The following is a 144,179-nucleotide window of genomic DNA, read 5'->3' as shown; positions in this document are numbered from 1 at the left end:
TTGGAGGAAAGGAGGAAGAAAGAGATGATGGTGGAAGAGACAATGGTGGAACAGATGGTTGAGGAGCAGGAGGAGAACTCTCCTCAAAACTTTGTGACAGTGGTGGTGGAGGAGGAGGGAGGGGTAGCGGGACTTGAAGGGTCCTTCTTACCTGCGGCCACGGTGTTCCTGGTCGGAATCCAATTTTCCTGGATTCCAGTCGGAGGAAGTGGGACCAAGCGGCATGCAGTGACGCACACCAACCCCCAGGTTAAATCCGCGGCGGCTGATCCGCCAAAGTGGGAACACTGCGAGAAAGGTAGATGCGAGCCTGGACATGCTGGCACTGTCTAGAATGAGCATCGACTTGAGTCGAGAGTTCCTCCAGGCCATTGCTGGGTTGTCCACAAACATCGCCGCTTTAGCAGCCCATCAATCGGAGGACATGGCGGAGCTGATTGTCACGGTGAGGGAGAATACCCAGACCGCCAATGCCAATGCTATGTGTCAATCGATGGTCCGGGGATATGGCATTGCACCCTAAGGTGCCATACCACCAATGGTGACACAACCTGATCGTTGGGAGGAAGTACTTTCTTCCGACTTTGAAGACAGTTCCTCAACATCCCCCGCTTCTCCAGACCCCACACACATCGCACTGCCATTGTCGACCCCCCCCCCCCCCCCCCGTCAGCAGTTGCATGATGTACTGGTCTCAACATGGGCAGGGCCAGAGGTATTGATAATGGAAGGAGGAGGGGGCAGGGCCAAGGGTCGATAGGGATTGGGGAGGAAAGGCGTTGAGAAAGGTGGCCGCAGGAGGGTGGTTTGAGTATTGTTTTTACTGTTGTTGTTGCTGTTGTTGTTGTTGGTTGCTGTTGATAATGTTTTATTTTGTAAAATTTTCATTGAGAACAATTAGTTATTTGATTTATTTTATTATATTAAAAATTGTTGCAGTTAAATTCAAATTACAACTTTTATAAGAGAAATGTATTCAACTAAACCATTTTGTACAATGTCTCACTCCAGCTCTATTCTGCATCATTTAAGTAGTCAGCAAAATTGGCAATGAAACTACAGGCCCCATTTCTTTTATAGCACACAAGTATGTTTACATGCCCACACAGTCAATTATCCACAATAAAATCAAAATCCTTAATAACTACTCCAGAATTCACTGAAAATCACTCAAAAATAAATTGCCGCCTGCTGGCAACTTAACCCAGCCTTTCCCCCCCCCCCCCGGCCCCCCGACAGAAATTCTTTTTTCCAAAATGGAGGCATAATGCTGGGACAAGGCATGGTAAGTACCTAAAAATTGGGCAGTACATATCCTCAGCGATAGCGAGCAGTAACAGGTGGTAAAAATGGCATAATTAGCAAATTTAGCGCTGAGGGGAATTTTCTTGAATTTTTGGGGCGGGAAATTTTGGAGAGCAATCTGCAGCAACGCCGGCAGTAATCACAGGCCGAAATTACCTCTGGTGATATTCGGGTCTACAACGGGCGGTAACGGGCGGTAACGGGCGGTAATTTGCATTTCTTGTTAAAACGGGCGGTAGCTGGGCGGTAACTGGGTGGCCAGATAGAAATTCTAGCCCATAGTCTTATTTTGACATATTTACAAATCAAAATTAATCACTTGTTTTCTGTTTCGAAAAGGATACCTTCGCTCTTGAAGAGAATCTTCCAACCATGGTGTCAAACTCAGACTCATTCTAGGCTGATCCTGAGGAGAATTTTTCTCCAAGGGATACCCTTGATCTACATTTGAACTCTCTATAACTTCAGACTGTTTGTTTGTCTGACTCAGACTCAGACTTAAATTCTGACTTCCTCTTGGATTTGTTTCTAGTCCATCTGATGTAGCATTTGCTACTGGTACTCTACTTGTAACATGACCATCTGATGAGTCAGAAATAATCGAATCATTCCAACTTTCAACTCCTTCCATATCTGTAGGTAAAGTATGATCAATGCGAACAAACTTAACCTGTCCATGATCAAACGTCTTGACCAAATATATGAGAGGGCTACATATATCTTCACTATTCTTCCTGGTAACCACTTTAACCATTTATGGTGATGGTTCTTCACTCTCACCTTCTTATTTAATTTCACACTTCTCTCTCTTACTCTACCTCTATCATGATTTTCTTTCTGTCTTAATTGTTTCTCTTCTATTGACTGTGCCAGGTTTGGCTTTAACAGCGAGAACCTGGTTTGTGGCTGTCGTTTGAGAAACAACACTGCCGGTGTTCTACCAGTGGTTATATGAGGAGTACTATAATAAGTAATCAGAAAATTAGCCAATTTGTGGTCCAACAACAACTGCCGTTTCTTTGGATTTGGATCCAACATTTGCTTGATGAGAGCACATTTTATATGTACAAATGCTGTCCATTTGAATCAGGGTGGTAAGGTGGAACCTCAGAATGTTTCACACTATTTCTGTTCATGAACTGTGCAAATTCTTCTGCACAAAATTGTTGCCCATCATCAGACACAATCTCTTCTGGGAGGCCATATGAAGAAAATAATCTTCGCAAATTGTCTATTGTTTTACTTGTTGTTATTTTCTACATCGGAAACACCTCTACCCACTTGAATGGCTATCAATCACAATGAACAATTGCTGTCCTTCTAGCTCAGCAAAATCTACATGTAAACTTTGCCACACCCTGGGAGGCCATTTTCATGGGTGTAATGCTAATAATAGTGGTTTCTTGCTTACCGATTGACATGTTGTACACTGAATAATGATGTAATCTGTATCTTTATCTAGTCCTGGCCACCATAAGTAACTGCGTGCAAAACTCTTGGTCAAGCACATTCCCAGGTGCTGGTCATGAAGATCTCTGAATAATTTGGACATGAATTTATTTGGAACAACTACTCTTGGATCCTACATGATACAATCTTTATCCACAGATAATTCATTCCTACGAACAAAGTATGGATGAATATGTTTCTCTAATACCTGGTTTGGACAGCCATTTGCTATGTAATCATACACATTTGACATAATTGGGTCACGTTTGGTTGCTCGACCAATCTCTTCAGTTGTGACTGGGAGCTCATCAATGTATGAAAAATAGAACACTACTTCCCTATTGGGTGTAACGTGATGTGGATGGCAACCTAGACATAGCATCAGCATTACTGTGATCAGCTGTACTCAATGTCATTCTTTTTGCTGACAAAATCAAAACCCATCTCTGCATTCGGGCTGTTGCTAAGGTTGAAACTGGAGACTTTGGATGGAGGATTGCTGTCAGGAGCTTATAGTCAGTCTGTAACGATGGTAAACTTATGACCATACAAGTATTTGTGGAACTTCTTGACACCAAAAATTAATGCCAAAGCTTCCCTTTCGATTTGCGCATAATTACGCTCACTGACACTGAGAGTGCGTGAAGCAAAAGCAGTTGTTCTCTCCTCCCCACTATGTAGTACATGGGAGATCACTGCCCCCAATTCCATACGGAGAGGCATCACATGCTAGCTTGGTCTCCTTAGATACATCACAGTGAACTAACATGGTGCTCGATAACAACCGGCTTTTACACTCCTTGAATGGTGCATCGCATTCCTCTGACCACTTCCAATGAACCTGTTTTTTCAATAGTTCATTCAGTGGATGTAACACTGTAGACAAATTTGGTCGGAACTTCCCATAATAGTTCAAAAGACCCAAAAATGATCGAAGTTCAGTGACATTCTTCAGAGTGGGTGCATTTCTAATTGCATCCAGCTTTCCCTTGGTTGGAAATTAATGCAATAGCAAGCAAGGACATTAGCTTGGATGATGTGGAATCGATATAGGTGGAGCTACGGAATACCAAGGGGCAGAAAACGCTAGTGGGAGTTGTGTACAGACCACCAAACAGTAGTAGTGAGGTTGGGGACAGCATCAAACAAGAAATTAGGGATGCATGCAATAAAGGTGCAGCAGTTATCATGGGGCACTTTAATCTACATATTGATTGGTCTAACCAAACTGATAGCAATGCAATGGAGGAGGATTTGCTGGCGTGTATTAGGGATGGTTTTCCAGACCAATATGTCGAGGAACCAACTGGGGAGCTGGCCATCCAAGACTGGGTGATGTGTAATGAGAAAGAACTAATTAGCAATCTTGTTGTGCGAGGCTCCTTGGCGAAGGGTGACCATAATATGGTAGAATTCTTTATTAAGATGGAGAGTGACACAGTTAATTCGGAAACTAGGATCCTGAACTTAGGGAAAGTTAACTTCGACGGTATGAGGTGTGAATTGGCTAGAATAGACTGGCAAAGGATACTTAAAGGGTTGACGATGGATAAGCAATGGCAAACATTTAAAGATCACATGGGTGAACTTCAGAATTGTACATCCCTGTCTGGAGTAAAAATAAAACGGGGAAGGTGGCTCAACCGTGGCTAACAAGAGAAATTAAGGATAGTATTAAAGCCAAGGAAGAGGCATATAAATTGGCTAGAAAAAGCAACAAACCTGAGGACTGGGAGAAATTTAGAATTCAACAGAGGAGGACTAAGGGTTTAATTAAGAGGTGGAAAATAGAGTACGAGAGGAAGCTTGCAGGAAACATAAAAACTGACTGCAAAAGCTTCTATAGATATGTGAAGAGAAAAAGATTAGTGAAGACAAACGTAGGTCCCTTGCAATCAGGTGAATTTATAATGGGGAACAAAGAAATGGCAGACCAATTGAACAAATACTTCGGTTCTGTCTTCACAAAGGAAGACACAAAAAACCTTCCGAATGTACTAGAGGATAATGGGTCTAGTGAGAAGGAGGATCTGAAGGATATCCTTATTAGGCGGGAAATTGTGTTAGGAACATTGATGGGATTGAAGGCCAATAAATCCCCGGGGCCTGATAGTCTTTATCCCAGAGTACTTAAGGAAGTAGCCCTGGAAATAGTGGATGCATTGATGATCATTTTCCAACAGTCTATCGACTCTGGATCAGTTCCTATGGTCTGGAGGGTAGCTAATGTAACACAACTTTTTAAAAAAGGAGGGAGAGAGAAAACGGGTAATTATAGACCGGTTAGCCTGACATCAGTAGTGGGGAAAATATTGGAATCAATCATTAAGGATGAAATAGCAGCGCATTTGGAAAGCAGTGACAGGATCGATTCAAGTCAGCATGGATTTATGAAGGGGAAATCATGCTTGACAAATCATCTGGACAAGGGAGAACCAGTGGATGTGGTGTATTTGGAATTTCAAAAGGCTTTTGACAAGGTCCTACACAAGAGATTGGTGTGCAAAATTAAAACACATGGTATTGGGGGTAATATACTGATGTGGATAGAGAACTGGTTGGCAGACAGGAAGCAGAGAGTCGGGATAAACAGGTCCTTTTCAGAATGGCAGGCATGACTAGTGGAGTGCCGCAGGGCTCAGTGCTGGGACCCCAGCTCTTTACAATATACATCAATGATTTGGATGAAGAAATTGAGTGTAATATCTCCAAGTTTGCAGATGACACTAAGCTGGGTGGTGGTGTGTACTGTCAGGGGGATGCTAAGAGGCTGCAGGGTGACTTGGACAGGTTAGGTGAGTGGGCAAATGCATGGCAGATGCAGTATAATGTGGATAAATGTGAGGTTATCCACTTTGGGGGCAAAAACGCGAAGACAGAATATTATCTGAATGGCAGCAGATTAGGAAAAGGGGAGGTGCAATGAGACCTGGGTGTCATGGTTCATCAGTTATTGAAAGTTGGCATACAGGAACAGCAGGCGGTGAAGAAGGCAAATGATATGTTGGCCTTCATAGCTAGGGGATTTGAGTATAGGAGCAGGGAGGTCTTACTGCAGTTGTACAGGGCCTTGGTGAGGCCTCACCTGGAATAGTGTGTCCAGTTTTAGTCTCCTAATCTGAGGAAGGACAGTTTTGCTATTGAGGGAGTGCAGAGAAGGTTCACCAGACTGATTCCCGGGATGGCTGGACTGACATATGAAGAGAGACTGGATCGACTGGGCCTTTATTCACTGGAGTTTAGAAGGATGAGAGGGGATCTCATAGAAACATATAAAATTCTGACGGGACTGGACAGGTTAGATACAGGAAGAATGTTCCCGCTGTTGGGGAAGTCCAGGGGGCACAGTCATAGGATAAGGGGTAGGCCATTTAGGACTGAGATGAGGAGAAACTTCTTCACTCAGAGAGTTGTTAACCTGTGTAATTCCCTGCCGCAGTGAGTTGTAGATGCTAGTTTATTGGATATATTCAAGAGGGAGTTAGATATGGCCCTTACGGCTAAGGGGATCAAGGGGTATGGAGAGAGAGCAGGAAAGGGGTACTGAGTGAATGATCAGCCATGATCTTATTGAATGGTGGTGCAGGCTCGAAGGGCCGAATGGCCTACCCCTGCACCTATTTTTTATGTTTCTATGTTTCTATGTTTCTGTTTCTAAACCATCTTTGTCTACTCTGTGCCCTAAGTACTCCACTGAGTTTTGAAACAACTCACACTTGTGAGCAGTTACTTGTACTCTGTGCTTCTCTAGCCGTTTGAGCACTTCATTTCATAACATTGTTATGGATTTTCCTGTTTGGTGCTGAAATGTGTATGTCATCTAAATAACATACTCTCCATTTAAGGCCTTGCAAAATCTGATTTGTCACTCCTTGGAATATGGAAGGGGCAGAAGATACCTCAAATGGTAGCCTATTAAATTGATATAGGCCTTGATGAGTATTTATAGTTAAGCATGACTTAGATTCCTCATCTAGCTCCAGTTGTAACTAGGCATTTGTAAGATCTAACTTTGAGAAGATCTGGCTACCTGTCAGCATTGTGAACAAATTTTCGAGTTTGGCAATTTATTGGGCAGGTTACCCTCTCGAACTTGGTTTACAGTTACTTTATAATCACCACACAACCTTACCCTACCATTTGACTTAGGTACAGCAACAATGGGTGTAGCCCAATTATTTGATCTTTCTGAGAAATTAGGGCTAGATTTTACACTTTTGTGCAGATCGCCCAAAAATGGGCGATAAAAATGGGTTTTCAGATAGCCGTCTAGTCGCCCATTCTCAAAGCCCCTAGTCTCCATTTTTGAAATTGGGCATTACCACGAGCGATATGAAATGGGCGTTAGTGTTAAATCTCTCTGACCTTCTGCCGTAAAGTGTCGCCGTCCTTAGCAATGGCATGGCAACGCTTGTTTCCCACAATTCAGGAGGTTAGTCGTCATCATTACATGCATAGAAGAAGAGACAGAGAGAGAGGGAGCAGAGAGGGACTGAAAGCGTGTGTGGCTGTGGTGTGTGCTTGTTTGGCTTTTGTGGGAGGCACGAGGGAGATTCACCAGCAGCAAAAAGCCTACTAAGCACCAAGAACATAGTTGGCACCAAGTTTTTGTCCAACAAATAATATATAACATGGAAGGGATGGAGGAGGCCTTGGAACTGGTAGCCAGAAACACTGGTAGCAGAGGGCTCCCAGTGGTCCCGGAGTGCGGCACTGCACCCCAAGGTGCCGCACCTCCATTGCCAACAACACGAGATCCAGGAGCAACATCTTGCTTCTGGCTCGGAGCACATTCCCACCTCGGAACCATCCTCTCCCGTATCCGTCCAAGCAGCGGTTCGATCGTCATCCACCCCACCCCCCGCAACCAATGAAGCATCGCCTGAGGAGCTCCTCGGCCATATGGCTTGGAGTCAGGAGGGGAAGTGGAAGTGGTAGAGGTGGGGAGGAGAAGCGAAGAGGGGGAAGGGTAGGTTTTTATAGAAATACCGATGATTGCAGATAAATGTTCGGTTTAAATGTTTTTAATTTAACAAAACCTTGTTGTGCATTGGCTCAGATAGCCGCACCGTTACACACTGGTAATTCCTTAACGTCAAAGAGTATAATTGCACTTAAATTCAATCAACTTAAACATTAACTGTCACCACGGTGATGCCCACCATTGATGTATGAACTGCACACCCAGCAGTGTATCAGCCTTGTAAATACCACCAACGTTCTTTCAGGCAAAGCGCTCACCTATGAGTTCCTGACATAAGAGTCTTGCAGCTATCATGCCACCACGGGCACTTTCATGTGGTCTACAGGTGAGCGGGGGCATGGCTTCGGTGTCAGCCTGATTGTCTGGCCCGAGGTCAGCATCCACCTCCTCGTCCTCCTCTTCCTCTTTCTGCTGAGGTGGACTGTCAAACCTTTCTGGCAATTCTTGTCCCCACCTGATAGCCAAGTTGTGCAGCATGGAGCACACCACCACGAATTGAACTACCTGCTCAGGGTGGTATTGGAGCTCGCCTCCTGAGTGGTCCAGGCATCTAAAGCGCTGCTTAAGCACTCCAATGGTTTTCTCCACGATATTGCGAGTGGCTCTGTGGCTCTCGTTGTATCGCCTCTCGGCTTCGGTGTGGGAGTCACGCAGGGGGGGTCATCAGCCAGGTGGTGAGGCCATATCCTTTGTCACCAAGCATTCAGCATTGACCTTGTGGCTGATTGTTAAACAAGTCAGATACAGTGCTCTCACGCAGGATGTGAGCATCATGGATGCTGCCCGGAAATTTAGCATTGACTGCTATGATAATTTGCTGGTGGTCGACGAGTTGCACATTCAGGGAGTGGAATCCCTTGCGGTTCCTGAAAACCTCTACACCCTGAAAAGGTGCCCGCATCTCGATGTGCGTACAGTCTATTGCTCCCTGCACCTTGGGGAAGTTAGCAATTTGGTAGAATCCTAAAGCCCTCTCAGTCTGAGCCTCCTTGGTCATACGGAAGCTGATAAAGTCCATCCTGCATGCATACAGGGCTTCAGTGACCTGTCTAATGCAGCAATGTGTGGCATGCTGAGACAGACCGCAAATGTCTCCAGCTGAGGTCTGAAAAGAACCCGACCCGTAGAACGACAGTGCCGCAGTGACTTTGACCTCGACAGACAGTGCAGTACTGATGGTGCTGGCCGGTTGCAGATCTCCCCTGATAAGCTGGCATACCTCAGTGATAAGCTCTTTGTGGAAGTGCAGTCTCCGAAGGCCAGTGGTGTCGGGCAAGTTGAGGTAAGACTGCTTCTCTCTGCACTTGCGGGGTGGGATGTAACGTCTGGTCCTCCTCATCAGTCTGGCACGTCTTACATTGGGCACGTAATGCTGTGGAGCGTACCTTCTGCCATCTCGAGTCTGCAGCATGTAATTGGTCATCAAGAGAGGGTGAGAAACAACAGGCCCCATTCCAATAGTTATCTGTTTTCCACCGATTGGTCACAAAGAATGAATGTCCCAACGAAGACACCGATTAAATTCCAATCATTCACAGTATCATAAAGATGTTTGTTCAGATGTTCACATCACTTCCAAAGACCTCCAGAGTACATCCAAACTCCCCCAAGGTTGAAGCAGCCTTTTAAATGATGCGACATGTGATTTAGAACATGGCATCCATAACACTGTGAGTAGTTCCGGTTATTTCCACTTTTCCCGGTGTTTTTTTGGGCGAGCGATATTGTGGGCGAGATGTGTGCGAGGTGGTGAAAGTGACACTGGGCGATCCCCTGTGCATAAGTTTTGGCAAATGTGATATTTACGACAAAATAAAGTGAGCGGTCGGTATTATTGAATCTCGGCGTTAATTACATGTGGAAAGTAACACTGGGCGATATTATGGGCATTGATTTCGCCCATTCTGATAATTCTGCCCCCAAAAAATGGGTGGGCGGTATTATTTTTTCCCGCCATTACATACATGGGGAAAGAAATGCTAAGCAATAAGTGTCTGAAAAATGGGCGTCAGTTTCTATTTTGTGGCTAAATGGGTGATATCTGGGCGTTATACGTCATTTCAGCGGTAAAATGGACGTTAAGTGGGCGTTATGCATGCAAAAAAAGTGGAAAGTCAGCCCAATGTTCTCAGTCTCTAGTCTTTTGAGTTCTTGCTCAACTTTCTCCTTTAATGTGTATGGTACGGACATGACTTGCAGTAAACTGGTCTTGCATCCTTCCGCATTCTGACACTCGCCTTGAAGCCTTGGATTGGTTTGCCTGATCACAGAACACCTTCAGATACTGCTTGATGACATCATCCTTCGATGCAAATCTCGTTTCAACAAGAAAAATTTCTACCTAGTAAGACTGGCTTGTCTCCTGCCACAACTAAGAGAGGCAAGCTCTGAAATTAATCCTTGTATTTCACCGGTACGGTGATACATCCTGCCACAGGGATTTGCTCTCCTGCGTAGACTTGCAGCTCTACCTTGAATTTCCCCAATGGAAAATCACTTAACTTGTCGAGTTATAGCAATTCCAATACTACACTCATGGATGCACCAGTGTCAATTTCTATGGGTAGCCTAGTTCCTGCAATGTCTACTTGGATGACGATACTTCGCGAATCGTTGTTAGGTACCCTTGTGCTCCTGATGATGTGTATATCCAGAACCTTCTCATCCTGCTGCTTTTTTTCCACGCTATGTAGTCTCTGGGGATTTCTACCTTTAGCATTCAAAGTTGGTTTATTCTTCAGTCAGCATGCCCAGATGCCCAGTTTTCTTGCAGAAGAAACACTCTGCCTTCACAGATGGACAACTTTGAGCAATGTGATATCCCAGGCACCAATAGCAAAACTTCAATGTATTGTTACCATGGCCAGTTGCTGAGACCTTGGGGCCCAACTGCCTTTTACTTTTAACCTGCAGGCGATTCACTTCAATTGTCTGAGGACTGGAAATGGCTCAAAATTCTCGAGGGTATTGGTCGGCCAGATCCATCGACATAGCTGTCTGACAAGCTAAATCGTAAGTGAAGTTAAGAGTTGCCTTTCTTCTGATTACTTCATTTTTCATCCCACAAACAAAGCAGTCATGCACTGCTTGCTCCTGCAAGTTTCCAAAAGTATAGTGAATGGATAGCTTTTTTAAAGCTACAATGTACTCTCTGATACTCCCATCCACGAATTGATCTCATGTTCCAAAATGATAACTTTCAGCAGTTTCCAGGAGCTCAGGACTATAATGCTGTTCTAACTTGATTAGAACCTCTGTCAGTGGCTTGTCCTTTGGGTTGATGGAAACAAGTACATTTTTCAGGATTTCATACACCTCGGGGCCTGCTTCAGTCAGGAAAATAGCCCATTTTCTTTTTAACACAATCCGGTTATGTTTTTCATCATCGGGGACTTCAATGATACTATTTGTGGTGAAATACATTTCTAGCTGCTCCACATATGCTCCGAAAGACTCTCGGTCGCATTGGAACTCCCCCAAGCACCATATTATTCGCAGAGGCGCAGCCATCTGGACTCTGATAGTTCAGCCAAGTGTGCTTGAAATTTACCTTGGATTTTTAGCTGTTTTGCAAACAAAGAAGCTCTCAAAGTCTCTTTGTCGGTTGGCTGAATCATCCACCAATAAAAATTTTAGCTAGGGAATCCGATTATCCCATCCTCGTTGCCAAATGTGATATCTTCATTTGACATCGCATACACACAGACACACAAGATGGCTCTTAACGAACTTGTCAGGTGACCTAATAACCTGATGCTTTTATTGTATAAACACTAGCAGTTGCATCACCACAGTAGTCCACTAGGCGGTGCTATATATATTACAAATATCCAGCAGGATACTCATGTCGGGTCAGTTTCCCCCTCCCTATGGGTTCTGAGAACCTATAAAACACCATCATTGTATAGGACGCTAGGCTGGCATAAAGGTGGTTAGGACATGGAAGGACATTCACATCTTGGCCTGTCAGACTATTAATCAGCCTGTAAATCCTTCAACTACTTCACACTGTTCTCCAAGGGAGGACCATGAAGATACAACAACAACTACTACCGTGCCTTGCTCTGCTAAGCTCCTACTTCGGGGCAAAGTAATGCTCCTGCCCCCTGTGATGAAATGCCATCTCAAACTTGATTCCTTGCTGGCTCCACCCTCCCATCAAAGCCAAGTACAAAAATATTCAGCCCATCTGTGCAGCTACCTTCCCTACTGCCAGCCTCTCCTTCTCACTGGAGCCCAATCCCTTGTCACTCTAAGGTCCTCCAAGAAGTCGTCCTTTTCCAACTACATGCCCCGTTTTCCCTTAACACCTCACTTGGATCTCTTCCGTTTGGTTTCTACCCTTCTCAGGGTACCAAGACAATGGTAGCCATAGTCCTGAATGGCAACAAGTGTGAGGACCTTAGAGAGGAAAGGCTGCTTAAAAATGGGGTGGTCTTCTTCGATCATATGGTGGTAGCAAAGCAAATCAAAAGTCAGATATCCAGGCCAAAGCTTCTGCTGTAACAGCGTGGATATCTTGTAGGCTTCCTGCGAATTTCCTCTGAGGGCAGTGCTCAGTAATGTGCTCCAGGGTCTGATGTGGAGTTCCAGTCACATGATGGGGATGCTTTATTCTTCAATCTTCTTCTTCTTAGGAAGTCCCTCGGAGTCGAGGATGACTTGCTTTCACACTAAAAATGAATTCTCATGTGACTGATGTGGGACCTACAGTCTCTGTCACAGGTGGGTCAGACAGTGGTTGAAGGAACGGGTGGATGGGGTGCCTGGGTTGCCGTGCGCTCCTTCCACTGTTTACGCTTGGCCTCAGCTTTCTCCCAGCGCAGGGACTCGAGGTGTTCGGTGCCTTCCCGGATGCTTTTCCTCCACTTTGTGCAGTCTTGAGCCAGGGATTCCCAGGTGTCGGTGGGGATGCTGCACTTTTTCAAGGAGGCTTAGAGGGTGTCCTTGAAGCATTTCCTCTGCCCACCTGGGGCTCGCTTGCCATGTCGGAGTTCTGAGTAGATTGCTTGTTTTGGGATTTTCGTATCGGGCATGTGGACGAGGTGGCCCACCCAACGGAGTTGATCGAGCGTGTTCAATGCTTCGATGTTGGGGATTATTAAAGATGTAATAGCAGCGCATATGGAAAGCAGTGACAGGATCGGTCCAAGTCAGCATGGATTTATGAAAGGGAAATCATGCTTGGCAAATCTTCTAGAATTTTTTGAGGATGTAACTAGTAGAGTGGACAAGGGGGAGCCAGTGGATGTGGTGTATTTAGACTTTCAAAAGGCTTATGACAAGATCCCACACAAGAGATTAGTGTGCAAAATTAAAGCACATGTTATTGGGGATAATGTATTGACGTGGATAGAGAACTGGTTGGCAGACAGGAAGCAAAGAGTAGGAATAAATGGGTCCTTTTCAGAATGGCAGGCAGTGAATAATGGGGTACCGCAAGGTTCAGTGCTGGGACCCCAGCTATTTACAATATACATTAATGATTTAGACGAAGGAATTGAATGTAATATCTCCAAGTTTGCAGTTGACACGAAGCTGGGTGGCAGTGTGAGCTGTGAGGAGGATGCTAAGAGGCTGCAGGGTGACTTGGACAGGTTAGGTGCATGGGCAAATACATGGCAGATATAGTATAATGTAGATAAATGTGAGGTTATCCACTTTGGTGGTAAAAACAGGAAGGCAGATTACTAACTGAATGGTGACAGATTGGTAAAAGGGGAGGTGCAATAAGATCTGGGTGTAGAAACATAGAAACATAGAAAATCGGTGCAGGAGTAGGCCATTCGGCCCTTCTAGCCTGCACCACCATTCAATAAGATCATGGCTGATCATTCCCTCAGTACCCTTTTCCTGCTTTCTCTCCATACCCCTTGATCCCTTTAGCCGTAAGGGCCATATCTAACTCCCTTTTGAATATATCCAATGAACTGGCATCAGCATCTCTCTGCGATAGGGAATTCCACAGGTTAACAACTCTCTGAGTGAAGAAGTTTCTCCTCATCTCAGTCCTAAATGGCCTACCCCTTATCCTAAGACTATGTCCCATGGTTCTGGACTTCCCCAACATCAGGATAATTCTTCCCGCATCTAACCTGTCCAGTCCCGTCAGAATCTTATACGTTTCTATGAGATCCCCTCTCATCCTTCTAAAATCCAGTGTGTAAAGGCCCAGTTGATCCAGTCTCTCCTCATATGTCAGTCCAGCCATCCCGGGAATCAATCTGGTAAACCTTCGTTGCACTCCCTCAATAGCAAGAATGTCCTTCCTCAGATTAGGAGACCAAAACTGAACACAGTATTCCAGGTGAGGCCTCACCAAGGCCCTGTACAACTGTAGCAAGACCTCTCTGCTCCTATACTCAAATCCCCTAGCTATGAAGGCCAACATACCATTTGCCTTCTTCACTGCCTGCTGTACCTGCATGCCAACTTTCAATGACTGATGAACCATGACACCCAGGTCTCGTTGCACCTCCCCTTTTCCTAATCTGCCGCCATTCAGATAATATTCTGTCTTTGTGTTTTTGTCCCCAAAGTGGATAACCTCACATTTATCCACATTATACTGCATCTGCCATGCATTTTCCGACTCACCTAACGTGTCCAAGTCACCCTGCAGCCTCTTAGTGTCCTCCTCACAGCTCACACCGCCACCCAGCTTAGTGTCATCTGCAAACGTGGAGATATTACACTCAATTTCTTCATCCAAATCATTGATGTATATTGTAAAGAGCTGGGGTCCCAGCACTGAGCCCTGCGGCACTCCACTAGTCACTGCTTGCCATTCTGAAAAGGACCTGTTTATCCCGACTCTCTGCTTCCTGCCTGCCAACCAGCTCTCTATCCACATCAGTATATTACCATGTGCTTTGATTTTGTACACCAATCTCTTGTGTGGGACCTTGTCAAAAGTCTTTTGAAAAACCACATCCACTGGTTCTCCCTTGTCCACTCTACTAGTTACATCCTCAAAAAATTCTAGAAGATTTGCCAAGCATGATTTCCCTTTCATAAATCCATGCTGACTTGGACCGATCCTGTCACTGTTTTCCAAGTGCGCTGCTATTTCATCCCTAATAATTGATTCAACATTTTCCCCACTACTGATGTCAGGCTAGCTGGTCTATAATTACCCGTTTTTTCTCTCCCTCTCTTTTTAAAAAGTGGTGTTACAGTAGCTACCCTCCAGTCCATAGGAACTGACCCTGGAACTGTCATGGTACATCAGTCAATGAAAGTTGGCATACAGGTACAACAGGCGGTGAAGAAGGCAAATGGCATGTTGGCCTTCCTAGCGAGAGGATGTGAGTTTAGGAGCAGGGAGGTCTTACTAGAGTTGTACACAGCCTTGGTGAGGCCACACCTTGAATATTGCGTACAGTTTTGGTCTCCTAAGCTGAGGGAGTGCAGTGAAGGATTACCAGACTGATGCCCGGGATGACAGGACTGACATATGAAGAAAGAGTGGATCGACTCGGCTTATATTCACTGGAATTTAGAAGAATGAGAGGGGATCTCACAGAAACATATAAAATTCTGATGGGATTGGACAGGTTAGATGCAGGAAGAATGTTCCTGATGTTGGGGAAGTCCAGAACCAAGGGTCACAGTCTAAGGATAAGGGGTAAGCCATTTAGGACCGAGATGAGAAGAAACTTCTTCACCCAGAGAGTGGTGAACCTGTTGAATTCTCTACCACAGAAAGTTGTTGAGGCCAGTTCAAATATATTCAAAAGTGAGTTAGATGTGGATCTTATGGCTAAAGGGATCAAGGGGTATGGAGAGAAAGCAGGAATGGGGTACTGAAGTGCATGATCAGCCATGATCATATTGAATGGTGGTGTAGGCTCGAAGGGCCGAATGGCCTACTCCTGCACCTATTTTCTATGTTTCTATATTTCCAGGTTGGCCTGAGCGAGAACACTGATGTTGGTGCGCCTCTCCTGCCAATGGATTTGCAGGATCTTGCGCAGGCAGCATTGGTGGTACTTCTCCAGTGCTTTGAGGTATCTGCTGTACATAGTCCATGTCTCTGAGGCGTATAGCAGGGCAGATATCACTATTGCTCTATAGACCATGAGTTTGGTGCCAGGTTTGAGGTTCTGGTCTTCAAACACTCTCTTCCTCAGGTGACCGAAGACTGCACTGGCACAATGGAGGCAGTGTTGGACTTCGTCATCGATGTCTGCCCTTGTTGACAGTAGACTCCCAAGGTAAGGAAAATGGTCCACGTTGTCCAAGGTCTAATCCTTGATTTTTATAATCAGGGAGCAGTGCTGCATGGCGGGGGCAGGTTGGTAGAAGACTTTTGTCTTACGGATTTTCAGTGTAAGGCCCATGCTGGCGTATGCTTTAGTGAACGTGTTGACGATGGCTTGGAGTTCGGCCTCCGAGTGTGCACAAACGCAGGCGTCTTCTGCGTACTGTGATTCAATGACAGAGGATGGGACAACCTTGGATCTGGCCTATAGGCAGCTGAGGTTGAACAGTTTCCTGTTTGTTCTGTAGATTAGCTCCACTCCAGACTTTTGGAGGAGGTCTTCAGCCACAGGGAGAAGGCGATTGAGGAGGATTTTTGCGATGACTTTCCCAGTGGTGGACAGCAGGGAAATTCCTCTGTAGTTACCGCAATCGGACTTGTCGCCTTTCTCGAAGATTGTCACAATTACAGCTTCTCTGAGATCCCCTGGCATGCTCTCCTCCTTCCAGATAAGAGAAATGAGATTGTGTATCCGCGCCATGTTTTAGTGTTTCGGCGGGGATTCCATCTGCTCCTGAGGCCTTGTTGTTTTTCAGTTGTCGGATGGCCTTTTCTACCTCATGCTGGGCTAGGGTTGTACTGAGATGGTGACGGGTAACATGCTGCGGGATGGAGTCGGGAACAGTCACGTCAAAGACAGAGTCTCAGTTGAGGAGGTCTTCGAAGTGCTCCTTCCAGCGACCACTGACTCCCTTTCTGTCCTTGATGAGTACATCCCCATTCTTGGCTATAGTGGGGTAGGGCCTTGGGGCTTGGGCCATAGGTGGTCTTGACTGCGCTAAAGAATCCACGCATGTCGTGGTTGTCTGCTATTTGCTGGATCTCTTGCGCTTTCTGCACCCACCATCTTTTCTTTAGGTGGCGAGTTTTTTGTTGGCCCTCGGCCTTCAGACATCTGTAGAGCTACTTTCTTGCTCTCGAGTTGAGTTGCTGTTTGCAATCAAAGAATGCCTTGAGCTTGCGGCTTATTAGCTCCTGGATCTCTTGGTCATTCTTATCGAACCAGTCTTGGTGTTTCCTGGTCAAGTGACCGAGCGTCTCTTCGCAGGTGCTAATTATGGAGACCTTGAGGGCATTCTGCATCTCTGGGTCACTGGGAGTCGGCAGGTTGGCAGTGAGGTGCTGGCTGAATAGGGCTTTTTTTAGCAGGGTTGTGGAGTGCTCCAGCATTGATTTTCCTGCGGCATTGTTTCTGTTGCCGTCGCTGTTTTGGGGCTGCGTTGATGGTGATGACAGAACGGATTAGGCAGTGGTTCGTCCAACAGTCGTCAGCTCCTGTCATGGCGCGGGTGATGCACACGTCCTTGCGTTCCCTCGCTCGGATGATGACATAGTCTAGCAGATGCCAGTGCTTGGAGCAAGGGTGCTGCCATGAAGCCTTATACTTGTCTTTCTGATGGAACAGGGTGTTGGTTATCACAAGGCCATGTTCTAAGCATTTGATCAGGAGGTGGGTATCATTGTAGTTGGGTTTCCCTATTCCCTCTCTGGCAATCACGCCTCCCCAGAGGTCTGCGTCCTTTCCCACTCTGGAGTTAAAGTCACCCAGGAGGACCAGATTGTCGCCCGTTGGTACTCAGGATAGGTATTATTTGAGGCTGGAGTAGACATCCTCTTTGGTCTCGTCTGTAGCTTCCAGTGTTGGGGCGTACGCGCTGAAGACCATAGCGCACTGGTTCCGGGCTAGGGTGATCTGAAGAGTCATGAGGCGTTCGTTTATCCTGAAAGGGGAGTCTCTGAGATGGCCAACTAGTTAATTTTTTATGGCGAAGCCAACTCCATGGAACCCGAACCCCCACCCAACCTAGGAGAGAACACCACCAGCAGCGGGGAAAAAGAGGATCATCCAGCCCCAGGATGCAGCGCGCTGACCCCACGACCTAGGAGGAAACATCTCCGGCAGGGAGCAGTGCGAGCCAGCTAATCTTCAATCCATGGAGAAGGTGACAGCATCTATCATGACCAGTTCTGAGACGGTTGATGGTTGTCCATTGTTTGCGAGGAAGGTTTGATCCTTCAGGTCGTACTGTGGGGTCCTCTATAAGGAATCCATTCCGTATTTCGCAGTTCTTCCAGGCATTTCGCCATCGATCATCAAGGCTGAGGGAAGATTGCTGAAGAGCTTTGGCGATGGTCCAAAATGGCCTTCCAGATTTGAGACTGCATATTCTCGACTTAGGTGTGGTGGTGCAATGTTTGCAAGCATGGGCAGCCAAGGAATTGGTGTCGATAAAAGCAAGAAAGGTAGAATTCAGTTGAACATCAATGGATTTGACATGCGGACTTATCAGCGCAGCAACCTTCCACAGCTCTGATTCACTTCATAGGGCACTAGAATACGTAAATAAGACAGGCACTAAGGGGTTGAGCCTCAGCCCAATCAATTTTACCTGAGTTATTATTGTCACCAATAGTAAAAGTACTAGACGCCACTGAGAGTGTCATGCCAAATTAAAACTCTTCTCGAACTGTTCATGTAGATCAGTGCTGCTTTGCAGTGAGAATGAGTTAATGAGATGTGCCATTTCCTTCTCTAACAGAGTCTGTGTGACCTTCCCCTCCAATCCTCGAAGGGGCTTGGATCTTTGCTTCTGCACTATATATGGATGGAAGTGTTGAACACATGCAGACGGAAGAAAAGCAGTTTTTAATGAGGCACAGAGCCAGGCTCACAGTCAATGTAGCTAGGCCACAAGCCATGTCAAGATCACGCTCAGTAACACACATAATTAGGCCTGCTTCGGCAGGCTTCATTCCAAGTAATGCTGAGCAAGGCAGCATAATCGAATGAATGCTCTTGTTTAATGCACACTGGGGCTGTGCGTTGGTTGCAAGTTGTTACAGAGTTACATATCAGGAAGAGAGAGAGAGGGGAAAAACGAGCCCATTAGGCTGGCAGCCATTTTGGCTAGGCGTGTGTTTTGGTGCTGATGATAATGAACTGAAAAGCTTAACAAATCTTTCCGCACCATCAGATACAGAAGGAAGTGGAGTAAAATGCACATTTATTTTAAAGGGCAATCGTTCTGTGTGCTGCTTACATTTGAGAAGTTTACGATGAACAATGGAGTGGGGTGGTGGGAGGGAAGGGGGAGAGGGCTGCAATTGGACTCAGCTGGGGAATAACTTTTGCTGAGCATTATACCACACACCTGATATTTAATTCTGTTGAAGACAACGGAACGGGCGATTGCTGCATGACCTGCCCTTTGCGTCCCCATCTGTGCCTAATTTCACCCCCCCCCCCCCCGCTGCTGTCTGAGCCAAAACTAGATGAGCACAATGCTCGATGTACCTCTGCAGCTACCGCTGACCCCCCCCACCCATCCCCCGCATGAGTGGAGGTGGAGCTAGAGGGGGGGTGCCAGTGCGCTTTTTACACCCACCTGATTTGACCTTGTCTTGGAGCTGCAGTATTTCTCAATTCAATACATTGGACAAGCGTTGGTTAGGACAAGTGTTGGGGGAAGGTAGTCATGTGCTGCTGAAGGCCTTAAGGGAAAATTCCAGGTGCATTCTTGAGCTGATGACTGGCGTCAGATACAGGACAAACAGCCCTCAGCCCCACAGCACAGCCAAGCTCCACTGATGACTGAAAAAAACCCATATACCTGAAGTAAACCATTGCTTGATGCCACTTTACAGATTGTCCTATCTAAATGTGGGTAGCCCCACATTGTCTGATGCACAGTTTCCATTGGTGGGCTCCTTTCAAGGCAGAATTAGAGTTACAACAGCACTTCTGAATCATTTTGCATACTGTTTTAAATGTCCCTGTCAGTTTCATGTCGGATCTTGCTGCCCCTACCAGAAGTATGCCTGGAGTCCCGACATTACACATCTCCGCCACAATTTCCTCTTCCTATTGCCATGGGAACGAGTGCACATTGGAGAAATGTAGAGGGAAATCAGCTAATATCTAGCAACAGTTGGGCAGAAGTAAACAATACTCAAGTTTTTCTTTCAGAATTGTCTTTGATTTTTCCTTTAATCTTTCAATTATCTGCATTCCCACGTCCCCCCAGCTAGCAGGACCATTGAGATATACAATAGAGCTCCACCTTGTGGACTAATGTGATAATGCATCTACTAACGTATAACAATAAAGTCACATGATGTGTTGGAGCCAACTTGTCGAATGTGTGTGTTAGTGGTGTCGTAAAGAATATATCACATTGGCAAACGAGGATAGGATTTTTGGATTCCCTAGCTGAAATTTTTGTTGGTGGTTGATTCCTGCGAAAAATCAGAGAGATTTTGAGAGGGACTTTGTTTTGCAGCACAGCTAAAAATTCAAGGTAAATGACAAGCACACTTGGCTGAACTGTAGAGTCCAGGTGGCCACGCCTATGGAAATAATAGGGTGGGTGAGTTCCATCGTGACCGAGAGACTTTCGGGGAGTACATGGAGCAGCTAGAAATGTTTTTCACCGCAAATAGTATTGTCGAAGTCCCCGATGTTAAAAACCATAACCAGATGGTGTTGGAAAGAAAACAGCCTATTTTCCTGACTGAAGTAGGCCCCGAGGTATATGAAACCCTGAAAAATGAGCTTGTTCCCAGCCAACCGAAGGACCAGCCACTGACAGAGATTCTAACCAAGTTAGTACAGCACTACAGTCCTGAGCCCCTGGAAATAGCAAAAAAGTTATCAGTTTGGAACACGAGATCAATTACATGACAAGAGTATCAGTGAGTACATTGTAGCTTTAAAAAAGCTATCTATTCATTGTCATTTCAGAAACTTTCAGGGCCGAGCATTGTGTGACAGCTTTGTTTGTGGGTTGAAAAATGAAGCGATCAGAAGAAAGTTATTGACAACCCTTAACTTCACTTTCGATTTAGCTTGTCAGACAGCTATGTCGATGGATATGGTCGACCAATACTCCTGAGAATTTTGCGTCATTTCCAGTCATCAGACAACCGAGATGAATCGCCTGCAGGTTAGAAACAAAAGGCAGTTGGGCCCCAAGGCCTCAGCAACTAGCTAAGGTAATAGTGCATTGAAGTCGTGCTATCGGTATCTGGGACAACACATTGTTCATAGTTGTCCATATATGAAGGCAGAGTGTATCTTCTGCAAGAAAATTGGCCATCTAGCAAAGGCATGATGACTGAAGAATAAACCAATGTTCAATACTATGGGCCCAAGTTTCCACATGATTTGCGCCTGATTTTTAGGAGCAACTGGTGGAGAACGGAATATCTTAGAAATCGTAATTCTCCACATTTTTTTTTCTGCAGTTCTAGTCAGGTAGAACAGTTCCATTTTGAAACAGAATTTTTTCTTCAAAAGGGGGCGTGTCCAGCCATTGACGCCTGATTTCAAAGTTTCCATCGTGAAAACGTACTCCAAACTAACTTAGAATGGAGCAAGTGAAGATTTTTGTAGAACTGAAATAACCTGTTCTACACATTAAAAAATCAGGTGCAGGTTACAAATTAGGCGTCCAGAACGAGGTGGGGGGGGAAGGGAACTCATTAAATTCTACAATAAATCCTTATTTAAACTTCTACAAATATTATACAAATAAATCCAACCTGAATAAACATTTATAAGCAAAGAAAAGATTAAATAAACCATGTTCCTACCTGTGTGAAAGTGCTTCAGGCACAGAGAATTCTGCAGTCAGCCTGAGGCGCCCGTTCTTTCCCGCGGCGGGGGGGGAGGAGGAGGCGCCCGTTCTTCCCGCGGGGGGGGGGGGGGAAGGAGACAGTGAGAAGGCTGCAAGAAGTCTCAGTGCTGATGTGCTGATGGCAATGTGCTTTTATTTAAAAATGTTCAAAAATTAAACAGCTACAAAGAACTACAAAAATGGCCGAGTGCCAATGTTTCCTTCACACTGCGTGTTCGCGAACGCTCCAACGCGCACGCGCAGCGTTGCCGGCAGGAAAAAACGAATTTAAATAGTACCTGCCCCCTCCCACTTACAAAATCGGCGCGAGTGTAGCCTCCGCCCCCCCTGGGCGCCGCGCCAAACAGACAAGGAGCTGCAGAACGCTCCAGAATTGCGAGTTTTTTTTCCGGCACCGTTTTAGGCACGAAAAACAGGCGCCCAGCTCGGAGGGGCGCCCATTTTTTATCGTGTGGAAACTTGGGCCCAACAAGTGGAAATCCCCAGAGACTACATAGCATTGAAGCGAAGCAACAGGATGAGGAGGTTTTGGAAATACACGTCATCAGGAGCACGAGGGTATCTAACAACGATTCATGAAGTATTGTCATCCAAGTAGACGTTGCAGGAACCAGGATACCCATGGAAATCGACACTGGTGCATGCATGAGCTTAGTACCGGAATCGCTATGTCTCTACAAGTTGAGTAATTTTCCATTGGAGAAATCGAAGATAGCGCTGCGAGGCTACTCAGGAGAGCAAATCCCTGTGGCAGGACTGAAGAAATACAAGGATCAGTTTGAGAGTTTGCCTCTCGTAGTAGTGACAGGAGACAACCTGCCTTGATAGGTAGAAATTGGTTGGGTGCACAGAGGCTGGATTGGAATGAGATTTTTGTGTTCAAATGAGATTTGCATCGAAGTACGATGTCATCAAGCAGTATCCGAAGGTGTTCTGTGAAACAGATAGTCCGATCCAAGGTTTCAAAGCGAGTGTTAGGGTACAGAAGGACGCTAGACCAGTTTACTGCAAGCCACGTCCTGTATCATATCCACTCAAGGAGAAATTTGAGCAAGAACTCAAAAGACTAGAAACTGAGAACATTATCACTGAGGTAGATCTAAGTAATTGGGCTCCACCCATAAGTCAGATGGTAATGCTGATGCTTTGTCCAGGTTGCCATCCGCATCACAAGTTACACCCAACAGGAAAGAAGTGTTCTATTTTTCATAAATTGTTGAACTGCCAGTCACAGCTGAAGAGATTGGTAGAGCAACCAAACGTGACCCTGTTATGTCAAAGGTGTATGATTACATAGCAAATGGCGAGCCAAACCAGGTATCAGAGAAAGATATTCTTGAGCCTAAGTTTGGTCAAACCTAAGTTCCGCCCATGTACCGTCAAAAGGACTGCTAAGATCCTGATGGTACGTTGGGAGGGAGTTTGGTGGAAAGATGGGAAAAAAGCCACCCGGCAGAAAAAATGGGCCTTACATGCCGCTTCTGGGTGGCAGCGTGCGGTAGGTCTGCTTCTGCGCAGCAAATGCGATCCTCGGCAAAGTAACGCTGAGGATAGAGTCGGGCCCAGGGAGGGGGGAACGGGAACATATTTTTTTTCAACAAATTTTTAAAAAACGATTACAAATCCTTCAGAGGACCCTATCCAACAAAATCGCTGCAATAGAAAAGAATACAAGTGCAGTAATCTTTTCTTGCAGGTCTTCATACTGGCCATCCATGCGACGGTCTTTTCTGCTGCTGGAGCAGAGGACCGCCCAGACCAATTTCGGGAGGGAGCGTGCGGGAGAACTTTAGTTGGTGTTGCACACCGGCGCACAACGGCGCACACCAGCGGACGCTTCCCAGTGGTCTTCTCTCCCCGCTGGCGTGAGGACCTCACCAAACTTGCTCGGAGGGGAGAGTGCCCAAAATATAGGGAGACTACCGAGTAAACTCAGCGGCAGCTGATGATAAGTCCACCAAATTCGGGCCCATTCATCCGTACTTCGTTCGTAGGAATGAATTATCAGTGGATAAAGATTGTATCATGTGGGGTGCAAGAATAGTTATTCCAAATAAGTTCAGGTCCAAATTATTAGGAGATCTTCATGACCAGCACTTGGGAATGTGCTTGACCAAGAATTTTGCACGCAGTTACTTGTGGTGGCCAGGTTTAGATAAAGATATAGAGTACTTAATTAGTCAGTGTACAACATGTCAATCGGTAAGTAAGAAACCACCATCAGTACCATTACAGCCAAGGAAATCGCCTCCCAGGGTGTGGCAAAGGTTACATATAGATTTTGCTGAGCTAGAAGGACAACAGTTGTTCATTGTGATTGATAGCCATTCGAAATGGGTAGAGGTGCTTTCGATGTGGAACATAACAACAATTGAAACACTAGACAATTGGCAAAGATTGTTTTCTTCATATGGTCTCATAGAAGAAATTGTGTCTGATAATGGGGCACAATTTTATTCAGAAGAATTTGCACAGTTCATGAGCAGAAACAGTGTGAAACATACCAAGGTTCCACTGTATCACCCTGTTTCAAATGGCGCAGCAGAGCGCACAGTACAAATTGTAAGACGGCCCTTATCAAGCAAATGTTGGATCCAAATCTAAATAAATGGCAGTTGCCGTTGGATCACAACCGTACAAATTTTCCAATTTTCTAATTATTTATCATAATACTCCTCATACAACTATTGGTAGAACCAGCAAAGTTGTTTCTCAAACGACAGCCATGAACCAGGTTCTTGTTGTTAAAGGCGGTCAGTAGAAGAGAAACAATTAAGACAGAAAGAGAATCTTGATAGAGATAGAGTAAGAGAGAGAAGTGTGAAATTGAATCAGAAGGTTGGAGTAAAGAATCATCACCATAATTGGTTAAATTGGTTACTAGGAAGAGTAGTGAAGATTTGTGGTTCTCGCACATATTTGGTCAAGATGTTTGATCACAGAAAGGTTAGGTTTATTCACATTGATCATATTTTACCTACAGATGTGGAAGGAATTGAAAGTTAGAATGATTTGATTATTTCTGATGAGTGAGATAGTCTTGTTACAAGTAGAGTACCAGTAGCAAATCCAACATCAGATGTACGAGAAAAAAATTACAAGAGAATGTCAGAATTTAAGTCCGAGTCAGGCAGCCAAACAGTCTGAAGTTGTAGAGTGTTCAAATGTCGATCAAGGGTTGCCCTTGGAGGAAAACTCTCCTCAAGCTCAGCCTAGAATGAGTCTAAGTTCTAAAACAATTTTGGAAGGTTCTGTTCAAGAGCGAAGATATCTTCTTCAAAACAGAAAACCAGTGGTTAAGTTTGATTTGTAAATATGGCAAAATAAGTCCATAGGTCTTTTGTTATGTATAATCATGCAAGTTATGTATAATGATTATTTTGTTATGATTACTTCTTCATTAAGGAGGGAGAAGTGTAATATCGATCTCCACCTAGTGGAAACAACTGCTCCACCTAGTGGACTAATGTGGTAATGCAACTATTGATGTATAACAATAAAGTCACATGATGTTTTGGAGCCATCTTGCAGAATGTGTGTGTTAGTGATGTAAAGAATTTATCACAAGGAACAGATATTACGGAGAACCTTAGAGTGATGGGGTATCGAATTACAGTCATGACACTCCTCCTGATATTTTTTCCTGTTTAGATTGCCGATTATTCCCTTCCCCTGGAGAAATATTTCAATTCTATCACCCCTGCCATTTCCTCCAATTCCCCCTCCTCTGCCCGCCACTCCTCTAACTTTCTCCTGAGGACATTGCTTCCTTGCTAGCTACCTACTTCACTGCTCCAAAGATAACAAGACCAATTGGCTCTTTACCACTGGCCCTAATGACATCAGTTAATTCAACACAGATCAAGGACTAAACATAGGTTCCATTGTGTTCTGCATGTAGAGCAGGCCTTAAGAAGCATTTCATAAATAGCTGCTATGTTTGTTTTTAAAATCTCTATTGTTCATCCGAACTTTGCATCCCCTTGACCTACTCCGTCTCCTTTCCTCCTTACATCAGCCTTGGTGATGTTCTGCATCACAGGCCTCGGCCATTCACCCAGGATTCCCAATTGCAAGAAAGTTCAGTCCAAACCACCCATCAGGTTTCTAAACTCATCTTGGGCAGCAATGCAAAGCGGGCAATCGGCCACTGCGCGAGATCACTTTATACCGCACTGTACCTCGCCTGATTGGGGTAAATTCTCGGCTTTGTGCCATGGTGTGCAGTCCTCGGGCCTCTTGCTTCATGTGTGGCAGTTGGATGAGGACAGAATTGTGTTTGCAGCCCCGCAATGGACTTGAGCACATAAAGTCGGCAGTCGCTTCGGTGCAGCGCTGAGAGAAGGCTGCACTGTCGGAGGAACCGTCTTCAGGATGAGAAATTAAACCAAGGCTGGATAGATGTGGAATTCTCCATCACAGAAGGCTGTGGAAGCCAAGTCACTGGATATATTTAAGAAGGAGATAGATAGCTTTCTGGACACAAAAGGCATCAAGGGATATGGGGAAAAAGCAGGAATATAGTGTTGAGATAGAGGATCAGCCATGATCGTGTTGAATGGCGTTGCAGGCTTGAAGAGCCGAATGACCTACTACTGCTCCTATTTTCTATGTTTCTATGTTTTTATGTAAAGGATCTCAACACCGCCAGAAATAGCTGAACTGTGGGGGGGTTCTGCCTCTGCTCTCACGAGCATCTCACCTCCCAACCATTAAAGTGAATGGGGGAGGTGGGGGGGAGGAGAATTTGAGGCCTAACGAAGGCCAAAGGGGAAAATCATGCCTCTTATTTCATCATTCCCTCATTTCTTGTTTGCGGGGTCTTGCTCTGTGCCTATTGGCTGCTGCACTCGCCTACGCTACAACAGTGATGGTGTTTGAGAAACCATCCAGCAGGTTTTAAAGCGCTGTGGGACAGATGTGCCATATAAAAGCAAGTGCCTCTTCCTTTCTGCTGTGATTCCTTCAATGGTCAAATAGTTCATTGAAACTTACTCTATCGAGGAGCGCACAAAAAAACACAGTGGACTAGGCAGCCCGGTCACTGTGGAACTGAAAATCTTTGAGGAAGAGCTTGAAAAGGAAAGATTTGCAGGGTGGTGAGGAAAGAGCAGGGGTGGGGGACTAATTGGAAAGCTCCTTCAAAGAGCGGCAAAGGTACAAAGGGTTGAATGGCCTCCTGTGCTGTCTCATTCTATGACGGGGAGAAGAGAAGTAAAGTATTCAGGAGCGCTGTAGTATCTGGCACCAAGGTATGCCCTGGAGGCCTGAGATAGGACGGCCTGACTTGAATGTGACTGGCTATAAGAAAACCTTCAGCAGTGCTTAATGAGAAGCTTGCCGAAGATTTAATGAGATGTCAGTGCAGTATAACCCATCCACTCATCCATTTTTTACCAAAGGAAAATTAAAATTGATTTTTTTTTAAATCGGTCATACCATTTTAAATAGGCACAGCTTTTTCCCCACAATGTTGCAGGCATGCAGTTGATTAAAAATCTAACCTATGGTACCTCTCCCTTTGTGAAGTGACCCGCTTTGCAAGGCACTCCAGAGTTGCTAGGGTGATAACCACGGTAATGCACATGTCACTCTTAACGAGTTTGCCGAGCTCCGAGGATTAAAACAGCTATGCTGCACGTAACTAACTGGGTGATCGGGTCGTGTTACAATCAATACATTTCCAGCTGAGGAGGCATGCAAGGGAGCTTTGTCAGAAAAATATAGGAGAGTCCATTTGCTCAACACAATTTTAGACAGCTGTTCTCTGGTTAAAGCTGGGACTGTTATTATTTGCACCGTGCTAACCTGGAATGATTGTGACTAGATTGTCGTTTTCCATTTCTCAGTCCTGGGCCAATGATTTCCCCACCCCCCCAACCATTGCAAACTAAAGAGAGTTTCATTAACTGATCATTCAGCCCATTGCTATGGGATGTTTTTTGAACAAAATGGCTGCCACGCCTTTTTTTTTATTCGTTCACAGGATGTGAGCATCGCTGGCCGACATTTATTGGCCATCCCTGATTGCCCTTGAGAAGGTGCTGGTGAGCTGCCTTCTTGAACTGCTGCAGTCCATGTGATGAAGGTGTTGAGTTTTTTGTAGCAGTCGGTTTGTTACAACTGAGTGGCTTGCTAAGGCCATCTCAGAGAGCAGTTAAGAGTCAACCACATTGCTGTGGGTCTGGAGTCACATTATAGGCCAGACTGGGTAAGGATGGCAAATTCCCTTCCGTAAAGGGCATTAGTGAACCAGATGGGTTTTTCAGACAATCCAGTAGTTTAGGTTATCGTTACTTTTATTAGCTTTTTTTGAATTCCAGATTTATTTAATTAACTGAATTTAAATTACCCAGCTGCTGTGGTGGGATTTGAACTCACATCTCCAGATGAGTAGTCCAAGCCTCTGGATTACTGGTCCAGTGACATTACCACAATGCGAATGTGACCCATACATCTTGGCCTCAACTCCACTTCCCCGCCCGCTCCCCATAACCCTTTACTCCCTTATCTTTCAAAAATCTGTCTATCTTCACCTTAAATATATTCAATGACCCAGCCTCCACAGCTCTCTGGGGCAGAGAATTCCAATGATTCATGGCCCTCTGAGAGAAGAAATTCCTCCTCATCTCCTCATCTCATTGCTGGTTTCTAATCGTTTATATAGAACAGAATGGGTTTCTGGGGGTCATTCCATCGACAAAATCGAATCAGAAGTTCAGATAATGAGGCAAAATAAAAATGACTGCAAAGCAGAGTGGTTCTCATCATCATAGGCAGTCCCTCGGAGTCGAGGATGACTTGCTTCCACACTACAAATGAGTTCTCAGATGACGAAAGAGTCCAATGCGGAACTGACAGTCTCTGTCACAGGTGGGGCAGACGGTGGTTGAAGGAAAGGGTGGGTGGGGTGCCTGGTTTGCTGCACGCTCCTTCTGTTGTCTGCGCTTGGCTTCAGCTTGCTCTGGGGATATTGGCCTGAGCAAGGACACTGACATTGGTGCGCCTATCCTGCCAATGGATTTGCAGGATCTTGCGGAGGCAGCGTTGGTGGTACTTCCCCAGTGCTTTGAGGTGGCTGCTGTACAAAGTCCATGTCTCTGAGCCATATAGGAGGGCAGGTATCACCACTGCTCTGTAGACCATGAGCTTGGTGCCGGGTTTGAGGTCCTAGTCTTCAAACACTCTCTTCCTCAGGCGACCGAAGGCCTCACTGGTGCACTGAAGGCGGTGTTGGACCTCGTCGTCAATGTCTGCCCTTGTTGACAGGAGGCTCCCGAGGTATGGAAAATGGTCCACATTGTTCAAGGTCTCGTCGTGGATTTTGATAACTGTGGGGTAGTGCTGTGTGGCGGGGCAGGTTAGCAGAGGACCTTTATCTTACGGATATTTAGTGTAAGGCCCATGCTCTCGTATGCCCCGGTGAAGGTGTTGACGATGGCTTGGAGTTCGACCTCCAAGTGTGCGCAGACGCAGGCATCGTCTGTGTACTGTAGTGCGATGACAGAGGATGGCCGACCTTGGATCTGGCCTGGAGGCGGCAGAGATTGAACAGATTCCCGTTTGTCCTGTAATTTAGTTACAGTCCAGCGGGGAGCTTGCTGAGGGTGAGATGGAGCATTGCAGCAAGGAAGATCGAGAAGAGAGTTGGTGCGATGACACAGCCCTGCTTGACCCCGGTCCGAACGTGGATTGGGTCTGTGGTGGATCCGTTGGTCAGGATCACAGCTTGCATGTCATCGTGGAGCAGGCAGTGGATAGTGACAAACTTTTGCGGGCAGCCGAATCTGAGGAGATGCTCTATAATCTTTCACGGTTGACAGTGTTGAAGACTTCCGTGAGGCCGAAGAAGCCATGTACAAGGGTTTGTGCCGTTCCCTGCATTTCTCTTGTATCTGCCGCGTGGTGAAGAGTGATTCTAACCTTCACCTGAAACCTGACACACGACTGATGGCTTGGAATCACTGAAGGCTATTTATCATTTAAGTACACTGTTGATTTTATTGAGTGTTTTTATAGCTGTGCATGAGTGTTGTCTCTGCTATGCTGGTCAGTGTATCCCATGTGACCGATGAATGATATCGGTTTACACTGGAGCATATAAAAGCTGGCACATGATTACATCTGGTTTATTGAGATATTATTTGCAATTGACTATCTGGGAATTCGCAAGGCTCGTGTGTAAATGATTTTTTATAAGGATCTGCTTTTGTCAGTACTGTGTGTCACAGTATTATTTTCCACACATCCTATTTTGTAACAATTTCCAATTGTTCATCGGTGCGATTCCCCCCTGCTTCTTTTGACAATTATATTCAGCTGGTTTGGATAAGCCCAAGTGGCACGGAATGCATAGTCTGAATAATAAAACACATGGGCTGGATTTTCGATCCGTCGTCGCCTCTGTTTTTGCCCCGGAGGGCGGTAATGGCGGCGGAAAGTGTTTCCGGGCGGCCGGCCAGCTTCCAGCGCTCCGCTGGGACATTCGGTGCCAGGTTTGAGGGGGCGCAGAGCAGTACCGGCCGGGAGAGGCGAACCGGTGTGCAACGCCCCCGGTTGTGACACCGAGCGAAATTAGAAGCTCGTCCAATCCGTAGCGCCCCGCAGCGCGCCCTAATGGGACCGCCTGTGAAAGCTGGCAGTTCCAGCTGTAGCGGCCGCAGTGAGGGAAGGAATGTGTACCGAAGGGAAGTGCGTTTGTTTATTATTTTTTATTTTTGTGGTTCATGTGGGTGTGGCGTCAGGAAAATATTGGGAATGTTTTTGGTGTTTTTTTGTCAGATTTTTTTTTTTCCACAGAAGCCTCTCTTCGGGCACTCAGAGGCCGGCTGTTTACCTCAGGATTTTCAGTTGCTCAGCTGGCCTAGCGCTCTAAAAGAGGTGTGGGACACTTCCCTTCTTCCCTTCGCGCTCCGCCCCACACTCAGTGCCCAGCTGATGAATTTTGCGGCTGGAGACGCAAACCATTTCCCGGCGCAAAATTTACCCCTCCGCCCAGGTTAACGCTGCAACAGAGGCGCGACCAAATTTCCACCCCATGGTCGCTCTGCTCCCTGCTCCTCCTTTTGAAGGGGACAGGACAATGTGAGTGAATGAGTGAAGAAGGCTGATGGAGAACAGTGATGGATTTTTTCCCAGTTATCACGGCTGTGCTCAGTCTCAACAGAGCAATTTCAACACACAGCCTTACCCGTCGGTAGTGCAGACCCGAAATTTGGGGCAAGTGCTCCCCACAATTTCCTGTCCGCTAATTTTATTCGACAGGTAAAAGGTTAAAATAGTGAATTCATTTGATGAACAAATAAATAATAACAGAAGTAGAGAAATAGGCAAATACTGCACAGCACAACAAAGCTGTATGAGAGATCTGGAAACAATCCACAAGGAATTAATGCAACCATTGCAAGCTTAAGACATTTGGAGTGAATGTTGACAGTTCCATAAACCCTAACTCAGCAAGATCTCTTGGATCAAGGATGTTTTCCTTTATGAAAATAACATAATGTTGGAGCTTCTTCCTTTGACCTGCTCAGAAGGTGAAAGAGGACTATTGGGCTGTGTAAGGACCTTTTTTCAGGACCCTTTCTGCTTTGAAGATAGATCAAAGATACAACTGGCATAATTTCTCAAAATATTAGAACACAATATGGTGATGACAGTCTCATGGAATACTAATGCCAAGAACACTAACACACAGATTGCCTGGAATCTAAAACCTGGTCACCTCTATGCTTATCAGTTCAGACATTATCAACACCAAACAGTAAGAAACACACGTTTACCTCAGACAGCAATCCATCAACTGACTTATATTAAAATATTCCTGATTCTGCATTGAAAGCCACGGCTGAATAATGGACTAAGTAGCAGTTTCTTTAACACATGTACCTGTATTTTCACTTCGCACTTTTTAAAATTGAACTAAAAAGAAAACAATTCACAACAGCAAAGATAAATGCGCTCCCTTTGAAGATTAATTGGAAAAAATCAGAACACAGAACTCAACCCTTACCTGTACATGGCTGATTTTGTTTTTAAAGGCATCAGCACAGATTTCACAATTTGTTGCAATGCGGATTCCGTCAACTAAGGGGCACAATGGACATGGTCTTCAAATGGACTGTCGACTGTGCATCAAATTCAATAAAAATGTAGGGAGCAGCACCAGCCTCTGTACATGGCCTTCTTTGACATCACAAAGGCCTTCGACACTGTCAACTAGGAGGGATTATGGAGTGTCCTCCTCAAATTCGGCTGCCCCCAAAAGTTTGTCACCATCCTCCACCTGCTTCATGATGACATGCAAGCTGTAATCCTGACTAACTGATCCACCACAGACCCATTCCACGTTCGGATCGGGGTCAAGCACCAACGCTCTTCTTGATCTTCCTCGCTGGAATGCTCCACCTCACCCTCACTAAGCTCCTCACTGGTGTGGTGCTAATCTACAAATGGGAAATTGTTCAACCTCCGTCGTCTCCAGTCCAGATCCAAGGTCGTACCATCCTCTGTCATTGAGTTACAGCATGCAGACGATGCTTGTGATTGCGCACACTCAGAGGTCGAACCCCAAACCATCGCCAACACCTTCATCGGAGCGTACAAGAGAATGGGCCTTATACTAAACATCCGTAAGACAAAGGTTCTCTACCAACCTGCCCCCGCCACATAGTACTGCCCTCCGATTCTCAAGATCCATGACGAGGCCTTGAACAACGTGGACCATTTTCCATACCTCGGGAGCCCACTGTCAACAAGAGCAGACATCGATGACAAAGTCCAACACCGCCTTCAGTGTGCCAGTGCAGCCTTCACTCGCCTGAGGAAGAGAGTGTTTGAAGACCAGGACCTCAAACCCAGCACCAAGCTTATGGTCTACAGAGCAGTGGTGATATCCACCCTTCTATATGGCTCAGAGACATGGGCTATGTACAGCAGGCACCTCAAAGTGCTGGAGGACTACCACCAGTGCTGCCTCCGCAAGATCCTGCAAATCCATTGGCAGGGTAGATGCACCAACATCAGTGTTCTCGCTCAGGCCAACATCCCCAGCATCGAAGCATTGACCACGCTCGATCAGCTCCGTTGGGCGAGCCACATTGTCCACATGCCCGACACAAGACTCCCGAAACAAGCGCTCTATTCAGAGCTCCGACATGGCAAGCGAGTCCCAGGTGGGCAGAGGAAGGACACCCTCAAGGACACCCGCAAAGCCTCCTTGAAAAAATTGCAACATCCCCACTGATTCCTGGGAATCCCTGGCCCAAGACCGCTCAATGTGAGGAAGAAGCATCTGGAAAGGCGTCAAACACTTTGAGTCTCTTCACCAGGAGCACATGGAAGCCAAGCGTAAACAGCGGAAGAAGAGCACGACAACCCAAAGCACCCCACCCACCCATCCCGCCAACTACCATCTGCCCCACCTGTGACAAAGACTGTAGGTCCCACATTGGACTCATCAGTCACCTGAGAACTCATTAGTGTGGAAGCAAGTTATCCTTGACTCCAAGGGACTGCCAAAGAAGAAGAGAAGAAGCACCTTTAAGGAGGGACCTGAATTTCCTGTTTCACCACCCACCCATACTCTTCAATGGTGACCACCAGCTGCAGCAGTGAGGCAAACCCTCCAGCATACAGAATGCATCAATGTGCACAGGGAGCCATTTGCGAGCCTGTTGGGGGCAGATATTAGGCCGCCAGCAGAAGAAGCTGCCCGTTTTTTTGACAGCAGCGGTGAGCGGCCATGTTGGAGTGAAGGTTGGCTATAGTCAAGTGAAGCCGAGCTGTGACAAGGGGGCCGGGCCTCTGGTCCTCAGGGCGGCAGTTGAGCGACTAGGGGGATTGGGGGGGAGGGGGGGGTGACATCGGATTGGCGTCGGGGAAGCAATCTGCTGGTGTAGGCCTCCATTCGGCGCCCTGAGGCTTGACTTCCCTGACAATGACCAGGAATGCTGCGATGACAGAATTCCTGCGGTCTAGCAATTCCTCACCATGCGGGTAAAATTCACGCAAAAAACCAGCGAGAGCGTATCCCATGCCTGTTTTACACCGGTTCATAATGGAGAAGAAAATGGGGCATAGTGCAAAAGCAGGCTGCCGATTTGCTGTGGCCCAGGATAAACCACAGCGCCTAAAATGATAGACTTGCATTTATATAGCACGTTGACGACCACCGGATGACTCAAAGCTCTTTACAGCCAATGAAGTACATTTGGAGTGTAGTCACTGTTGTAATGCAAGATACGCGGCGGCCAATTTGCGCACAGCAAGCTCCCACAAACAGCAATGTGATAATGACCGAATGATCTGTTTTTGTTATGTGGATTGAGGGATAAATATTGGCCAGGACACTGGGGATAACTGCCCTGCTCTTCTTCAAAATAGTGCCATGGGATCTTTTACATCCACCTGAGAGAGCAGACCGGACCTCGGTTTAACGTCGGATCTGAAAGACGGCACCTGCGACAGTGCGGCGCTCCCTCAGCACTGCTCTGGAGTGTTAGCCTTGATTTTTGTGCTCAAGTCCCTGGAGTGGAACTTGAACCCACAACCTTCTGACTCAGTGGCATCTGGGTGCATCGTGGGCTCAGGACCTGACCTTCCCACCACTGAGGTCAGTGGGACCTGCATCATTTTCCATGCATTAAAAAAAATGATTAGATGGAAATTTGTGTGTGGAACGCTGAGCATCTTCGCTCAAATTCCCAATGTGCAATACGGGAGCACGGGGACCGTCAAACAATGTGACATGCTGAATGGCCTATTCCTGTTCCTGTCTGTTCGTGCATTTTCCTACTACTTGTGTGAGGAACCAACTAGGGGGGAGGCCATCTTAGACTGGGTGTTGTGTAATGAGAGAGGATTAATTAGCAATCTCATTGTGCGAGGCCCCTTGGGGAAGAGTGACCATAATATGGTGGAATTCTGCATTAGGATGGAGAATGAAACAGTAAATTCAGAGACCATGGTCCAGAACTTAAAGAAGGGTAACTTTGAAGGTATGAGGCATGAATTGGCTAGGATAGATTGGCGAATGATACTTAGGGGGTTGACTGTGGATGGGCAATGGCAGACATTTAGAGACCGCATGGATGAATTACAACAATTGTACATTCCTGTCTGGCGTAAAAATAAAAAAGGGAAGGTGGCTCAACCGTGGCTATCTAGGGAAATCAGAGATAGTATTAAAGCCAAGGAAGTGGCATACAAATTGGCCAGAAATAGCAGCGAACCTGGGGACTGGGAGAAATTTAGAACTCAGCAGAGGAGGACAAAGGGTTTGATTAGGGCAGGGAAAATGGAGTACGAGAAGAAGCTTGCAGGGAACATTAAGGCGGATTGCAAAAGTTTCTATAGGTATGTAAAGAGAAAAAGGTTAGTAAAGACAAACGTAGGTCCCCTGCAGTCAGAATCAGGGGAAGTCATAACGGGGAACAAAGAAATGGCGGACCAATTGAACAAGTACTTTGGTTCGGTATTCACTAAGGAGGACACAAACAACCTTCCGGATATAAAAGGGGTCAGAGGTTCTAGTAAGGAGGAGGAACTGAGGGAAATCCTTATTAGTCGGGAAATTGTGTTGGGGAAATTGATGGGATTGAAGGCCGATAAATCCCCAGGGCCTGATGGACTGCATCCCAGAGTACTTAAGGAGGTGGCCTTGGAAATAGCGGATGCATTGACAGTCATTTTCCAACATTCCATTGACTCTGGATCTGTTCCTATGGAGTGGAGGGTAGCCAATGTAACCCCACTTTTTAAAAAAGGAGGGAGAGAGAAAACGGAATTATAGACCGGTCAGCCTGACCTCAGTAGTGGGTAAAATGATGGAATCAATTATTAAGGATGTCATAGCAGTGCATCTGGAAAATGGTGACATGATAGGTCCAAGTCAGCATGGATTTGTGAAAGGGAAATCATGCTTGACAAATCTTCTGGAATTTTTTGAGGATGTTTCCAGTAAAGTGGACAAAGGAGAACCAGTTGATGTGGTATATTTGGACTTTCAGAAGGCTTTCGACAAGGTCCCACACAAGAGATTAATGTGCAAAGTTAAAGCACATGGGATTGGGGGTAGTGTGCTGACGTGGATTGAGAACTGGTTGTCAGACAGGAAGCAAAGAGTAGGAGTAAACGGGTACTTTTCAGAATGGCAGGCAGTGACTAGTGGGGTGCCGCAAGGTTCTGTGCTGGGGCCCCAGCTGTTTACATTGTACATTAATGATTTAGACGAGGGGATTAAATGCAGTATCTCCAAATTTGCGGATGACGCTAAGTTGGGTGGCAGTGTGAGCTGCGAGGAGGATGCTATTAGGCTGCAGAGTGACTTGGATAGGTTAGGTGAGTGGGCAAATGCATGGCAGATGAAGTATAATGTGGATAAATGTGAGGTTATCCACTTTGGTGGTAAAAACAGAGAGACAGACTATTATCTGAATGGTGACAGATTAGGAAAAGGGAAGGTGCAACGAGACCTGGGTGTCATGGTACATCAGTCATTGAAGGTTAGCATGCAGGTACAGCAGGCGGTTAAGAAAGCAAATGGCATGTTGGCCTTCATAGCGAGGGGATTTGAATACAGGGGCAGGGAGGTGTTGCTACAGTTGTATAGGGCCTTGGTGAGGCCACACCTGGAGTATTGTGTACAGTTTTGGTCTCCTAACTTGAGGAAGGACATTCTTGCTATTGAGGGAGTGCAGCGAAGATTCACCAGACTGATTCCCGGGATGGCGGGACTGACCTATCAAGAAAGACTGGATCAACTGGGCTTGTATTCACTGGAGTTCAGAAGAATGAGAGGGGACCTCATAGAAACGTTTAAAATTCTGACGGGTTTAGACAGGTTAGATGCAGGAAGAATGTTCCCAATGTTGGGGAAGTCCAGAACCAGGGGTCACACACTGAGGATAAGGGGTAAGCCATTTAGGACCGAGATGAGGAGAAACTTCTTCACCCAGAGAGTGGTGAACCTGTGGAATTCTCTACCACAGAAAGTAGTTGAGGCCAATTCACTAAATATATTCAAAAGGGAGTTAGATGAAGTCCTTACTACTCGGGGGATCAAGGGTTATGGCGAGAAAGCAGGAAGGGGATACTGAAGTTTCATGTTCAGCCATGAACTCATTGAATGGCGGTGCAGGCTAGAAGGGCTGAATGGCCTGCTCCTGCACCTATTTTCTATGTTTCTATGTTTCTATGTTAATATACGCCTACACGGACTAGTTGGGCCAAACGTCCTGTTTATGTGCTGCCATTTCTATGTAATGGCGTTGAAACCACAAAGAGGGGTTTAATACATTTAAGAGGAAGCTGAATAAGCACATGAGGGAGAGAGGACTAGACGTTTTTGCTGATAGGGTGAAATGGTGATGGGTGGGAGGTGGCTCGTGTGGAGTTGGAGCTGTTAGGCCGAATGGCCTGCTCCGGTGCTGTGCATTCTATGTAAATCTAAGTCGTAATAGTGCTATTTTGACCTGCCACAAAATGAGTATCGGCATTTTGGACACTCAGAAACTAGGCTTCTTTGTCCCCCAGGGTTCTTTGCTACGAGTTGTTGACAAACCTTCAACTGGAGATGTATATCAGCTTCTCTTCTCACAGCAGGCAACAGGCGGATTGTGTTGGCACAGGTTTTACAGTGTACAGGATGTCCAGCAGATCCCCAATAGTCCCTTCGGGTATTCAAAAGTTCAGCACCTCTCACAAGTTTCTTTGGACGTTCTCAAACAGAGGCCATATGGACACGATAGGATTGATTTATCAAACGAAAGTGAAATGGAGTAATTGATTTGTACAACGATTTACTTTTCCTGTTTGGTATTTACAGCAGCTGCCAGGGTGTAATGTCTTCTCAACCATCTGCTTTTATTTCATTTCATCTTAGGTTGACCAAACTGTTGATGTCTAATCCTTTCATCCTGCTCGTTATGGAAGTCAGCAAGTCTTGAGTTCTGAAGTTAAATTTTTCCCATAAAATCGAACAGTCTGTCAAAACCAAGGCAACACACATGCACGTGCACATGAACACATACACACGTATGCGTGCATGTGCACATGCATGTATGTACACACTTACACATGCAAACATACAAGCTTGTACATGCACATGCACGTACGCACATACTTTACACATGTACATATATACATGCACACACAGGTACATACAAGGACCAAGTACCCAAAAGTCTGCTCTTAACTGTAATGAAGCTTAATCCATATAGTATCCATAACATATGTGTCTGGACCTTGTCTCTGCATTGTAAGTTTCACTCTGATCAGCAAACTACCCCCCAATTCAGCTGTCCCTATTCAGTCAACCTCAGTATAACATATGCCCTGGCTATAGCCAATCGGTGTCTTCATTCCATACTGTGGCAACACATTACCATGCTTAAGGGTCTTTAAGTGGAGCTACTGAGAAATTGCTTAACCAGATAAACCATACAGTTGACCAGCACATGTCACTGGCAAGATTATTGTTCCTTACCCAGTTGGGATCACCCTGCTGGTCAGGGTGTTGGCTCACAGTGTTATCTGGAGACAAGTTAGAATCCTCGGGTCATCTACCATCAATGGCGCTACCCGGCGCCGAGCTTGTGGCCAACACTTCGCCGTAGGCAATTAGGCTTATAGAGCTGTGCCTGGTCTCCAGTTGCCTTTGGCCTCCTTGCCACTGGACCACGACCTTGTTCAGCTAAGCCCGTGTGGTTCCCGGTGTGCAGCGGCCACCCTACATTAAAAGAACTCACGCACAGGCATCTTCCACTTCGTCAGTATGAAGTTCAGGACCTGGAACGTCAGGACCCTCATGGACAATCCCAACAGAACAGGCTGGAATGCCGCACCGCGATAGTTGCCCGGGAACTCAGACGTTTTGACATTGATATCGCCGCCCTCAGCGAGACCCGGCGGGCAGGGGAATAACAGTTGAAGGAACATGGTGGAGGTTACACCTTCTTCTGTAAAGGGAAACCAGAGGCAGAACGCCGCCTTCATGGAGTCGGCTTTGCTGTCAAGAATGAGCTGGTCGACCGCCTCAAAGACTCCCCCTGCGGGGTTAACGAACGCCTCATGACTCTTCGTCTCACCCTATCCCGGAACCAATGCGCCACAGTCATCAGTGCGTTCGCCCCCACACTCGATGCAACGGATGAGGCAAAAGCGGGTTTTTATTCCAACATCGAGACATCCTTGTCTCGCGTCCCCACACGCGACAAATTAATCCTCCTGGGTGATTTTAATGCCAGGGTTGGCAAAGACACAGACCTCTGGGGAGGCGTGATTGGCAGAGAGGGGGTAGGGAAAGACAACTCCAGTGGTACCCTACTCCTGACAAAATGTCTAGAACATGAACTCCTCATCACCAACACCCTGTTCCACCAGAGGGACAAATACAAGGCATCGTGGCAACACCCTCGTTCCAAACACTGGCACCTGCTTGATTATTTCATCGTCCAAGCCAGGGATCGCAAGGATGTGCGCATCACCCGTGCCATGACAGGAGCTGACGACTGCTGGACGGACTACTGCCTAATCCGATCCATCATCAACATTAACATTGCCCCAAAGCAGAGGGGACAGCAGAAGCAGTTCCGCAAAAAAGTTGATACCGGGGTATTTAGAGACCCAGCTAAGAGAGCCCTATACAGCCAGTGCCTCACAGCCAATCTGGCGTGCCTTGATGACCCTGAGATGCTGAATGCCCATTGCGCTTGGTCTGCCCTCTAGGCCTCTATAACCAGTGCTTGTGAAGAGACACTTGGTCACTCAACCAGAAAACATCAGGACTGGTTTGATGAAAATGATCAGGAGATCGCAAGTGCAAAGCATTTTTGAGCCTCAAACAACAACCCAATTCGGGAGCTGCAAAACAACATTACAGACGGCTCAAGGCTCAGGTCCAACAAAAAACCCAGGACCTAAAGAACAGGTGGTGGATGGAGAAAGCACAGGAGATACAACAACTGGCCGATAGCCATGATATGTGAGGATTCTTCACTGCAGTCAAGGCCACCTACAGTCCAAACTCCCAAGGCCCCACCCCACTCCTGGCCAAGAACGGGGAAACACTCATCAAGGACACCGAGGCTGTCGGGTCCCAATGGAAGGAGCAGTTTGATGATCTCCTCAATCGAGACTCTGCCTTTGACTCGAGTGTTCTCGACTCCATCCCGCAGCATGCGGCCCGCAACCAACACAGTGAAACTCCAATGTTGCACGAGCTAGGCAAAGCCATAAAACAGCTCAAGAATAACAAGGCTACGGGTGCAGATGGAATCCCTGCTGAGGCGCTACAGTATGGCAGAGAGGCACTGTTGGCACGGATACATGACCTCGCCTCTCTCATCTGGAGAGAGGAAAACATGCCGGGAGATCTCATAGACGCAGTGATAGTGACTATTTTTTAAAAAGGGGACAAGTCCGACTGCAGCAACTACAGGGGAATCTCCCTGCTATCAGCCACTGGGAAAGTTGGCGCTAGAGTTCTCCTCAATCGACTTCTCCCTGTGGCCGAGGAGCTCCTCCCGGAATCACAATGCGGATTTCATCCTCTATGGGGCACAACAGACATGATCTTTGCAACGTGACAGCTGCAGGAAAAATGCAGGGAGCAGCGCCAGCCCTTATACATGACCTTTTTCGATCTTACAAAAGGCCTTTGACACTGTCAACCATGAGGGTCCATGGAGCATCCTCCTCCGTTTCGGATGCCCCCAAAATTTGTCAACATCCTTTGCCTGCTTCACGATGACATGCAGGCCATGATCCTTACCAACGGATCCATCACAGACCCAATTTACGGCTGGACCAGGGTCAAACAGGGCTGCTTCATCGCTCCAACCCTCTTCTCAATCTTCCTCGTCGCCATGCTCCACCTCACAATCAACAAGCTCCCCGCTGGAGTGGAACTAAACTACAGAACCGGTGGGAAGCTGTTTAACCTATGCCGCCTTCAGGCCAGGTCCAAGATCACCCCAACCTCTGTCGTTCAGCTATAGTATGCGGACGACGCCTGCGACTGCGCACATTTAGAGGCTGAACTCCAGGATATAGTCAATGTATTCACTGAGGCATATGAAAGCATGGGCCTTACGCTTAACATCAGCCTGTCACCGCTGCACAGCACTTCCCTCCAATCATCAAGATTCACGGTGCGGCCCTCGACAACGTGGACCATTTCCCATATCTCGGGAGCATTAGGAAAAGGAGAGGTGCAACGAGACCTGGGTGTCATGGTACATCAGTCATTGAAGGTTGGCATGCAGGTACAGCAGGCGGTTAAGAAAGCAAATGGCATGTTGGCCTTCGTAGCGAGGGGATTTGAGTACAGGGGCAGGATGGTGTTACTACAGTTGTACAGGGCCTTGGTGAGGCCACACCTGGAGTATTGTGTACAGTTTTGGTCTCCTAACTTGAGGAAGGACATTCTTGCTATTGAGGGAGTGCAGCAAATTGATTCAGATTGATTCCCGGGATGGCGGGACTGACATATCAAGAAAGACTGGATCAACTGGGCTTGTATTCACTGGAGTTTAGAAGAATGAGAGGGGATCTCATTGGAACATTTAAAATTCTGACGGGTTTAGACAGGTTAGATGCAAGAAGAATGTTCCCAATGTTGGGGAAGTCCAGAACCAGGGGTCAAAGTCTTAAGGATAAGGGGTAAGCCATTTAGGACCGAGATGAGGAGAAACTTCTTCACCCAGAGAGTGGTGAACCTGTGAAATTCTCTAACACAGAAAGTTGTTGAGGCCAATTCACTAAATATATTCAAAAAGGAGTTAGATGTAGTCCTTACTACTAGGGGGATCAAGGGGTATGGCGAGAAAGCAGGAATGGGGTACTGAAGTTGCATGTTCAGCCATGAACTCATTGAATGGTGGTGCAGGCTCGAAGGGCCGAATGGCCTACTCCTGCACCTATTTTCTATGTTTCTATGTTTCTATGAGCCTCTTATCAACAAAGGCAGACATTGATGCGGAGAATCATCATCGCCTCCAGTGTGCCAGTGCAGCCTTCGGCCACCTGAGGAAAAGAGTGTTTGAAGACCAGGCCCTCAAATCTACCACCAAGCTCATGGTCTACAGGGCTATAGTAATACCCACCCTCCTGTATGGATCCGAGGCATGGACGATGTATCGAAGGCACCTCAAGTCGCTGGAGATATATCACCAATGATGTCTCCGCAAGATCCTGCAAATCCCCTGGGAGGACAGGCGGGCCAACATCAATGTACTCGACCAGGCTAACATCCCCAGTATTGAAGCACTGACCACACTCGATCAGCTTCGCTGGGCAGGCCACATAGTACACATGCCAGATACGAGACTCCCTGAGCAAATGCTTTATGCGGAGCTCCTTCATGGTAAACGAGCCAAAGGAGGACAGCGGAAACGTTATAAGGACACCCTCAAAGCCCCCCTGGTAAAGTGCGACATCACCACTGACACCTGGGAGACTCTGGCCGAAGACCGCCCGAGGTGGAGAAAGTGCATCCGGGAGGGCATTGAGTTCTTTGAATCTCAACGCAAAGAGTGTGAAGAGGCCAAGCACAGGCAGCGGAAGGAGCGCGCGGCAAACCAGCCCCACCCACCCCTTCCCTCAACAAATGTCTGTCCCACCTGTAACAGGGTCGATGGCTCTCATATCGGACTGTTCAGCCATCAAAGAACTCACTTAGGGAGTGGAAGCAAGTCTTCCTCGATTCCGAGGGACTGCCTATGATGATGAGAATTCAACTCCTAAAAACAGGTCTGTAAATAACCCAAACTGTCTGGTCTATCACCAACACTCTGAGGTGCTATCAAACAACTTGACTCAGTTCTTCGATTGCCACAGCGGCCATGGAGACATGGTTCACTTCCACCCTCCCATCACCAGACAGATCACATTACAGCTAACTCAACGCCAAATAGGCCCTGCTTATCTCCCCTCCAAGGATGATTGTAACTCGCTGGTCATTACGTAGAATTACATAGAATGTACATCATAGAAACAGTCCATTCGACCCAACTGCTCCATGCTCCACACGAGCCTCCTCCCAATCCTCTTCATCTAACCTGATCAGCATAGCATAACCTTCTATTCCTTTCTCCTTCATGTGTTTATTTTGCTTCAATACATCTATGCTATTTGTCTCAACTACTCCTTGTCGTAGCGAGTTCCACCTTCTAACCACTCTCTGAGTTAACAAGTTTCTCCTGATATCTTATATTTATGGCACCTAGTTTTGGTCTCCCCTACAAGTGAAAACACCTCTATGTCAACCCATTCAAAGTTTTCACCCCTCAGCCTTCTCTTTTCTAGAGAGAAAAGTCCCAGTCTGTTCAATCTTGCCTGATAGTTGTAACCTCACAGCTCAGTAAATTCTTTTGCACCTTCTCCAATGCCTCTAACCATGATTCAGTTGGTAGCACCCTTCCTTCTGAGTCAGAAGATTGTGGGTTTAAATCCCACTCCAGTGACCTGAGCCTAAAAATCAAGGCTGGCACTCCAGTGCAGTGCTGAGGGAGTGCTGCACTGTTGGAGGTGTTGTCTTTTGGATGAGACGTTAAACCGAGACCCCCATCTGCTCGCTCAGGTGGACGTAAAAGATCCCATGGCACTATTTCGCAGAAGAACAGGGGAGTTATCCCTGGTGTCCTCGCCAAGATTTATCCCTCAATCAACACAACAAAAAAAACAGATTATCTGGTCATTATCACATTGCTGTTTCAGGGAGCTTGTTGTGTGCAAATTGGCTTCCGCGTTTCCCACATTACAACAGTGACTACACTCCAAAAATATTTAATCGGCTGTAAAGTGCTTGGGATGGCCTGATGTCATAAAAGGCGCTATATAAATGCAAGTCTTTTTTTATTTTTTTATTTGTTTTTATAATATGGAGAGCAAGGGGCTGGAATTGCTCACCGCCCGAAATGAAGTGCATCGAACAAAAACTTCTCCATGTTGATAAAGCTTGTTCTTACTAAATGTCATCCATACCATGAAGCATTCTGCGAGTGAGCAACTTTGACCAGTTTATTATTTCCAGCGAGAGTAGTAGTCTACAATCATATGAAATCAAAACAAATCCGAACGATGTGTGCTGTCTGGCCCAATGCACGGGGCGGCCTAACCTCACCATCGAAATTCAGCACTTCGGGGATATTTTTGGAGCGGGGACGAAGTGGGGGCGGGGGCGGAGTAGCGAGGCTGTCAGTCATCGCACTGACGCATCACAACATCTTTCCCCTTCAGTTAAAGGGGAGGGTCGCTGCGAACTCTGCAGCCACTTCAGTGGCAAACACTGGGCCATCAGGGAAAGTATCGGCCGGGCCAGCGGCCTGTCACCCAAGAGAGGATGCCAAGTTGCCTGTTGGCGGCCCGACCGAACCCGCGGCTAAAATTGTCGGCCCAACCTGGCAAACGGCCGACAAAAAAACATAAGATGGCGTTGCTGGCAGCGACACCTCCCCTTTCAGCGGCCATTCCGCACTGACCCATGGCCGCGTCGCCAGGCCACAGAGAGTGTACCGACAGCAAAAGCTGTGGGGGCACCAATCGGCGGCGGGGCTGCTCCGGCGGGGGAATTCTGGGAAAGGGACAATTTCGCAAAGGGGTCCCCGCCAGTTGCTAAGTGGTCTGCACGTGTACGCCATGCGGGAAAATGGGCAGAGCGATCCCGGACACAGCTCTAAACTTGAGGAAGGGCAATTTTCAAAATGGTGGCCCCTCCACAGAGACTCAGCGGCCATTCCGCACCGACCCATGGCCGCAGCTTTCAGGCAGCCTCTTAGAAAGGGACAAATTCGGCCCCCAGAACTGTGCACAGAACTCCAAGTGTGGTCTAAACAAGGTTCTATACAATTTTAACATCATTTCTCTGCTTTTCAATTCTATCCATCTGGAAATGAATCCTAATACTTTGTTTGCATTTTTATGGCCTTATTAACCTATGTATCTAATTTTAGTGACTTGTATCTCTCTATGGTAAGATACCCATGATAGATAATAATAATATAGGGTTAGGATCTGTTTTGATTTCATATGATTGGCGGGGGGTGGGGGTTATTTTCCTTTCACTTCTAACTAGCTTGTAGACTAGTACTGTGGCTGGAAATAATAAACTGGTCAAAGTTGCTCACTCGCAGAATGCTTCATGGTATGGATGACATTTAGTAAGAACAAGCTTTATCAGCATGGAGAAGTCTTTTGTTAACAATAAATAGGTTTTTAAACTAAATAGTGGTGGGGGGGAGGATTCAAGTGAGGGGAAATGTAGAAAGTTAAAGGGAAAGGACAAGGCAATAGTGCAGGGTAGTGATATGGCTAATGATAACCAGAGTGTGACAGGAAGGGACAGAGAGTGCACTAGCAAATAGGGTAAAAGTAGCGAAAAATGGTAAAAAGACAAAATGAAAGGCTCTTTATCTGAATGCACTCAACATTCATGACAAGATAGATGAGTTGATGGCACAAATAGAAATAAATGGGTATGATCTGATAGCCATCACAGAGACGTGGTTGCAAGGTGACCAAGGCTGGGAACTGAATATTCAGGGGTACTTGACATTTCGGAAGGATAGGCAGAAAGGAAAGAAGTTGGGGTAGCTCTGTTAATAAATGGTGAGATAAGTACATCAGTGAAAAATTATCTTGGCTCGAAAGATCAAGATGCAGAAGCAGTTTGGGGGGAGATAAGAAATAGCAAGGGAAAGAAGTCACTGGAGGGAGTGGTCTATAGGCTCCCTAACAATAGCTACACTGTAGGACAGAGTATAAATCAAGAAATAATGGGGACTTGTAAGAAAGGTACGACAATAATCGTGGGCGACTTTAATCTTCATATAGATTGGACAAATCAAATTGGCAAAGGTAGTCTTGAGAAAGAGTTCATAGAGTGTGATGGTTTCTCAGAACAATACGTTGTGGAGGCAATTACAAAGTTGAAGACAAAGTTTATGAATAAGGACAAGGATAGACCAGGAATAAAAGTTCTAAATTGGGGAAAAGCCACTTTGCTAAGCTGAGAGATGATTTATCCAAAGTGGACTGGAAACAGCTACTTGAAGGTAAATCAGTGTCAGAGCAGTGGGAAGCATTCAAGGAGGAGATCCTGAAGGTTCAGGCCAAATATGGGCCCTTAAAGAAAAAGGGCGGGACTAACAAATCTAGAGCTCCCTGGATGTCGAGGGGCATTCAGGGTAGGATAAAGAAATAAAGGGAAGCTTATGAGAGATACCGAGGGCTAAATACTGTAGAATCTCTCAAGGTGTATAGAAAGTCCCCAGGTGAAATTAAAATGAATATTAAGAAAGCAAAGAGAGAGCATGACAAATTCTTGGCAGGTAAAATTAAGGAATACCCAAAGATGTTTTATAAATATATTAAGAGCAAGAGGATAACAAATGTAAGGATTTGGCAAAAACATTGACAGCAAAAGCATAAACATTTGGACTTAAACTTTTGGATTTTAGGTTTTGGATATTGCTTTTAACTTGACTGTTACATAGAAACATAGAAAATTTGTGCAGGAGCAGGCCATTTGGCCCTTGGAGCCTGCACAGCCATTCAATATGATCATGGCTGATCATGCAATCTCAGTACCCCACCCCTGCCTTCTCTCCATAACCCTTGATCCCTTTAGCCGCAAGGGCCACATCTAACTCCCTTTTGAATATGTCCAACGAACTGGGCTCAACAACTTTCTGTGGCAGAGAATTCCACAGGTTCACAATTCTCTGGGTGAAAATGTTTCTCCCCATCTCGGTCCTATATGGCTTACCCCTTATCGTTAGACTGTTACCCCTGGTTCTGGACTTCCCCAACATCGGGAACATTTGACCTGCATCTAACCTGTCCAGTCCCGTCAGGATTTTATAAGTTTCTATGAGATCCCCTTTCATTCTTCTAAATTCCAGTGAGTATAAGCCCAGCCGATCCAGTCATTCCTCATATGTCAGTCCTGCCATCCCGGGAATCAGTCTGGTGAACCTTCGCTGCACTCCCTCAATAGCAAACACGTCCTTCTTCAGATTAGGAGGCCAAAACTGCACACATACTCAAGGTGTGGTCTCACCAAGGCCTTGTACAACTGCATTAAGACCTCCCTGTTCCTATACCCAAATCCCCTTGTTTTGAAGGCCAGCATGCCATTTGCTTTCTTTACTACCTGCTGTACCTGCGTGCCTACCTCCAATGACTGATGTACCATGACACCCACTGCAGAAGGGTACACAGCATGATGTGGGACAGGTCCAAACTTGTCCCACAGGAATACATATCAGGTGGACAGGAATGGATCAATGGCGGAAATGGCAGGAAGATGGTTGATGGGGCCCCTTTGTCATGTAATGAGAACCCCTCAGTGAGAGATCAAGAAGATTGGTCGGTGCTTAAGACACAAAGGAAGCTTTTCGGCCACCCAGACTTGTTGGAGCCTTATCCCAAGAACAGGACAGTTGACAAAGACACCATCCAAAAAGATGTTCATTTGTTCTTTCAGTTGGACTGCCTCAGGCAAAGGACTAACTTTTAGCATGAGAAGAAGCATTTTTGCAGGTATAAGAGAGGCAGTTTTGGCTGCCATCTCTCTCTCTCTCTCTTTCCTCTTCTACGCCTGCTTGCTTCGTTCAATACACTCAAAGACCGGGCACTCCATCTGGGATAGAGAGAAGAAACACTATATATGAGTAAAGAGAGCCTCGCTATTTCGACTGGGAAGCTGACCTTGAGACTGGACTTGAATACCACAGATTGGTACAGAACCAGAAGATACGCTCATCAGGAGAAGTAGCAAGTAAGCTAGAGGGGTAATTGGTGAGCATTTATCCCAGTCCACATATCTTTAAGACAACTGCATAATGTGAAGGGGTGTCGTGTGTTGTAACCAAGCCTTAGGGGTTTAGTGGGGAGGTTTTCTGCACGGATCATAGGTGTACGCCTATGTTGGACAGATTCAGTGGTGCTCTATTGAACCAAGCAGGGGTGTTTTACTCGTGGGTACTTCGCATTAGGAGCCTGTTCAGACGGGCCAGGGTTGTGTGTTATACTGTGTGTTTATTTTACACCACCAGGGTGTATTTTATTGGGTGCAGGTGTGTGCTTTAACTTGAATAAAAGCATTGTGATGGTTGAGACCGAAAGATCTGGCTATAACGGTGTATTTCTGTTCACTACTATAATTCTGATGTCGAGAAATGTTATAAGGGGAGTATGCAAAACCATCAAGGGCAAAACCACTTATACTAAAGAAATGGTAGGGCCTATTAGGGACCACGAGGGTAATCTGTGTGTGAAGGCAGAAGATGTAAGTATGGTTCTTAATGAATACTTTGCATCTGTTTTCACAAAAGAGAGGAGCGATGCAAATGCTGCTATCGAGGAGGAGGAGTGTGAAATATAAGATGAAATAAACATAGTGAGAGAGGAGGTATTAAGGGGTTTAACAGCTTTGAAAGTGGATAAGTCCCCAGACCTGGATGAAATGTATCACAGGCTGATAAGCGAAGCAAAAGAGGAAACAGCAGAGGCTCTGAACATTATATTCCAATCCTCTCTGGCTTCAGGTATGGTGCCAGAGGATTGGAAGATTGTGAATGTGGTACCTTTGTTTAAGCAGGGAGAAAGGGATACACTAAGTAATTACAGGCCAGTCAGCCTGAACTCAGTGGTGGGAAAACTATTGAAAAAATCCTGAAGAACAGGATAAATCTACATTTAGAAAGATATGGATTAATCAGCGACAGTCTGCACAGATTTGTTAAGGAAAGGTCATGTCTGCCTAACTTAATTGAATTTTTCGAGGAGGTAACCAGGAGGATCGATGAGGGCAGTGCATATGATGTAGTGTATATGGATTTTATCAAAGGTTCCACATGGCAGACTGGTAACGAAAATAAAAGCCCATGGGATCCAGGGCAAATTAGCAAGTTGGATCCAAAATTGGCTCAGAGTCAGGAGAAGGGTAATGGTTGATAGGTGGTGTTGTGATTGGAAGGATGTTTCCAGTGGGGTTCCGCAGGGCTCAGTACTAGGTCCCTTGCCTTTTGTGATATACATCAATGATCTAGACTTGAATATAGGGTGTAAGATTAAGAAGTTTGCAGATGATACTAAAATCGGCTGTGTGGTTGATAATGAAATAGAAGGCTGCGGACTGCAGGAAGATATCAATCAACTGGTCAGGTGGGCAGATCAGTGGCAAATGGAAATTAATCCTGAGAAGTGTGAGGTAATGCATTTGGGGAGGGCTAACAAGGAAAGGGAATACATATTAATTGGTAGGACATTGAGAAGTGCAGAGGAACAAAGGGACCTGAGAGTGCATGTCCACAGATCCCTGAAGGTAGCAGGACAGGTGAATAAGGTGGTTAAAAAGGCATACGGAATGCTTGTCGTTATTAGCTGAGGCATAGAATATAAGAGCAGGGGATTATGCTTGAACTGTATAAAACACTGCTTAGGCCACAGCTGGAGTACTACATGCAGTTCGGGTCACCGTGTTACAGGAAGGATGTGATTGCATTGGAGAGGGTACAGAGGAGATTTACGAGGATGTTGCTGGGAGTGGAGAATCTTAGCTATGAGGACAGATTGGATAGGCTGGGTTTGTTTTCCTTGAAATAGAGGAGGCTGAGGGGAGACCTCATTGAGGTGTATAAAATTATGAAGGGCCTAGATATAATGGATAGAATGAACCTATTTCCCTTAGCAGAGGGGTCAACAACCAGTGGGAATAAATTTAAAGTATATGGTAGAAAGTTTAGAGGGGTTTTAAGAGGATATTTCTTCACGCAGAGGGTGGTGGGGGTCTGGAACTCACTGTCTGAAAGGGTGGTAGAGGCAGAAACCCTCACCACATTTAAAAAGTGCTTGGATGTGCGCTTGAAGTGCCGTAACCTACAGCATTATGGACTTAGAGCTGGAAAGTGGGATTAGGCTGAATAGCCTCTTGTTGGCCGGCACGGACACGATGGACCGAAATGGCCTTCTTCCGTGTTGTAAACTTCTATGATTCTATGATTTTATGATTTGGCTAAAGTGGATAAGGGGGACCAGTGGATGTGGTGTATTTGGATTTCCAGAAGGCATTCGATAAGATGCCACATAAGAGGTTACTGCACAAGATGAAAGATCACGGGGTTGGGGATAATATATTAGCATGGATAGAGGATTGACTAACTAACAGAAAACAGAGAGACGGGATGAGCGGGTCATTTTCCGGTTGGCAAACAGTAACTAGTGGGGTGCCACAGGGATCGGTGCTGGGTCCTCAACTATTTACAATCTATATTAATGACTTGGATGAAGGGACTGAGTGTATTGTCAAATTTGCAGATGTTACAAAGATAGGTTGGAAAGCAAGTTGTGAGGAGGACACAAAGTGTCTGCAAAGGGATAGAGACAGGCTAAGTGAGTGGGCAAAAATTTGGCAGATGATGTATAATGTTGGAAAATGTGAGGTTATCCACTTTGGTAGGAAGAATAGAAAAACAAAATAGCAGCCTAGAAATCAAATCCTGTGCTTCCCGTGGGCACTCGACAGAAAAAGGTAAAAAAGATGCGCACTTACCTTATCCTGCTGCGCCCGCCAGTGATCCTGGTCCTAAGGCCTCCTCTCCCTGCGCATCAGAGCGTGTGCATGTCGGGACGTCTGTATGCTGGAGCTGGAGTCACATGGCACTAGGCAGCCAATCCAGGTACAGTATTTTCTCATTCATAATAATAGGAACTCCGTAAGTAGGAGATCTCATTTTTATGATTGAGAAACACCTCCAAACACCAAAACACAAATAAAAGATTGTAAAAATACACCACATATGTAAGATTAATTTAAATTGATGTTAATAAATGTCTTTAAAAAAATCAGAAAAATATATTTTTTTTGTAAGTTTTTTAATTATGGTTTAAAATAAACTTACCTTAGTGGGTAGGGTTTTTAACATTAAAATGTATTTTTAAAATGTTATTTTACTATGGTTTTATGATTTTTAAAGCTCTTATGCCAGTCATCATCATAGACAGTCCTTCGGAATCGAGGAAGACTTGCTTCCACCCTTTTAATGAGTCCTTAGGTGGCTGAACAGTCCAATATGAGAGCCACAGTCCCTGCTACAGGTGGGACAGATAGTCGTTGCGGGTAAGGGAGAGTGGGACAGGTTTGACGCATGTTCCTTCCGCTACCTGCGCTTGATTTCTGCATGGACTCGGTGATGAGACGCGAGGCGCTCAGCGCCCTCCTAAATGCACTTCCTCCACTTAGGGCGGTCTTTGGCCAGGGACTCCCAGGTGTTGGTGGGGATGACGCACTTCATCAGGGAGGCTTTGAGGGTGTCCTTGTAATGTTTCCTCTGCCCACTCTTGGCTCGTTTGCCATGAAGGAGTTCCGAGTAGAGCGTTTGCTCTGGGAGTCTCATGTCTGGCATGCAGACTGTTAAGTCCTGACTCTAATGTACTGACTTACACGAGGCATGCTGAAGTCAAGGTCACTCAGGACCTGCACCTTTAATTCCAGCTCTCCAGTGCTGCACTTGCCTGAGACCTCCCTTTATATATCTCAGTGGGACAGGTATGGAGTGTCTCCTGCAAGTGCACCCCTGGTGGTAAGGTATGCTTATTGTTACAGGTTATATCCAGTTACAGTCATGTATAGCATGGTAAGATACAGTTATATACAGTAATATGAGATACATGACACAGACAATGTGGCCTGTCCAGTGGAGCTGATAAAGTGTGGTCAGTGCTTCAATGCTGGGAATGTTGGCCTGGTTGAGGTCGCTAATGTTGGTGCGTCTGTCCTCCCAGGGGATTTGTGGGATCTTGCGGGGGCATCGTTGATAGTATTTCTCCAGCGACGAGTAAAAGTAGGCTATGTGCCTGCTTTTATCAGGCGCAAGAGTTTTCAGGAGATCCGCTGGGCAAGATATGGGTAAATACCACAATTTTGCCCATGCAAATGTCCTGGCTGCCGGGATGCGTTGGATCTGTCAAGCCAGATTTCGTATGCGTATTGTGTGCTTTAGCGATGCCTCCCTGGCTCCGTACACACTCCGTACGGACCCGGGAAGTCTGGGATTTCTAGGCCATTATTTAAATGGAGAGAGACTACAAAATGCTGTGGTACAGAATGATTTGGGTGTCCTCGTACATGAAACAGAAAAAGTAAGCGAGCAGATCCAGCAAGTAATTAGGAATGCAAATGGAATGTTGGTCTTTATTGCAAGGGGGATTAAAGTAGGGAAGTCTTGCTACAACTGTAGAGGGCATTGGTGAGGCCACACTTAGAGTAATGCGTACAGTTTTGGTCTCCTTATTTAAGGAGTGACACATTTGCACTGGAGGCAGTTCAGAAAAGAATCACTAGGTTGGTTCCTGGGATGAAGGGGTTGTCTTATGAGGAAAGGTTGAGTAGGTTGGCTCTGTACTCATTGGAGTTTAGAAGAATGATCTTATTGAAACATATAAGATTCTGAGGGGGCTTGACAGGGTAGATGCAGAGAGGATGTTTCTCCTTGTGTAGGAATCTAGATCTAGGGGACATAGTTTCAGAATAAGGGGTCGGCCATTTAAGACAGAGATGTGGAGGAATTTCTTCTCTCAGTGGGTCGTAAATCGTTGGAATTCTCTACCCCAGAGAGCTGTGGAGGCTGAGTCATTGAATATATTCAAGGCTGAGATAGACAGATTTTTGAATGACAAGGGAGTCAAGGGTTATGGGGAGTAGGCAGGGAAGTGAGTTGAGGCCAAGATCAGATCAGCCATGATCTTATTGAATGGCGGAGCAGGCTCGAGGGGCCATATGGCCTACTCCTGCTCCTATTTCTTATGTTCTTATGAATGATGAATAAGGGGTCAATAGTCTCCCAGATAAGAAGGTAGCCTATATTGCAAACAAACAAGACAGTGATCACCAGATCAGATAAGAAAACTGAAAAAAAGAGCTTCTTTTAAGGGATGGGTCTGAGTATATAAAGCCTGATAAAGATCTTAAGGTTTTTGTAGAGAGAGCAATTGAATCGACGATGGCTACCTCTCTACCCAGAGTGAAAGTGGATAATATAATTTATTTCTCAGTTTAACTATTGCTTATGATATTGAGTGTGTCAAGACTCGATTGAACTTAATAAAGATTATTTGCTACCAAGAAATTGATGTCAAGTTCAAGAATATTACAGTAGCCCTTTGTTCCTCCACCCCAGTTAGTCTCTTATTTTCCAAGGGGTTTGTGGCCACTTTATTCTCCTATCAGTAGACAGCTAAGTGCAGGTTGCTAGGCAACAAGTAGAGACCTGGAAATCCTTATGGACATCATAAATAAAGAAAGAACTTGCATTTATTTGTATAGCACCTTTCACAACCTCAGGACATCCCAAAGTACTTTTCAACCAATGAAGTACTTTTGAAGTATAATCACTGTTGTCACTGTAATATAGGGAAGTATAGTCACTGTAATATAGGGAGACAGCAAGCTCCCCCAAACAACAATGAGATAATGGCGAGATAATGGGCCCGAATTTGGAGGCCTTACCGCCCACTGCCGCTGGCTGCTGCCGAGTTTTTTGGGTGGTCTCCTCACGGTGACAGATTCCTATAGGCCTCCCGCCGGGGGAGGGGAGTACCGCTGGAGACTGCCCGCTGATGATTTCTGGCGAGCAAGTCGAGAAGTGACCTCCCGCCCGCCGAGCTGCTATATTGGTGCGGGCGGGAATCGGTGGCAGCGGGGGGAAGAACCGCTGCGAGGAGGCAGGTCTAACCCCGAATTTAAGTATGAAGACCTGCAAAAAAGGTTGGTGAACTTCTTTTACATTTTTTTTCTCCAGCGATTTATGAATATGGGGGCCTCTGAAGGTGTTCCAGTGTTTTTTTTTATTTTTGTGAAAATTTTTATTTTTATGTGTTCCCTCCTCCCTGGGCCTGACTCAACCCCCAACGGCACTTTGGCGAGGATCGCTTTTGCCGTCGAGATTGGGACCTTCCGCCCGCTGCTGCCCAGATTGAGGGTGTCAGTCGTTATTTTGCCGCCGGGTGGTACTGCCATATCTTTTAGAGGAAGCTTTGTGGCAAAGTACTGCCTGGTCTCTCGGCGGTCCTTTGGAACGGCACTTGGGCAGGCCCTGGCTTTCACCAAGTTCGGGCCCCATCTGCTGTTTTAATTATGTTAGTTGAGGGATAAATATTGGCCAGGACATCGAGGCTTCAAAATACTGTCATGGGATCTTTTACATCCCCCTGAGGGGACAGATGGGGCCTCGGTTTAACATTACAACTGAAATACAGCACATCCCTCTCTCAGTACTGCAGTGTCAGCCTACATTAAGTGTTGGAATCTCTGGAGTAGGACTTGAACACACGACTTTCTGACTCAGAGGCGAGAATGCTACCCAATGAGCCAAGGCTGATTACGGTAAACAACGCGACTCGCCATAAAACAAAAGCAAGTGGGAATGCTGGAAATAAAAGCAGAAAATGCTGGAAGTACTCAGCCGGTCACGGCAGCATCTATGGAGAGGGAAAATCAGAGTTAACATTTCAGGTCGGTGACCCTTTGTCAGAACTCATTGGGTGCAGTGTCACCATTCTCCTGACCACAGCTGGAACAGGAACTATACTCCATTGCGCAATGGTTCCCTCAGTTAGAGGTGTGGAGCAACTCTGCAATCCAATCATGGTTGCCACTAAATCCTGTTGAGTCGCTTTGGAAAAAAATCTCCAGCCTTGTCTGTCATTCTTCTGATGTTCCCTTAATCAATACTGGGGCAAAGTGAAGGATGGGATAAAGCACAAGAGGCCAGAGTCAGAGGAACGGTGATTTCTGGAGAGGCGGTGGGATGTGGTGTCAGTGGGGGGCAGGGGGGCAAAGCGGAATGTAAAGCTAAATCAGGATAGCTCAGATGAATACGTGGCTTGAGGAGTGGTGCAGAAGGGAGGGATTCAAATTCCTGGGACTTTGGAACCGGTTCTGGGGGAAGTGGGACCAGTACAAACTGGACGGTCTGCACCTGGGCAGGACTGGAACCAATGTCCTAGGGGGAGTGTTTGCTAGTGCTGATGGGGAGGGGTTAAACTAATATGGCAGGGGGATGGGAACCTATGCAGGGAGACAGAGGGAAGTAGAATGGGGGCAGAAGCAAAAGATAGAAAGAAGTAAAGTAAAAGTGGAGGGCAGAGAAACCCAAGGCAAAAAGCAAAAAGGGCCACATTACTGCAAAATCCTAAAGGGGCAAAGGTTGTTAAAAAAACAAGCCTGAAGTCTCTGTGCCTCAATGCGAGAGTATTCGTAATAAGGTGGACGAATTAACTGCGCAGATAGCGGTTAACGGATTTGATGTAATTGGCATCACAGAGACATGGCTCCAGGGTGACCAAGGCTGGGAACTCAAATTCCAGGGGTATTCAACATTTAGGAAGGATAGACAGAAAGGAAAAGGAGATGGGTTGGCGTTGCTGGTTAAAGAGGAAATTAAGGAAGGACATTAGCCTGGATGATGTGGAATCGGTATGGGTGGAGCTATGCAATACCAAAGGGCAGAAAACGCTAGTGGGAGTTATGTACAGACCACCAAACAGTAGTAATGAGGATGGGGACAGAATTAAACAAGAAATTAGGGATGCATGCAATAAAGGTACAGCAGTTATCGTGGGTGACTTTAATCTACATATTGACTGGGCTAACCAAACTGGTAGCAATGCGGTGGAGGAGGATTTCCTGGAGTGTATTACGAATGTTTTTCCAGACCAATATGTTGAGGAACCAACTAGAGGGCTGGCCATCCTAGACTGGGTGATGTGTAATGAGAAAGGACTAATTAACAATTTTGTTGTGCGTGGTCACTTGGGGAAGAGTGACCATAATATGGTAGAATTCTTTATTAAGATGGAGAATGACACAGTTAATTCAGAGACAAGAGTCCTGAACTTGGGGAAAGGTAATTTCGATGGTATGAGACGTGAATTGGCTAGAATAGACTGGCTAGTGATACTTAAAAGGTTGACGGTGGATAGGCAATGGCAAAGATTTAAAGATCATATGGATGAACTTCGACAATTGTACATCCCTGCCTGGAGTAAAAATAAAACGGGGAAGGTAGCTCAACCATGGCGAACAAGGGAAATTAAGGATAGTATTAAATCCAAGGAAGAGGCCTATAAATTTGCCAGAAAAAGCAGCAAACCTGAGGACTGGGAGAATTTTGTAATACAGCAGAGGAGGACAAAGGGTTTAATTCGGAGGGGGAAAATAGAGTATGAGTGGAAGCTTGCTGGGAACATAAAAACTGACTGCAAAAGCTTCTATAGATATGTGAAGAGAAAAAGATTAGTGAAAACAAACATAGGTCACTTGCAGTCAGATTCAGGTGAATTTATAATGGGGAACAAAGAAATGGCGGACCAGTTAAACAAATACTTTGGTTCTGTTTTCAAGAAGGAAGACACAAATAACCTTTCGGAAATGCTAGGCGACTGAGGGTGTAATGCGAAGGAGGAACTGAAGGATATCCTTACAAAGCTGGAAATTGTGTTAGGGAAATTGATGGGAGTGAAGGCTGATAAATCCCCGGGGTCTGATAGTCTGCATCCAAGAGTACTTAAGGAAGTGGCCATAGAAATAGTGGATGCATTGATGATCATTTTCCAACAGTCTTATCGATTCTGGAGCATTTCCTAAGGACTGAAGGGTATCTAATGTAACACCACTGTTTTAAAAAGGAGGGAGAGAGAAAATGGATAATTATAGACCGGTTAGCCTGACATCATAGTGGGGAAAATGTTGGAATCAATTATTAAAGATTAAATAGCAGCGCATTTGGAAAGCAGTGACAGGATCGGTCCAAATCAGCATGGATTTACGAAAGGGAAATCATGCTTGACAAATCTTCTGGAATTTTTTGAGGATGTAACTAGTAGAGTGGACAAGGGAGAACCAGTGGATGTGGTGTATTTGGACTTTCAAAAGACTTTTGACAATGTCCCACACAAGAGATTGGTGTGCAAAATCAAAGCACATGGTATTGGGGGTAATGTACTGATGTGGATAGAGAACTGGTTGGCAGACAGGAAGCAGAGAGTAGGGATAAATGGGTCCTTTTCAGAATGGCAGGTCATGACTAGTGGAGTGCCGCAGGGCTCAGTGCTGGGACCCCAGCTCTTTATAATGATTTAGATGAAGGAGTTGAGTGTAATATCTCCAAGTTTGCAGATGACACTAAACTGGGTGGCGGTGTGAGCTGTGAGGAGGACGCTAAAAGGCTGCAGGGTGATTTGGACAGGTTAGGTGAGTGGGCAAATGCATGGCAGATGCAGTATAATGTGGATAAATGTGAGGTTATCCACTTTGGGGGCAAAAACACGAAGGCAGAATAATATCTGAATGGCGGAAGATTAGGAAAGGGGGAAGTGCAATGAGACCTGGGTGTCATAGTTCATCAGTCATTGAAAGTTGGCATGCAGGTACAGCAGGCGGTGAAGAAAGCAAATGACATGTTGGTCTTCATAGCTAGGGGATTTGAGTATAGGAGCAGGGAGATCTTACTGCAGTTGTACAGGGCCTTGGTGAGGCCTCACCTGGAATATTGTGTTCAGTTTTGGTCTCCTAATCTGAGGAAAGACGTTCATGCTTTGAGGGAGTGCAGCGAAGGTTCACCAGACTGATTCCTGGGATGGCAGGAATGACATATGAGGAGAGACTGGATTAATTGGGCCTTTATACACTGGAGTTTAGAAGGATGAGAGGGGATCTCATAGAAACTTAAAAGATTCTGACGAGACTGACAAGTTAGATGCGGGAAGAATGTTCCCGATGTTGGGGACATCCAGAACCAGGGGACACAATCTTAGGATAAGGGGTAGCCCATTTCGGACTGAGATGAGGAGAAACTTCATCAATCAGAGAGTTGTTAACCTGTGGAATTCCTTACTGCAGAGAGTTGTTGATACAGGTTCATTGGATATAATCAAGAGGGAGTTAGATATGGCCCTTACTGCTAAAGGGATCAAGGGGTATGGAGAGAAAGCAGGAAAGGGGTATTGAGGGAATGATCAGCCATGATCTTATTAAATGGTGGTGCAGGCTCGAAGGGCTGAATGGCCTACTCCTGCACCTATTTTCTATGTTTCTATAGGAAGGGATGAGGCCATGAAAATATTGAAACACAGGGACGAGAATTTTAAGTTGGAGGCTTTGTAGGATCAGGAAGCAATGTAGATCAGTCCATGCTCTAATAACATTTAAAATGTTGCGCATTGCTCTTCTCGTGATACTCCTTAGTCAATGGTCATAATTCATGATTCATCCATCGGTGGAAACAATCATTCACTATTTACATACTTAAAATCTTTCTTCATTTTCAATACCTCTGTAAAGTTCCCCATTAACTGTATTGTCTGTAGCGCCACACTGTGGACTCCTGTATTACTTCAGCCAGTGCTGTTTATAATAAAGAGACAGGTCACCTGACAAGGAGCCTTATGGAAGCTTCTGCCATCTTAAAAGCTGTGTGTGCTGTGTGCTCTCTGCAGATATCCCAATGACGATGACAATGGGGTTAAGTGGATCAAACAAAGCTACAATTTCTGTTGGTGGAGAATTCAGCCAGCCGACAGAGATTTTGAGAGCTTCTCTGTTTTGAATAACAGCTACAAATCTGAGGTAAATTACAAGGACACTTGTTTGAACAGCCAGAGTCCAGATGGCCGCGCCTATGGGGGTAATAGGGCATTTTGGAAAGTTTCAACATGACTGTGAAAGTTTCAGAACTTATGTGGATTGGTTAGAAATTATTTTCACTGCAAATAATATCATAGAAGTCCCCGATAATGAAAACCAGAACCGGATGGTGTTGGAACTGAAGCAGGGTCCGAGGTGTATAAAATCCTGATAAATTTGCTTGTGCCTGACAAGCCAAAGGACACAACTCTGAAGCAGATTGCACTACAGCCCCGTGCCCTTAGAAATTGCTGAAAGTTATCGTTTCAGAATACAAAATCAGAAGACTGAAGAAAATATCAGTGAGTATATTGTAGCATTAAAAAAGTTATCTATTCACTGTAATTTCGGAGACTTTCAGGACCGAGCATTGCGTGACCGCTTTGTTTGTGGGATGAAAAATGATGCGATCAGAAGTAAGTTATTGACAACTCCTAACTTGACTTTTGATTTAGCTTGTCATGGCAATGAGCATGGCTGACCAATATTCCCGAGAATTTCATACTATTTTCAGTTGACAGACAACCGCGGTTCAAAGTAAAAGGTGGCTGGGCCCAAAGTCTCAGAAACTGGCAAGGGTAACAGAGCATTGAAGTCTTGCTATCGGTGCCTGGGACAACATATTGCTCAAAGTTGTCCATATGTGAAGGCAGAGTGTTTCTTCTGCAGGAAAATTGGGCATCTTGCTAAGGCATGCCGACTGAAGAGTAAACCAGTTTTCAAAGCTATGAGTAGAAATCTCCAGAGACTATGTAGCATGGAAGTACAACAACAGGATGAGGAGATGTTAGAGCTAAATGTCATCAGGAGCACGAGGTTAACGGACAGCGATTCAAAAAGTATCATAATCCATATAGATGCTTCAAGAATCAAGATACCCATGGAAATCGACACTGTTCCACTGGTGCATCCATGAGTGTAGTACTGGAGTCTCTATACCTCGACAAATTGCATGATTTCCCATTGGAGAAATCTAAGATAGAGCTGCGAGGCTACTCGGGAGAGAACATTCCTGTGGTCGGTCATATCACCGTACCGGTGAAATACAAGGATCAATTTCAGACCTTGCCTCTAATAGTAGTGGCAGGAGACAAGCCTGCCTTACTAGGAAGAAATTGGTTGGGATCACTGAAGCTGGATTAAAGTGAGATTTTTTGCATTGAAACAAGATTTGCATCAATGGATGATGTCATCATGAATTACCGAAGGTGTTCTGCGAAACAGGCAGTCCGATCCAAGGCTTCAAGGCGAGTGTCAAGGTACAGATAGATGCTAGATCGGTTTACTGCAAGCCACGTTCCATACCATATGCACTCAAGGAGAAAGTTGAGCAAGAACTCAAAAGACTAGAGACTGAGAACATTATTTGTAAGATAGATTGATGTAATTGGGCTACCCCATTGTTGTTGTACCTAAGTCCAATGTGTGGTGATTATAAAGTAACCATAAACCAGGTTCTAGAGGGTAATGTCCTCAATACACTGCCAAATATAGAAGATTTATTCACAACACTGACAGGGGGTCAGATCTTACGAATGCCTATTTTCAGCCTGAACTAGATGAGGAGTCCAAGTCATGCTTGACTATAAATACTCATCTAGGCCTATATCAATTTAATAGGTCCCTGCCCTATTCCAAGGGGTGATGAACCAGATTTTGCAAGGGATTGAAGGGGTAGTATGTTATTGAGACAACATACTAATTTCAGCAGCAAATAGGCAAATTCATAATAATATATTGAATGAAGTCCTCAAACGACTAGAGAAGCACAGAGTATGAGTGTCTGCTTGCAAGTGTGAGTTATTTCAAAACTCAGTGGAGTACTTAAGGTACAGAGTAGACAAAGATGGTTTACATCCAACCAAGGAAAAGCTGGATGCAATCAGAAATGCATCCACTCCCAAGAATGTCACTGAACTTGAATCATTTTTGGGTCTTTTGAACCATTATGGGAGGTTCCTACCAAATTTGGCTACAGTGTTACATCCACTGAATGACCGATTGAAAAAACAGGTCCATTGGAAGTGGTCAGAAGAATGCGATACAGCATTCAAGGAGTGGAAAAGCCAATTGGTAGAGAGAACCATGTTAGTGCACTATGGCATATTTAAGGAGATCAAGCTAGCATGTGATGCCTCTCCGTATGGAGTTGGTCAGTGATCTCTCATATTTCCATAGTGGGGAGGAGAGACCAATTGCTTTTGCTTCACGCACTCTCAGTGCCAGTGAGCTTAATTATGCACAAATCGAAAGGGAAGCTTTGGCATTAATTTTTGGGGTCAAAGAAGTTTCACAAATACTTGTATGGTCGTAAGTTTACCATTGTTACGGACCATAAGCCCCTGACAACAATCCTCCATTCAAAGTCCCCAGTTCCAACAGTAGCTGCAGCCCGAATGCAGAGATGGGCTTTGATTTTGCAAGCATATACATATGATATTGAATACAGACGATCAGCTGATCACAGGAATGCTGATGTTATGTCTAGATTGCCTTCCCCATCACAAGTTACACCCGAAAGGGAAGAAGTGCTTTATTTTTTATACATTGATGGACTAACAGTCACAGCTGAAGAGATTGGTAGAGCAACCAAACGTGACCCCGTGATGTCAAAGTTGTATGATTATATTGCAAATGGATGACCAAACCAGATAACAGACAAAGATATTCATTCATTCTTCATTCGTAGGAATGAATTATCAGTTGATAAAGATTGTATTGTGTGGGGTGCAAGAGTGGTTATACCAAATAAATTCCGGTCCAAATTATTAGGAGACCTCAATGACCAGCACCTGGCAATGTGCTTGACCAAGAGTTTTGCACACAGTTACTTATGGTGGCCATGTCTTGATAAAGATATAGAGTACATTGTCAGTCAGTGTGCGACATGTCAATTGGTAAGCAAGCAACCACCATCCATACAGCCATGGAAATGGCCTTCCAGTGTATGAATAAAAGTGTTTATTAATTTATTCTGTGTATATATAAATGTTAAAAGTGTAGATTATACGGAAAGGCCTGTTTGTATTGAAATAAAATGGAAGCCCATAGGTTGCCAGCATGGGCTAAGTTTTGTAAGAAACAAAATGAAAGCCCCCACAGGCTACAGCATGGCTATGTGTATTGTGTTAATGAGAAAGCAATTAACCTGATCAAGAAACGGCACCAGTTTCTGCAGACAGCCACATATGTGAGGAGAGCCAATAAGGAACTGCCCTGGAACCAAGGCCCGTGGGCTTCTGAGGGACAATGAACTTGACGAATATAAAAAACGCAATCCAGGAACTGGTCTCTCTTCTCTCCTCTCCTCTCTCTCCTGATCCAGCCAGCCAAAGGGAAGTAATGCCCATCAGTCTTTATTATAACCTCATTGTATCTGTTGTAACTAAGGTGGATGTGGGTGTGTGTGTGTTTCTTTAATAGATTGTTCCAGATTATTTTAAAAGAATTGTTTCACTGTCAAATTTAAGGCCAGAGAATTAGAAATCTTATACCAAGGTGTGGCAAAGGCTACATATCGGTTTTGCTGAGCTAGAAGGACTGGAGAGACCAGTTCCTGGATTGCATTTTTTATATTCGTCAAATTCATTGTCCCTCAGAAACCCACGGGATTGGGCCTTGGTTCCAGGGCAGTTCCTTATTGGCTCTCCTCACATATGTTCAATGTGATTGATAACTATTCAAAGTGGGTCAAGGTGTTTCAAATGTGGAAAATAATAACAATTAAAACATTTGACATTTTGCGAAGTTCATTTTCTTCATTTGGCTTCCCAGAAGAAATTATTTCTGATAATGGACCACAATTTCATTCGTAAGAATTTGCACAGTTCACGAGCAAAAATGGTGTGAAACATACCAAGGTTCTGCCATACCAGCCTGCTTCGAATGGTGCAGCAGAGCACACTGTACAAGTTGTGAAACATGCCCTCATCAAACAGATGTTGGCTCTAAATCCAAAGAAATGACAGTTGGCATTAGACCATAAATTGGCCAATTTCCTAATTTTGTATCGTAATACTTCTCACACAACTACTGGTAGAACACCAGCAGAGTTGGTTCTCAAACAACAGCCATGAACCAAATTCTCGTTGATACAACCAAACTTGGCACAGTCCGTAGAAGAGACACAATTAAGACAGAAAGAAAATCATGATAGAGGTAGAGTAAAAGAGAGAACTGTGGAATTAAATCAGAAGATAAGAGTGAAGATCCATCACCATAAATGGTTAAAGTGATTACTCGGAAGAGTGGTGAAGATATGTGGTCCTTGCACATATTTGGTCAAGATGTTTGATAATGGACAAGTTAGGTTTGTTCACATTGATCATATTTTACCTACAGATGTGGAAGTAGTTGAAGGTAGGAATGATTCAATTATTTCTGACTCATCAGATAGTTTTGATACACCACTAGCATATCCTACATCTAATGCACTGGAAACAAATCCAAGAGAAAGTCAGAATTTAAGTCTGAGTCCGAATCAGGAAGATAAACAGTCTGAAGTTAGAGAGAGTTCAAATGGAAATCAAGGGCCTCCCTTGGAGGAAAACGTTCCTCAGAATGAGCCTCGAATGAGTTTAAATTCGACACCATGTTTGGAAGGTTCTGCTCGAGAGTGAAAGTATCCTCTTTGAGACAGAAAACAAGAAGTTAAGCTTGATTTGTAAATATGGCAAAATAAGTCCATATCTTTTGTTATGTATAACCATGCAAGTTATGTATGATCATTGTTGTTGTAGGAGGTAGGCACCTTTAGAATATACCAGAATACTAGGCATTAGGCACCTGCTAGATATATCTAAACGCATATAAGTTTAAAGTGGACACACACATAAAATGGCTGCCCAGGCATGATGGGAAATCAGGTAGTCAAGCTGTGAACTGTTGAACGTTCAATGACCAAGCAATAGCCCTGTGAGGCCCACTGTAGGAATGCCTGGGATGCGGGAAGACAGAGATAAGAAGGAAACCATCTCCTGTGAACAAGGTCATAAACCAATTAATTCCCCAGGAAGAAAGATAAGAGGGAAACCATCTCCTGTAAACAAGGTTATAAACCAATTATTTCTCCCAGATGAAAGAACTAGGGAGAGAACCTATAAAGCCATCGATCAGCCCAAGCTGACAATAACCGAACATATGGTTCCCTCGATACTAGGGGAATTCTATTGGGTTAAAAGAACCTATATGTAATCTATAATCGTTGTGATTGGCTTGTGTCCAGCCGTGATGGGCTGTGTAGCTGTAGTAAACTGTTTTGTAACTGTTGTGAAACATATAAAGGTGCATGTAACCCTTTGTTCGGTGGAGAGAAACCTGGATACGGTCCTGAGTTTTTCCTCCCCGCTGAGCGTAATAAAAGCCGCATCAGCATTGGAACCGACTCTGAGTGTTGAGTGATTCTTCTGAGAAAACACTAACGCTAACAATGGCGTAGTCGGCAGGATTTCCCGGAGTCGCTGGACGCCCTTGAAAAAAACCCGGGTGAGTATAAAAAACAATTTTTAAGTATAAAGGGTGCGGAAGGTGGAAGCTGGTTGATCGACATGAGGAGACGGTCTAATATCTCAAACGCCTAGCCTGAGCCTGAATTAAGAGGACTTTTGTCCCACGTGACGGCCAGGAACCAAGTAGGCGTAGGGAACACATTTAGACCGTGGGATCGTGATACCGAGAGACATCTTCCAGACCCAGTAGTGTAATTTGAAATACCCCGGGGTAGAACCAAGCGGTGTACAGCGGCTAATGGAATCCAAACCTGTGAACAGGGTCGGACCAACGGGCTGAGCGGTGGTAGGTAGTCGTTAAGGATACGTAGAGCACTGCGGGAATTGCTTAAACGCGTTTTTAAAAATTGTATAAGTTTGTGTAACAGCAGAACTTGTGACCTGACAGTAGCCAAGAGACAGTTTACTACAAGTCGCGCTAGAAAGAAAGCGGACCTCTGAGAGTAGATTCCTAACGGTACTAGTCCTACCCAGGAATGGCCATGAAAACAAGTAAACTCGAGTGGGGACCAGAAGGGTCGCTTACCCGCCACCTGGCGGAAAAACAAAAGAGGCTAATTGAAAAAATGATTAAAGCAGGGTGGAATCCTCAGGAACTAGTTATGTGAGGAATTATTTAGATAAAACTACGAATTCCTTGAAAGGTCATGGATCCAAAAATAGAGCCGGCCAAAACAAGAAGAGAGACTGTTGTAAATGTCTGATCGTTGAGTGAGAAGTGTCTGTGTGATTTTTGACTGCAGAATGAATTTTTTTATGTTTTCATGTTCCGAAAGCCTGGTTGGAAGAGGAATGCAAGTGTCTGTTTATTTTAGAAACAGAGTGAAAGTCTTTTTTTAACCCTTTGTAATGTTGTCCTGTATGTGGAAAGTTTTAAGACATTTAAGTTAGAAACGCAGGTGTGGATTTATTCGGATGATAAGTTACGGAGCTAGGAAAATAAACAAATAAAGGATAGGTTTGTTGAGCAAAATATTTATTTGACACGCTCACTTACTTGCCGAAAGAAAACATGCAATGATTGATTGGGTTGAAAGACAGAAATTTAGTCTCGGAATGAGATAAAGAATGCTTTAAAAAAAAGAGCTTCTAAAAAAAAAGTTTTAAATAAAGATTGAAATTACAAAGTTTGAATTGGGATTTTGAGATATTCAGAGAAGGCACAGGAAATACTGAGGTGGATTTAAAAAAAAAGAAAAAGATGAAATTAAATCTGATCAGGTCAAACTCCTGGGCAAGTGGCGAGCTATCTGCGAAGGTGTAAAAGGAACTTTTGGAAAATGTTAAAAAACAGCAAGCTTTAGTAACGACTTTGAAACTGGAGCATTTTGAGATAACGAAAGGCAGCACTCAAACTCTCAAAGCTGGACTCCATTCCAGTTATGAAAAAAAAGAAAAAGATAAAGACGCCACTTTGAAAGTAAACAAATGATTTTAAATTAACAACTTTATGGAGTTACGAACCCTCCGTGTAAAATACAAAACCTAATTTGAAGAAAGAAAAAAAAGATGTAACGGACTAAATGGAAAAAGACATAACTTACTAAATACTAGTTGATGTTTGCTGTGAAAAAGATATTGGTTTAATTAGAAGGAAAAAAAAAATTGGAATCAGTAAAAAACACTCTACATGGATTCGAATTTTCAATTATGAAAAAGTTTCAATGCAGTTTGAAAAGATTTCCAAAATGGACAGTGTTTATCAAAAATGTCCCGAACAGTCTAAACAAGCAGGAGGGTTTTGAAGATAACGAGGAGAAAGAGAGAAATAAAAAAAAACAGAATTGAATTTCAGTAAACAAAATTGCTATTGTATGTGTAGTCTTGTTTTAAAATAATTTTAAAAAAAATTCTTTGGCAAGTACTTGAATTAGAAGTTAAGAAAACATTGGAGTTTACTCTAATGATTTATGCTGTTTTTAACGGATTCCTAATTTCGAAGCCAGTTTTGAAGGCACAAAGACTTTTTTTTTTCAGATGATTACGTGAAGTCACGTAATGACATCAGGTCTTCTTACAAACCTGGAAAGGAGTTAACCCTTTCCATTGACAGCCGTTTTATACTGAACATTATTAATTTGGATTTCTTAATAGGAAAAAAAAGACTCACCTAACAGAGGAAACAAAAATAAAAACAGAACTAGCTTATGTAATAATACTTGCCTGATACAATAAAGAAATAGATATTCAATAAAACAAATTGAAGAGTTAAAAGCTAAGATAAACAGGCTGGAATTGATAACGGGACTAGACGGATAGTGCAGTGCGCAGCCATAGCACCATCACCTCTGGCAATAGAGCCAATGTACCCCACGGTGGGTAGGTGTAGTCCACAAACCCAACCTAACGGTAAAGCAGACAGCGATGTTTGGAGGAATAGCTTTGGCCTTGGTCATAGGAGTTTGGGTAATATTTAAGTGGGTAAAGACACGGGCGCACGCCTTACAGATTCAGCTCGAAATGGTTCGATTATAACCTTGTGCTTCTGATTTTGCAGGGTGACAGGGACACTCGTAGAGCAAAAAAACTTAACCCCTGGTGACGACCAGGCCGTCTGTTTAAAATTACAGATAATACTTACCGGAATGGGAATACGAAAGGCGCTACTCGTAATATGGATAGCCCTGCGACATGCACGTATCCTGGGCAACACCGACGGACAGCAGAGCACGCTGGAAATAAACAACTACCTGAACTATGGAGTCTTGTTTAATTTAACGGACGGAATGTGCATCCCAGCAGCCAAGGACTGGAGCAAGGACAGGACTTATTTTAATGCATGGTTACAAGTGAATCCTAATAAGAATCCTAATAAGAATAAGAGTATGTGTACAGTGCTCCACGGGTATAAGGAGCAGATGCATTAAACGGAGGGATGTCAAAGGGCCTGATGAATGTACTTTCGGCATAATTTGCGCGCCTCCGGGACAATCCCAGCAATCAGTCATCCGCAAGAAGGGAATGGGGCTGTGTGGGTATTACGAGGAGGCAGGGGCGGCTGCAATATCATTGTATGTATGTTTCTCACCCCCTCCGACACCGCGCCCCATAAGAATCACTACATTGCCCGAGGAACTGCCTTGCCCCATAACTACGAAGGGACCAGAGAATGGGATTGTAATGTACAACGAGGGGGAACTGTTGTATGATAATGTTAAACATGAAATTGTGCCTGTTCTGATCAATATTTCAGGCATCCAGATGCCGGAATACTGTACAGAACAGTCAAGGAAGATGTACAATGTATTAAGTAAAGTTGTAATGCAGCAGGCTGCCAATGCAATGGGTGCCAGTAGGTTCCAGGGACAGGGGTTAGCCCCCAGGATGAAGAGGGAAATAGTTAATGATGTTGCTACCGTTTTCAATACAGGGACCTCCGCAGTGAACTCGATAGACATACAAGGATTAAATGAGAGGGTGGAACAGCTTAGAGGGGTGATGAAGGGGTTATTGGAGAGGGTGGAGCAAAACCAGGAAGACCAAGCCAACCTAGGAAAGGAGGGTACCAAAATCCAGCTGGATGGCATCTCAGTCCTGGAAGCTCACGCCAGAACCATCAATCACCTCATTGATAGAGAACAGGAAGATACAGGGAAAGCAAAGACAGGGGCAACTCTGTCACGCTTATGGTCTGTGGATGGTGGGACAGATCCGCCATAATCTTGACCAGATCCAACGCGGGGAAGTACCCGATTGGATAGACAGTTCACATTTAGCTCAGTTGGCTAACCAAAGGGGGACACTGGATAATTGTACTCTGAAGGGACTGACCAGAGTATACCCAGCAATTCCAGATTGCCAGATGGGTAGGACTACCGGGATAGGGATAGTCCTGATGATCCCTATAGCCACGCCGGACTCAGGGCCGTTCCCCCTATACCAACGAGAGAATATCGGAATAATATGGGAAAATGTCTCCATACGCTACTACCTGACCACCACCTCTGCCGTTCGTCGAAACAACATACTTACCGGGATTTCCCTAGCAGATTGCAAGCAAAAGGGGGAAATCACAGTATGCCCTCACCCGGTGGGCAGAGGGGAGCGAGGCAGAGGGGAGCGAGACGAGTGCGGATTTAACCGAACCGACGGGTGTGTACTAGAAATAGTGCCCGCACACATGCACTTCGCGAGGGCAGGCTACGGAGGGAAGGGAAGATACTGCGTCTCTACTACTGAGCGTTCATTCCAGTATAATGACCTGGAGTGCCCTATACCACAGCCAAACTTTTGCTTTACACCACTACGACCTGTCGCGATCGGGCAAGCGCATATCACCCAGGTTAGGCGCCGGAAGTCCGAAGTTATTGAGGTAACCGATCAGCTCCATGATCATTTACAGGCTTATGATGAACCAGATCAGGTCCTTATCCCACATCTAACCGAAGTATTACGAGAGTTGAGGCTCAGAGTGGGTCAATCCGTAAAGCTCTACCACCAACTACAAACTAAAATCAAAGTACTGGAAGAAGATACCGAGGTAGACTTACAAAGTCAGAGTTGGTGGAGAAAGGTCTGGGACTGGGGAATAAATGTGAACATCCACCCATGGATTCGAATAATTTCACATATACTGGTCGGGATACAATTGATCTTAGCAATAACATGGGGCGTAATGGCCTGCCAGGCATGCACACACCACGCACAACGAAGACGGACAAATCACCGTTCCCCGGATACTAAACAAGCCTGTTTTATAAGGGGGCAGGAGGATTTGGCCTTTGTCAATTCGATTTAAGCAACCGGGACTCCTGAAACCGCGTGACTGGCCAGCACGTTGAGGCAGGGAGTACCGGGCCGTGCACAAAATCTAATAAAGGTCGAATGGTCGGTTAAAAGGGGACTAGGACTAGTCCCTTTACCGAAAGGGGGAGTTGTTGTAGGAGGTAGGCACCTTTAGAATATACCAGAATACTAGGCATTAGGCACCTGCTAGATATATCTAAACGCATATAAGTTTAAAGTGGACACACACATAAAATGGCTGCCCAGGCATGATGGAAAATCAGGTAGTCAAGCTGTGAACTGTTGAACGTTCAATGACCAAGCAATAACCCTGTGAGGCCCACTGTAGGAATGCCTGGGATGCGGGAAGACAGAGATAAGAAGGAAACCATCTCCTGTGAACAAGGTCATAAACCAATTAATTCCCCAGGAAGAAAGATAAGAGGGAAACCATCTCCTGTAAACAAGGTTATAAACCAATTATTTCTCCCAGATGAAAGAACTAGGGAGAGAACCTATAAAGTCATCGATCAGCCTAAGCTGACAATAACCGAACATATGGTTCCCTGGATACTAGGGGAATTCTATTGGGTTAAAAGAACCTATATGTAATCTATAATCGTTGTGATTGGCTTGTGTCCAGCCGTGATGGGCTGTGTAGCTGTAGTAAACTGTTTTGTAACTGTTGTGAAACATATAAAGGTGCATGTAACCCTTTGTTCGGTGGAGAGAAACCTGGATACGGTCCTGAGTTTTTCCTCCCCGCTGAGCGTAATAAAAGTCGCATCAGCATTGGAACCGACTCTGAGTGTTGAGTGATTCTTCTGAGAAAACACTAACGCTAACAATTGTTATAATTACCTCTTCATTAAGGAGGGAGAAGTTTAATATCTGTAACATAGAAACATAGAAACATAGAAAATAGGTGCAGGAGTAGGCCATTTGGCCATTCGAGTCTGCACCACCATTCAATAAGATCATGGCTGATCATTCACCTCAGTACCCCTTTCCTGCTTTCTCTCCATACCCCTTGATCCCTTTAGCTGTAAGAGCAATATCTAACTCCCTCTTGAATATATCTAACGAACTGGCCTCAACAACTTTCTGCGGTAGAGAATTCCACAGGTTAACAATTCTCTGATTAAGAAATTTCTCCTCATTTCAGTCCTAAATGGCTTACCCCTTATCCTTAGACTGCGACCCCTGGTTCTGCACTTCCCCAGTATCGGGAACATTCTTCCTGTCTATAACCTGTCCAATCCTGTCAGAATTTTACATGTTTCTATGAGATCCCCTCTCATCCTTCTAAACTCCAGTGAATACAGGCCCAGTTGATCCAGTCTCTCCTCATATGTCAGTCCTGCCATCCCGGGAATCAGTCTGGTGAACCTTCGCTGTACTCCTTCAATAGCAAAAACATCCTTCCTCAGATTAGGAACCAAAACTGAACACAATATTCCAGGTGAGGCCTCAACAAGGCCCTGTACAACTGCAGTAAGACTTCCCTGCTCCCATACTCAAATCCCCTAGCTATGAAGACCAACATGCCATTTGCCTTCTTCACCGCCTGCTGTACCTGCATACCAATCTTCAATGACTGATGTACCATGACACCCAGGTCTTGTTGCACCTCCACTCTTCCTAATCTGTCACCATTCAGATAATATTCTGCCTTCCTGTTTATGCAACCAAAGTGGATAACCTCACATTTATCCACATTATACTGTATCTGCCATGCATTTGCCCACTCACCCTGCAGCCTCTTAGCGTCCTCCTCACAGCTCACTCCGCCACCCAGCTTCGTGTCATCTGCAAACGTGGAGATATTACACTCAATTCCTTCATCTAGCTCCACACTGTGGACTCCTGTGTTACTGCATCCAGTGCTGTTTATAATAAAGAGACAGGTCACCTGACAAGGAGACTTCTGGAAGCTTCTGCTATCTTAAAAACTGTAAGTGCTGTGTGCTCTCTGCAGATATCACAATAAGAATCACCAATTTTTCAATCCTTTTTCACAATCATAACCACTCAGTACTGGTATTCCAGTGAACTTGGGGCTGCAATTTCCATGGTTATGATGTTCTGAATTATTAATATAAGACAGAAAACTGTTTATAAAAAGAATACGTTAGCATTTACCCTTTTGGCAGAACAAATTGCCCAAATTTAAATCCTCAATAGCTGTAAGGAGGACACAAAGCCTGCAAAGGGATACAGATAGGTTAAGTGAGTGGACAATATGATCTCCGATTGAGTATAATGTGGGGGACATGAGGTTAATCACTTCGAGAGGAAAAATAGAAAAGCAGAATATTTTTTAAATGGTGAAAAACTATAAATGTTGGTGTTCAGAGAGAGGTAGGTGCCCTCGTACAGGAAACAGAGAGTTAGCATGCATGTACAGCAAGTAATTAGGAAGGCAAATGGAATGTTGGACTTTATTGCAATGGGATTGCAGTACAGGTAAGGAAGTCTTGCTATAATTGTACAGGGCTTTGGTGAGACTATACCTGGAGTACTGTGCACAGTTTTGGTCTCCTTATCTGAGGAAGGATATACTTGCCTTAGAGGCGGTATAATGGGGGTTCACTCGATTGATCGCTGGGATGAGAAGGTTGTCCTGTGAGGAGAAATTGAGTAGATTGAGCCTATACTCTCTGGAATTTAGAAGAATGAGAGGTGATTTCATTGAAGCATATAAGATTCTGAGGGGGATTGACAGGGTAGATGCTGAGAGGTTGTTTCCCCTGGCTGGAGTCTAGAACTAGGGTTCACAGTCTCGGGATAAAGGGTCGGCCATTTAAGACTGAGATGAGGAGGAACTTCTTCATTCAGAGGGTTGTAAATCTGTGGAAGTCTCTACTCCAAAGGGCAGTGGATGTTGAATTGTTGAGTATATTCAAGGCTGAGATAGACAGATTTTTGGACTCTGGGAAAATTGAGTGATTATGGAGATAGGACAGGAAAGTGGAGTTGAGGCAGAATATCAGCCATGATCTTATTGAATGGTAGAGCAGGCTCGAGGGGCCGTATGGCCTACTCCTGCTCCTAATTCTTATGTTCTTATGTTTTTGTACGTTTGAAGTTTACACAAACTTTAGGCGACACGGTCTCAAGCTTAAAAAAGCGAATGTGCACAGATAGTTTAGATTTAACTACTTTATACAGAAAGAATATAAGAACAGGAGTGGGCCATTTAGGCCCTCGAGCCTGTTCCACCATTCAGTTCGATCATGACTGGTCTGTACCTCAATTCCATTTATCCATCTTTGCTCCATATCCCTTGATCTGGTAAAGGTGTGGAATGCAATGCCCAAAGAGGCAGTGAAGGTAGAAAATGTGGAAAACTAATTGGAATTGAGGATGTTGGTGATTGAAAGGTATTCGTTTTTGGAATGAGCTAGGTGCACAGGCCGAGGCTTTTGCCACACTATTCCATACTACGTCTGGATCTACAGACATGTTGGACAATGGTATAAATCTACGGGAATGACCTTGTTGATGAATTTTTGCCAGAACAGGAATCCTTGGAGCAACGTCCTCATTATTGGAGTCTATGCCTGTTCTAAATGGAAACAAATAACTTACCTTTATATAACGATTTTCACAACCTCAGAACGTCCCACAATACCTTATAGCCAATGTAATCCTTTTGAAGCGTAGTCACTGTTGTGATGTAGGAAATGCAATCTGCGCACAACAAGATCCCACAAACACAAATGAGACAATGGGGCCAAGTTTCGGCCTCAGTTGCTCCTTATTTTTTGGAGCAACTGGTGTAGAACGGAGTATCTTAGAAATTCAAATTCTCGGCATTTAGTTTGCTCCAGTTCTAGTCAGTTGGAACAGTTTCACTTTGGAACAGAATTTTTTTTTCAAAAGGGGGCGTGTCTGGCCACTTACACCTGTTTTCAAAGTTTCGGCAGTGAAAACTTACTCCAAACTAACTTAGAATGGAGTAAGTGAAGATTTTTGTACGCTCGAAAAAACCTTGTCTACACTTTAGAAAATCAGGCGTAGGTTACAAATCAGGCGTACGGAATGGGGGGGAGGGGGTTTAAAGGGAAGTTTACAAACATTAAACACTTCAGTTTTACAAATAAAGAGCCATCATCAATAATAAATGATAAAAACATCAATAAATCAACCAATAAATCAATCAAAAAAAATTAATAAGAAATAATTTTAAAAAAATCAATATAGAAAACATTTTCTACTTACCGACTGCAGCACCTGGAGCCCTCCAAAGCGTGCTGGGATGCCCCCCCCCCCCCTCAATGTGTCTCTGTCAGTGTCTCTATCTCTCTGTCTGTCTGTCTGTGTGTGTCTCTCACTCTCTGTCTGTCAATGTCTGTGTTTCTGACAGTGAGGGGAGGGGGAGGAGGGGGGTAAAGGGAGAGAGGGAGGGGCAGGGGGAGGGGAGGAAGGGGGCAGAGGGGGAGGGAGGAGAAGGGGTAGGGAGGGAGAAGGGGTAGGGGGGGAGAAGGGGGAGGGGGGAGAAGGGGGAGGGGGGAGGGGGGGAGAAGGGGGAGGGGGGAGAGAAGGGGGGAGGAGGAGAAGAGGGGGAGAAGGGGGGGAGAAGGAGGGGAGAAGGAGGGGGAGAAGGGGGGAGTGGAGAAGGGTGGGAGGGGGAGAAGGGGGGAGGGAGAGAAGGGGGGAGGGGGAGAAGGGGAAGGGGAAAAGGGGAAGGGGGTGGAGGAGGAGAAGGGGAAGGGGGTGGAGGAGGAGAAGGGGAAGGGGGGAGGAGGAGAAGGGGAAGGGGAGGAGGAGAAGGGGAAGGGGGGAGAAGGGGAAAGGGGGGAGAAGAGAAGGGGAAGGGTGGGCGGGAGGAGAAGGGGAAGGGGGGGAGGAGGAGATGGGGAAGGGGGGGAGGAGGAGGAGAAGGGGAAGGGGGGGAGGAGGAGAAGGGGAAGGGGGGAGGAGGAGAAGGGAAAGAGGGGGGGAGGAGGAGAAGGGGAAGAGGGGGGGGAGAGCAGAAGTAGAAGTGGGGGGAAAGGAGAAGGGGGGAGAGGAGAAGGGGGAGAGGAGAAGGGTGTGGAAAGGAGAAGGGGGGAGGGGGGGGGAAGGAGAAGGGGGGAAGGAGAAAGGGGGGGAGGCTGAACGAGGAAGGGGGGGGGGAGGCTGAATGGGCCGGGCCCGGCGGCCGGGCCCAAGACTTTGGGCAGGGCCCGTCCCCAGCACCAGATTTACAGGTAGGTGGCGTTGGGTCGGGTCGTGTCCAGGGTCTGGGGTCCGGGGTCCGGGGTCGGGAGCGTGGGTCAGGTCGGGGGGAGCGCGGTTCGGATTGGGGGGGGGGGGCGGGGGTGAGGAGGGAGGTCGGTTCGTGTCAGGGGCGGGGGGAGGGAGGTCATGTTGGGTCAGGTGTGGGGTGGGGGGGTCGGGAGCGCGAGTCGGGTCCAGTCCGGGGGGTCGGGTCAGGTCTGGTCCGGTGGCGGTGGGGGGGGAAGCAGGAATCGGGTCGGCTTGGGGTTCGGGTCCGGGGGCGGGGTGGGTTTGGTGGGGGAGCGGGAGTCGAGTCGGGTCGGGAGGAAGCAGGAGCTGGGCGTGGGAGGAGCCTTATGCACGCAGCCCCAGTGAGGCCATTTGACCAGGGCTAGGGGCTGCGTGCTTCGGGCCACTCCCACACAGTTTTGGGCGCCTGGAGCTACTGCACATGCGCTCCCACTGTAGACCCAGGGCACAACATTCAGGTGTCTTGCACTCAGAAGAGGCCACATGGATTGTCCAGTGAGATGGCGGAGTCCTTCACCTGAAGACTTTCTGTTGAATCTGCTGTTGGCAGTCAATGAGAATGAATCTGTGCAATGTCAAACTGTTAATGGCCAAATCTAACCAACTGCGAGAGCGGCCGACCCAAGCAACTGGACAAACCAGAGACCAATGTGCACTAAAGACTAAAAATGATTTTAATTAAACCATTGATAAGTGTAGCGCGCATGTGCAGAGGTCCCGGCACTGTTTTCAGCGCAGGGACCTAGCTCCGCCCCCTACAGCTCGTGCTGCGCCGCGCCGAGGGCCAGAGGACCTGCAGGGAGCCGGAGAATCTGGAAGTTTTTTTTAGGTGCACTTTGTGGCGTGAAAAACGGGCGTCCAGGTCGGGGCTGCGCCATTCTAGGCGCGGCCCGAAACTTGGGCCCAATGACTGGAGCATCTGTTTCAGTGATCGTAGCTGAGCGATAAATATTGGCCAGGATAATTCCCCTGTTCTTCTTCAAAATAGTGTCATGGGACCTTTTACGTCTCCTTGAGGGGGCAGGCGGGGACTCAGTTTAACTTTTCATCTGAAAGTGCAGCACTCTCTCGGTATTACAATGGAGTGTTAGCCGAGATTTGGTGCTCAGATCCCTGGAGCAGGACTTGAACCCACAACATTCTGACATGGAGATGAGAGTGCTATCCACTGAGCCAGGGATCACACATTGAGGCAGCCAACTCGATTCCAGGACGTTCCATGCTGTGGGCTCAGTTCCAACTTGCACGGGCGACTTTCCAAAGGATCCGATCGGAGCAAGTTCCAGAATCCACTTCTTCAATGACCAAGCTTGATGAGGGTACGTACGTGAAGTCAACACTTTGACTTGTCTTTAGGGATTCCGCGCAGGTTTGACCTACAGAGATGCCTTGTAAAGAACATTACCAAACTTCATTTTGTTCCAAAAGGTTACTCCACCTTAAATATATTTTATGACCATGGCCTTTCGAATTCATGGAATAAAGATTTCTGTTAAATGCTGCATGATTTGATTGGGAGCTGATACAGCAGAATTCACATACCCTAGCCAAGGATGTCAAATGAAAATAAATAAATAAAAGTGCTTTATAGAACTTGGTGTACGTATCCTGTAAAATGAGCAAGTAATTAAAGAGTCCATTGTTTCTGCCATATAGAAAGCGACTGGCAAAATAATTAATGGTTTTTAGCTTCATAATAACTATCAAGTGCACCAATCCATTGGGGCCGAAATTGATGGCCTTACAGCCCACTGCCGAAGACAGCTGCCGAGATCTGCTGACATTCCTCTGCGCATTGCGCCCAGTGCCAGTTTGCAGGGGAGAACCGCCCGAACCGCCCACTGACGTCAGCGGACGGCCAAGTGGCACAGTGACCTCCCGCCTGCCGAGATGCCAGATTGGTGCGGGCGGGAGTCGGCGGGAGTCGGCGTCAGCGGGTGGAAGGACCGCCACGGGGAGGCTGGTCTAACCCCCTCTGTTTAAAAAAGGGGGCAGGCAAAAGGCAGGTAACTATAGGCCGGTTAGTTTAACATCTGTAGTGGGGAAAATGCTTGAAACTATCATTAAGGAAGAAATAGCGGGACATCTGGATAGGAATAGTGCAATCAAGCAGACGCAGCATGGATTCATGAAGGGGAAATCATGTTTAACTAACTTACTGGAATTCTTTGAGGATATAACGAGCATGGTGGATAGAGGTGTACCGATAGATGTGGTGTATTTAGATTTCCAAAAGGCATTCGATAAGGTGCCACACAAAAGGTTACTACAGAAGATAAAGGTACGCGGAGTCAGCAGGATAGAGAATTGGCTGGCGAACAGAAAGCAGAGAGTCGGGATAAATGGGTCCTTTTCCGGTTGGAAATCAGTGGTTAGTGGTGTGCCACAGGGATCAGTGCTGGGACCACAACTGTTTACAATATACATAGATGACCTAGAAGAGGGGACAGAGTGTAGTGCAACAAAATTTGCAGATGACACTAAGATTAGTGGGAAAGCGGGTTGTGTAGAGGACTCAGAGAGACTGCAAGGAGATTTGGATAGGTTAAGCGAATGGGCTAAGGTTTGGCAGATGGAATACAATGTCGGAAAGTGTGAGGTCATCCACCTTGGGAATAAAAACAGTCAAAGGGAATATTATTTGAATGGGGAGAAATTACAACATGCTGTGGTAAAGGGACCTGGGGGTCCTTGTGCATGAATCCCAAAAGGTTAGTTTGCAGGTGCAGCAGGTAATCAGGAAGGCAAATGGAATATTGGCCTTCATTGCGAAAGGGATGGAGTACAAAAGCAGGGAGGTCTTGCTGCAACTGTATAAGGTATTGGTAAGGCCGCACCTGGAGTACTGCGTGCAGTTTTGGTCACCTTACTTAAGGAAGGATATACTAGCTTTGGAAGGGGTACAGAGACGATTCACTAGGCTGATTCCAGAAATGAGGGGGTTACCTTATGATGATAGATTGAGTAGACTGGGTCTTTACTCCTTGGAATTCAGAAGGATGAGGGGTGATCTTATAGAAACATTTAAAATCATGAAAGGGATAGACAAGATAGAGGCAGAGAGGTTGTTTCCATTGGTGGGGGAGACTAGAACTAGGGGGCACAGCCTCAAAATATGGAGGAGCCAATTTAAAACCGAGTTGAGAAAAAATTTCTTCTCCCAGAGGGTTGTGAATCTGTGGAATTCTCTGCCCAAGGAAGCAGTTGAGGCTAGCTCATTGAATGTATTCAAGTCACAGATAGATAGATTTTTAACCAATAAGGAAATTAAGGGTTACGGGGAGAGGGCGGGTAAGTGGAGCTGAGTCCACGGCCAGATCAGCCATGATCTTATTGAATGGCGGGGCAGGCTCGAGGGGCTAGATGGCCTACTCCTGTTCCTAATTCTTATGTTCTTATGTTCTTATGTAAGTTTAAAAAAGCTGAAAAATAAGGTTAGTGACCTTTTTAATATATTTATTTTCACAGAGACTTACCTGAATGGGTACCCCTGAAGGTCTTCCGCGTAATTTCTTTTTCCCAATCATTTTTATTTGAACGTCTTCGACCCTCCATGAGCCCCGCTCTATCATCGGTGGCAATTCGGCGGCAAGAGCCTTTGCCGTCGAGATTGGGAGCTCCCACCCGCTCACGCCCTGTTTAACGGTGTACGTTGCTCATTTGCTGCTGGCCCAACTTTTAAATTATTTTTCATCAATTTCCTGCCCAAAGTGCCACCCGGTCTCTCAGCCAACGGCAGCCTTTTGGGCGGCACTTGGGCGGGTCTTGGCTTTCACTAATTTCAGCCCCATTGGCTTTCCGTCAGTGACTGACAGCTGTCAGCACCTTGGCGACAATAACTGACAAGTGTTCACTTGGCTCCACGCTGAAGAACAGTTAGAATTAGTATTTTCTTAGGTTGTCAGCCATGGCTCAGTGGAAGCGCTCTTGCCTCTGAGTCAGAAGGTCATGGGTCAAGTTCCACATCAGAGCCCTGGGCCAATGCCTCAGTGCAGTACTGAGGGAGTGCCTCACTGTCGGAGATGCCGGTTTTCAGATGAGGTCCTTAAAACCCACCTCTGACCAGCTTTACTCCCACACGTGTCGAGTGTGAGAACGCCCCTGATTTCCTGTATAAGCTCAACATTTTAGATGACACAGGCTCAAGCTTAAAAGAGCGAATGCGCACAGATAGTGCAACATTCACAAAGGAGCACGAAAGGTATTTGTGCTACTGGTACCACACAATCAAAGAATAATAGTTCCAATTTGGTTTAAAAGTAAAGAATACCTTCAGCACAATCTTACAAAATGGTTAATGCTGCTCTCATAGCTCTACGTATCAGTTTTAAGAATCAGCTGGACCGATTTATGCAAGTGTTAGCTTAGGCCTTGCAGTTCGAAGCTTGTGGGCTCAAGCCCCACTCCACTGAACACATCATTTAGGCCGATGCTGAGGGATCGCTGCTGTTTGCCAGAGGTGCCACCTTTCAGCTGAGGCACTATACCAGATCCCGCTCTTGTGTTGTGTCCCAGTCATCTTTTATCGTGCCTTCTCCGATTTCCTCACCTTGTACCGGTCAGCATTTAACAGCAGCTGCCAGTAGGTGAGTGGGCAAATGCATGGCAGATGCAGTCTAATGTGGATAAATGTGAGGTTATCCATTTTGGGAGCAAAAACACGAAGGCAGAATATTATCTGAATGGCGGAAGACTAGGAAAAGGGGAGGTGCAATGAAACCTGAGTGTCATGGTTCATCAGTCACTGAAAGTGGCACGCAGGTACAGCAGGCGGTAAAGAAGGCAAATGGTATGTTGGCCTTCATAGCTAGGCGATTTGAATATAGAAGCATGGAGGTCTTAATGCAGTTGTACAGGGCCTTAGTGAGGCCTCACCTGGAATATTGTGTTCAGTTTTGGTCTCCTAGTCTGAGGAAGGACGTTCTTGCTATTGAGGAAGTGCAGCGAAGGTTCACCAGACTGATTCCAGGGATGGCTGGGCTGTCATATGAGGAGAGACTGGGCCTTTATTCACTGAAGTTTAGAAGGATGAGAGGGGATCTCATAGAAACATATAAAATTCTGACGGGACTGGAAGGTTAGATGTGGGAAGAATGTTCCCGATGTTGGGGAAATTCAGAACCAGAGGACATAGTCTTAGGATAAGGGTAGGCCATTTAGGACTGAGATGAGGAGAAACTTCTTCACTCAGAGAGTTGTTAACCTGTGGAATTCCCTGCCGCAGAGAGTTGTTGATGCCAGTTCACTGGATATATTCAAGAGGGAGTTAGATATGGCCCTTACGGTTAAGGGGATCAAGGGGTACGGAGAGAAAGCAGGAGAAGGGTACTGAAGGAATGATCAGCCATGATCTTGTTGAATGGCGGTGCAGGCTCGAAGGGCCAAATGGCCTACTCCTGCACCTATTTTCTATGTTTCTATGTTTCTATGTCAGCCCAATTTCCCCTCTCCCATTTTGTATTTTCAGCAAGCGTGAAAACCTACATTAACGTTGCCACCTCCAGATCATCTATGTACAATGTAAACAATAATGGCCCTCGGACTGGCCCCTGAAGTAACTCACTATAGCAAGGAAGAGCATAGCTTTAAAAAAATTCATTCTCAGGATGTGGGTGTTACTGGCAATGCCACCATTTAGTGCCCAGCCCTAGTGGCAACTGTGTGGCTTGCTAGGCCACTTCAAGGGACAGTTCAGAGTCAGCCACATTGCTTTGGGACTGGAATCACATATAGGCCAGACCAGGTAAGGACGGAACATTTCCTTCCCTAAAGGACATTAGTGAACCAGATGCTTTTTTTCCCTCGAGAATCCAACTGCTTCATTGTCCATTTTACTAAAGTCAGATCTTTTATATCCGGATTTAAAAAACAACTGAATTCAAATTCTCAAACTGCCATCGTGGGATTTGATCTCTCATTCTCTGGCTTCCTAGTCCAGAACAGTAGATTACTAGTCCAATAACATAACCGTACTCCCCACCTCCCCTCCCTGGAATTTTCCATGAGCATTTAATGTCGCTATGATCCCCCAATCAACATAACAAAAACAGATGATCTGGTCATTATCACATTGCTGTTTTGTGGGAGCTTGCTGTGCACAAATTGCCTGCTGCGTTTCCTACATTACAACAGTGACTACACTTCAAAAAGTACTTCATTAGCTGTAAAGCGCTTTGAGACATCCTGAGGTTGTGAAAGGTGCTATATAAATGTAAGTCTTTCTATGAGAAAGCAACGATAATATGAACCGACGGCAGCAGTGTCACTGGAAGTGTCTGAGAGCAGATCCAGCAAAGGCCACAATGTCAGTGCTGCATCCTCCCAACGAGTCGAGTGGGCTGCACTAGGCAGGTAAATGCCAGCACCCGCCGACTATCAATAATTCACTAGCACTAGTTCATCATTTAGAAGGCATCCATTATTAATGAGTCCAAATAATCTCATTAAACTTTCAATGCACATCAAAGCTTAACCTGCAGTCCGATTGACGAGAGTAAACAGCACCACTCCAGCCATCAGTCAGGATCATAATATCATTCGAATCCTTCTCTAATAGCTGACCTGCAGAAGAGGCATCACCCACCTAATGAGATGATCACCAGTTGCCGCCAGCAAAAAAATGCAGATTCCAACTAGGTCCCACTCGGTCAGCTCAATGCCGTTCAGCCCTTTAATCCATTGCTTACCTTTTCTCTTCCTTGCACCCATGTTTTGACTGTAAAATCTTCTTTCGGCTGAGACGTTAGACCATCTGCCCTGTCAGTTGGAGGTAAAGGATCCCAAGGCACTACTCAAATAAGAGCAGAGGCCATTCCCCACGATGTCCTGGACAACAGTTAACCAACACTTGGACAAATGTGGATTAATTAAGGAAAGCCAGCACGGAATTGTTGAAGGCAAATCATGATAAATTAACCTGATTGAGTTTTTTGATGATATAACAGGAAGGGTTGATGAGGGTAATGCGGTTGACATGGTGTACATGGACTTCAGAAAGGCGTTTGATAAAGTGCCACATAAAAGGCTTGCCAGCAAAGTTGAAGCCCATGGAATAAAAGAACAGTGGCAGCATGGATCCGAAATTGGCGAAGTAACAGGAAACAGAGAGTAGTGGTGAACAGTTGCTTAGCAAACTGGAGGAAGGCACATAGTGGGGTTCCCCAGGGGTCAGTACTAGGACCACTGCTTTTCTTGATATCAATGACTTGGACATGGGTGTACAGGGCACAATTTCAAAATTTGCAGATGACATCAAACTTAGAAATATAGTGAACAGTGAGGAGGATAGTGAAAAACTTCAAGAGGACATAGACAGACTGGTGGGATGGGCAGACATGTGGCAGATGAAATTTAATGCAGAAATACATTTTGGTGGGAAAAATGAGGAGACGCAATATAAACTAACGGGTACAATCCTAAACTGGGTGCATGAACGGAGAGACCTGGGGGTATATGTGCACAAATCATTGAAGGTGGCAGAGCAGGTTAAGAAAGTGGTTAAAAAAGCATGAGGGATCCTGGGCTTCATCAATAGAGACATAGAATACAAAAGCAAGGAAGTTATGACAAAACACTGGTCTGGTATCAACTGGAGTATTGTGTCTAATTCTGGGCACCACACTTTAGGAAGGCTGCCAAGGCCTTAGAGAGGGTGCAGAAAAGATTTACAAGAATGGTTCCAGAGACAAGGGACTTCTGTTATGTAGATAAACTGGAGAAGCTGTGGTTGTTCTCCTTAGAACAGAGAAGGAACTTAAAGTAATTAATATCAGTAGAGAAAAAGTACTTGGAAGCTAATGGGACTCAAAGCTGACAAATCCCCTGGAACTGATGGCCTACATCCTAGGGTTCTAAAAGAGGTGGCTGCAGAGATCGTGGATGCATTGGTTGTGGTCTTCCAAAGTTCCCTAGATTCTCAAAAGGTCCCAGCTGATTGGAAGGTAGAAAATGTAACCTAGCTATTCAACAAAAGGCGAGGGAGCAATCAGGGAATTTCAGGCCATTTAGCCTGATATCAGTCATCAGGAAAATGCTGGAATTTGTTATTTAGTGTTAACAGGGCACTTAGAGAATCATATTATGATTAGGCAGATTCAACATATTTTTAAGAAAGGGAAATCGTGTTTAACAAATTTATTAGAGTTTTTTGAGGATGTAACTAGCAGGGTAGATAAAGGGAAACGAGTGGATGTAGTACATATTAGCAAGGATAGAGGATTGGTTAATGGACAGAAAGCAGAGAGTAGGGATAAACGGGTCATTTTCCAGTTGGCAGGCTGTAACTAGTGGGATGCCACAACTCTTTTTGGGGGCAAACATAAACATTAAATCAAGTGCCCCCGATCTGGGGGGCACTCCAAACATTCTTCAGGTCCTTTTTTGTGTTTTTTTTGTGTTTTTTTGGGGCTTTAAAATCATAAATTTTACAAGTGCCCCCTATAAAAGGGGAGGGGGACACTAAAAACCCGGCAATTAAAACAAATTAAACTTTAAAACATAGAAAATCAAATTAAAATTTGGTTGCCGGGGGTGACAATGCACTCCAGTCCCTCCGGCGCCCACCTCTCGCGGAAGGCCGCGAGCGTACCGGTGGACACCGGGTGCTCCATCTCTAGGGACACCCTGGCGCGGATGTAGGCATGGAAGAGAGGTAGGCAGTCGGGCTGAACGATCCCCTCGACCGCCCGCTGCCTGGACCGGCTGATGGCACCCTTGGCCGTACCCAGGAGCAGTCCTACGAGGAGGCCCTCCGACCTACCCGCTCCCCTCCGCACAGGGTGCCCAAAGATCAGGAGTGTGGGACTGAAGTGCAACCAGAAATTGAGGAGCAGCCTCTTTAAATAATGGAACAGGGGCTGCAACCTCGTGCATTCGATAAAAACGTGGAACACGGACTCTTCCAGACCGCAGAAATTGCAGGCGGCCTGGGAGCCCGTGAACCGACATAAAAATTTATTGCACGGGACTGCTTTGTGTACCACCCTCCAGGCCAAGTCCCCGATAAATAGTGGGAGGACTCCCGCGTAGAGTGCACTCCATCGGGGACCCCGGCCTCCTCCGGACGGCAAGATGGTACGCCATCTACCCGGACGGCCGGCGAGGATGGCAAGGTTGAGAGTGTGCAGGAGCAGCCTGCACAGGAAACCCCTCCGCGCAGAACTGAAAGGCACGGAGGGGATTTCCCCGAGGCGGCTCAAGTTGTGAGGCGCCGGCTCCCGAGGGAGGTTCCGGGATTTGGCGCCGATGAGGAATTCCATCCGGACGGGGGTCAGTTCGGACGCGATCTCCCCATGTGCTTGAGCCTCCTCGACACACCTAACGGAGTCAGGGCCCAGAGCTGTTTTTAGCGACTCGATGGCATCGACCGTGCAGCGGATGTCGGCCGAATTTAGACGCCGCGCCAGCATGTCTGGCACCATCCAGCCCGCTCCTCCGCCATCGAGCAAATCCCTGGCCCTGGTCACCTCGCCAGCCACAGCCCTCTCGTCCGACTGCCACCTGAAACCTCGGTCGTGGAGGTACGGATTCCCGAGCAGCGGCTCCTGCAGGACAGCCGCCACTCCAGCCGGTGAAGAGCTGCGCTTGGTGGAGACTTTGTTCCAGACCCTGGTGAGTTCCTTGTAAAAGACAGGCAGCCCCTGGACGGCAGTCCTGACGCCCCCCCAAGCTCACAAACAGGAGCTGCGTGTCGTAGTTGAGGCTGTGCTGCTGGCGGAAGAAATACGTCGCCAGTGCACGCCACCTCAGAGGGGGCTCGACGTAAAGGTACCTCTGCAGGGTCTGAATACGGAAAGTCGCTAGCTGGGTGCTGACGCACACCAACGACTGACTGCCCTCCCTAAGCGGGTGACTCAAGACCGCGGCAGAGACCCAGTGCTTCCTGTTGTTCCAGAAGAAGTCCACCAGCTTCTTCTGTATCTTGGTGACAAACGCAGGGGGAGGGGTCAAAGTGACCAGCCGGTACCACAGCATAGCGGCCACCAGCTGGTTTATGACTAGCGCTCGACCCCTGTAGGACAGCACTCGGAGCAGTCCTGTCCAGCGCCCTAGGCGAGCGGCGACCTTGGCCTCCAGTTCTTGCCAGTTCGCCGGCCAGGCTTCCTCATCGGGGCTAAGGTAGACGCCCAGATAGAGGAGATGGGTCGTGCTCCAGGCAAAAGGCCTGAGCTCCTCCGGCAGGGAGTCCACCCGCCACTGACCCACCAGGAGTCCAGAACATTTCTTCCAGTTGATCCTGGCGGAGGATGCGGCCGAGTAAATCTCCTGGCACTCACGCATCCTCCGCAGGTCAGCGGGATCCTCTACCGCGAGGAGCACGTCATCGGCGTAAGCCGAGAGGACGACCTCCACGCCCGGCCCTTGCAGAGCCAGTCCCGTCAACCTCGTCCGCAGGAGGCGCAGGAAAGGCTCCACACGGATGGCATATAACTGGCCGGACATGGGGCATCCCTGGTGCACCCCTCTCCTAAAGTGAACGGGTGCCGTCAAGGGCCCGTTAACCTTAATCAGACACTCCGCAGCGGCGTACCAAAGTCGGATCCGGGCGCGTGGGATGCCACAAGGTTCAGTGCTTGGATGTCAGCTGTTTACAATCTATATTAATGAGCTAGAAGAAGGGACCCAGTGCAATGTATCCAAGTTTTCTGCCTATCCAAGCTACTTGGGAAAATAAGCTGTAAGAAGGACACAAGAGCCTGCAAAGGGATATTTACAGATTAAGTGAGTGGGCAATAAGGTGGCCGATGGAGTATACTGTGGGGAAATGTGAGGTTGTTGATTTTTATAGGAAGAATAGAAAAACTGAACATTTTTTGAATGGTGAGAAACTATTGGTGTTCAGAGAGATTTCGGTGTCCTGGTACAGGAAACACAAAGTTAGCATGCAGGTACAGCAAGCAATTAGGAAGGCAAATGTCATGTTGCAAGCGGTTGGATCATAAGAGTGAGGAAGTCTTGCTACAATTGTACATGGCCTTGGTGAGACCACACCTGGAGTACTGTGTTTACAGTTTTGGTCTCCTTATCTAAGAAAGGATATACATAATTTAGAAGTGGTGCAACAAAGGTTCACTAGATTGATCACAGGGATGAGAGGGTTGTCCTATGAGGAGAGATTGGGTAGGTTGGGCCTATACTGTGGAGTTTGAAGAATGAGATGATATCATTGACACATATAAGATTCTGAGGGGAATTAACAAAGGTTGTTCCCCTGGCTAGAACTAGGGGGCATAGTCTCAGGATAAGTGGTCAGCCATTTAGGACTGAGATGAGGAGAAATTTCTTCACTCAGAGGGTTGTGAAACTTTAGAATTCTCTAGCCCAAAGGGCTGTGGATGCTGAGTCTTTGAGTATATTCAAGGCTGAGATAAATAGAGTTTTTGGACTCTAGGGGAATCAAGGGATATGGGGATTGGGTGGGAAAGTGGAGTTGAGGTCAAAGATCAGCCATGATCTTATTGAATGGTGGAGCAGGCTCAAGGGGTCGTATATCTTACTCTTGCTCCCAATTCTTATATTATGTTCATTGGCTGTACAGGCTGTAATGCACTTTGGGACATCCAGAAGTCGTGAAAGGCACGATAGTAATGCAAGTTCTTTCTATTAGTGCATATTGCTAATTAGATGGCCACCTATTCTCTCTTCCCCTTCCACCCATTCAAAGTTAACATTCGATGAGTGTAGCACATTTTAGTTTCTGGAACATCAATGCCTTCAGTGCACTGTCAGTGCTGGAGAAAAGAAAGCAATTTAACGAGAATAGCACACCAAAATTGTGTATCTCAAACTCCAAGCCCTGCTTCCCCCAGGCTAATGAAGACAGAACAAGAGTCTCAAGGTAACTAAAAACAAACATAATAGTTCCCACAGCAAGTAACATTGGAACAAAGAATAAACCGTAGCTTAACTAAGACCACGATTTAGATAAAAGCCCATCTCAGTGCCACAAGTTGCTAGGAAAAGGATCCATCACAAATCTCTTAATGTGATGCCTGTGGTACAATACAGAGCTTGATTCTTTCAACTCACATACGCTTGCTCTTGTTGTCTCTAGCAAGATGTGTGGATGTCAGGGTTGATGAGACAGTCACCGCAGTGTAACTTCGGGCAACGAGTTACAGTGAAAAGTCTTATGATGTGACTTACTCTTCATTAACGAGCTATAAATTTTGTGTCCACGAAGACAGCAAATGGGTGAAATATTGTTTTTAACTCACAAATTCAAGCTTTAACTTTATTTTTAATCAACTGGTGCGACCCAGAAGGCCTGTGCCAGGATCGCTGTTGTTCACCATTTACATACACGATTTGGAATCAGGAATCGGAAGTACAATTTCAAAATTTGCAGATGACACCAAATTGGAGGGTGCAGTAATATAGAGGAAGATTGCAACAAAATACAGTGAGACATTAATAAACTTAAATATGACAGCCACTAATAAAATAGGGATTCCAGGAGAAACTTCTTTACCCAGAGAGTGGTTAGAATGTGAAACTCGCTACCACAACAACAACAACTTTTATTTATATAGCACCTTTAACATAGTAAAACATCCCAAGGCACTTCACAGCCATGTTATCAGACAAAACAGATACATTTGATACAGAGTCACATAAGAAGAAATTACGGCAGATGGCCAAAAGCTTGGTTAAAGCGGTAGGTTTTAAGCAGCGTCTTAAAGGATGAAAAAGAGGTAAAGAGGGGGAGAGTTTTAGGGAGGGAGTTCCAGAGCTTAGGGCCCAAGAAATTGAAGGCATGGCCACCGATGGGGTAGTTGAGGCGAATAGCATAGATGTATTTAAGGGGAAGCTAGATAAACTCATGAGGAAGAAAGGAATAGAAGGAAATGCTGATAGGGTGAGATAACAAAGGGATGGGAGGAGGCTCGTGTGGAGCATAAACACCGGCATGGATCTGTTGGGCCGAATAGCCTGTTACACCACCATGGACCTGTTAGGCCGAATAGTCTGATACACCATGGACCCGCTGGGCCGAACGGCATGTTTCTATGCTGTAAATACTTCGTAATACTTTACAATATTTTGTGCAAGATAAGCAGGCATTCTTTCTCTCCCCCTGCACTCTTGGGCTGTCAGACATGGCTCAGTTGGTAGCACGCTCGCCTCTGATTCAGATGGTTCTGGGTTCAGGTCCCATACCAGAGACTTGAGCATGTAATCCAAAGTACTGAGGGAATCCTGCACTGTCGGAGGCGCCGCCTTTTGGATGAGATGTAAACTGAGGCCCCGCCTGCCCGCTCAGGTGGATGTAAACGATCCCGTGGCACTATTTTGAAGAAGAGCATGGAAGTTCTCTCTGGTGACCTGGCCAATATTTATCCCTCAAACAATGAAACTAAAACAGGTGATCTCGTCATGTATCCCATTGCTGTTTGGGAGACCTTGCTGTGTGAAATTTGTCTGCCGCATTTCCTACATTATAATAGTGACTATATTTCAAAAATACTTAATTGGCTGTAAAGTGCTTTGGGACATCCTGATGTCATGAAAGGCGCTATCTAAATGCAATTGATGATTCCGCCATCTCCATTTACACCTTTTCTAGACTCATCTTTTGTTTCTTAACTTGCCCCATTACCATCTCCTTTTGCCTTGCACCATCCTCTCTTTTGTCTCTTAATCTTTTCTGTCTTCCACCCTTCCTTCCACAGACCTTCCATTTTGTTCTTTCCTCCCCTCCCCCCTTTCCCTGCCCCTACACTTGCTTTAAAATCTGTTACATCTCTAACATTTTCCAGTTCTGACGAAGGGTCATCGACCTGAAACGCTAACTCTGTTTCTCTCTCCACAGATTCTGCCTGACCTGCTGAGTATTTCCAGCATTTTCTTATTTTATATACAATATAAATGCAAGGCAGTAATGGTGTCACCAACCTTTGAGCTGGATTTTCTGCTACATGAGTTAGTTTTATATACCATCACGCTTGCTGCCTGTTAAACACTCCCAGGTCAGCCATGGCAAGACTCAGGCACATTGTCTGACAAGGCACCTTTGGGTAATGTACAATGAGCGATTGTCAAATCAGAACCAATTAATGCAGAATTCTGGACAGTTTAAGTTCATGCCCTTTGAGGGGCCCATTCAAGTTTCCTGCACTCATTTCACTTTTGACTAACAATAGTCCCTGAAGGGAATAGAGCCTCACCAATTTTTCAAGCCTGGGCATTTAAACCTCCATGTCGGAGGTGTAAACTTTACTGTGATCTGTCCAAGTTACAGTTATATAAAGCTCTGGTTATAAGCCATGTGGAGTACTGCGTTCATTTCTGGGCGCCTTGGAGAGGATTGCGGCACAGATTCACAAAATAGGCTAAAAGGGTTAAATTATGCAGATAGGTTGCACAGACTATTCTCTTGCGTATGGAAGATTAAGGGGTGATTTAGTTGAGGTGTTTACGATGATTAAAAGATTTGATAGGGTAGATAGAGAGAAACTACTTCTTGTGGCGGGGGAATCCAGAAGGGGACATAACCTTAAAATTAGAGCTAGGCCATTTGGGATAATGTCAGGAAGCAGTTCTTCACACAAAGGGTAGTAGAAATCTGGAACGCTCTGCAGATTTATTGAATAAATTGAGTGATGTGTGAATAATCTCAGTGCATTTTGCCATTGTACTTTCCCCTTGTTACTTTCGCTTAGTTTCAGATGTCTGATGACCTTTCCTCAGTGGAAGGCGTAAGTCTGTTGATTGCCTGTAGGATATCACGGACAGGCTGTTTAGATTCCTGTGGCCCTAGACTTCCATGGGCAGTGCCTTCCCTGAAAGCCCCAAATATCATAGAGTTATAGAATCATACAGCACAGAGGAGGCCATGAGGCATATCCTGCCTGTGCTGGCTATTTGAAAGAACTGTCCAATTAGTTCCACTCCTCCATTCTGTCCCCAGAGTCCTGGAATTTTTTTCCCCTTTGAGTTGTTATCCAATTCCCTTTTGAAAGTTACGATTAAATCTGCTTCCATCACCCTTTCAGGCAGTGCATTCCAGATCATGACAACTCGCTGCGTAAAAAGAACTCTCCTCCTCTCCCATCTGGGTCTTTTGCCAATTACCTTAAATCTGTGACCTCTGGTTACCGACCCTCCTGCCACTAGAAACACTTTCTGCTTATTTACTGCATCAAAAACCCTCATAATTTTGAGTATATGAGTTAGCTACATTTGAAACCGTGAGTCACGACTTCCACCCTATCACAGACCTTCCCTTTTGTTCTTTCCACCCCGCCCCCTTTCAGTGCTCCTCAAGAATTTGACGTTTCGAACATTTGCCAGTCCTGACAAAGGGTCATTGACCTGAAACGTTAACTCTGATTCTCTCCCCACAGATGCTGCCTGACCCGCTGAGATTTCCAGCACTTTCTGTTTTTATTACGTTTGAAACAGTGATGGCTGGCTGGTATTGGCAGCTATAAGCCACCTCCTTCCGTATCTGTTGCACCAGGTGTGGGGTGGTTATCTGTCCCTTACAATAGCGTGCCATCTCACTCTGATCTTGGCAGGAAGGTTGCCAGCTCCTGGCCTCGCTCAGCAATGCCCCGATTTACAGCAGTTTTGTTGATGAAACCAGTCTCTGCCTTCCCAGCGTTATTTTGGGGGCTCCTAAATGCAGTTGGCAGCTGATTCCGGGGATTAACGACGGACCCTACGTGTGGCCCACCATGCGGGAGAGAAAACTGACAGACTGAAACAGCGACAGGATGTATAAATCAGCAGGAGTAAATCCTCCCAGACACTTTTAGTTACGCATGGATGATCGCCAAACGGCTCAACAACAGCAATTTCTAGGCTACTACTTCATCTCCCTCCTGAACACTCTGCACCCCTCTGGCCTGAACATTGATATTAGCGACTTTACATTTTTATTGTCTCTACGATTTCCCTGACAGCTATTAGCAGCTCCTCTTTGTATTATTTAACCTAAGGCCGCTACCTGCTGTTTCCAAGTTACAGCAGTGATTACACTTCAAGGTACTTCATTGGTTGCAAAGCGCTGTGGGATGTCCTGAGGTCGTGAAAGGCGCTATATAAATGCAAGTACTTTCTTCTTTCCTCCTTTCCTTCTTATTTTGGTCAGTCCTATAATTGGGTTTGTCTACACTCCCATTCCAGTCCTGTGTAAGGCCTGCCCATCCAAAATGCTAACCCTGTCTCTTCTCTGTTCAAATGCTGAAGGGACCAGCAATAAAATCCCAACAGTTTCTGTTATCAGTTCAGATTTGCAACACGGCCTTAGCTCGGTGATAAGATTTGGGCCTCTAAGTCAGAAGGTCGTTGGTTCAAGTCTCAGGGGACTCACCCAGTGGGAGATCAGAATGGGTCAGCTAGATTTGAGCAATTCTACCTAAAACTGTTGCTATAATTGGATATGCCTATGCATCCCTTCTATATATATATATACGTATACAATATTGTTTCTGTAAATTGAAGAACTGTGACAATATATTGGCCTCCAGGAAATAAAAAAAATGGCATGATTCCGTGACTTATCTATTGTTTATAATGTAACTGTACAAAAGCCAGAAGATTTTGAGGTATTCAGTTAAGATTATGTAAGATCAGCCTGCATTCCCCTGGCTAAGTGTGGCGGTAGTGAGGAAATTGATGTATTAGATGGAACTGCTGATAAAGATGCAATTCAAAGAAAATTGACTGTGCAGTGATGAAAATCTCCATTTAACAGCAGCAACAGAATAAAGAAGACAAGGATATAAACAGCAGTGAACTGCTTCCAAACACATCACTCGCGGGTTAACTCCCAGACTGCTGGGAAACGGCATGACAAAGAAAAAATGCATTTATATCATGGCCAATATTTAGCCCTCAATCAACATCACTGAAACAAATGATCTGGTCATTAATCACATTGCTGTTTGTGGGAACTTGCTGTGTGCAGATTGGCTGCCACCATTCTTACATTGCAATAGTGGCTACACTCCAAAAGCACTTCATGAGCTATAAAATGTTTGGGACGTCCTGAGGTTGTGAAAGGCGCTATAGAAATGCAAGTCATAATTTTTTTTTAAATTCCTGACCTCAGAACCTTCAGGATCCACAATGTCAAATCTCACAGAAGCACCAACTTTGTGCCCGTATCCCTGTGTGCTCGTGTTTGAGCGTGCCAATCTGATGAAACAAGTGGCAAAACGAGCAAGAATGGAGCTCTGGCATCTAGGGAGATGGCAGATGTTTGGGAGTGAGGAAGGTGAGCAGAAGAATGAAATCTACAGCCTAGAAGTATGAAACAAATGCCAACAACAGCATTTATACCTCTGAATGTGCGCAGACACAAGCGTCGTCCGCATACTGTCATCATAGGCAGTCCCTCAAAATCGAGGAAGACTTGCTTCCACTCTAAAAGTGAGTTCTCAGGTGACTGTACAGTCCAATACGGGAATTACTGTCTCTGTCACAGGTGGGACAGACAGTCGTTGGAGGAAAGGGTGGGTGGGGAGTCTGGTTTGCCGCACGCTCCTTCCGCTGCCTGTGCTTGCTTTCTGCATCCTCTCGACAATGAGACTCGAGGTGCTCAGTGTCTTCCCGGATGCTCTTCCTCCATTTAGGGCGGTCTTTGGACAGGGACTCCCAGGTGTCGATGGGAATGTTGCACTTTATCAAGGAGGCTTTGAGGGTGTCCTTGAAATGTTTCCTCCGCCCATCTGGGGCTCGCTTGCCGTGTAAGAGTTCCGAGTAGAGCGCTTGCTTTGGGAGTCTTGTATCGAGCATGAGGACAATGTGGCCCGCTCAATGGAGCTGGTTGAGTGTGGTCAGTGCTTCGATGCTGGGGATGTTGGCCTGATCGAGGACATTAACTTTGGTGTGTCTGTCCTCCCAAGGGATTTGCAGGAGGTGGTATTTCTCCAGTGATTTGAGGTGCCTACTGTATATGGTCCATGTCTCTGAGCCATACAGAAGGGTGGATATCACTACAGCCCTGTAGACCATGAGCTTGGTGCCATATTTGAGGGCCTGATCTTTGAACACTCTCTTCCTCAGGCAGCCGACTGGAGCGGTGTTGAACCTCGTTGTTGATGTCTGTCCTTGCTGATAATAGGCTCCCGAGGTATGGAAAGTGGTCCATGTTGTCCAGTGCTGCACCGTGGATTTTGATGACTGGGGGGCAATATTGTATGGAGGGGTCAGGTTGGTGGAGGACCTTTGTCTTACGGATGTTTAGTGTAAGGCCCATGCTTCTGTATGCCTCGGTGAAGCTGTTGACTATGACTTGGAGTTCAGCCTCTGAGTGTGCGCAGACGCAGGCATCATCCGCGTACTGTAGCTCAACGACAGAGCATGGGATGACCTTGGATCTAGCCTGGAGGTGAGGAAGGTTGAACAGGTTCCCATTGGTTCTATAGTTTAGTTCCACTCCAGCGGGGAGCTTGTTGAGAGTGAGATGGAGCATTGCAGCAAGGAAGATTGAGAAGAGCTTTGGTGTGATGACGCAGCCCTGCTTGACCCCGGTCTGGACGTCCCCACCCACCCTTTCCTTCAACCACTGTCTGTTCTGCCTGTGACAGAGACTGTAATTCCTGCATTGGACTGTACAGTCACAGAAACAAAGATATAGAAAACAGGTTTAGGAGTAGGCCATTTGGCCCTTCAAGCCTGCACAACCATTCAATATGATCATGACTGATCATGCAACTGCAGTACCCCATTCCTGCTTTCTCTCCATACCCCTTGATCCCTTTAGCTGTAAGGGCCATATCGAACTCTCCTTTGAATATATCTAATGAACTGGCCTCAACAACTTTCTGTGGTAGAGAATTCGACAGGTTCACAACTCTCTGAGTGAAGAAGTTTCTCCTCATCTCGGTCCTAAATGGCTTACCCCTTACCCTTAGACTGTGACCCCTGGTTCTGGACTTCCCCAACAGCAGGAACATTCTTCCTGCATCTAACCTGTCATCCTGTCAGAATTTTATATGTTTCTATGAGATCCCCTCTCATTCTTCTAAATTCCAGTGAATACAAGCCTATATCAGTCCTGCCATCCCGTGAATCAGTCTGGTGAACCTTCGCTGCACTCCCTTAATAGCAAGAATGTCCTTCCTCAGATTAGGAGACCAAAACTGTACACAATATTCAAGGTGAGGCCTCACCAAGGCCCTGTGCAACTACAGTAAGACCTCCCTACTCCTAGACTCAACATGCCATTTGCCTTCCTCACCCCCTGCTGTACCTGCATGCCAACTTTCAATGACTGATGTACCATGACACCCAGGTCTCGTTGCACCTCCCCTTTTCCCAATCTGTCACCATTCAGATAATATTCTGCCTCCCTGTTTTTGCCACCAAAGTGGATAACCTCACATTTATCTACATTATACTGCATCTGCCATGCATTTGCCCACTCACCTAACCTGTCCAAGTCACCCTGCAGCCTCTTAACATCCTCCTCACAGCTCGCACTGCCACCCAGCTTAGTGTCATCTGCAAACTTGGAGATATTACATTAAATTCCTTCATCCAAATCATTAATGTATATTGTAAATAGCTAGAGTCCCAGCATTGTGCCTTGCGGTAGCCCACTAGTCACTGCCTGCCATTCTGAAAAGGACCCGCTTATTCATACTCTTTGCTTCCTCAGAACTCACTCTTAGAGTGGAAGCAAGTCTTCCTCGATTTCAAGGGACTGCCTATGATGATGATGATGATGATTATAGTAAAGCATCCCAAGGCCCTTCACAGGAGCGTAGTCAAACAGAGTCTGACACCGAGCCACATAAGGAGATATGAGGATGAGAACCTTGGTCAAAGAACTAAGTTTTAAGGAGTGTCTTAAAGGAGGAGACAGAGGCGGAGAGGTTTAGGGAGGAAATTCCCGTGCTTGTGACCTAGGCAGCTGAAGATACGGCCGCCAATGGTGGAATGGTTAAAATCGAGGATCAGCAAGTGGCCAGAATTAGAGGAGCGCAGATATCTCGGAGGGTTGTAGACTGGAGGAGGTTTCAGAGATAGGGATGGATGAGGTCATGGGCGGATTAGAAGACTATACGGCTTAAGACATATTCGTTCACGGGAATCGCTAATAGTAATTTTGTCCATTTTAGCATGACAGTAATTTGTAGGCTCTTGTTTTTAAATATAAATTAAGTTTCAGAAGGCAAGAGGTATTTTTATTCAAAATCTGCGAGGTAATAGAAAGTTCCTTTTCTTTATTAATGTTTGCTCTGGGTCTTAAATGGAGCTTTTTTGACAAAATAGAAAAGGACTTTCGAATGCCATAAGAGCCATAGAAAACTTGTAAGAATCCAATATATTGCATCTGACGCCAACAATTAGGAAACACGATCAAATCACCATGGAAACTCCAGTTAGTAGAGAAATTGGAAAAGTCAAGATAGGGCAATACATGTGAGACAAGGTAGTTGGCATGGATTTTCAAACACTGCCTGACATTTTAGTCAACATCTAGTACGGTAATCGGTCAAACAGTTTTCAGAAGAAAAAAATTAAAAATTTTTTTGAAGTCTGAAATTGGAGCTTGATATTTAAAAGATCTCGCTCTTACTCCAAAGGTCAGTCAGAATTAGTTGCGTGTGATTTGTTATCACTCAGATCCAACAAAGAAACCAGCATTCGTGCTGCCGTCAGGAGCTTGAACATTGAGCTTAAACACCTTGTTCCGCCAGAGGGACAAATACAAGGCATCGTGGCAACACCCTCGCTCCAAACACTGACACCTGCTCGACTATGTCATCGTCCGAGCAAGGGATCGCAAGGATGTGCTCATCACCATGACAGGAGCTGACAACTGCTGGACGGACCACCACCTAATCCGATCCATCATCAACATTAACATTGCCCCAAAGTCGAGGGGGCAGCAGAAGCAGTGCCGCAAAAAAGTCAATGCCGGGGACTTGAAGACCCAGCTAAGAGAGCCCTATACAGTCAGCGCCTCACAGCTAACCTGGCATGACCCTGAGACGCAGAATGCCCACAGCGCTTGGTCTGCCCTCCAAGCCTCCATAACCAGTGCCTGCGAAGAGACGCTCAGTAACTCAACCAGGAAACACCAGGGCTGGATTGATGAGAATGATCAGGAGATCCAAGAGCTAATAGATCGCAAGCGCAGAGCATTTCTGAACCTTAAACAACAACCCAACTCAGGAGCAGCCAAGCAGCATTACAGGTGGCTCAAGGCTGAGGTACAACAAAAAGAATAGGTGGTGGATGGAAAAAGCACAGGAGGTACAGCAGCTGGCCGACAGCCTGATGTACGAGGATTCTTCATCGCAGTCAAGTCCACCTTCGGACCAAACTCCCAAGGCCCCACCCCACTGCTGGCCAAGAACGGGGAAACACTCATCAAGGACATCGAGACAGTCAGGGCCCGCTGGAAGGAGCACTTTGAAGATCTCCTCAATCGAGACTCTGCCTTTGACTCGAGTGTTCTCGACTCCATCCCGCAGCATGCTACCCGCCACCACCTCAGTCAAACCGCAACACTGCACGAGGTAGAAAAAGCCATAAGACAGCTTAAGAACAACAAGGCTATGGGAGCAGATGGAATCCCTGCTGAGGCACTAAAGTATGGTGGAGAGGCACTGTTGGCGCAGATACATGACCTCATCTCTCTCATCTGGAGGGAGGAGAGCATGCCGGGAGATCTCAGAGAACCAGTGATCGTGACTGTCCTTAAAAAAGGGGACAAGTCCGACTGCGGCAACTACAGAGGAATCTCCCTGCTATCAACCACTGGGAAAGTTGTCGCTAGTCCTCCTCAACCATCTTCTCCCTGAGGCTGAGGAACTCCTCCCGGAGTCACAGTGTGAATTTCATCCCCGGCGGGGCACAATGGACATGATTTTTGCAACGCGACAGCTACAGGAAAAATGCAGGGAACAGCGGCAGCCCTTATACATGGCCTTCTTCAATCTTACAAAGGTCTTTAACACTGTCAACCGCAAGGGTCTATGGCATGTCCTCCTCTGTTTTGGATGCCCCCAAAAGTTCGTCAACATCCTCCACCTGCTCCACGACGACATGCAGGCCGTGATCCTTATCAATGGATCCATTACAGACCCAATCCACATCCGGACCGGGGTCAAACAGGGCTGCATCATCGCCCCAACCCTCTTCTCAATCTTCCTTGCTGCCATGCTCCACCTCACAGTCAACAAGCTCCCCGCTGAAGTGGAACTAAACGACAGAACCAGTGGGAAGCTGTTCAACCTTCACCGCCTCAAAGACCACCCCAACTTCTGTTGTCGAGCTACAGTACACGGACGACGCCTGCATCTGCGCACATAGAGGCTGAACTCCAGGACATAGTCGACGCATTTATTGAGGTGTACGAAAGCATGGGCCTTACGCTAAACATCCGTAAGACAAAGGTTCTCCACCAGCCTGTCCTCGCCGCACAGTACCGCGCCCCCAGTCATCAAGATCCACGGCGCAGCCCTGGACATCATGGACCATTTCCCATACCTCGGGAGCCTCTGTAATCAACAAGAACAGACATTGATGACGAGATTCAACACCGCCTCCAGTGCACCAGTGCAGCTTTCGGCCACCTGAAGAAAAGATTGTTCGAAGACCAGGCCCTCAAATTTACTTCCAAGCTCATGGTCTACAGGGCTGTAGTAATACCTGCCCTCCTGTATGGCTCAGACACATGGACCATGTACAGTAGACACCTCAAGTCGCTGGAGAAATACCACCAATGATATCTCCGCAAGATCCTACAAATCCCCTGGGAGGACAGATACACCAACATTTGCGTCCTTGACCAGGCCAACATCCCCAGCATTGAAGCACTGACCACACTTGATCAGCTCCGTTGAGCGGGCCACATTGTCCGCATGCCAGACACGAGACTCCCAAAGCAAGCGCTCCACTCGGAACTCCTTCATGGTAAATGAGCCAAAGGTGGGCAGAGGAAAAGTTACAAGGACACCCTCAAAGCCTCCCTGATAAAGTGCAACATCCCCACCGACACCAGGGAGTCCCTGGCCAAAGACCACCCTAAGTTGAGGAAGTGCATCTGGGAGGGCGCTGAGCACCTCGAGTCTCATCGCCGAGAGCATGCAGAAATCAAGCGCAGACAGTAGAAAGAGAGTGCGGCAAACCAGTCTCACCCACCCCTTCCCTCAACGACTATCTGTCCCACTGTAACAGGGACTGTTCAGCCACCTAAGGACTCATTTTAAGAGTGGAAGCAAGTCTTCCTCGATTCCGAGGGACTGCCTATGAAGATGATGATGAACATCGAAGTACCTGGCAGCAAAACCATGCTGCACCCAGTGAGTTTGGTAAGCTGTGGTAAAGTTTTACTTTACCTGGAATCATCCAGTTCTGGAGAAGTTCGCCAAAGAGTGCAGTCCATTCACTGCAGCACTAGAAATGGGAGCTGAACTTATAGCTGAGAGCCCAGATAGCTCAAGTTACAGAAAGGATTGCAGTAACTATTAAAGAAAAGAAAAAACTTGCATTTATATAGAGCCTTTCACAATATCAAGACATCCAAAAGTGCTTTGTAGCCATTGAAGTGCAGTCGCTGCTGTAATGTGTACACAGTGAGGTCCCACAGACATCAATGTGATAATCACACAAATTGAGCACCCACGTGCTTCCCTGACACAGGTTCCCAATGCTTGGAGCACTGCCCCACCCCACCCACCCTCCCAAACGCACCCCCAGATGTGAGGCTTAGCTCACGCCCACTTGGGATTTCGCATCTGCTGGAGAATTGCAACCCTCGGCGAGTTGTTTAAAATGCTCTGAGTGTTAGTATCCATCAACTAAGATTCAAGTGAACCGGCGGGATCAGGCCCTGCTTTCCCTGAACGGCGCCAGCAGTATAACTGGGGATTTACCAGCTCCCCTTGAGGCAGGTGCTCCAGTCTCCGTGCTTTTAGCGACTGCGAAAGGGTACGGTGTTACCATGCACAGCCTGCCTCGTCAACCTGTCATCAAATATACATGAGGAGCAGAAATAAGCACTTGTAAATGACAGGAGGTATCATTCATTCTAATTACCTTTAAGTCATCAGAGACTCATCCCAAAGACATCATAACAAATAACAGTTGTTGGGGGGGGGGGGGGGGGAGCCTCGCTAAGTAGCCGAGATGGGCAAAAAGCAAAAGTCACTCTTAAGACCCGAATGAAGCATAAAGCTAGTTTATGGGCCAAAAAATCACCAGTTTATTTATGGCCCTTTATACACAGAACATTTTACTGAGTCTCTGTTGCATAAAAATCTCAGATAAAGAGGAGCAATGTAAGGCGAGGAAGATGAAAGCACAGGAATACAGGAGCTCCAAACAGCCGTAAAATAAGTTGCACAGAAGTCGGCGGAGCCAGCATAGATTAAGGGTGAAGACCATTTTGCCATTATTATCGGTACTTTGCATCGGGCTTCGGAAAATGCGTCCCAACAAAGGCAGCAGATCTGAGAAAGGGTTTTCTGTTCTGTGAACGTGAAATGTTTTTAAACGCTCCAATATCAACAACAACAACTTGCAGTTATACAGAAGCAAAATACTGGCGATGCTGGAATCTGCAATAAAAACAGGAAATAGTGGAAAGCTCAGCGGGTCAGGCAGCATCTGTGGAGAGAAAAAAAACAGAGGGTTAACGTTTCAGGTCGACGACCCTTCGTCAGAACTGGAGAGTGTTCGGAAAGAACACATTCTTAAAAAGCACTGAAAGGGGGAGGGGAAGAAATCAAAAAGGAAGGTCTGTGATAGGGTGGAAGGCAGGAGAGATTAGAGAGACAAACGCGATGATGGCCCAAATTGAGATGGTAATGCCAGGAGTTAGAAAATTGTTAGTCGAGATAGAGTGTGAATGGCGAAATAATGGCCAACTCATTGGAGACAAAGAGAAAACAAACATCAAACATAAGCTTGGGGGCCGGGGCGGTGGGGCGGGGGTTGCGGGGGGTGGGGGGGGCGGGGAAAGGGGGTGAAGGCGGATGGAAAGGGAGCCAAGGATGGGCAGAGGTTATGCTCTAAAATTGTTGAATTTGATGTTGGGTCCAGAAGGCTGTAAAGTGCCTAAACGAAAGATGAGGTGCTGTTCGTCGAGCTTACATTGAGCTTCATTGAAACAGTGCAGGAGGCCGAGGATGGAGATATCAGAGTGGGAGTGGAACGTGGAATTAAAGTGACAGGTGACCGGAAGCTCAGGGTCACACTTGCGGGCTGAATGGAGATGTTCCGCAAAGCGGTCACCCAATCTACGCTTGGTCTCCCCAATGTAGAGGAGACCACATCGTGAACAGTGAATACAGTATCCTAAATTGAAAGAATTATAAGTAAATCGCTGTTTCACCTGGAAGGAGTATTTGGGGCCCTGGATAGTGGGAAGGGAGGAGGTAAAAGGGGCAGGTGTTTCATCTCCTGCGCTTGCACGGGAAGGTGCCATGGGAAGGTGAGGGGTGCTGGGGGTGAATGCGGAATGGACCAGGGTGTCGCGGAGGGAGCGGTCCTTTCGGAATGCTGAGAGAGGAGGGGAGGGGAAGAGGTGATTGGTGGTGTGATCATGCTGGAGGTGGCAGAAATACTGGAGGATGATCCGTTGAACATGGAGGCTGGTGGGGGGTGAAAGGTGAGGACAAGGGGAACCCTGTCGTGGTTCTGGGAGGGAGGGGAAGGGGTGAGAGTAGAGGTGCGAGAAATAAAATGGACACGATCGAGGGCCGTGTTAACCATGGCCGGAGGGAAATCCTTCATTGAGGAAAAAGGAAGTCATGTCAGAGGCACTAGTGTGAAAGGTGGTGTCAGAGCAGATTTGACGGAGACGGAGAAACTGGGAGAATGGAATGGAGTCTTTACAGGATGCAGGGTGGGAGGAAGTGTAGTCCAGATAGCTGTGGGAGTCAGTGGGCTTATAGTGGATACTGGTCAAAAGCCTATCCCTAGAGATAGAATCAGAGAAGTCGAGGAAGGGAAGGGAAGAGTCGGAGATGGACCATGTGAAGGTGAAGGACGGGAAAGGTGCATTTATACAGCGTCTTTAATGTAATAAAACGTAGTAAAAGTAGGGAACTGTATGGTAACTGTATGGTAAGACCACACCTGGAATACTGCGTGCAGTTTTGGTTTCCATATTTACGAAAGGATATACTTGCTTTGGAGGCATTCAGAGAAGGTTCACTAGGTTGATTCCGGGATGAGGGTGTTGACTTATGAGGAAAGGTTGAGTAGGTTGGGCCTCTACTCATTGGAATTCAGAAGAATGAGAGGTGATCTTATCGAAACGTATAAGATTATGAGGGGGCTTGACAAGGTGGATGCAGAGAGGATATTTCCACTGTTGGGGGAGACTAGAACTAGAGGGTATGATCTTAGAACAAGGAGCCACCCATTTAAAACAGAGATGAGGAGAAATTTCTTCTCTCAGAGGGTTGTGAATCTGTGGAATTCACTGCCTCAGAGAGTTGTGGAAGCTGGGACAGTGAATAAATTTAAGACAGAAATAGAAAGTTTCTTAAACGATAAGGGAATAAGCGGTTATGGGGAACAGGCGGGGAAGTGGAGCTGAGTCCATGATCAGATCAGCCATGATCTTATTGTATGGCGGAGCAGACTTGAGGGGTCGTATGGCCTACTCCTGTTCCTATTTCTTATGTTCTTATGTTCTTGTGTCCCAAGGTGCTTCATAGGAGCATAATTAGACAAGATTTGACACCAGCCACAAAGGAGTTATTGGGATAGGTGACCAAAAGCTTGGTCAAAGAGGTAGGTTTTAAGGAGCATCTTAAAGGAGGAAAGAGAGGTAGAGAGGCAGAGAGGTTTAGGGAGGGAATTCCAGAGCCTCGGGACTAAGGAGCTGAAGGCACGGTCGGCAATTCCTTTTTTTGTGGGTGGTGCGGGGGAGGGGTGGGGGGTGGTGCAGGTGAGGGGGAGAAGTAGGATATAGCAGAGAAAAGGCTTCGAGGATGCCCTCAAAGCCTCCTTGCAAAAATGTAACATCACCACTGACTCTTGGGAATCCTTGGCCGAAGACCGCTCAAAGTGGAAGAGAAGTATCTGGGAAGGCGCCAAGTTTCTTCGCCGGGAGCAAGCGGAAGCTAAGTACAAACAGCGGAAGGAGTGTACGACAACCCAAGCACCCCACCCACCCATCCCTTCAACCACCACCTGCCCACCTGTGACAGAGACTGTAGATCCAGCATAGAACTGATTCGTCACCTTAGAACTTATGTTGGTGTGGAACCAAGTCATCCTTGACTCCGAGGGACTGCCTAAGAAGAAGAATTTCAAATGCAGTTTTTAAAAAATAACCCACGCTTGTCAATCAGTGTGAAATGAATCAATGTGAGGCTGTTGGTGCCAAGTCAGCGGCCATTTAGTTTTCGAACAGATAGCTGTTCAATTGAACTGATCTACATAGGGATATTCGAGTTTAAAGTATCACAGAACACTTGATGAGGCAAACATTGGGAGCAGTTTAAGATGCAGTTTCATTTGGACAGAATGTGATGTCGTCTTAAAAAAAAATGGAGAACAGCACTTTAAATAAAACACAGGCTCAGGTCAATCGATGCTGAGTCGTTACTTGCTCAGAGACTTTACAGATCGGGGACCATCGGAGTCAACATGTCAGTTTCAGGCTGCAGCTCAGAACCGACCGGTAGTTCAAGATTGTTTCACACCTACAACAGAGTGTGACCTTTCCTCTCCAAAGTCCTTGAACGTGTTGTCCCCTCCCAGATCCGTGGTCATCTGTCCCACAATTCCATGTTTGAATCCCTTTGAATCAGCTTCCCGCCGCCCCCACCCCCCATCCGTCCCCACACCCCATTCCCCCTCCCACCCCCATCCCCCCACACCCCCACCCTCCTAACCCCCCGCCACCACCCCCCCCCCCACCACAGGACTGAAACGGCCCTTATCAAAATCACAAATGACATCCTATGTGACTGTGGCAAAGATAAAATATCCCTCCTCAAGCTTCTCAACCTGTCTGCAGCCCTTGACACGGTTGACCACATCATCTTCCTCCAACGCCTCTCCACCATTGTTCAGCTGGGTGGGACTGCACCCACATGCTCTCCAGCTGTAGCCAGAGAATCTCTTGCTCTCTTCCTGCTCCCGCATCGTTACCTCTCGAGTCCCCTGAGGACTTATCCTTGGCCCCCTCCTATTTCTCATCTACATGCTGCCCCTCAGCGACATCACTTGTGGAAAACACATCAGGTTCCACAAGCACGCTGATGACACCAAGCTCCACCTCACCATCAGCTCTCTCGATCCATCCACTGTCTCTGATTTGTCACGTAGTTTGTCTGACACCCCAGTATTGGATAAGCAGAAATTTCCTCTAATTAAATATTGGGAAGACCAAAGCCATTGTCTTTGTTCCCTGCCACAATCTCTCTTCCCTAGCCACCGACTCCCTCCCTCTCCCTGGTAATTACCTGAGGCTGAAGCAGATTATTTTCAATCTTAGCTGAGCTCCTGACCTCATCTCCTCTCCATCACCAAGATGGCCCCGGGTTTCATCGTCCCACCTTTGGTGGCCGTGCCTTTAACGGTCAAGGTCCTAAGCTCTGGAATTCCCTCCCTATACTTCCCCACCTCTCTAGCTCTCTCTCCTCCTTTAAGATGCTCTTTGAAACCTTCTCCTTTGACCTAGCTTTTGGTCAGCTGTCTTAATGTTCAGCCATGATCTTATCGAATGGCGGTGCAGGCTCGAAGGGCCGAATGGCCTACTCCTGCACCTATTTTCTATGTTTCTATGTTTCTATGTTATGTGACGGTGTCAAATTTTGTCTGTTAGCGCTACTGTAAAGCATCTTGGATGTTTTGCTATGCTAAAGGCACTATATATATGAAAAGAAAAGAAAGACTTGCATTTATATATCTCCCTTCATGACCACCAGATGTCTCAAAGCGCTTTGCAGCCAGTGAAGTACTTTTGGAGTGTAGTCATTGTTGTAATGTGGGAAATGCGGCAGCCAATTTGCACACAGCAAGTTCCCACAATCAGTAATGTGATAATGTCAAGATTATGTTTTTGTTATGTTGATTGAGGGATAAATATTGGCCAGGACACCAGGGAAAACTCCCCTGCTCTTCTTCAAAATAGTGCCGTGGGATCTTTTACATCCATCTGAGAGAGCAGACGAGGCCTCGGTTTAACGTTTCATCCAAAAGACAGCACTCCCTCAGCACTGCACTGGAGTGTCAGCTTAGATTTCTGTGCTCGGAGTCCCTGGAGTGGGACTTGAACCCACAACCTTCTGACTCAGAGACGAGTGTGCTAACCACGAGCCACAGCCATGCGATCTTTTATCTGATGAAGATGAACTTTATCGCTACCTGCGACCTTGCTCTTGGCAAGTCAGATGCAACACTGCTTTATAAGGGCTGGAACGATAATGCATGTTTTACAGTTTCTGCACTAGATGTCCTTTCAGGTTTAGTGTCACTGGTCACTCCCGTAAGAGGACCTTACATCACCTATGATCTGTATCTAGTTAAATGATAGCAAAGCACCACGGTTTGGGGAAAAAAAATAAAGATTCAACTTCCCACCTTCATAAGTGTAGATTCATCTTTCAAGTTAAGCAATTTAAAACTGTCTCAGCATTGTTGTGGAATATTTCAAAATACTCGACACAAGTCTGATAGCGAGAATTCAAGCAGTCTTTAATCGCACACGTGGGGAGACAACTTGCTTCTGCCCTTAGTCTTGTTTCGACTGGGCCCAGACTCCTGGTATATTTGCACAGAAAACTCCCCATTGTCCGTCTCGTGACCAATCTGGAGATAGCACTTTAGTACTGCCCAGTCATGTGGTATAATTGGCTAGTGCCTAGGTCTGAACACTCGTTGCTTCCTTCCGGATTTGTCCGTCTATACCAGCTGCCTTTTTGCGGGGTCTATCGGGACTCGTAATTTGCTCAAATGGTCCATTCCCAATATTGTCCCCTCAAGGTTTTTGTATACCCAGTATTGCATAGGTAATACATAAGAACATAAGAACATAAGAAATAGGAACAGGAGTAGGCCAGGCAGCCCCTCGAGTCTGCTGCGCCATTCAATAAGATCATGGCTGATCTGATCATGGACTCAGCTCCACTTCCCTGCCCGCTCCCCATAACCTCTTATCCCCTTATCATTTAAGAAGCTGTCTACTTCTGGCTTAAATTTATTCAATGTCCCAGCTTCCACAGCTCTCTGAGGCAGCAAATTCCACAGATTTACAACCCTCTGAGAGAAGACATTTCTCCTCATCTCTGTTTTAAATGGGAGGCCCCTTATTCTAAGATCATGCCCTTTAGTTCTAGTCTTCCCCATCAGTAGAAACAGCCTCTCTGCATCCACCTTGTCAAGCCCTCTCATAATCTTATACATTTCGATAAGATCATTCTTCTGAATTCCAATGTCAACCTCCCTCATCCCCGAAATCAACCTAGTGAACCTTCTCTGAACTGCCTCCAAAGCAAGTATATTCTTTCGTAAATATGGAAACCAAAACTGCACGCAGTATTCCAGGTGTGGCCTCACCAATACCTTATATAGCTATAGTAAGACTTCCCTGCTTTTATACTCCATCCCCTTTGCAATAAAGGCCAAGATACCATTGGCCTTCCTGATCACTTGCTGCACCTGCATACTATCCTTTTGTTTTTCATGTACAAGTACCCCCAGGTCCCGCTGTACTGTGGCACTTTGCAATCTTTCTCCATTGAAATAATAACTTGCTCTTTGATTTTTTTTCTGCCAAAGTGCATGACCTCACACTTTCCAACATTATACTCCATCTGCCCACTCACTTAGCCTGTCTATGTCCTTTTACAGATTTTTTGTGTTGTCCTCACACATTGCTTTTCCTCCCATCTTCGTATCATCAGCAAACTTGGCTATGTTATACTCAGTCCCTTCTTCCAAGTCGTTAATATAGATTGTAAATAGTTGGGGTCCCAGCACTAATCGCTGCGGCACCCCACTAGTTACTGGTTGCCAACCAAAGAATGAACCCTTTATCCTGACTCTCCTCTGTTAGTTAGCCAATCCTCTATCCATGCTAATATATTACCCCCAACCCCGTGAACTTTTATCTTGTGCAGTAACCTTTTAGTAATCCTTCTACTTCTAGTAGTTGAGTTTTCACTTTTATATGTTCTTGTCTGAGTTCCTCCTACTCCCTGGATTAATATGGACTGTTAGGTTAGTGCTAAATTTAATTTTTTTATTGACACTGATGCTCCTGTATCTACCAACATATTGCACTGCTGGCCCTCGAACAGCGCTGTTATATACATATGGGGATCAGTCCTTCCTCCGGGGGCCATGCTACCTATTTCTTAGTCAACGACTTTACTAACTGCAGCAGTTGTTCCTTATTCAAGGTTTCTATGGGGGATAGCTCATCAATTGGTATATACCTGCCTTGTGGCCCTTGCCCTTCAATGCCTTCTCCCTGTGCCCAGCAGTCCTTTGCCTCATGTCCCATTTTATTGCAGGTTCTGCACTGCATTCTTCTATCTTTTCGTGGTGCCTATAGTCTTGGCGGCGGTGTCCTGGTTTATTGCAGTTAAACATAACTCTGGTCTGTCTACAGTCCCACATATTATTTTCTTTCCATGGTGGCCACCTTCCCTCTGTTGGTTGTCTACTTCAGTGGCCCATCGTATTAGTTAGTCATAACCTTGCATGGTGACTAACCTGGTTTTAAGACTAACTTGGTGTGTGCTGCTGAGCCCATCTTTAAACATTTTTAGAAAGGCTGCATTATCTCCTATACCCGAGTGTGCCTGAAAGCTGGTGTATTTCCTTTCACCAGTCATGTGCGGATTCACCTTTATTTTGGGTAACACCCATTATCAATCCCCAATTTATAGGGACTACTCCCATTACGCGTGTTACTTCAACTGAATACGTGTATTCGGCCTTGCACTGTGCTGCCGTGGGTGTTACATCCGCGCTCCAGGTTCCATTCCAGAACCGATGGCCCAACTGTTCCCACATACTTTCCTGCATTTTTGCCCGTACCAGCCCCTCCACATCTCGGTTACGTAGAGAGTGGCAGATACGCATTTCTCTCATTTGTTGCCCAAATTTGGCGTTACTCTGTCTAGCTTTTATTTCTGGGAGTATTTGCAGCAACTTCAACTTGTTGCCGGGGGAGAATGGTACATATGTAGTCCGGATTACATCCGGTCTTGCTGCCACTGGCGGGACAGCATTTGGTTGGGCAGGTGCTCCTGGGATGAATTTTGATGTAATAGGAGCTAATGGGAATGGTTTGCCATAGGGAGGTGGTGCTTCCCACCCATGATCCCTGTTATAATCTGCTGCCTCTTTTCCTAAATCTCCCCAGTCTATGGATCTGTCATCGTCATTGTCATTGTCTGTCATGTCTGGTGCTGTCGGTACCATTGGCGACTGTGATACAGTCGCTCTTGCGCATCATTTCTTAACGTTTGCTTGCATTCTTTTTGCAACCACCTCGCTAACATTTTGCTTAATTCTTAATATGCTCGAGTTACTATTATACATGCCTTTACTTCCTTATATTTCTTCTCATCTTCCCACAACTTCTTTTGCTCAGCGGGAATTGGACTGGGAGCCCATTTATTTTTAACATCTTTACTATAATCTGTTTATTGCTATTGGCTAAATACTTGGTCAGGGATCCCTCGGGTCCCCACTTCAAGTCCTCATCTTCCATGGTTATTTGTTGTCAGCGGTATCTCTCCTTACTAACTTCTCCCGAGCGAGACAGATACTTGCAACTTATACCGACTTTATACGTTCAGTTGCAACATTCTTAACATATACTCAATGCTACTGATTCAATCCAGATAACACAATATTACATAAGTCGTTTTACCTGGGGTAGTTAGCTGTAGACTGCGTGTAATCTTGTTCAGACTTGCAGGATTGGATCTCTCAGGCAGCTGACACCAGACAGACTTCTACTTGTCCTATCTGTGTGTGGTAATTGAAAATGTACTCACGCATTTGATGTGTTTCCATCTGCCAGTGTTTCCCATCTGCTTGCGATCCTGCCGACTACGCTAATTGTTGTGGAATATTTCAAAATACTCGACACGAGTCTGACATTGAGAGTTCAACAGTCTTTAATCGCATGTGTGGGGAGACAACTTGCTTTCTGTCCTTAGCCAAGTCTCTCCAAATTGATACAGAAATTTACAGATATTTATACTCATAAATGACACATTGTACAATGTCCCCGCCTACTTTTTAGATGACATCATTAGTCTTAATTCCTATTTGCTACCAGATGTTCACCTTAGTTTCGATAACAGACAGTAGGTGCTTGCAGTCAGCATTATATAACACTTAAACAGTCACTTTATAAACAGTTGTGGTCAGCAGTTAGTTTGACCTATGACACACATTGTTGCAGCTGATCTACTACTGGCAGTTGGGGTCAGTAGAGTTAGCTTAATCACATTTCGCTTTATCTTGTTTAGCCTTGTCTATTGTTTTACCACTCAAGCTATTGTCCAAGATATTCTTGGTTTTCCTGCCACACAAGCTGATCCCAGGCTCTCCTTTCAGCACCAAATCTGAAAGAGAGGATGTCTCGGCTGAAAGGAAGCAAGTATTCTGTTTCTGGGCACAGCCAGTCACCACTGTCCAAACCATCGCACTATGCCTGGATTCTGTATCTCCTTTAGCAGGCCAGCTCCCCACATGTTGCCCTTGAGACATGGGTTGACTACCTGTCCAGTTTAAATTAGGGGCCCACCCCTTGACTCTGTGAACATTGTCAGAGTTGATACCGAAAGTCCCAGGGAGGCTCCATCCCAGTGTTTACTTCGGAATGGAGTCTTCATGCTTTTCCAAACTCCAAAAAAGCTTTTATAAATATACTAGAAATACCAGAGGAAATCTTCACAAGCGGCACTTACAATGTCACTGCAACTAGCAACCAGACGAATACTTACCACATCATCAGGAGCAGATATTCACCCCCTTCCCTGCAATTAATTCATTTTACACTCAACCTGCGAGTGCTTGATGCTAACACTGAGTGCAAAAGATGAGGGGAGAAGAATCTCCTAGTCCCCAGTGCTGACATCGTTCACTTTGAATGCAAAGAAACAAAATATATGGCAGCTCTTTACACCTCATCAAGTCATCACCATTCGGATATTTATGGCATAAATAAAGACTAAAGTGCAGAGCATTTGGTGCAAAAGAAAATAGTTTGTGCACAAGAGAATAAAAAAAAACAACACCGCTTTATTTATTCATGTGTACATCAATCTTTTAGTTTGCATCTGATGCTTTCTGAATTAACCACTATTTTCTCACTCAGACAGCTCTCTTGTTTTCCTCACCACATTGTAAAGAAAGTCCCTGTGTCGATCCCGCTATTATCTGGAGATTTTGTTCTCTTTTTTGAATCCTGGGTACGCCGTGGGCTGACTTGGAGCAGCTTCAGAACATCAGGACACAGGTTGGAAGTACGATTGCCAACTCTGTTTGGGCCTATTCCTGGAGGTGTCATCACATGACTTCCTGCCTCCATCTGCCCGACCCCTGCACCCCGCCATTGGTTGTGCGACATGTCCATCCTCACGGTACTCCGCCTTCCTGCGGCCAATCAGAAAGCAAAAAGACGCTTCAGTATCTAATTGGATGATTCTTCACTATCAGTTAAACAGCCTCTCCGCCAAGTATAATATTTTTTATAACTAATAAACAATGTTGAAAGAAAACTTTAAAACACTTTTTTTTAATGCCTCTCTCTTTTTCTTTCGGGTTGCTCACAGTCGTGTCCTGGAGATTGGTCTTTCATTCCTGGTGTGTTTAGGGCAATCCTGGAGAGTTGGCAACCCGAGTTAGAAGGGTAAACCTGACTTTGTCTTCACCAAGGGACGGGACACACTAAAGTGGTGAAGTGTCTCTTATAGTGTCGAATGTGAAAGAAATCGGGTGCCTTTGGAATATAGGAACAGTAGTAGGTCATTCAGCCCCTCAGGCCTGCTCCGCCGTTCAATGAGATCATGGCCGATCACCTCAACTCCATCTTCAAACATTTACTCCATATCCCTTGACACCCTTACCTCACAAAGAACAATCTATCACAGTCTGATAGTTCCAATTGACCCAGCATTCACAGCCTTTTGGGGAAGAGTTCCAGATTTACACTACCCTTTGTGTGAAAAAGTTCTTCCTAATTTCCTCCCTGAATATCCCAGCTCTAAAATGAAGGTTATGTCAGGATACCCCCACAGGGGATATAGTTTCTCCGTATCTATCCAATCAACTCCTATACTAAAAAGCAAAATACTGCAGAGAGAGAAACAGAGTTAACGTTTCAGGCCGATGACCTTTCGTCAGAGCTGGCTATCAACTCTTATCATTGGTTCATTGTAGATCTCAACTGCAATAATCAATGATATGATATATAAGAGAGATTCGTTTTTTCCAACACGTTCCAAATCATGGTCTCCAAAAAATAACTTCTGCCATCTGGAAACCATATTCAGGATCAGTAGTTTACAGTGACTCAGTGGGGGGAATTTACAACTTCACTACCTGGTGATTTCAAGTTCTCATCCTCATGTTGAACTCCCTCCGTGACCTCACCCCATCCTTATCACTGTAATTATCTACAGCTTTGCGACCCTACGAGAAGTTCGGGCCTCTTGTGCATCTCCTTTCCTTGCACCCCACCATTATATAAATGCAAGTTGTTGTAGTAATATGACAGAGTGCATCACCCACCTGTTATAGAACTCAGACGATTTTCCTTGTTAACAGAAGATAACTCAAAATAAAGCAACTTCCATTTTCATTCCCATAGAACCGTAAAACTTTACAGCACAGAAAGAGGCCATCGCTTCTGTGCCGACATTTTATGGGTGCAATCCAAAACTAATCCCACTGCCCTGCTCACTCCCAATAGCTCTGTATCTTCCTTTGATGCAAACATTCCTTTAAAAGATGCAGTGTTCCATAGCTTAAGTTGCTCTCTGTGGCAAAATATTCCAAGCTCTTTGCCTTCATACATTTTTCATATTTCGGTACATGGGATTCCAAGATTTGAACAGTGTTTTGGGGGTTGAATTCCACCAAGCAGTGATGTATCTTGGAAGGAAAAATGAGCAGAGGCAATATAAATCAAATGGTACAATTTTAGAGGGGGTGCAGGAACAGAGAGAGTTGAGGATTCTACGGTTCTATTCATTTATAATTAGTGGCACTGATTAAATAGAATAAATTCAGTGATTCCATCTTCCCTGTGTTGATCCCTGCTAAGATAGAGGGTGGGTTGGAGTTGTTGCATTGATTTTCCAACCCGTACTCCATTCAACTGAGATTCCTCACTCGGTGGGCTGGATTTTGCTGGTGCTCAGAGCATGGGTTTGGAGGCTGTAATGTATTTACTTCATAGGTTCTTTTCTTAAGAATTCATAGCAATACATTGCTATTAAGATCTAGTTAGTTTATTAGCAAAGGTTTGACAATCACATTACACATTACCAGTTCATTCACCAGGCTCACAACCACCTGCCTCATCGTGGATCCCCTGAACCCAACTGGCTGGGGTTTTATTGAGTCTTATGAACATCACATGACTGGCTAAGCCACTCCCAACTCAACAGCTCTGCAAACCTGTGAGCATACTCACAGTTGCATATGTTAACAGAGGCGGGTCTACTGTCCAAATCTAAAAGATTGACCGTGAGGCGCTATCCCGCTCCAAACCCTCCCCCGTGCCAGTTTCCCAACTGTCAGCTCTGCCTGCACTTTGCCAACCTGGCACTAAGCAGCAGGTCAGGCAATTGAAATAGTTAAGAAGATGTTTAAATGAATTTAAGCAGCATTTTACCAGCTACTATTCATTTTTCCAACTTTTTCATGAAGTTCCCATCACTCGGGGATCACGTCAGGTAAGTATGTCGGGTTTTCAATAACTCGTCATTACTTTGAATAGGTGACAGCTGCAAAACTGGTATATAAGCTACCATTTCACAGCTGGGGTGGGGTGGGACGGTGGGGGTGAAGGGTGGGTGGGGCGGTGGGGTGGGATGGTGGGGGGGATGGGGTGGGGCGGTGGGGGGGTGGGGGGGTGGTGAGGTGGTGGGTGGGGTGGGGTGGGACAGTGGTGGGTGGGGTTGGACGGTGGTGGGGTGGGGCGGTGGGGGGGTTGTGGGTGGGGTGGGGTGGGGGATTGGTGGGTGGGGTGGGGGGGTGGGGTGGGATGGGGGGGTGGGGTGGGGTGGGGTGGGACAGTGGTGGGTGGGGTTGGACGGTGATGGGTGGGGTGGGACAGTGGTGGTGGGGAGAAGGTTGATGTAATTGACTCCATCAGCGGATTTAGTGGATGTGGTAGAGGCCATGAAAGGATGAATTATCCATGGCCACTGAAGGGAATGGTGCTGATGACCCAAGAAATGCCCCTTTCTTATTTCAAATGTTCTTACTTTCATACCGATGGAATCACCAGTCTCGATGGCTTCAGGGAGGGAACCCTAGGGCTCAAACGAAAGAAAGAAAGAACTTGCATTTATATAATTCCCTTTTAACCTTTTCAGGATATCCCAAAATTGCTTCACAGTGAATAAATTAATTTTTAAAATGTATTCACTGTTATGTAGAGAAACGCAGCAGCCACATTGCACACAGTAAGGTGCCACAAACAGCAATGAGGTGAATGACCACGTCATCTGTTTTTGGTGGTGTTGACACACCGGGGGAGCTGCCTGCTCGTCCTCAAAATGCGGTGTTGGATTTTTTTTACACCCAATCTGAACAAGCAGGCTTGGTTTAACATCTCCTCTGAAAGATAGGAATGAATACGTATTTATTTTTGTTTGGCTAATGTTCACCTTCACTGCCTGGACAGTAACCCGGAGGAGCAGATCGCCTGCCCAGTGGAGAATCCTTCTGATTTTCATATCATTGATTTCAATGGATTGGTAACCGGGCAGGTCATACAACGGGCAGGTCATACAACAGGCAGTACAATGGGCAGGTGCGAGGCTCTGCCAGGCAGTGAGGGTGAAAGATGCTGACTTTGTGCCAGTAAGGCCATCTAACTGTTTGAGTGTTCCAGAAATTCGGTTTTCATTTGCACAGCTGCTCGAATGCAGAGCTGTTATAATGAGAGTCTGATGTCTCGGAAAGTTCACTTTAATCATAGTCTGTCTACTTTTATGTTTATTGCTTTATTAATAAGGAAAAAATAACTGTCTGATTGAAAGCTCCCTTTCCTGTGCATTGCTCCACACACAAAAAGAAAACATTAAAGTACAATGGAGAGAGAGATGCACTGTGACAGATGTTACAATTATGCAATCATCCAGCATTGCACCATTTACCAAATTAATTGTTATAACGCTCACCCGCTTGGAATTAATGAATTGTATGGCCTGCCTCATTCAGTGGAATGAAAATCTTTGAACATGTTGTATCATCTAATAGATATTGTTCACCAACGTGATTACAAAGTGAGTTACCAAACTGGTGATCAAAGGCTTGCATTTATTTAAAGATTTATCATGTCTCTCAGACATGCTTCAGATACATTACTTTGACATTAGAAAGAAGAAAGAAAGACTTGCATTTATATAGCGCCTTTCATGACCTCAGGACGTCCCAAAGTGTTTTACCGTCAATTAAGTATTTTTGAAATGTAGTCATTGTTATAATGTAGGAAACGCGGCAGCTAATTTGTAAACAACAAGCTGCCACACACAGCAATGGAGATAATGAAGAGACGTTTGTTGAGGGATAAATATTGACCGGGAAACCGTGAAGAATTCATCTGGTCTTCTTCGAAATAGTGCATGGGATCTTTTATGTCCACCTGAGAGGTGAGGCAGGGCCTCGGTTTAACATCTCATCCAAAATATGGCACCTCTGACAGTGCAGCACTCCCTCAGTATCTCATTGAAGTGTCTGTCACGATTTTGTGCTCAAGTCTCTGGATGGGACTTTAACCCACAACCTTCTGACTCAGAGTCGAGAGTGCTACCACTGAGCTTTGGCTGACATATATTTGCCCCAATCAGCTTTGCCAATTCCTTTCATAATCCTGGAAACTGCAAAGCGTTCACTTCAAAATCTCTTTTCTAAATGAAATGAAAAAGAAAAACGTGCAATCATGAATCATCTTATTACATCTCAGAACTATCCAAAAGCATGTCACATTACTTAGAAGCCCAAAAAACAGCAGTGAGTATTGGCAACAGGCAGAAATGGGATGCGTAACCAGTTAGGGTGTGCAATATTTTTTTATTGGTGCTGGTTGAGGGAAGAATGTTGGCCGGGACTCTGAGAATACATCCTCTCATCTTCAAATAGTGCGTGGGATCTTTATTGTGCACCTGAACATAGAAACATAGAAACATAGAAAATAGGTGCAGGAGTAGGCCATTCGGCCCTTCTAGCCTGCACCGCCATTCAATGAGTTCATGGCTGAACATGCAACTTCAGTACCCCATTCCTGCTTTCTCGCCATACCCCTTGATTCCCCCTAGTAGTAAGGATCTCATCTAACTCCTTTTTGAATATATTTAGTGAATTGACCTCAACAACTTTCTGTGGTAGAGAATTCCACAGGTTCACCACTCTCTGGGTGAAGAAGTTTCTCCTCATCTCGGTCCTAAATGGCTTACCCCTTATCCTTAGACTGTGACCCCTGGTTCTGGACTTCCCCAACATTGGGAACATTCTTCCTGCATCTAACCTGTCTAAACCCGTCAGAATTTTAAACGTTTCTATGAGGTCCCCTCTCATTCTTCTGAACTCCAGTGAATACAAGCCCAGTTGATCCAGTCTTTCTTGATATGTCAGTCCCGCCATCCCGGGAATCACTCTGGTGAACCTTCGCTGCACTCCCTCAATAGCAAGAATATCCTTCCTCAAGTTAGGAGACCAAAACTGTACACAATACTCAAGGTGTGGCCTCACCAAGGCCCTGTACAACTGTAGCAACACCTCCCTGCCCCTGTACTCAAATCCCCTCGCTATGAAGGCCAACATGCCATTTGCTTTCTTAACAGCCTGCTGTACCTGCATGCCAACCTTCAATGACTGATGCACCATGACACCCAGGTCTCGTTGCACCTCCCCATTTCCTAATCTGTCACCATTCAGATAATAGTCTGTCTCTCTGTTTTTACCACCAAAGTGGATAACCTCACATTTATCCACATTATACTTCATCTGCCATGCATTTGCCCACTCACCTAACCTATCCAAGTCACTCTGCAGCCTCATAGCATCCTCCTCGCAGCTCACACTGCCACCCAACTTAGTGTTATCCGCAAATTTGGAGATACTACATTTAATCCCCTCGTCTAAATCATTAATGTACAGTGTAAACAGCTGGGGCCCCTGCACAGAACCTTGCGGTACCCCACTAGTCACTGCCTGCCATTCTGAAAAGTACCCATTTACTCCTAATCTTTGCTTCCTGTCTGACAATCAGTTCTCAATCCATGTCAGCACATTACCCCCAATCCCATGTGCTTTAACTTTGCACATTAATCTCTTGTGTGGGACCTTGTCGAAAGCCTTCTGAAAGTCCAAATATACCACATCAACTGGTTCTCCCTTGTCCACTCTACTGGAAACATCCTCACAAAATTCCAGAAGATTTGTCAAGCATGATTTCCCTTTCACAAATCCATGCTGACTTGGACCTATCATGTCACCTCTTTCCAAATGCGCTGCTACGACATCCTTAATAATTGATTCAATCATTTTACCCACTACTGAGGTCAGGCTGACCGGTCTATAAATCCCTGTTTTATCTCTTCCTCCTTTTTTAAAAAGTGGGGTTACATTGGCTACCCTCCACTCGATAGGAACTGATCCAGAATCAATGGAATGTTGGAAAATGACTATCAATGCATCCGCTATTTCCAAGGCCACCTCCTAAAGTACTCTGGGATGCAGTCCATCAGGCCCTGGGGATTTATCGGCCTTCAATCCCATCAATTTCCCCAACACAATTTCCCGACTAATAAGGATTTCCCTCAGTTCCTCCTCCTTACTAGAACCTCTGACCCCTTTTATATCCGGAAGGTTGTTTGTGTCCTCCTTAGTGAATACCAAACCAAAGTACTTGTTCAATTAGTCCGCCATTTCTTTGTTCCCCGTTATGACTTCCCCTGATTCTGACTGCAGGGGACCTACGTTTGTCTTTACTAACCTTTTTCTCTTTACATAATTACAGAAACATTTGCAATCCATCTTCATGTTCCCTGCAAGCTTCTTCTCGTACTCCATTTTCCCTGCCCTAATCAAACCCTTTGTCCTCCTCTGCTGAGTTCTAAATTTCTCCCAGTCCCCGGGTTTGCTGCTATTTCTGGCCAATTTGTATGCCACTTCCTTGGCTTTAATACTATCCCTGATTTCCCTTGATAGCCACGGTTGAGCCACCTTCCCTTTTTTATTTTTACGCCAGACAGGAATGTACAATTGTTGTAGTTCATCCATGCGGTCTCTAAATGTCTGCCATTGCCCATCCACAGTCAACCCCTCAAGTATCATTCGCCAATCTATCCTAGCCAATTCACGCCTCATACCTTCAAAGTTACCCTTCTTTAAGTTCTGGACCATGGTCTCTGAATTTACTGTTTCATTCTCCATCCTAATGCAGAATTCCACCATATTATGGTCACTCTTCCCCAAGGGGCCTCGCACAACGAGATTGCTAATTAATCCTCTCTCATTACACAACACCCAGTCTAAGATGGCCTCCCCCCGAGTTGGTTCCTCGACATATTGGTCTAGAAAACCATCCCTTATGCACTCCAGGAAATCCTCCTCCACTGTATTGCTTCCAGTTTGGTTAGCCCAATCTATGTGCATATTAAAGTCACCCATTATAACTGCTGCACCTTTATTGCATGCACCCCTAATTTCCTGTTTGATGCCCTCCCCAACATCACTACTACTGTTTGGAGATTTGTACACAACTCCCACTAACGTTTTTTGCCCTTTGGTGTTCTGCAGCTCTACCCATATAGATTCCACATCATCCAAGCTAATATCCTTCCTAACTATTCCATTAATCTCCTCTTTAACCAGCAATGCTACCCCACCTCCTTTTCCTTTTATTCTACCCATCCTGAATATTGAATACCCCTGGATGTTGAGTTCCCAGCCCTGATCATCCTGGAGCCACGTCTCTGTAATCCCAATCACATCATATTTGTTAACATCTATTTGCACAGTTAATTCATCCACTTTATTACGGATACTCCTTGCATTAAGACACAAAGCCTTCAGGCTTGTTTTTTTAACACCCTTTGTCCTTTTAGAATTTTGGTGTACAGTGGCCCTTTTTGTTCTTTGTCTTGGGTTTCTCTGCCCTCCACTTTTCCTCATCTCCTTTCTGTCTTTTGCTTTTGTCTTCTTTTTGTTTCCCTCTGTCTCCCTGCATAGATTCCCATCCCCTGCCATGTTAGTTTAACTCCTCCCCAACAGCACTAGCAAACACTCCCTCAAGGACATTGGTTCCGGTCCTGCCCAGGTGCAGACCGCCCGGTTTGTACTGGTCCCACCTCCCCCAGAACCGGTTCCAATGCCCCAGGAATTTGAATCCCTCCCTGCTGCACCACTGCTCAAGCCACGTATTCATCTGTGCTATCCTGCGATTCCTACTCTGACTAGCACGTGGCACTGGTAGGAATCCCGAGATTACTACTTTTGAGGTCCTACTTTTAAATTTAGCTCCTAGCTCCTTAAATTCGTTTCGTAATACCTCATCCCTTTTTTACCTATGTCGTTGGTACCAATGTGCACCACAACAACTGGCTGTTCTCCCTCCCTTTTTAGAATATCCTGCCCCCGCTCCGAGACATCCTTGACCCTTGCACCAGGGAGGCAACATACCATCCTGGAGTCTCGGTTGCGGCCGCAGAAATGCCTATCTATTCCCCTTACAATTGAATCCCCTATCACTATCGCTCTCCCACTCTTTTTCCTGCCCTCCTGTGCAGCAGAGCCAGCCATGGTGCCATGAACTTGGCTGCTGCTGCCCTCCCCTGATGAGTCATCCCCCTCAACAGTACTCAAAGCAGTGTATCTGTTTTGCAGGGGGATGACCACAGGGGACCCCTGCACTACCTTCCTTGCACTACTCTTCCTGCTGGTTTTCCATTCCCTAGCTGGCTGTGGACCCTTCTCCTGCGGTAAGACCAACTCGCTACACGTGCTGCTCATGTCATTCTCAGCATCGTGGATGCTCCAGAGTGAATCCACCCTCAGCTCCAATTCCGCAATGCGGTCCGTCAGGAGCTGGAGGCGGATACACTTCCCGCAGATGTAGTCGTCAGGGACACCGGAAGTGCCCCTGAGTTCCCACATGGTACAGGAGGAGCATATCACGTGACCGAGCTCCCCTGCCATGACTTAACCCTTAGATACACTTAAATTGGCAACAACAATGTTAAAAGTTACTGACTGACATAAAAAACAAAGAAAAAGAAAAGCTACTCACCAATCACCAACCAATCACTTACCCCCTTGACTGTGACGTCACCTTTTGATTTCTTTCTACTTCTTTTTTGCTTTCTCTCCCAGCTGGAGCTGCACCAGCTAGCCTCTCTCGATGCTCCCCGGACTGCCCGACTGCTGAGCCTTCATAGGCCGCTGCCTCTCGCCTCTCTCGATGCTCCCCGGACTGCCCGACTGCTGAGCCTTCATAGGCCGCTGCCTCTCGCCTCTCTCGACACTCCCCGAACTGCCCGACTGCTGAGCCTTCATAGGCCGCTGCCTCTCGCCTCTCTCGACATTCCCCGAACTGCCCGAATGCTGAGCCTTCATAGGCCGCTGCCTCTCGCCTCTCTCGACACTCCCCGAACTGCCCGACTGCTGAGCCTTCATAGGCCGCTGCCTCTCGCCTCTCTTGACGCTCCCCGGACTGCCCGACTGCTGAGCCTTCATAGGCCGCTGCCTCTCGCCTCTCTCGACGCTCCCCGGACTGCCCGAATGCTGAGCCTTCATAGGCCGCTGCCTCTCGCCTCTTTCAACGCTCCCCGGACTGCCCGACTGCTGAGCCTTTATAGGCCGCTGCCTCTCGCCTCTCTCAACGCTCCCCGGACTGCCCGACTGCTGAACCTTCATAGGCCGCTGCCTCTCGCCTCTCTCGACACTCCCCGAACTGCCCGGCTGCTGAGCCTTCATAGGCCGCTGCCTCTCGCCTCTCTCGACACTCCCCGAACTGCCCGGCTGCTGAGCCTTCATAGGCCGCTGCCTCTCGCCTCTCTCGACACTCCCCGAACTGCCCGGCTGCTGAGCCTTCATAGGCCGCTGCCTCTCGCCTCTCTCGGCACTCCCCGAACTGCCCGACTGCTGAGCCTTCATAGGCCGCTGCCTCTCGCCTCTCTCGACACTCCCCGAACTGCCCGACTGCTGAGCCTTCATAGGCCGCTGCCTCTCGCCAACTCCCGCCTCTCTCGATGCTCCCCGGACTGCCCGATTGCTGAGCCTTTATAGGCCGCTGCCTCTCGCCTCTCTCGACACTCCCCGGACTGCCCGACTGCTGAGCCTTTATAGGCCGCTGCCTCTCGCCTCTATCAATGCTCCCCGTCAGGGAGATGGTTGAATGTCTCAGCTGAAGGATTATTTGAATGAAGGTACATTTACATTCGCAAGCTGAAATACTTCAACAAATTCACTAGCATGTTTTTCCTAATAAATATATAGGGGCCGATTTTCAGCAAGGCCTCCGCCCCCCCAAGTTCTGCCGATGGCTGCCGAGGTATCGGATGGCACTTTGGGCGGGATATTCAGGAAGAAGATCCCTCGAAAGTCGGCTGGCGGCAAATGGAAGACGTACGCCACCAATCTGGGCGGCAGCGGGCAGGAGGTTGCATTCTCGGCGGCAGAGGCGCTTGCCACACCAGATGGAGTTGGGTCCACAGAGGGCCGATGACCTGAAAATAAAAATCACAAATAAAAAAGTACAAAAATTATCTGAAGACCTTCAGGGGACCCCATGCAGGTAAGTCACTGTGGAAATTTTTTAAAAAACTGCTCACTTGCCATTTTTTCAGGTTCTTCAAACTTACCGTCGGGGACAGACCAGCCTGCAGCCAGCGATCTACCCCCGTTCTGCCGCCAACTCCCGCCGACTCCTGCCCACAGGAATCTGGGAGCTAGGCGGGCAGGAGCTCACTTGCACCACTTGGCCGTCCGCTGACATCAGCGGGCGGTTCCCGGCAGCTCTCCCCTCCCACCTGCTGCAGGCCACCCCGAAGGTGACACTGGGCGGATCTGCAGGAGGAGTGTCGGCGGGAGTGGGCGGTGAGGGGATGAATTTCGGCCCCAGTCTTATAACACTAAGATGTATTGTTTTTGAATTAAAGGTAATGCAGGTAATTTCTAATTAACTTACTTTGTATATGTGCATTTAATTCTAATCAGCAGAATTAATGGGCATGTCATCTCCTATAGTATAATGGCTATATCCGCCTTATAATGATAGCAGTAATGCTTGTTGAGTTAAAGATTAAATTCCTTTTTCATATTTGCATAAATAGCGAACAAAATAATTACCATAATACATGAACAGTGTATATTAGTATAATTAATTTACTAGTAAACCCTCTACTTTTATAAATATAAAAAAAGAAAAACTTGCATTTGTATAATGTCTTCCACAATCTCAGGACATGACAAAGTGCTTTGTAGCTAATGAAGTATAGTTACTGTTGCAATGTAGGAGACATGGCAACCAATTTGTACACAGCAAGGTCCCACAAACAGCAATGTGATAATGACCAGATAATCTGTTTTAATGGTGTTGGTTGAGGGATAAATATTGGCCTGGATACCAGGAAGGAATCACCTGCTCTTCTTCGAAATAGCATTATGGGATCCTTTACGCCCTCCTGAGAGGGCAGAAGGGGTCTCGGTTTAATATCTCATTTGAAAGACGGCACCTCTGACAGTGCAGCACTCCCTCAGCACTGCATTCAAGTGTCGGCCTGGAATTTGTGCTGAAGTCTCGAGAGTGGGATTTGAGCCCACAAACCTTAAATTCATAGGCAAGAATGCTGTCCACTGAGCCACAATGTACATTTAACTATAATTAGCAGAATTAACATAAAGAATTAATGTTATTTTAGTAATTAATGAAAATGGGAATAACGTTTACGTTTTTCTATGTTATTTGAGGGCATGGGCAGCTGAGAGTTATTAGCATTGGGGATTCATCAGATGGATTGCACAGTCTTTCCTTGCCCTCTACTTCCCTATTTTGCAATGGCAGTGGGAACTTTGATGCTCATCCTGTTCCCTCGTCCGCTGCCATTCTGCAAAGATTGACCTGATGCAAGGTTATTTGATGAGGAAAAGATTAAGGATGTTACTGCCCAGATTGTGGACAGAATGTTAGTGTGACCAAGTTGAGGACCAATCTTCAGGGAAAATTTCTCCCTCCTCATTCGAAAACAATCATTTTTAAAAAAACACTTTCTACTCAGCGAGTTATCATGATCTGAAATGCACTGCCAGAAAGGGTGGTGGAAGCAGATTCAATAATAACTTTCAAAAAAGAATTGGATAAATACTTGAAGCAGTAACATTTGCAGGCCTATGGGGTAAGGGCTTGTGGAGTGGGACTAACCGAATAGCTCTTTCAAAGCACAGACACGATGGGCCGAATGGCCTCCTTCTATGCTGTATCATTCTATGATTCTATGCCAAGAAAAGGAAGGAAGACCAAGCCTTTGGGGCAATACAACATCTGGTCACCATGGGGAAGAGGTTTGGATTTGTTACAGAATGAAACCACGTGCACGGGTCAGATATATTGGAGCCACCCACACTAATGAGGATTTGTGAAGATTTTTCCTCCCTGAATTCATTACTAGTAAAAGAGTTTGAGTGTATGACTAAATAGATGTACCAAACAGAGGAAATAGATTATTTTACCACTGAAGGATACCATTCGGCCCACCGTGCCTGTGCCGGCTCTTTGAAAGAGCGATCCAATTTGTCCCACTTCTCTCATTCTTTTCCCATAGCCCTGCACCTCCACAAACTCAATCCTGATGAAAGGTCATTGACCTGAAAGGTTAACTCTGTTTCTCTCTCCACAGATGCTGCCTGAGCGGCTGAGTGTTTCTAGCATTTTCTATTTGTTTTTATGTCAGATTTCCAGTATCTGCAGTATTTTGCTTTTGTCCATTTATTGTCAGGGATAGTTTATTATTGGGGGCAGTGGCATAGTGGTTATGTTACCAGACTAGTAATCCAGAGGTCTAGACTAATGATCTCAGAGATGTGAGTTCAAATCCCACCACAGCAGCTGGGGAATTTAAATTCTGTTAATTAAATAAATCTGGAATAAAAAACTAGTAACAGTAAAGGTGACCATGAAACTATCAGATTATCATAAAAACCCATCTGGTTCACTCATGCCCTTTAGGGAAGGATATCTGCTGTCCTTACCTGGTCTGGGGCTATATGTGACTCCAGACCCACAGTAATGTGGTTGACTCTTAGCTGCTCTCTGAAATGGCATAGCAAGCCACTCAGTTGTAACAAAAGGTTCAAAAAACAATACGGTGAGTTGTGTGTCAGCTGTGGCTCAGTTGGTAGCACACTCACCTCTGAGTCAGAAGGTTGTGGATTCAAGTCTCACTCCAGGGACTTGTGTACAAAAATCTAGGCCAACATTCCAGTGCAGTGCACTTCAAATGTACTTCATTGGCTGTAAAGTGCTTTGAGGCATCCGGTGGTCATGAAAGGTGCTTTCTAAATGCCTTTCTTTATTTTCCTTTCTACAAATGTATCTTCCACAGCCTATATCTTAACCTTTAAACCTTTAAAAAGTCTCTTCTCTGCATCCTCCAACCAAACTAAAACTAAAATTGTTATTTAGTAGATTGGAGTAATCATCATCATTGAAATCGAGGAAGACTTGCTTCCACTCCAAAAGTGAGTTCTCAGATGACTGAACAGTCCAATACGGGAATTACAGTCTCTGTCACAGGTGGGACAGACAGTCATTGAGGGAAAGGCTGGGTGGGGAGACTGGTTTGCCGCACGCTCCTTCCGCTTCCTGCGCTTGATTTCTGCATGCTCTCGGCGATGAGACTCGAGGTGCTCAGTGCCCTCCCGGATGCTCTTCCTCCACTTAGGGTGGTCTTTGACCAGGGACTCCCAGGTGTCGGTGGAGATGTTGCATTTTATCAAGGAGGCTTTGAGGGTGTCCTTGAAACATTTCCTCTACCCACCTAGGGCTCGCTTGCCGTGTAGGAGTTCCGAGTAGAGCGCTTACGTTGAGAGTCTTGTATTGGGCATGCAAACAATGTGACCCGCCCAACGGAGCTGGTCGAGTATGTTCAGTGCTTCGATGCTGGGGATGTTGGCCTGATCGAAAACACTGATGTTGGTATGTCTGTCCTTCCAGGGGATTTGCAGGATCTTGCGGAGACATCGTTGGTGGTATTTCTCCAGCGATTTGAGGTGTTTGCTGTATATGGTCCATGTCTCTGAGCCATACAGAAGGGCAGGTATCACTACAGCCCTGTAGACCATAAGCTTGGTGCCAGATTTGAGGGTCTGATCTTCGAACACTCTCTTCCTCAGGCGGCCGAAGTCTGCGCTGGTGCACTCGAGGGGGTGTTGTACCTCGTCATCGATGTCTGCCCTTGCTGATAATAAGCTCCTGAGGTATGGAAAGTGGTCCACGTTGTCCTGGGCCGTGCCATGGATGTTGATGACTGGGGCGGGGGGCCAGTGCTGTGTGGTGGGGTCAGGTTGGTGGAGGACCTTTGTCTTGCGGATGTCTAGTGTCAGGCCCACACCTCGGTGAAGGTGTGAGCAATAAAAGTTTAATAATGTTAAAGATGATTTGGCTGAAAGTTTCACAGCAATTGAAACAGGAGACAAAGTACTTTATTATGGATTATTGCAAAATATTATATTTTTATGGATCTTAATAAAGTACTGTTCAAGACCATTCAAAGAAGGCGCTGCACCATGATGTAGAAATGATCAATACAATACTATGAAATATAAATGAGGAGTAAAACATTTACATTTTTAAATGACAGGCAATTTAATTTATTTAATTACCTCATATTCAGCAGAGAATGTGAGCTCACAAGTAATAACTGGTTGGTAAGAGGAATTTGGTAAGACCAGATGTGTTCCGAACCAGTGGGCTGAGCTAACATGTAGCAGATGGGAAAGATTTTTTCCCAAAGGAACTCGGCGCCTTAAGAATTTGGGGCCCGATGTCAGTGCCACACCTTAGCTCTGTCAACCATGGCTCAGTGGGTAGTACCCTTGCCTTTGAATCACAAAGGCTATGGGTTTAAGTCCCACTCCAGAAATTTGAGCACATAAATCTAGACTGGCACTCCAGTGCAATATTGAGGGAGTGCTGGACTGTCGGAGATGCTGCCTTTAGGCTGAGACATTAAACTGAGGCCTGCCTGCTCTCTCAGGTGGACATAAAAGATCCCATGGCACTATTTTGGAGAAGAGCAGGGGTGTCCAGGCCAATATTTATCAACATCATGAAACAGATTACCTGGTCATTATCATGTTGCTGTTTGTGGGAGCTTGCTGTGTGAATATTGGCTGTAACAGTTTCCACATTTCAACAGTGACTACACTCCAAAGTATTTAATTGACTGTAAAGCGCTTTGGGACGTTCGGTGCTCTTTAAAGGCGCAAGCCTTTCATTCTTTTTCCAACACGGCTAACAGGATTACAATATCAGCCTTCCTCATTCAACCACACTCCAATACCATCCCCCTCTCACCTAGCCCCACTCCAATATCTGTCCCCCTCACCCAGCCCCACTCCAATATCAGCGCCTCTCACCCAGCCCCACTCCAATATCAGCGCCTCTCACCCAGCCCCACTCCAATATCAGCCCCTCTCACCACGCCCCACTCCAATATCAGCGCCTCTCACCCAGCCCCACTCCAATATCTGTCCCCCTCACCCAGCCCCACTCCAATATCTGTCCCCCTCACCCAGCCCCATTCCAATATCAGCGCCTCTCACCCAGCCCCACTCCAATATCAGCGCCTCTCACCCAGCCCCACTCCAATATCAGCCCCTCTCACCACGCCCCACTCCAATATCAGCGCCTCTCACCCAGCCCCACTCCAATATCTGCCCCCCCATCACCCAACCCCACTCAATATCTGCCCCCCCCCATCCAGCCCCACTCCAATATCTGCCCCTCTCACCCAGACCCACTCCAATATCAGCGCATCTCACCCAGCCCCACTCCAATATCAGCCCCCCCTCACCCAACCCCACTCCAATATCAACCCCCCTCACCCAGCCCCACTTCAATATCTGCCCCCCCTCACCTAGCCCCACTCCAATATCATCCTCCTTACCCAGCCCCACTCCAATATCAGCCCCCCTCACCCAGCCCCACTCCAATATCAGCCTCCCTCACCCAGCCCCACTCCAATAGTCCCGAGCTTTCGGGTTTCGGGACATTATACCTGTATAGGGAATCGCAGCAACCAATTTGCGCACAGCAAGCTCAAAACAGATGACTTTGTTTTCTCAGTGATGCTGGTTGATGGAGGAAGGTTGGCTCGGACATCCTAGTGCCATGGCAACACTAACTGTCATGGTAAAGGAGCAGGTAGTGGAGATACTGGATGAGATAAGAATTGATAAAGATGGGATTCCAGAAAGGCTGTCTGAAGTACAAGTTGATAAATCCCCAGGACCGGATGGGATGCACCCTAGGATGCTGAGGGAGGGGAAGATGGAAGTTGCGGAGGGACTGGCCATAATCTTCCTTAGATACGGTGGTGATGCCAGAGGGCTGGAGAATTGCAAATATTACACCCATGTTCAAAAAAAGGTACGGCCAAACCCAGCAACTACCGAGCAGTCAGTTTAACCTCAGTAGTGTGGAAACGATTGGGATTGGCAGGAGACAGAAATCTGATCCTCAACGATAAACCTCCAACCATTTTGAAAACAATGCCCTTAACTGACAGAAATACCTCTATTTATAATTCTTATCCTCATTTTCAAATCCCTCCATAGTCTCACCCCTCCCTATCTCTGTAACCTCCTCCAGCCCTACAACCACCCGAGATCTCTGCACTCCTCCAATTCTGGCCTCTTGCGCATCTCTGATTATAATCGCTCCAACATCGGTGGCAGTACCTTCAGCTGCTTTGGCCCTAAACTCTGCAATTCCCTCCCTAAACCTCTCAGCCTCTCCACTTCTTTTTCCTCTAAGATGCTCTTGAATACCTACCTCTTTGACCAAGCTTTTGATCATCTGTGCTTATGTGGCTCGGAGTCAAATTTTTTTTGATAACTCTCCTGTTTAGTGCAATGGGATATTTTGCTATGTTAAAGGTGCTATATGAATGCAAATTGTTGCTGTTGTTGTAGATAATTCCTACTCACTGTTTTCTTCCATCTGATTTTTAATCCAGTTTGCTATCGTCCCCTTCATTCCATATCCTTTAATCTTCTCGAATAATCACCCGTGTGAAACTCTGGGGGTCAAAGATGGGAGGAAAAGCAATGTGTGAGAAGGACACAAAAAACCTGCAAAACATAGAAACATAGAAAATAGGTAGAGGAGTAGGCCATTCGGCCCTTCGAGCCTGCACCACCATTTAATATGATCATGGCTGATTGTTCACCTCAGTACCCCTTTCCTGCTTTCTCTCCATACCCCTTGATCCCTTTAGCCATAAGGGCCATATCTAATACCCTCTTGAATATATCTAATGAACTGGCATCAACAACTCTCTGCGGTAGAGAATTCCACAGGTTCACAATTTTCTGAGTGAAGAAGTTTCTCCTTATCTCAGTTCTAAATGGCTTACCCCTTATCCTTAGACTGTGATCCCTGGTTCTGGACTCCCTCAACATCGGGAACATTCTTCCTGCATCTAACCTGTGCAGTCCCGTCAGAATTTTATATGTTTCTATGAGATCCCCTTTCATTCTTCTAAACTCCAGTGAATACAGTCCAGTCGATCCAGTCTCTCCTCATATGTCAGTCCTGCTATCCCGGGAATCAGTCTGGTGAACATAGACAGGCTAAGTGAGTTGGCAAAAATTTGGCTGTTGGAAAGTGTGAGGTTATGCACTTTGGCAGAAAAAAGTTATTATTTAAATGGAGAAAAATTGCTGCAGTACAGCGGGACCTGGGGATCCAGATGCAAATGAAACACAAAAGGATAGTATGCAGGTACAGCAAGTGATCAGGAAGGTCAATGGAATCTTGGCCTTTATTGCAAAGGGGATGGAATATCAAAGCAGGGAAGTCTTGCTACAGTTATACAGGGTATTGGTGAGATCACACCTGGAATACTGCGTAAAGTTTTGGTTTCTATATTTACGAAAGGATATACTTGCTTTGGAGGCAGTTCAGAGAAGGTTCACTAGGTTGATTCCGGAGATGAGGGGGTTGACTTATGAGGAAAGGTTGAGTAAGTTGGGCCTCTACTCATTGGAATTCAGAAGAATGAGAGGTGACCTTATCGAAATGTATAAGATCATGAGGGGGCTTGACAAGGTGGATGCAGAGAGGATGTTTCCACTGATGGGGGAGACTAGAACTAGAAGGCATGATCTTAGAATAAGGGGCCGCCCATTTAAAACAGAGATGAGGAGGAATTTCTTCTCTCAGAGGGTTGTAAATTTGTGGAATTTGCTGCCTCAGAGAATTGTGGAAGCTGGGACATTGAATAAATTTAAGACAGAGACAGACAGTTTCTTAACCAATAAGGGAATAAGGGGTTATAGGGAGCGGGCGAGGAAGTGGAGCTGAGTCCATGATTGGATCAGCCATGATCATATTGAATGGTGGAGCAGGCTCGAGGGGCCGTATTGTCTATTCCTGCTCCTATTTCTTATGTTCTTATGTTCTTAAACCAACCTCAGCAGATCAATGAGTCTTTGATCAGACCCCTGGCAGCTTTTCTTTCTGCCAGCTGTATACCCAGTTATGTATTATTTGACCACCTGAGGTGAACGTGTGTTCCTTCATGTTTTAGTTTTACTTTCATGTTAGACTTATTTAGTCTCAGTCGGAATTCTAGTGGCAGCTCGCTTCACAGAAACCACTCCGCTCTCACATGCAAATTCGATTGTAAATTGTGGAACCGAATCGGACGTCCCTTTTAATAACACAGCAGGTCCTCCAGATTCTCCGACTGATGCCCTCTCCCCGGTGTCTCATTTTCTCCCCATCCTCGCTGACTTTCTCGGCAATCCTCTGCGGTTGAAATCTTAAGAAGTTTTCAGTTTCTCTTAACTTAATGAAATGGAAGAGGAGGCATTGAGCATCATATCTCTTCAGGCTCTCCATCTTGTCCCATTAACTGGCTCAAAGCAACAGATTCCCCAATAGCTGGGAGTTGGCATCATTGGTTGCTGGAATATAAGTGTAATCCATGATCTTCTGATGGTGCAAAACTCAATTGTAACTCCAAAGAGTAACTCCTTATTTTTATACTTTGTATAAAACCGTTCCCGAATACACAATTCTTGGCTTCAAATCTTGACTCATAGTACATTTGAAAATTACAACAAATAAAAAAGTTTGCAAAATCAAAATCAGGGACAAAGTCACTTGGACACTTGGGCAAGTGTGGATTAATTAGAGGAGAGGCGGGAGTTCGGGGCGTTGGTGAGGCCTATAAAGGCCCAGCGGCAGCGGGAGGTGGCAGCAGAGGAGAGGCGGGAGTTTGGGGCCTTGGTGAGGCCTATAAAGACCCAGTGGCAGCGGGAGGTGGTGGCAGAGGAGAGGCGGGAGTTCGGGGCGTTGGTAAGGCCTATAAAGGCCCAGCGGCAGTGGCAGGTGGCAGCAGAGGAGAGGCGGGAGTTCGGGGCGTTGGTGAGGCCTATAAAGGCCCAGCGGCAGAGGAGAGGCAGCGGCAGTCGGAGAGGCGGGAGTTCGGGGCATTGGTGAGGCCTATAAAGGCCCAGCAGCAGCGGGAGGTGCGGCAGTCGGAGAGGCGGGAGTTCGGGGTGTTGGTGATGCCTATAAAGGCCCAGCGGCAGAGGAGAGGCAGCGGCAGTCGGAGAGGCGGGAGTTCGGGGCGTTGGTGAGGCCTATAAAGGCTCAGCGGCAGAGGAGAAGCAGCGGCAGGAGGAGAGGCGGGAGTTTGGGGCGTTGGTGAGGCCTATAAAGGCCCAGCGGCAGCGGGAGGTGCAGCAGTCGGAGAGGCGGGAGTTCGGGGCGTTGGTGAGGCCTATAAAGGCCCAGCGGCAGCGGGAGGCAGCGGCAGTCACTGAGGCGGGGGTTTGGGGTGTTGGTGAGGCCTATAAAGGCTCAGCGGCAGAGGAGAGGCGGCGGCAGTCCCTGGGCCCAGCCAGTGCAGCTGCAGCGGAGAGAGAAGGCAAAAAAGAAGTAGAAACAAATCAAAAGGTGACATCACAGCCAAGGGGGTAAGTGATTGGCTGGTGATTGGTAAGTAGTTTTTCTTTTTCTTTTCGATATCAGTAAGTAACATTTAGCATTGTTGTTGCCAAATTAAGTTTATCTAAGGGTTAAGTCATGGCAGGACAGATTGAACACGTGTTATGCTCCTCCTGTACTATGTAGGAAGTCAGGGACGCTTCCGATGTCCCTGACGACTACGTCTGCGGGAAGTGCATCCGCCTCCAGCTCCTGACGGACCGCATTGCGGCACTGGAGCTGCAGGTGGATTCACTCTGGAGCATCCACGATGCTGAGAACGATGTGAATAGCACATTTAGCGAGTTGGTCTGACCGCAGGTAAAGGGTACACAGCCAAATAGTAAATGGGTGACCAACAGGAAAAGCAGTGCAAGGAAGGTAGTGCAGGGGTCCCCTGCGGTCATCCCCCTGCAAAACTGATACACCGCTTTGGGTACTGTTGAGGGGGATGACTCATCAGGGGAGGGCAGCAGCAGCCAAGTTCATGGCACCGTGGCTGGCTCTGCTGCACAGGAGGGCAGGAAAAAGAGTGGGAGAGCTATAGTGATGGGGGATTCAATTGTAAGGGGAATAGATAGGCGTTTCTGCGGCCGCAACCAAGATTCCAGGATGGTATGTTGCCTTCCTGGTGCAAGGTCAAGGATGTCTCGGAGCGGGTGCAGGACATTTTGAAAAGGGAGGGTGAACAGCCAGTTTCGTGGTGCACATAGGTACCAACGATATAGATAGAAAACAGGATGAGGTCCTACGAGACGAATTTAGGGAACTAGGAGCTAAATTAAAAAGTAGGACCTCAAAAGTAGTAATCTCAGGATTGCTACCAGTGCCACGTGCTAGTCAGAGTAGGAATCGCAGGATAGCTCAGATGAATACGTGGCTTGAGGAATGGTACAGCAGGGAGGGATTCAAATTCCTGGGGCATTGGAACTGGTTCTGGGGGAGGTGGGGCCAGTACAAACCGGACGGTCTGCACCTGGGCAGGACCGGAACCAATGTCCTCGAGGGAGTGTTTGCTAGTGCTAACATGGCAAGGGGATGGGAACCTATGCAGGGAGACAAAGGGAAATAAATGGAGGCAGAAGCAAAAGATAGAAAGGAGAATAGTAAAAGTGGAGGGCAGAGAAACCCAAGGCAAAAAACAAAAAGGGCCACATTACAGAAAAATTCTAAAGGGGCAAAGAGAGTTAAAAGGACAAGCCTAAAGGCTCTGTGCCTCAATGCAAGGAGTATTCGGAATAAGGTGGATGAATTAATTGCGCAGACAGCAGTTAACAAATATGATGGAATTGGCATCACAGAGACATGACTCCAGGGTGACCAAGGCTGGGAACTCAACATCCAGGGGTATTCAACATTTAGGAATGATAGGCAGAGAGGAAAAGGAGGCGGGCTGGTGTTGCTGGTTAAAGAGGAAATTAATGAAGTAGTAAGGAGGGACATTAGCCTGGATGATGTGGAATCAGTATGGGTGGAGCTGCGGAATACCAAAGGGCAGAAAACGCTAGTGGGAGTTGTGTACAGACCACCAAACAGTAGTAGTGAGGTTGGGGACAACGTCAAACAAGAAATAAGCGATGTGTGCAATAAAGGTACAGCAGTTATTGTTGTGTCCTTACACTCTACTGTAAATCAACACGAGGCACATACTGGAGACAAGGTCACTCTGTGACCTGAACCTTTATTCACAGGACCAAGAAGTGCTGACCCTGCGTGGGACCTCCCTTTATTTACCTGGATGACCAGGTGAGGAGTGTCTCCCACAAGTTCACCCCCTGTGGTCAAGGTATGCATTTCTTAGATGTATACAGTATACAGTGTTGTTACATGAAGGTTACAGTTGCATGAAGGTTACATACATGACATCACTTCCCCCCCAACGTCTTTGGGTCAAAGATTGAGTCTTTCAAGTGGTCGACGCTCTCTCGTGGAGAGCCGCAGTTGGGGCTCTGGTTGTTGAGCCTTGGCATGCGTCTTTGTCACCTGTGGTGATTCCGGCTCGTCCGGGCTGACCGCAGGGACTGTGCATGCTGCTGAATGTTCTTGTTGCTCGATCACTGGCGGTGGTGTGGGCAGCATCTCATGATCTTCCTCAGGTTCCTCAGTATCCATGTTGAACCTTTTCTTTACTTGGTCCAGATGCTTGCGGCATATCTGACCATTGTGAAGTCTGACCACTATGACCCTATTCCCCTCTTTACCAATTACAGTACCCTCAAGCCATTTGCGGCCCAAAGCGTGATTAAGAACAAATACAGGGTCATCAATTTTATACATCTCCCCTTTGAGTTACAGTCATGGCATTTTGGGACTGGCCCTTGCCCTCAACAATGTCTGACAGGACTGGATGAATGAGGGAAAGCCGAGTTTTTAGTGTGCATTTCATGAGTAGTTCCGCTGGTGGGACCTGTAGGCCAGCAGGAGGCGCGATAAGTGGCATTGAAGGGAGGGTCCTTGAATCCGGAGCATGCCTTGTTTTATGATTTGGACCGCATGTTCCGCCTGGTCATTGGAAGCCGGCTTGAACGGCGCTGTCCTGACATGTTTGATGCCATTACCCGACATGAACTCCCGGAATTCATAGCTAGTGAAACACGGGCCGTTGTCGCTAACAAGGATGTCCGGCAAGCCGCGGGTCGCAAAGACCGCACGCAGACTCTCCACTGTGGTGGATGTCGTGCACGAATTCAATATGATGCACTCGATCCATTTCGAGTACGCATCAACAACAATGAGGAACATTTTCCCCATGAACGGGCCCGCGCAGTCTACATGAATACGTGACCATGGCTTGGTGGGCCAAGGCCACGGGCTGAGTGGGGCCTCCCTGGGGCATTGCCCAGCTGGGCACACGACGTGCACCTGCGAACACAGTGTTTCAGGTCTGCCTCAATTCCTGACCACCATACATGTGACCGGGCAATGGCCCTCATTAGCACAATGCCTGGGTGCTTGCTGTGGAGTTCCCTGATGAATGCTTCCCTTCCCTTCTGGGGCATGACTACCCGGCTACCCCATAGTAGGCAGTCAGCTTGGATGGAGAGTTCATCCATCTGTCTGTGAAACGGTCTGACCTCTTCAGGGCATGCTCTGTGTGCGGGCGCCCAATCCCCAGTCAGGACACATTTCTTAATCAAGGATAGGAGGTGATCTCTGTTTGTCCAGGTTTTGATCTGGTGGGCTGTGATGGGGGAGCGTGCGCTATCGAAAGCATCGACAGCCATGACCATCTCAGCGCTTTTCTCCGCTGCCCCCTCAGTGGTGGCCAGTGGAAGCCTGCTGAGCGCGTCAGTGCAATTTTCGGTGCCTGGCCGGTGCCGTATGGTATAGTCATATGCAGCCAGTGTGAGAGCCCATCGCTGTATGCGAGCTGACGCATTGGCATTGATAGCTTTGCTGTCGGACAGCAGGGATGTTAACGGCTTGTGGTCCATTTCTAACTCGAACCTTCTGCCAAAAAGGTACTGGTGCATCTTTTTCACCCCATGGACACAGGCGAGTGCTTCCTTTTCAACCATCCCTTATCCCCTTTCTGCTTGGGAGAGTGACCTCGAAGCATAAGCCACAGGTTGGAGTTGGCCCTCATTATTACTCTGCTGCAACACGCACCCAACCCCATAGGATGATGCATCGCATGTCAAAACCAATTTCTTACAGGGGTTGTACAGGGTCAATAGCTTATTAGAACAAAGCAGGTTACTCGCCCGATTGAAAGCCCGTTCCTGACAGTCCCCACAAAACCAATCGCAACCATTACACAGGAGCACGTGTAGCGGCTCCAACAATGTGCTTAAGCTCGGCAGAAAGTTCCCGAAATAGTTCAATAGTCCCATAAATGAACGCAACTCCGATGTGTTGCCGGGCCTGGGCGCGCGACGGATCGCCTCCGTTTTGGAGTCGGTGGGCCGGATCCTGTCTGCGGCAACCCTCGTGCCCAAAAACTCGACCTCTGGGGCCAAAAACACACACTTGGACTTCTTTAGTCGCACGCCTACCCGGTCCAGTCGGCGTAGCACCTCCTCCAGGTTGTGGAGGTGTTCCTCGGTGTCTCGACCCGTGATAAGGATGTCGTCCTGAAATACGATTGTTCCGGGGATGGATTTGAGCAGGCTTTCCATGTTCCTTTGAAAGACAGCGGCCGCTGATCGAATGCCAAATGGACACCTGTTGTTGACAAACAGCCTCTTGTGCGTGGTGATGGTGGTCAGTAGCGTGGATTCTTCGGCCAGTTCCTGGGTCATGTAGGCTGAAGTGAGGTCCAACTTGGTGAACAGCTTGCCGCCTGCCAGCGTGGCAAAAAGATCCTCCGCTCTCAGAAGCGGGTATTGGTCCTGAAGGGACACTCTGTTGATGGTGGCCTTGTAGTCGCCACAGATCCTGACCGAGCCATCCGTTTTTAGGACAGGGATGATGGGGCTTGCCCAGTAGCTGAATTCAACGGGCGAAATTATGCCCTCTCTTAGCAACCTATCCAACTCACTCTCAATTTTCTCCCGCATAACATATGGCACAGCTCTGGCTTTATGGTGCACTGGTCTGGCATCCGGGGTGATGCGTATCACTACTTTGGTACCTTTGAAGGTCCTGACACCAGGTTGAAATAGTGACTCAAATTTCTGTAGGACCTGTGAGCATGAACTTCGCTCCACAGATGAAATGGCGTGCACATCCCCCCATTTCCAGTTCATCTCGGCTAGCCAGCTCCTCCCCAAAAGCACGGGACCATTTCCAGGGACAATCCAGAGTGGCAGCCGGTTCTCTGATCCATTATGTGTGACCACCAACATTGCACTGCCTAGCACTGGGATGATCTCTTTGGTGTACATCCGTAATTGCGTGTCAATGCGTTCTAGTTTGGATCTGCTAGCTCTGAGTGGCCACAGTTTCTAGAATTGTTGGACACTCATAAGTGACTGGCTGGCTCCTGTGTCCAGCTCCATGCGTACCGGGATGCCGTTTAACAGTACTCTCATCATCTTTGTGTATGAGCTGTGGATGTTTGCCACCTGATCCCGCTGAACTTCAGCGTCCATTGCTGTGTCCCAAGCATAACCCTGCCCTGCAGACCCCTCTTGTGGTTCATCCGCTTCGTAAACCAGCCTCGTTGTGGGCTTCCTGCACATTCTGGTTAAATGTCCACTGAAGTTACAATTTCTGCAGATAAATTGTTGAAACCTGCAGGTTTTTCGCAACATGTCTGCCCCCGCACCTCCAGCATGAGCTGAGATTATTGTGAACAAATAAGCTGTTACCAGGCATTCCTCTCTGATTGTCTCTTTGATTCCTCTTGAGCACTCTGTTCGTGGGTGTCAGTGGCCCCACTCCGGGACGTATTGTCCCTTGTGATGGTGTAATTGTCCGTTTGACCTGCCATTGTCTGTGTTGAGGACTCACTCTAGAGTCTGTTACTGCCTGGTTGGTGTTGAATTGCCCTTGCCTGCCTGCGGGGTTCTGAGTCACATTTACCATGTTAACTCCCTGCTCCATCTTCATGTTGGGAGCAGGGTTGCGCGCGTATATGATCTTGGTTTCCTCCTCCCCCTCCATGAAGGTTTGAGCCATCAACGCTGCTGCTTCCAAGGTCAAGTCCTTGGTCTCAATTAGCTTCCTAAAAATCCCAGCATGACCAATGCCCTCAATGAAGAAATCCCACAACATCTCCCCCCTGCAAACATTTGTGAACTTACAGAGGCTGGCCGAAGGTCCGCAAAAATGTCCGGTATGCTCTGCCCTTCCCGACGTCGGTGCATATAGAATCGGTGTCGGGCCATGTGTATACTGCTCGCAGGTTTGAGGTGCTCACCGATCAGTTTGCTGAGCTCTTCAAAGGTCTTGTCCACCGGGTTCTCGGGTGCGAGCAAGTCTTTCATCAGCACGTACGTCTTAGGTCCACAGCTGGTCAGTAGATGCGCCCTTCGCTTGTCGGCTGCTGCCGCTCCCAGCCAGTCCTTCGTGACAAAGCTCTGCTGGAGCCTCTCAATGAAATCGTCCCAGTCCTCACCAACACAGTGCCGTTCCTCTGTGCGACCGGTGGCCATTCTCGTGAGTCATTGATTCATGTTTCTCGTCGCCAAATGTTGTGTCCTTACACTCTACTGTAAATCAACACAAGGCACACTCTGTGACAAGGTCACTCTGTGACATGTACCTTTATTCACAGGAGCAAGAAGTGATGACCCTGCGTGGGACCTCCCTTTATATACCTGGATGACCAGGTGAGGAGTGTCTCCCCCAAGTTCACCCCCTGTGGTCAAGGTGTGCATTTCTTCAGTGTATACAGTGTACAGTGTTGTTACATAAAGGTTACAGTTACATGAAGGTTACATACATGACAGTTATCATGGGCGACTTTAATCTACATATTGATTGTGCTAACCAAACTGGTAGCAATGCGGTGGACGAGGATTTCCTGGAGTGTATTAGGGATGGTTTTCTAGACCAATATGTCGAGGAACCAACTAGAGAGCTGGGTGATGTGTAACGAGAAGGGACTAATTAGCAATCTTGTTGTGCGAGGCCCCTTGAGGAAGAGTGACCATAATATGGTAGAATTCTTTATTAAGATTGAGAGTGACACAGTTAATTCGGAAACTAGGGTCCTGAACTCAAGGAAACGTAACTTCGAAGGTATGTGGCGTGAATTGGCTAGAATAGACTGGCGAAGAATACTTAAAGGGTTGACGGTGGATAAGCAATGGGAAACATTTAAAGATCACATGGATGAACTTCAGCAATTGTACATTTCTGTCTGGAATAAAAATAAAACTGGGAAGGTGGCTCAACTGTGACGAACAAGGGAAATTAAGAATAGTGTTAAAACCGAGGAAGAGGCATATAAATTGGCTAGAAAAAGTAACAAACCTGAGGACTGGGAGAAATTTAGAATTCAACAGAGGAGGACTTAGGGTTTAATTAAGAGGGGGGAAATAGAGTACCAGAGGAAGCTTGCAGGGAACATAAAAACTGACTGCAAAAGCTTCTATAAATATGTGAAGAGAAAAAGATTAGTGCAGACAAATGTTGGTCCCTTGCAGTCGGATTCAGGTGAATTTATAATAGGGAACAAAGAAATGGCAGACCAATTGAACAAATACTTCAGTTCTGTCTTCACGAAGGAAGATACAAATAACCTTCCGAATGTACTCGGGGACAGTGGGTCTAGTGAGAAGGGGGAACTGAAGGATATCCTTATTAGGCGGGAAATTGTGTTCGGGAAATTGATGGGGTTGAAGGCCGGTAAATCCCTGGGGCCTGATAGTCTGCATCCCAGAGTATTTAAGGAAGTGGCCCTAGAAATAGTGGATGCATTGGTGATCATTTTCCAACAGTCCATCGAGTCTGCATCAGTTCCTATGGACTGGAGGGTAGCTAATGCAACACTATTTTTTAAAGAAGGAGGCAGAGAGAAAACAGGTAATTATAGACCGGTTAGCCTGACGTCAGTAGTGGGGAAAATGTTGGAATCAATCATTAAGGATGAAATAGCAGTGCATTTGGAAAGCAGTGACAGGATCGGTCTAAGTCAGCATGGATTTATGAAAGGGAAATCATGCTTGACAAAACTTCTGGAATTTTTTGAGGATGTAACTAACAGAGTGGACAAGAAAGAACCAGTGGATGTGGTATATTTGGATTTTCAAAAGTCTTTTGACAAGGTCCCGCACAAGAGATTGGTGAGCAAAATCAAAGTGCATGATATTAGGGGTAATAGAAACATAGAAACATAGAAAATAGGTGCAGGAGTAGGCCATTCGGCCCTTCTAGCCTGCACCGCCATTCAATGAGTTCATGGCTGAACATTCAACTTCAGTACCCCATTCCTGCTTTCTCGCCATACCTCTTGATCCCCCTAGTAGTAAGGACCTCATCTAACTCCTTTTTGAATATATTTAGTGAATTGGCCTCAACAACTTTCTGTGGTAGAGAATTCCACAGGTTCACCACTCTCTGGGTGAAGAAGTTCCTCCGCATCTCGGTCCTAAATGGCTTACCCCTTATCCTTAGACTGTGACCTCTGGTTCTGGACTTCCCCAACATTGGGAACATTCTTCCTGCATCTAACCTGTCTAACCCCGTCAGAATTTTAAACGTTTCTATGAGGTCCCCTCTCATTCTTCTGAACTCCAGTGAATACAAGCCCAGTTGATCGAGTCTTTCTTGATAGGTCAGTCCCGCCATCCCGGGAATCAGTCTGGTGAACCTTCGCTGCACTCCCTCAATAGCAAGAATGTCCTTCCTCAGGTTAGGAGACCAAAACTGTACACAATACTCCAGGTGTGGCCTCACCAATGCCCTGTACAACTGTAGCAACACCTCCCTGCCCCTGTACTCAAATCCCCTTGCTATGAAGGCCAACATGCCATTTGCTTTCTTAACCGCCTGCTGCACCTGCATGCCAACCTTCAATGACTGATGTACCATGACACCCAGGTCTCTTTGCACCTCCCCTTTTCCTAATCTGTCACCATTCAGATAATAGTCTGTCTCTCTGTTTTTACCACTAAAGTGGATAACCTCACATTTATCCACATTATACTTCATCTGCCATGCATTTGCCCACTCACCTAACCTATCCAAGTCGCTCTGCAGCCTCACAGCATCCTCCTCGCAGCTCACACTGCCACCCAACTTAATGTCATCCGCAAATTTGGAGATACTACATTTAATCCCCTCATCTAAATCATTAATGTACAGTGTAAACAGCTGGGGCCCCAGCACAGAACCTTGCGGTACCCCACTAGTCACTGCCTGCCATTCTGAAAAGTACCCATTTACTCCTACTCTTTGCTTCCTGTATGACAACCAGTTCTCAATCCATGTCAGTACACTACCCCCAATCCCATGTGCTCTAACTTTGCACATCAATCTCTTGTGTGGGACCTTGTCGAACGCCTTCTGAAAGTCCAAATATACCACATCAACTGGTTCTCCCTTATCCACTCTACTGGAAACATCCTCAAAAAATTCCAGAAGATTTGTCAAGCATGATTTCCCTTTCACAAATCCATGCTGACTTGGACCTATCATGGCACCTCTTTCCAAATGCACTGCTATGACATCCTTAATAATTGATTCCATCATTTTACCCACTACCGATGTCAGGCTGACCGGTCTATAATTCCCTGTTTTCTCTCTCCCTCCTTTTTTAAAAAGTGGGGTTACATTGGCTACCCTCCACTCCATAGGAACTGATCCAGAGTCAATGGAATGTTGGAAAATGACTGTCAACGCATCCACTATTTCCAAGGCCACCTCCTTAAGTACTCTGGGATGCAGTCCATCAGGCCCTGGGGATTTATCGGCCTTCAATCCCATCAATTTCCCCAACACAATTTCCCGGCTAATAAGGATTTCCCTCAGTTCCTCCTCCTTACTAGTCCCCCCGACCCCTTTTATAACCGGAAGGTTGTTCGTGTCCTCCTTCGTGAATACCGAACCAAAGTACTTGTTCAATTGGTCCGCCATTTCTTTGTTCCCCGTTATGACTTCCCCTGATTCTGACTGCAGGGGACCTACGTTTGTCTTTACTAACCTTTTTCTCTTTACATATCTATAGAAACTTTTGCAATCCGTCTTAATGTTCCCTGCAAGCTTCTTCTCATACTCCATTTTCCCTGCCCTAATCAAACCCTTTGTCCTCCTCTGCTGAGTTCTAAATTTCTCCCAGTCCCCAGGTTCGCTGCTATTTCTGGCCAATTTGTATGCCACTTCCTTGGCTTTAATACTATCCCTGATTTCCCTTGATAGCCACGGTTGAGCCACCTTCCCTTTTTTATTTTTATGCCAGACAGGAATGTACAATTGTTGTAGTTCATCCATGCGGTCTCTAAATGTCTGCCATTGCCCATCCACAGTCAACCCCTTAAGTATCATTTGCCAATCCATCCCAGCCAATTCACGCCTCATACCTTCAAATTTAGCCTTCTTTAAGTTCTGGACCATGGTCTCTGAATTAACTGTTTCATTCTCCATCCCAATGCAGAATTCCACCATATTATGGTCACTCTTCCCCAAGGGGCCTCGCACAACGAGATTGTTAATTAATCCTCTCTCATTACATAACACCCAGTCTAAGATGGCCTCCCCCCTAGTTGGTTCCTCGACATATTGGTCTAAAAAACCATCCCTTATGCACTCCAGAAAATCCTTCTCCACGGTATTGCTTCCAGTTTGGTTAGCCCAATCTATGTGCATATTAAAGTCACCCATTATAACTGCTGCACCTTTATTGCACGCACCCCTAATTTCATGTTTGATGCCCTCCCCAACATCACTACTACTGTTTGGAGGTCTGTACACAACTCTCACTAACGTTTTTTGCCCTTTGGTGTTCTGCAGCTCTACCCATATAGATTCCACATCATCCAAGCTAATGTCCTTCCTAACTATTGCCTTAATCTCCTCCTTAACCAGCAATGCTACCCCACCTCCTTTTCCTTTTATTCTATCCTTCCTGAATGTTGAATACCCCTGGATGTTGAGTTCCAAGCCCTGATCATCCTGGAGCCACGTCTCCGTAATCCCAATCACATCATATTTGTTAACATCTATTTGCACAGTTAATTCATCCACCTTATTACGGATACTCCTTGCATTAAACACAAAGCCTTTAGGCTTGTTTTTTTAACACCCTCTGTCCTTTTAGAATTTTGCTGTACAATGGCCCTTTTTGTTCTTTGCCTTGGGTTTCTCTGCCCTCCACTTTTCCTCATCTCCTTTCTGTCTTTTGTTTTTGCCTCCTTTTTGTTTCCCTCTATCTCCCTGCATTGGTTCCCATCCCCCTGCCACATTAGTTTAACTCCTCCCCAACAGCACTAGCAAACACTCCCCCGAGGACATTGGTTCCGATTCTGCCCAGGTGCAGACCGTCCGGATTGTACTGGTCCCACCTCCCCCAGAACCGGTTCCAATTTGAATCCCTCCCTGCTGCACCATTGCTCAAGCCACGTATTCATCTGAGCTATCCTGCGATTCCTACTCTGACTAGCACGTGGCACTGGTAGCAATCCCGAGATTATTACTTTTGAGGTCCTACTTTTTAATTTAGCTCCTAGCTCCTTAAATTCATTTCGTAGGAACTCATCCCTTTTTTTACCTATGTCATTGGTACCAACGTGCACCACGACAACTGGCTGTTCTCCCTCCCTTTTTAGAATGTCCTGCACCCGCTCCGAGACATCCTTGACCCTTGCACCAGGGAGGCAACATACCATCCTGGAGTCTCGGTTGCGGCCGCAGAAATGCCTATCTATTCCCCTTACAATTGAATCCCCTATCACTATCGCTCGCCCACTCTTTTTCCTGCCCTCCTGTGCAACAGAGCCAGCCACGGTGCCATGAACTTGGCTGCTGCTGCCCGCTCCTGATGAGTCATCCCCCTCAACAGCACTCAAAGCAGTATATCTGTTTTGCAGTGGGATGACCACAGGGGACCCCTGCACTACCTTCCTTGCACTACTCTACCTGCTGGTCTTCCATTCCCTCGCTGGCTGTGGACCCTTCTCCTGCGGTAAGACCAACTCGCTACACGTGATACTCACGTCATTCTCAGCATCGTGGATATACTACATGGATAGAGAACTGGTTGGCAGACAGGAAGCAGAGAGTCAGGATAAACGGGTCCTTTTCAAAATGGCAGGCAGTGACTAGTGGAGTGCCGCAGGGCTCAGTGCTGGGACCCCAGCTCTTTACAATATACATTAATGATTTGGATGAAGGAATTGAGTGTAATATCTCCAAGTTTGCAGATGACACTAAACTGGCTGGCGGTGTGAGCTGTGAGGGGGATGCTAAGAGGCTGCAGGGTGACTTAGACAGGTTAGGTGAGTGGACAAATGCATGGCAGATGCAGTGTAATGTGGAAAAATGTGAGGTTATTCATTTTGGGGGCAAAAACACAAAAGCAGAATCTTATCTGAATGGCGGCAGATTAGGAAAAGGGGAGGTGCAGCGAGACCTGGGTGTCATGGTTCATCAGTCATTGAAGGTTGGCATGCATGTACAGCAGGCGGTGAAGAAGGCAAATGGTATGTTGGCCTTCATAGCTTGGGTATTTGAGTGTAGGAGCAGGGATGTCTTACTGCAGTTGTACTGGCCCTTAGTGAGGCTTCACCTTGAATATTGTGTTCAGTTTTGGTCTCCTAATCTGAGGAAGGACGTTCTTGCTATTGAGGGAGTGCAGCAAAGGTTCACCAGAATAATTCCAGGGATGGCTGGACTGTCATATGAGGAGCGACTGGATCAACTAGGCCTTTATTCACTGTAGTTTAGAAGGATGAGAGGGGATCTCATAGAAACGTATAAGGTTCTGACAGGACTGGACAGGTTAGACGTGGGAAGAATATTCCTGATGTTGGGGAAGTCCAGAACCAGGGGACATAGTCTTAGAATAAGGGGTAGGCCATTTAGGACTGAGATGAGGAGAAACTTCTTCACTCAGAGAGTTGTTAACCTGTGCAATTCCCTGCCACAGAGAGTTGTTGATGCCAGTTCATTGGATATATTCAAGAGGGAGTTAGATATGGCCCTTATGGCTAAGGGGATCAAGGGCTATGGAGAGAGAGCAGGAAAGGGGTACTGAGGGAATGATCAGCCATGATCTTATTGAATGGCGGTGCAGGCTCGAAGGGCCAAATGGCCTACTGCTGCACCTATTTTCTATGTTTCTATGTTTCTATGACCTGCGGGTATATAGGCACAAATTGTTGAAGGTGGCAAGGCAGGTTGAGAAAGCAGTTCAAAATACATGAGATACTGGGCTTCATAAATAGTGGCATAGAGTACAAATTCAAGGAAGTTAAGATGAATCTTTATAAAACACTGGTTCGGCCTCAACTTGAGTATTGTGTCCAATTCTGGGCACTGCACTTTCGGAAGGATGTGAAGGCCTTCGTGTGGGTGCAGAAAAGATTTACAAGAATGGTTCCAGGGATGAGGGACTTCAGTTCCATGGATAGACTGGAGAAGCTGGGGTTGTTCTCCTTAGAGTTAAGAAGGTTGAGAGGAGATTTGATAGAGGTATTCATAATCATGAGGGGTCTAGACAGAATAGATGGAGAGAAACTGTTCCTATTGGCGGAAGTGTCGAGAACCAGAGGACACAGATTCAACGTCATTTGCAAAAGAACCAAAGGCAACATGTAGGATAACCTTTTTATGCAGCGAGCGGTTAGGATCTGGAATGCACTGCCTGAAATGATGGTGGAGGCAGACTCAATCACGGTTTTCAAAAGGGAATTGGATAAGTACCTGAAGGAAATAATTCTGCAGGGCTATGGGGAAAGGACGGGGGAGTGGGACTAGCTGAAGTGCTCTTGCAGGGAGCCATCATGGGCTAGATGGGCCGAATGGATTCCTTCTAGCTGTAAGCATTTTATAATTCTATGGGCTAGACTTTCCACTAGGTGGCTAAGGCCCCCCAAAATGGGCCTTATTCCAGCAGTGTGCGATGTATCGCCCATGCTGATCGCCAGCATAAGGCCCATTTTTTTTTTGCGATTTTCCACTCGGCCTTACCCCAGCGATGTCAAATGGGCGATCTGATTTCTCAGCGAGCCCACAATCACCCAAAAAAAGAGGAAGTAAAACGGAAATCCAAAAAAAAAAGCTTCCCTCGCAACCATATTGTGCACATCTGTGGGATGGTTTTTTTTGGATCGATTTTTTTTGTTGCGTTTGGTGAGTTCATGGGTCATCGCACATGCTCAGAAGGAAAGGGAGGGTCGGTGAGAGCAGGAGAGAGAGGAAAGAGGAGTACATCGGTAGATTGTTATCAGTTATCATTACAGACATTTCAGCAATGGCCATGTCGAATCTAAATCCAAATGAAAGTGAAAGTGAAAGAAGAAGGGCCAAAGCCTTAAGTGAGGAGGTCAACGAGGCACTAGTACATGTTGTATCAACAAGGTGGGAGGACTTGACACTGGGTGGCCTTAGGAAACCTCCACCCCGTGCTTACAGGTGGATCTGGTAGGAGATTGCCAATGTGGTGACATCGGCATCCCATGAGGTGCGGACGTCTGACCAGTGCCGCAAGAGGTGGAACAGCCTCCTGGCAGCTGTCAGAGTAAGTTTGATTCTACTATGTATTTAAAACATATGTAAAACTCATGTTTATAAATTATTATTATGTATTATTTACTTGATGTTTATTAATTGCAAACAAATTCCTCAATTTTAATTATTTATAATGTGAAGTTTAAAAACTACATTAAATGAAAAAAAATTACATTACCAATTACATTTATTCACCCTAATACTAAGTTGCATGTTATAGTATTAAAAATAATTCAGATACAGCCACCATAGTAAGTTGCATTGTAATATTTAAAAATATTAATATTTTTTAAAAATTAGAATGTTTAAAAATATTTTAAAATATTTAAAAGATATTTAAAAGATATTTAAAAGTCATATTTAAAATCATACGTACGTATGTATTGTATACTTACTGTGTATAGTTACAATCATATTTAAAATTATTCATATGCAATATGAGGTTATGTAATAATGGAACATTTAAATCAGTCTTCAATGTTTATTGTTAGGAAAGGTAGCTTATGCCATGCAATGTTAAATGATCATTTACAGAAAAAGATAAGTTTAAACCACACGGAGCAAAGGAGGATGGGTGGCAGCCCCGTGGCAGTGCAAATTCTCAATCCATACGAGGAGCTTGCGGTAGCCCTGGTGCGGTCATGACTCGTGGCGTGGCCGAGCCCACCCTTGAGCCTGGTGAGTAATGCGGAATGGGCAAAGTATCAAATTAATAACATACGCGAAATAGTGTAGTTACGCATTTGTTATGCAATTATAATTCATTAGTTCAGATGTAGTCTGATCTACAAGTGAGGTCATGTTAACGGTGATGAACCTTTGTGCATTTGTGGTTTTGCAAAGTATTGCAATATTTTGCATTACATTGAAATTATTGATATTGAAATATTGGAATATATTGATATGTATTGTTATGAGTTGTTTAGAAATTTCATTCATCTTTCTAAGGTAAAGTGTCCGTTGAGCACTGCTCGGTGCCACTCACAGAGCCTGGTGCTAACAGCTCACAGGAGGGTGAGACGGTGGAGGATGAACAGGAGGAGGAGGAGGAGCAGGAGGAGGAGGTGAAGGATGATGATTTTTTTTTGTGGTGGTGGGGGGAACAACCTGTGGCCATCGTGGTTGAGATGGAGGAAGCACCGGGACCAAGCGGTGTGCAGATGGCGACGCCAAGGCGCGTCATATTGCAAACGCCGACGCACGGAGGTCCGGTCAGCGTGGCGACCAATCGCCTACCTTAGAGGGCCAGACAGAGAGCTTGATTTCCCTGTGCAGGGAGACAGTCACGATTGGTCGGGACCTTATCCAGGGGTTCGCGGGATTCTCTGCGAACTGGAGCCAGTTCTCTGTGAACTGGAGCCAGTTTCCAGCATCCTGGAGCGAGTTCTGCCAGAACTTCTCCAACTGGTCTTCTGAGCAGTCACAGACTGCACCCCAAGCTGTCGTGTCTGCTCGCAGCGAAACTCTGAGCACGCAAGTGAGTACGGAGGACACTGTTCCTCCGGACTCGGAAGTGGAGCCTCAGGCATCCGCTTCCTCTCCGTCACCTCCACCATGGCAGGAAGTCTTGCCGGCCCACTCTGTACAACGTCTTGGTGTCAGTCTGCGTAGACCAAAATGGGCGGGTGGGGTACGAACACGGAGTGGGGCTGGACCTGGAGGGAAACGTGGCCGCAGGTAGGGAGGGGGGCATTTTTTCAGTTTATTCACTTGTTCAATTGTTCTTGTTCCTGTTTTGTTAGTTTTGTTTGTTGTTAAAGGTTAATTATAAATTGTTAATTGTTAAGATTTTGTATTTTGTATTTGAGGGAAGCGTGGATTGGTGCGGGGGCCGGTGGTTGCAGGGATAGTTTTTCAAATTTTATTTGCGTTTTTGTTAATAAAAAAAAAAAATTCTTTCATTCAATAAATTGTGAGTGTCTTCTCTCTTAGTTATCAACTATACAGATGTTATTCCATACCTGAGATTTCTATTAATATACC

Source organism: Pristiophorus japonicus, chromosome 7 (genome assembly GCF_044704955.1).
Source record: "Pristiophorus japonicus isolate sPriJap1 chromosome 7, sPriJap1.hap1, whole genome shotgun sequence".
Classification (NCBI taxonomy): domain Eukaryota; kingdom Metazoa; phylum Chordata; class Chondrichthyes; family Pristiophoridae; genus Pristiophorus; species Pristiophorus japonicus.
This window is presented reverse-complemented; position numbering follows the sequence as displayed.